The 144,179-nt window shown below is 38.0% G+C and overlaps 3 protein-coding genes across 3 annotated transcripts; 2 read left to right on the forward strand and 1 right to left on the reverse strand.

Moving 5' to 3' along the window:
• Nucleotides 1-6,208: 6,208 nt before the first annotated feature.
• Nucleotides 6,209-120,346, reverse strand: RSPH14 (radial spoke head 14 homolog). Its single transcript, XM_013944865.2, has 6 exons — nt 119,549-120,346; nt 117,604-117,706; nt 117,307-117,425; nt 9,496-9,721; nt 8,300-8,436; nt 6,209-7,330 (listed from the first exon to the last, which is right to left on the reverse strand). Exons 1-6 carry the CDS (start codon nt 119,745-119,747, stop codon nt 7,089-7,091), a joined length of 1,026 nt encoding a protein of 341 aa, XP_013800319.2. The 5' UTR covers nt 119,748-120,346; the 3' UTR covers nt 6,209-7,088.
• Nucleotides 51,152-106,280, forward strand: GNAZ (G protein subunit alpha z). Its single transcript, XM_013944864.2, has 2 exons — nt 51,152-51,973; nt 104,208-106,280. The coding sequence occupies exons 1-2, from the start codon at nt 51,251-51,253 to the stop codon at nt 104,550-104,552; spliced, it is 1,068 nt and encodes a 355-aa protein (XP_013800318.1). The 5' UTR covers nt 51,152-51,250; the 3' UTR covers nt 104,553-106,280.
• Nucleotides 120,347-123,558: 3,212 nt separating the features above from the next.
• On the forward strand, nt 123,559-139,722 carry RAB36 (RAB36, member RAS oncogene family). The gene is made up of 11 exons (XM_013944824.2): nt 123,559-123,619; nt 124,398-124,486; nt 125,649-125,737; nt 128,337-128,402; nt 129,450-129,551; nt 131,244-131,308; nt 131,922-131,973; nt 133,408-133,489; nt 136,292-136,382; nt 136,918-137,037; nt 137,261-139,722. The coding sequence occupies exons 2-11, from the start codon at nt 124,418-124,420 to the stop codon at nt 137,323-137,325; spliced, it is 801 nt and encodes a 266-aa protein (XP_013800278.1). The 5' UTR covers nt 123,559-123,619; nt 124,398-124,417; the 3' UTR covers nt 137,326-139,722.
• The last annotated feature ends 4,457 nt before the right edge of the window (nt 139,723-144,179 follow it).

The raw sequence follows: 144,179 nt of genomic DNA on the forward strand, positions 1-144,179 counted from the left end.
TAATCACAATTTGTTCTTGGAATTTTATTTTATTCCAATTTTACTGTGCACTGATTTTTTTAACTGAATTTTTACTATGCACTGGATTTTTACTCATGCACTGAAAAGCAGCAGTCCCGGTGGGAGGGAAGGTCTATGGCTTAGTTTGGTTTAATCTGAACCAAAATGTGTATGATGAATTAAGGGCATAAAATCAAAGCCTGAGTTTTTTAGGCACATGTGACTGCCCTGAAGAGAGCACCATCAGCAGCGACTGCTGCCTGGCTCGACGTGCTCGGATCTCGTGCCTAACAGAGTAAAGCAGACAGAAAGACGAGGCGCAAAGGGTAACTATAAATATGTGCACTGCCAGCGGTGACTGATGTTTGGGAGAAACGCTACGGAGCCTGGGCCGTTGTCTTCAAAGAGAGCTTGAATTAATTTGTTAGAAGCACCGGACTGGAGGAGAGTTAAGAAACGGATATTCCTGGGGTAGACAGTCACCCTGCAAGGAGAAGGACTGTTTGCAGGCTGCGGGGTCACAGGCAAGCTGCTCTGAAGGAAGGCTGCTTTTTTTAAATTTAATGGTGCTCTTGCTTCCCAGCTGTAGTTCTGTGTTGTGCATGCGGCCCTTGCAATGTCACCGTGTGGTAACAAGAACATAAGGGAAGAGAGCCGCAATTGTGTAGCGGCCTTGTTTGACTCAAAACACAGCATCACTAGCACAGATCTAACGACAGAGGGCGATCCATCACTAAGAGGATGGCAAAGACAGCAGGACTTGGTGATTCAGGGCATTTTTTAGTACAGTGTGTGTAGCAGGCCTAGTCTGGAGCACTTACAGCGCGGACTAAAACCGCGCTCGCTGCAACGCCGACTAGTTGTTCTGATGAAAGATAGGCTAACCAGCTCTAATGCTTGAGGTTGTTACCTTTATTATTGAAGTAGGTTGATATTTTTTTCCTCCCCGAAGAACACTCCCTCTTCTTGTCATCTACCATGAGAAGCTGGGAAAAAGGAGAATTTCCCTGAAGTTCTTGTCCCCAGCCACTGCTCCCCTGTCAGTGGTTAAGGCGAGAGCAGCTGAGGGCAGCGCGGCCAGCAGCTCCCCTATGTTCTGGAAGAACAGAGAAGGTGACTGGAAGAACCTCAAGCTCAGGTAAGTGAGAGCTCAGCCTTATTCTCTGCAGCATTTTTATTTACAGTATCAGAGCCTATGACTTTAGAAGCTTAGCTTATATTCAAAATATTTCTTAAACAAGTTATTACTTGTTTATAAATATCACATTCTGCCTTTCAGAGTTAATATAATAAATGACTAGCCAAATCTGCCTTACCTGGCCTTTCTACTCTGTCTTCAGACAAAACTCTCACTTCTGTGCATTTTTAATATGATTTTGATTCAACATTTCTTCATAGAACAGACAGGGGAGGAAAGCAAACATGCTCCCTGCTTTGGAACATGACGAAATAGAAGTAAAAGCCGCCATTTCTCAGAGCAAGATTTATATGAGAACAGAACAGTTTCCAAACCTTGGAATTTTGACAGCAAATGGGGACAGGGAAGTGAGTCTGTAGCTGAAAGAACAAAGCGCCAAAATATTAATATTAATATTATAAGTAACGTAAACCTTTGTGCTTTCAAAATGAGATCTACCTGGCTGGGACGTGGCACACAAGGCTTGTACAAGAAGGTCTTGCGTCCCATGAACATGGCTAGCTTCCCTTCTTCTCCCAGGATCGCTGAGACGTGATGGGCAGCCGAACTAAAAACTTGGTTTGTGTTGTGCGTAAGTGAATTAATTCCATTATTGACCCAGGACCATGTTAATTATATCTGGGCCTTAATCATTGTTGACTTCAAGCTGAAAAGACAAATCGTTTGTGACCGATGTTGCAATGTGCCTAGGTGCTGATGTCAGCACACCGTAGAGCGTTGTTTGTGGAACAAGTGGTGCTAAAAACAAAGACGTGCTGTATGCAACACATTTCTTCTGAAACAAGTTTAATTACAGTGTGTGTGAGTGCCAGATCCTGACATGCTAATTTAAGTATTTATAACGTGTATGAAGCAATTCAAACGGATCTTTAGCCTTTTTATGTGACTAAGTCTGTTGCAGCTTTATTATTGAGTATACTCAACCGAAAACACAGTCAGTCCAAGGGGAAGCATTCACCCGGCTTGATTCAGCTGTGTTTCTTTGATCCAGCTATTGTTTTACCGATGCCTAGAGGGTGAGCGTAATTGCCCAGACTCGCACATTAGCGATCGTTGTCTCCGATTCCGAAGGGGAAGGTGGCTCTTGACAGCCAGGCCATTCTCCACGCGCGTCATATTTCAGCACTTCCCGAGCTCCTTAGGCCTTGGCGCTGTGTTGAATGAATATTCAACATCAAGACAACTGCCAAAACAGCAAGTACGTGTCTAGAACTAAATCTGTGACTTATGTCAGAAAATGTGTCCTAATTTGAGAAAGAAGGAGCAAAGGCTATGCCCATAGAAAACCAATCAGTATTTCAGGCTGCCCATTAAGAGTCATGTCACACCAGTGTCGTCATCTTCTTGGTGAAGCTCGTAGAGAACCCAAGCTATTCCTGCCTCTGGACCTATTAGTACCCCTGACCTTTTCATTTTTATCAAAACATTAGTACTGCAAGAATGGAGGTATTTTATTGTCTTAATGGCAACATTGTACTCAGCAATAACTGACAGAAATCAGACTACAGCCAGGGCCAAAGGATATCTTGTATTAACTCCAACCTATAAATCAGTGCTAGAGTGAAACTTCAATACATCTTGCTCTCTTTCATTCCAAGACTTAGTATTCCTCAAAAGAAGAAAAACTGTAATCATGAAGGACTTTTTTTTTTAAATATGGGAATTTGTTAAATGGTAATTTACTAAATTATGGAATCAAAAATCAAAATCAACGAAGAATAAAAATACTGAGAATTCCAAACCTAAAAACCCCAGCTAGTGCTGTGGGGAAAGATATTTTTCAGGAATATTTTCTATTCAATTTCTTTACCATATAATTTCTGTTCAAATCATTGTTGTTGTTTTTTTTTCCCCCTCTCTTCCAAATTTATTTTAGGTCAACCTGGCTATTTCCTTTTTTCACTATTAGTTTCTCTTTTTGTGAAAACTTTTCCAAGGATTTCTTCCTGATTGCTTTGATTCCTCAACTGCTATTTCAGAAATGTAATCTCATCTTCCATCTTATAGTCACTGCTTTAACAGGGAGATTCAGAAATGCACTAAAATATATCCTAAAGATTATTGCACATATTATTAACTGTTAACTTTGGTGGATGGTCTTGACATTTGCCTACTTGTTTTATGCCCTGTTACTAAGTATATCCTACAGTATAAATCCTATAAAGTTACAGTTCTTCCTCTTTTGATACATCTGATAAGACAGGATATGTTATTTTATGCCAAATAACATAAAAAGAAAGCATGTCTACGTTTTCCTGGGGTGTGTGTGGGGGAATAGGTTAGGACATTTAGTTAAAAGTTTTACCTTTTTGCCTAATTTCAATTACATTTGAGATCTCAGAGGTCTTCATGAAGACTCTGAAGGGACATTTCCGATATCAAGTTGTGGCTGATGAATTGATTTTTAGGAAGGAGAGGCAGGAATCACCACATTCTTTTGGGAGCAATTGTGTATCATATTTTATTCTGGACTGAAATGGCAAAATAAAAACTCACCTCTTAATTCAGGTTCCACACAGTCAGGAATACAAAGTGGGTGGTGTGATATTTCTCTGCTATATCAGGTAAATCTGCGTTTTGTCCTTTGTCTGCTGTGATGTTCCAGAGCTTGCTGTGCTTTGCCAGTGCTGGCCGCTGTTCTGCACCGGCCTCCTGCAGTATAACGCAGCATGAGACACCCAACCCTTGGGCAGCAAGATAACAGAGCTCTCAAAACCCTACCAGCTAGAAGACAGGCCTGTAGTGGTCTGCAATAAATGGGATTACTTCTGCCATAGCCTATGCTCTCCTGTAGCACCTTTTGCATCACATAGGCTGCTTAACTCTGTGACCATCGTGTCACATATTGTGCTGTGCTCCTGCAAGTATTTACTACCCGCGGTCCTTCCAATAGATTGCAGCAAGCTGCACTATGCCTGAGCAAGTGAATTTAAATTACATTATTTGCAGCTCTTTTTTCCAGCAAACATAGCCTTAAGTCAAAAAAAAAGATCTAGTAATGGTTTATGGCTGTTCTACATGCAGACTTTGAGTTTCAGTGAGTGTTTATATAGGCAGTAAGTATACTCGTACAAAATTACTGTTGTGGTTGAACTCTCTGTTTTATGCTGTTAGATGTAATAGTGCCAAAAGAATTGCGGAGACGAAGGCTGGGATATGAAGGGGTAGTGTTCAACTAAGGCATGGTTCCAGGTTTGTATTGTGCGTGTACATAAGACAAGAATATTGATAACATGTTGGAGTCTTGTTTGGATGCAGTTTATATTGTCTTTAAACCAGTGATTAGTTAGACGCCCAGAATGCAATATTTAAGGTCTGAGTCAGCTAAATCTTCTCATCAGAGCAGCTCAGTCTAGCGGGTCTTATTCCTATATCTGAACGAGCTAATTATTTTGCTAACTCTTCGAAGCGTGCTTCCTGAATTACTGGGGGGAAGGCTGCGACATATGTTTGGAACTGAGCTAAAATGATCATTCTTCCTGCATTTTCTTGCAGCACTTCTGTAAGTGTAGATGAAACCACCCTTCTCTGTTGTTCCTCAGTCCTCTACTGCACATTTACCATGTTATTAAGCTGCCTGGCTCTCTCTTATTGAACTGGATGCACTCAGGCATCAATATTTATTACATATGAGTACCTTAAGGATGTAAAGTGTGTTTAAGAGGCAGAGATCTTCCAGGATCCTGCCCAGAGGGAATGAATCCAGCTGACTCAATATTTTCAAATCACATCTTTATAGAAGAGGAAAAATCTCCCTTTTGTTCGTTTATGGAAGAGAAACCTTTTAACCCTAATCACACCTACAGTGCCTAGAATAGGGTCACCCTTTGCATAAAGGTATCACGCTTTGCGGAGCAGCGCTGGCTTTCTGCAGTGCAAAAGCTCTGACAAACGACCCCTTTGCACAGATGATGAAGTTTTGTTTAGCTACAACTGCATAACTAATACAGAAAACCCCACCGTGTTTCACCTGAGTGGAAACAAATGGGACTCGCTGTCAAGCTGAGCCAGCTGCATTACGACCCCCTCCTTGGACATGCATAATGGTCAGGATTTGTCCTGTTGCTTCATTTCTTCTTCCAGCCCTTCTTCTGTCTGATGCCTCCTAAATTACGCACTAGCAACTACAGACAGAGAAATTTGCAGCCTATCGGGGCGACGTTCCTTGACTGTGCAGTCAGTAAAATGATACAGTGCTCGTCCCCATCTCAGCTGCCCCTCAGCTCTGAAAGCAAGAACTGCCTGATTTCCTTCAGACAGTTTACGTCTTGTTGGGCAGGCTTGCCTCTTCAAACAGCTTGAACATTTTACGTTATTCTTGATTCTATGAAGGGAAAGATTTAAAAAAACCCACAAAACTTTGGGGTTAGAAAAATGGTAAAACAATGAAACACATTTTTCCGAAGTAGAGAACTGACATTTTCAGTTCTGTGCTGTGGTTACCTCCTCATCTCTCTATTTAGACACCATTAATCACAGAATAGCTGAGGCTGGAAGGGACCTCTGGAGATCGTCTAGTCCAAACTGTGTTGGACGCTAGCATTAGGGTCAGCCTTCCCTGCTCCTTGCTGTCCTGCACAGGGATAGAGTTAGGCTGGGGCAGTTCGAGGCCTGGGGCGGTTGGGTCCATTTTCACAAGAATTTTATGACCTTTCTGAGTCATCTTTCCCTCCAGCATTAAATGCGGAGGGTGCACGGGCCAGCACCAAGCCTGGCACCACAGCACACCAGGCCTGCATGTATACGCTGGAAACCACACTGCAATAGGAAGCACACTGCGCCTGTGCCATCACCTTCAGCAGGGGCACTCCCACCAGGTAAAAAGCATTAGATCTACCACTGATTTTAGCTACTAAAAAGATACCCCCCCCCCAAAAAAAAAGCAGCAAAGCTAACCAGTAGAATTTGCCTCCAGAAGACATTAAAGAAAAGCATTTATTAGCATTCAAGTAGCCATTTTTTAGACAAAATGCACACAACTAAATTCAAGGTACAGAAGGAATATAAGCTCTCATCTTTAAAGCAAGTGCTTACTGCTGATGGTCAAAGACTAGCAACTATTTTTCCCTGGGCAAACTATAATAGTTTCATCTCTAAAAGGAGTTTTATGCTGTCTTCTGATGCACATGTAGGAGACCACAGGTTAGAAGAGACCACTGACTCAGTGCAACTTTTATATTCTAACATGTTAGCTTGATTTTGCTCTTTCCCCATCCTGCATGCATATCACACTCCTGGTTTTAAACTCAGTCTGTACTAGGAAAATGAGTTGCTGCTGGCAAGTGTTGTCAGCAACAGATTTTGGTAGAACCGTACTGAAAAGTATTTGGTTATAGTTTTGCCTGGGAAGGCCTTATGCTTCTCTAGGGAAAGCCCTTCTATGACATTGCCATTGGTCTTCCTGTGAGGATGCTGAAAATGGTTTTAATTCCATGTTCAACACCCATTTGCAGCAAAACTCCTATAAATTCCTATTGGTAGTTAGGACAATTTCCTAGCATAGACAAGACTGTTGGAGAAGTTAACTATGAGCCTTTCTTGTTTCATATAATTAGTTATTGATTAATGTTTGATAGGCTGAAATAATGAAGAAAGGGAGAGAACATTATGAAAAAAACAAAAAGGATCTGTTTCTTGTATCACAGGAAGATCTCAATATCTCCGGAAATAACTTCTAGTGGAGAATTCTAGACTTCCTAGCTTATTTCCCCCCATTGTTCTACTTGTGGCCTGTCATAGATATGAAACTGTTGACAAATGGCATTTCAGGAGGAACCGATCCAGAGTAACTGAGGAGGAGAGTTTTGTTTTTGAAGGGCTCATATAATAATGCAACTCTTACAAGAAGATGACAACAGAGGGCAATAGATCTCTGTGAAATATCATGTCTTCAGAAAGGTTTCCACTTGATGACACGGATGGCAATCGTGGCCGCTCTTTTCACCGCCTCAGAGGGGTCATTCAGACACTGCTGAAACGTATCTATATGATCTAGGAGTGTCTTGCGGCCCTCGGGTAACTCAGCCAGCATGGTGAGGGTTTTGATCGCGCTCAGGCGGGCTTTGCTGGTTTCCCCAGCAACCAACTTCAGCAAAGGTGGAATGGCTTCAGCACCTAGCGCTGAGTATCTCCCTGTGGAAAAATAAACTGCCTTTACAATGTGTTATTATTGCACATAATGAAACAACTTTGAATTGCCACTTTTGACTCCCTGCCCAGCTACAGCTCTGAACACCCCAGAGTGTGGAGTGCAAAGAGGCTGGATGTGCTTTTCCACTGAAGACCAGAGCTAACTGCCAGCTCTTTATTTTTTAGAAAAAAATCTTTCTTAATTATTAACTTCATTTGCCTTTCACATTATTATGTCATTTGCAAAAAAAAAAAAAAATCTAAGAATGTATGAGACACCAAATGATAGGATAAAATTTTGGGGAGTTAGATGCCCTTAAGAACATCCTCCATTCTTTTCTTTTTAAACACAACTTCAAACACTTAGATCCACTCCTGCGTCGTCTTTTGAAGTTAGGGGGACAGTTGCAGAGGAGGACTGGAACACAATTGCTGTTATTAAGAGTCTTTTATGTCTAATTACTCATTCATCACACCGAAAATTTACCAGTTAGTATTTTCAGTGTCATGTAACTGACTTGGGGGAACTACAGCCATTATTAATACTAATTCCTTTCCTAGCTGTGAGAAGGAAACTCCTTCTAACCACAGAAAAAAGTTTCCAGGAAGCAGTGTTCCTCTGAGGACTGGTGATTCAGAGTGGCTCCAGGTACGTGGATCTGCATGAAGCCCTGACTTGAAGTGAAACTTTTTCCCCTCTGGAGAAGCACTATGGAGGCAAATGGCACACATGTCGTAGAGGTTTATCCTCTTGACCTACTTGAAGTGAATGAAGTGGGACTACAATACATTTCGCTAGACACTATGGGGTGAATGAAGTTGCTGAAGACAGATCTAAAGACGTGTCCTACTCTTATAACTTCTTCAACAGCTTCAACACTACTGGAAACTGAAGGCACGTGTTTTGTTATTGGGTTGCCTTAGAACGGGATTCCAGAAAGCATCCTTGGCAGAACTGCCTCTTTCTCTCACCCTGCGGCGTAACGGTAGCAAGCATCAGCGCTCCTGTTGCACTGGCTTGGACTTCAGGCTCTGTATCTTCTAACAGGCTCACCAGCACAGGAATAACGTCTTCTTCACATACCATGTTTTTTCCCTCTGGATGGGTACTGTGCAGAAGAGATGGTTAAGTTGCTTTCTTGAACTATGTTTGCTAGCCTTGCTACTACTTCATGTCCTAATGGCCATGAAGTTAGATGCCTGACTGTTGAACCCTTTACAGATTTAAACCAACTGCTAAATTTGGGGTCTGCAGGGAATTCTTTTCCTGAGTAAGTTTTGATGCTTTCTTTCCAGCCTCTGTAAAGTGGGGAATATTTAACATGGCCCAACTACTGCAGGGACCTAGATAGTGATATTCATATTCTAGGTCCACTCCTGCCTTCTTTCTATGACTCATTATATCAATAGTTTCTTTTGCTATAAGACCTCATATTGTTATAGGACAGCAAGAAGTGTTTTGTGACAGTTGGTATGTAAGCTAGATGGATGATCTGCAGACCCTTTTATACAAGATAGCTGTTGAGCAATTTGATCTGTGATTGCGGGATGCAGTTGACTCAAGTGGTTCCTTTCATCCAGCATTTGATCCACAAACTAAATACTTAAGACTGCTCTTTCTAATCCATCACCGATATATGTAGCAGCCTATGTCAGAAAACTATTTATTTTTTCAATCACACTGAAAATTTACCTAGACCCTTAATAATTTTTTTGAGAGAGAACTGTTGTGAAAAAAATAAGGGAGCTTCTCTCTACCTATAAATGGTAGAATGAAATGAAATGGTAGTGAATGGAATGAAATGAAGTGGTAGAATGAAATTCTCTCTACCTATAAGTGATAGAGAGGATCCTGGTTTCACACCAGAATTTTTTTTCCAGCAGTAGTGTGCCAGGAAAAGTCCTGATTTCACTATGAATGTGGAAGACATATTGGAGGAGAAGGCATACTACTCCTCATCAGCATCTGCTTCCCTGAATGATTTAAAACAGTTATGATTTTAGAAGTTTCTCTCTATGTGTGCAGCTAGGCTGACATTACTTTACATGTGAAATGTGACAGGTTCAATGTATAGTGGAACACATCTGTGAACTAATGAAGTGGATTGAGTTATGAGATGGGTATTTTCTTGGGGATATGTATTATACACAGACTTCTTTTCTTTTACCTGAGTCCTAACAGAACCCAAGCTGCTTTGCTTCTGATGGCCACTGATGAATGTGTGAGCTTTTGCTTCAGGATGGTAACGGCACCACTTGCTAGAGCTTCAAAAGCCTCCACACACAGACAGTTGGCGAGTGTGTCTAAGATTAGCTCCTGGATTTCATCTAATTCAGTCTTCAATTTGAATACAAGTGAGGGAATCAAGCCGGCATGCAAAATGCCTACAGCCCCTGCAGGAGGAGACAGAGAAGGACCATGGGTGAAAGTGTGAGTGCATTTACTATTTCTACCTGCATTTTGAATTTTTTAGTAGGATCAAAATACACATGGTAACTCATTTCCTTACACAGATGTGGGACTGAGACATAGAAGCTACTATAACCCTTGCCTGCTCACAAGTGCCATCCTGGCATTGCTTCCTCAGGCTTTACTCAGAAAATTTCAAATCTTTTACTGTCTCCATCTCCTGGAATTTTCTCAACATTTTCTCCATTATTTTGTACATGGTCATATGCAAGGATGAGTGATGTCTTCCAGACTGACGACTTTCCCGGCAGTGCTGGAAAGACATCAGCCCAGGTAATGCTCACAGTGACAATTGCTCTAATGTTTCCAGTTTCCTCCACTATAATATTTCTCCCTACAATTATTCTTGCTGAGCAAATATAGGACAGAAATAGCTGCAAGGTACCTTCTGTCCAACCTTCCTAACTTTTCTCAACATGAACAGGTGCTCAGAGAGGCTGAGATGTGAGCCTTTAGAGCTAAGGCTTTGATATCATTCTCCATTATGGTTTCTCCTGGGGAAGCCAAGGTTTTGGAAGCCATCAGCTTCCTCACACATTTCTTTGCAGTAATTCTATCCTGGAAGCAATTTGAATTTTGAGCTTTCCAGCAGTCAGTCCTCTTGCACTATTTTGTAAAGACAGTAGTATCAAAGGTAGAGTGATTGTGCTCTGCCCAGCAAGTGATGGCTTTGCTATGAGCAAGTGACTGACTTACTCTATTTCTTACACAATACTAAGTCAACATGGAAACAGCAATGCCATGGGAAAGCAAAAAGCAGAACGTACTGTCCACGAGTAACTATATGAAAACAAAATTCTCCAGCTGTCTTGTTGCTAAGACTGATTCTTCAGTTGCTAAGAGAAATGTGGTTTTATCTGAAGTGATTCATATATGGTTAGATAAGGACAATTTGTCGATAAGAGTCATTAAGGTATTTTCAAACAAATCTCCCCAGTCAGGGATAAAAGGACAAGTAGAAAAGGGATTTTAATGGTCTTTGATAGCACATGGGAGAAGTCCTCAACTTGCCAACCAGGCTGAGAAACATGACTCTTAATCTAATCTAGAGGTTATTCTGTTGTATATATATTTCTGAGGTTTTACTGATGTTGAATAATTTATTATTTTGTTAATTTATTAGGATCCACTTTACTAATGCAGATGCAATGAAATGCCCCGGGGTGATATTATTACAGATTTTCCTACCTATGCTACATTTGGAGGTCAGTTGCTGTGAAAATTCAGATAAGTAATAACGAAAAACAGATTCATTTTAAAACATAATGTTTCAAAATAAAACCCTTTTCCTTGTGCCAGAAAGGCAATATGGGGAAGGAAAGTGAATAAATGTTATCTTTGAGCCTGTGGTGCTGTGTATCACTAGATGAGGGTGGCATTTTAATAGCAGCAAAAAAAAAAAAAAAAAAAAAAAAAATGCAGGAAGGAAAAGAAGAAAATCCTCGTGGATCAGCTCTAGGTCGTTTGTGCTGTCCCCATTGCAAGAAGTGATAAAGAGAGCCTGCCCCACTGGTCTGGCCAGAGACTCTGAGAAAGGTCCGTGAGAAAGAAGCAAAGCTTGCACAGCTGACTCCATCATTCAGCATTAAATCCCTTGACAGATGGGTTATAGGTTTTAAGATTATAGGTTATAGATTACAGATAGAGAAGGCTTAGAGGTGGGTTAGACAACAGCAAAGATATGGCTGGGAAAACTCCATGCCTTATGGAGTCCAAGGTGGCAGGGAAGCCACTAGAGAACTGCTGTCATGGAGGCAGCTTAAAGCAGCCCCAGATGACTATAAATTATATCCGGAACTGATTTAGTCATGTTTCCCCAATGGTCTTTTGAAATAGCCCATGGAAGACAAGATTTTTCAAAACCAGCTTGTAAAACTCCTCCCAGAATTTTTCATGAAAAGAAACTATATGACCTTTCTTCATGAAATTGGGATACTCAGACTGCTCACACAGTCACCGCTTACACTTACAAATTCTGGGATGCCTTGGAAATAAGTACAAACTCAAAATTTCCGGGTGAAGGGGGTACAGTTTCAGAGAAAGAGTAGTGGATTAGAGGTGATAGACCCATAAGCTAACATTCCTGTAGCCAGTGCCTAATTTTTGTATGGTTGCTTTACCAGATGATCTGTGATATTTTCAAACCAAAACCATATCCAGACACTTGACCTTAAAGTAATTCATTCTTTCCAGATAAAATAACATGCTGAATGCAAATGTAACTTAGAGTAGAAAGAACTGAAGTTTAAAGCTCCACACTCCTCCAGAGCCTTTGTGTAGCTGTAATTCACATTGATACCAATCTTTCTTGGGTTAGGGTCACACCATAAGCATTATCATTTCCGAAGCAAATACTGGTTCTTGCACAGAGTGGTCAGCATTCTGGCTTGAGCCCAGAAAAGCCATTGCTTGCTTTAGTTTTTCATCTTTCTGTTACTACCATTGCTATAACATTCTGTCTCCCTTGCTCACACTGGTGCACATACTTTTTTCTCTTTCCAGACTCGTTTCCATTACTATTTTTTGCACTTGCCTTCAAATATTTAATAGGCATTTTTTTAACCCATCATCTTTATTTTCATTTTTCCTTTCCTGTGCTACTTTTTCAGGTCTTCCTTGTTGACTTTCTTTTGATACACTTGATCTCTTGATCACCATATGTGTATATAATATAAGCATTCATGGTTCGTATTCTGTATCCCTGTCTTTCACCTCTCTTCTCTACATGTTGTACTGAAGTATTCAGCTAGACAGGGCCACTTTCATTGGCCCTTGAGTTTGTTTCTTCCAGTTAATGTTTACTGACCTTCTTTGACTCAGTCATCTCTCATTCATTGTGTTTGCCCTTTATGTCTTGTCTTTGGTGCTACCCTTTGCTATTGCACTGCAGTTCTGAGTACAAAATATACATCAAAGCCACTGTGTCTTTCCTTTTCAATAAGCTGGCAAGATAATGTACAGAGCATTGTCTAGGACAGCTTTTGTTCTGTAATGACAACAAATAGCATTTATTTTGTGGTCAGAGATCCTCATGTAGCTAGCTGATGCTTACTTTGTATGAACACTCTGGCTATTTTCTTTTTTTAATACGTTTTATTTTATCAGGCCAGGTCTCTGTACCAAGAACTTTCTTATCTACTGTTGTTTTTTTTTCTAAGCTGTACTGTCTGAAATGCCATGATGCTACTAGAGGGAGCTTCCTAGATATAAATATAGAAACAAAGACGGATTGTTTGACCTTGTCAAAAGACTCAATGTGGTGAAGAGAAAAGAGGGTGGAGAGGAAAGGCCATCAGCAACAAAAAAAGAGACTACCTAATAGCAAGACTGAAATTTCCAGGTGGAAATTCGTCATGGTTTTCCCAAGGGAACCAAAAGGTGAAAGGTCTAGGGAGGTGAAAAGGAAAAAGGAGGAGACATCATCAGTGGAAAGTTGCTTGAGAGCTGCTTGTAAATTTGAGCAGTCTTAGATCCTTGCATCTTACTGACCAAGCAATAGGAGGGGAAGGTAAGCTGGTGGTTCTAGTAATCCTATACTGAAAAAGGCAGCGGCATCCCGAGGATCTTGACTTTTCATTGAAATACTGCCTGTCAGTATTCAGTATATTGGAATACTGAAAACTAAAGGTGATTTATGTGTTGCTGAACATGTTGCAGATCTGCTGGAAACAGTGAAGCAGTGAAGAAAAATGTTTTCAAAATGCAAGTAGCTGTATTTGCAGTTGCATAGTTAAAATTATTATTGATCTGTTTTTCTGAGAACTTGTAATCTCCCCTAGGGCTGCTTTTTATCTCAGCACTCATCCCTTCCTCCTCGTAGCCCTCTGGCTACTTGCATTCTCCCTTTCCTGCCTCTTTTTTCGAATAGACCCAAGAGAAGTGGCATGTATTCTGTTCTCTCAGTATGGCCACAGGGCATGTAAACAAATTAAATTTTGTAGAAGACAAAGGAGTCATTTATGGCACATAACAGTAGTGTTTTGTTTTGTTTTTTTCCTAATTACATAAAGCAATTAAATCACATTACAAATCCTTTTCCTTACAAATGCCAGTTTTCAACTCAAAGCCATTTGAATATTTGTTTTAATAAGAAGCATGTGCTTCATGCGTTGCTGCAGAATGGTGTACGGCGCAATATAACATAGTAAATAATAGGTAAACACAGATTCTGTAGCACACGAATGCGTCGCTAATACCTCAGACATCCCTTTGGGATGTTCAGACAGCTATCTGAAACGCGCAGTAACAGCACTGCAACTTGGGAAGGGGCAGAAGATGAAAAGCAGCGGAGGCAGCCGCAACGGGAGCGCAAATCAGAGCGCGGCGTCGCGGCGCGCCGTGACACAGCCAGCACACGGCAGCTGCGAGGCCGGCTGGGAGCTCCCGAGCTGCGCACAGGAGCCAAACGATGCTGACGAACTCCCTAGGCCTAGCAGCTCTCTCGTTAGCACCGCGGTAGTTTAACATCACCATTTCAGACGTAATGGTGGCTACCAAACCAGCGAGTGCTAGCGCACGTTACGCACGTTCGATAATGCCGTGCCGCTGTCATATTTTCTTTCTGAGAGCTGAGCAACAGCTCCTTCCCCAGAAAATCTTCCTCATCGCTCCTTGCTCACCACCGTTTAGACTGAAAAAAAAATTTAATCTTTAGACTCCCTGAGAAGGCTTCTGAGTCACCAGTCACAAGAGCATAGTTTGAGAATCCTGTAGTAGCTAATTCAGTGTTAAGACTCAGCATGTAGAGACTCAGTGTTTCCAGCATCAAGGTTGTGTCAGGGAGCCGATTAAATACAACAATATTTTAAATTTGGGCTAAAATGTCTTTTCAGTATGTTTGGAGCAGAAGATAGGCCACAAGAGACGAAAAGGAACTCGCCTGCCTATACCCCTTCTGCTTTACCAAGCCTGCTACCTAAATAGAAAAAATCTGTTGACATCTTAGAAAGTCAGAATATTTTCTTCTTTGCAACAACATTTCTGTGTTTGTCTTTCAATAATATTTTAACAGAAATAAACATGATGTTTTGCTTGCATCTTGAAATATAAGCATTGATATCCTTTGCAGTATTTTTATTTTGCCTACCAGAACTCCAGCTGCCTGCATCTCCTGTATAAATAATCTCCCTTAAGCTTTCTAAATTTCAAACTTCATACATAGATATATTCATGATCATCCAATATAGCTCTCTGTGTGAGAATGCATGTGCACACCCGTAACTATAACACGCATTCAGTTGATCATACATGCATATCGATCACACACAAATTAGGAAATTTCTCAGCTTTTATTTCTCTGAAGAAGTACCTTTCCTTTATTCAGAGAAAGATTATAAAAAATCGTAAAAAAAAAAAAAAAATGAAAAAAAACCCAGAGGGTTTTTTCTTGTTCTTTTGCATAAAGAAGGAAATGTCATCCTGAAATTTATTAATTTCCTCCACAGGGAAGACTTTGCCAAAATGCATGAAGGAAGGAAAACAATCTGACATATGCAGTACTTGCTCCAAAGTCCTCAGATCAATTACTGGAGAGAAAATTAAAGGCTTGAGATAACAACTCCCAAAGAGCTGTGCCTCGACCACGAGTTGCTACCCAACTTTGGATGCGTCAGGTCAAAAATTCCCTTTTTTGCTGCCGGTCACTAATGGAGACATGCGACCATAAGATGTGACCAGGGCAGCAGTTTACCATAAAAGACACTGATGGCATCACTGCTGCCACAAGTACCTGCCATGAAGAATATAATTCCCGGAAAACAATGAATTTAGTGAGTGTGACAAAGTAAATATGTTCAAAAGAGAGCTTGGACTGGCCTATCTACAAACACTGACATAAATACTGGATTTTATATTTCCTTAAATACCGAGCACGTCGATCAAGAGTGCCGAAAGCGTTAACAACTACGCTAGCAAGTCTCCATCGCGGACAAACGGATCCAGTAAGGCGAACGCAGTGTTCCCGGTTTGAGACGTTCCTATGATTGATTACCGCTTTATGGCAGCAGCTTCCGGAGATCCCCTCTGCGAGAGGCCTGCCCCGTCCCGGAGGCTTGCTGTCAAGATGTGGGAAACGCGGCTCCTTCCCTAAACAGATGACTGTTGGATGGGGAGAAGAGCAGGACGAGGCAAAAGGCTGCTCAAGCGACGCTTCGGGGCGGCGGGGGAGCCGCGAGCTGAGCGAGGGCAGCTCGCCGCCGCGGTGCCCACGCGCCCTTCCTCCGCGCCGGGGCCCAGCGCCGCGGGGCTGGCAGGGCCGCGGGGGCTGCGGAGCCGGGCGCAGCGCGAAACCTCCTCCCCGGGCAGCCGCGCGGGGCCGGCAGCTCCTGCCCGGTGGGAGGGGGGGGCTGTGGCGATGCTCCGCACGGGTAAAAATGGTTTAAACTTTTAAGAGGCAAAGGCAAGAGAAATACGCAACTGCTAATTTTCAGTTTTCAGACTTTTTGCTGTGAGAACTCTTTAAAAAAAATCTTTTTCCCTTTTGGGACAACAGGCCAAAAAATTAAAGAAATAAGAATGAAATTTAAGAAATCGTGTTGTTAATTATCTTAAATTTCTGTTTTTTTACCATAAGGCTATATTTGTGCAACTGGACTTCTGTGTGATGAAAAGGCATTGCCTTGCAAAACCCACAGAATTTTATGGCTATGGGAACATAAATTTACAGTTCTAAAATAATATCTTAGTTATTTGAAATTTTTTTTTTCAACTAGTGAATTAACCTCACATATGCATGCTCCGACATGAAAGAGTAGTTATTTTGTCAATTTTGTTCCTTAGGAAAAATATGTAATTAATATGGAGAAAATATTCTCTGAACATCTATCATGTAACTGAATTACAAGTAATCAGAAACAGGGAATATGAAGGAGAAAGTTTCCTACATAGATTTGATTATACTACTGTCAAAAAATAAATCAAAATGAGAGGATTAAAGGAACATAGTACCTGGATTTAGTCATGTGTCTGATACAGAGGTTGAAGGGAATTTTATCTTGAAAACTACCTTGAATCAGCTTGGCTATATGAATCATTGCACAGACTGAAAACTCACTGAACGACTGTGAATTGCGGTAAAAGAACAGGAGGAGGTAAAACAAAATTTGGTCTCATTGTATATATGCTTCTTTTTTAGATTTTCATCATCGTTAGAGCGGCATGAGGCTTAATTTTTTTAACTACTTTTGAAAACAGCCTGAGAAAGTTTCCAAGAAGAAGAAGCTGGAGAAATTGTGGCGCTGGCGGAGCTCCGCTGGCTGCGTTGCTGACCTGGCACGCCGGCAGAGCTGCAGGGAGTTTGCCGAGTTTGTTCATGCTACGGTTCGCACTGCTTACGCTGGCGCCACGATGGGCACAGTAGCACAGTTACAACTGGTAAAATCTTTAGGAAAAGAAGAATACAGCAGCATAGGTGGGTGAAATCCTTTTCTGCTTCAAGCGGCCTGGCTTGGCAATTCTGTTCCAAAAGAGCCTAGAGGGAACACGTGCACCTGGGAGCCCCAGGCCCGGACGCTTGCTCGATGGAGCTGTGTGGGAGGACGAGTAATTCCCCGCAGTCCGCTCACGCCTGCCACCTTCCAGATCCGGCTGTTCATATGGAGAGCCAGGTTTCTAAAGCAAACTTATGCTGCTCAATGAATATTGCATTCTCTTCTGAATGTGGTTCTACAACAGTGCTTTCCAGTATTTTTAGCCTATACTTTACTTCCAACAGCAAAAAATTCTTAAATTGTAATTGAACACGTGGCTGGCCAGGGTGTGGGCTGCTTTGGGGACGCTCTATTTGCTATTTGCGGTGCCTCCCGTAAACGATGCTCTTGGGCTGAGAGCCTTCTTTCGCCAGCAAGCCGTAAATCACAGGCGCTTGCTGGAAGGAGTCTATCACCAACAGGCGCAAACCTTAGCAGTATACACGTTCTGTGACTAGCGATGCATGTCCGAATGAGGGTCTTTATGTGAATGAATAAGGATGTTCTTGTAAAAAGACTTTTTCTTATCATTTTTTGTAAAAGTGCAGCAGGACTCGAGCCACAAGTGCAGCAAAATGAACCTGTTATCTAACCTGAACTAAAATATTAGGTCTAGCTTCTATAACATGCCAGATTTAGCATAGGCACTTCAGTTAATGTACTTAGCTTTAAAGAACATTATAAACAGCACAGTCAAACCGCTAAGGCCTTAAGCAGAAATAGAGACTCATATTTGCCACAATTATAATAGATATCAGAATCTATCTCACAAGCTGTTAGACATAGATTAAAATGGCAGCAATTTCTAATGTTTTTAAAAATACCAGTGTTATAATTAACTCTGAAAACTACATTAGTTGAAAGATTTGATAGAGTGTTTATCAATTTAATCAGTTTGTTTGTTAAGTAAACCTAGCATAATGTGCTTTGTGCTTTTATCGATTCCACCAGCCAGTTAGTAAGGAAGTGATTCAGACTGCTGCACGTGGTGTCTAATGCCATTTTAGCCACCTCGGGTTTCTGAGATAGCTGCCTGCCACTGTCAGTTTTGACACAAGACTTGCAGGACACTTGGCCATTGCTAGTCTGCAGCTGGAGGCTAGACGGGATGCCCTCGGATGCTGAAATGGCCCTAGAGCCTTGTATTTGGAGGCTGAATAGCTTCCTGAGTCACTTGCCTTTGTCATTTGAATGGCTCTTCTGCATGTCAAGGCCAGAGCAAAAGCTCTTTTAAGGAAGAAGAGTGGAAAATCACAAAAATCGGAAGTCACATTTACTAAATTTTCTATTTGTCATTAATGTAGCTGTAGAACTGGCTCCTTTACAGTTTTTCCCGCCTCTGTCTAAAAATGCTTCACAAAGCAGGTAGTGATCAATTATAATTGGCTAAAACTACAACTTTGAGTATCTCCTTTGTACTTCATAAGTGGTCACCAGTGGGTAGGACTGCGGAAAATGAGGCCCTGATGCTGCCGTATAGGATTGCAGGTTCATAGGATAATTCCGGTTCGAAGGGACCTCAGGAGGTCATCCAGTCCCACCGTCTGCGGTGAGGTGTGTAGGCAGTAACCTTCTTGTCCATGTAGGCACAAAATTAACCACAGGCCAAATATGCCAAAGGTACAGTTACCTACACTCAGTTACTTAAATCTGAACACGGACCTCAAAATTTTCACAGGACTGCTCTGGCATCTAAAGTTGCAGTAGTAAAACTACCTGAGGTCTATAGTTCTCTTTCCGTAGCTTTCCAGAATCACCTTTGCGTCCTCAAATTAATTTTTCAGTCTTTTTTTTTTTAAGTACCAATTTCTTATTCCTGTTAATCAGACACTGGAAGGTAATATAAGGGACAAACAATAGCACCTGCTAAAATGATAGCTGTATTTTGAGGTTCCTACATGAAGCAGAACTATCATGTGTAAAGGATATAAAGACGTGAAATCTGATTACACTGTTTTTTTTCCAAGTGCCTATTAAAAATATATATAATTTTCTTAAGGGCGAAGTTTGATAATATGCCTTCAGCTGGCAAGAACATCAGTGACAAAAAAAAGATTCTAAATCAAGACATTCCTTCTTTTTGTTTGTTTGTTCAGGCAAAAATTAAACAACAAAACCTAAATGCCTACCTGTATCCTCAAGTGGGAGAAACCTACTTTCAAGTCACTGCTTCAATGAATATTTAATCATTCATACAAAGACAAAAACCTTCAAACAGGGAGACTGTAGCGGTGAAGAGGGGGTATCTCAAGAATAACCAATAGCCTGTTGCTCAGAAAATTTAATAGGTGATCTGAAACTGGTACTTTTTGTTTAAAAGCTTTGGTTTCAAAAAATGAGCACTTTCTGTTGAAAAAAATTTGCTAAAATAATTCCTAGCCTACTTTATTGCATCTCCTTGGCTCTAATTCCCAACGAATCTACAGATTTCAATCTCAAATGAGTTTGCCAGGCGTTGACATATTGGTCTTTTGCTGTATACTTTTTTATTTTCAATAATGTTTAATAGGTTTAGATAAGAAATTGCTGTTTGTGGATGTGCTTATAACAGCTACAGAATTGATGCCATGTTGTGTGTGCTTCTTAATTACCTACAGTTTGGTACATCTTTTTGTTTAAAAAATGCATTTTATCACAACGAATAAACTGTAAATGACTTTCACAGAATCACAGAATCGCTGAGGTTGGAAGGGACCTCTGGAGATCATCTAGTCCAACCCCCCTGCTCAAGCAGGGTCACCTAGAGCACATTGCACAGGATTGCATCCAGGCGCGTTTTGAATATCTCCAGAGAAGGAGACTCCACCACCTCTCGGGGCAACCTGTTCCAGTGCTCTGTCACCCTCACAGTGAAAAAGTTTTTCCTCATGTTCAGATGGAAGTGTCTGTGTTTCAGTTTGTGCCCGTTGCCTCGCGTCCTGTCGCTCGGCACCACTGAAAAGAGTCTGGTCCCCAGTCTGGTCATATGTGATATTTTTTTCTGTACTAAATGACTCCCACTTTCTTTCTGCATTAAAGTTTGATTTTTTTTTCTCCATTTCTCTGCCATTAATAATGGGAAATGAGAAAACACTATTCCTATTCTCCTGTTTTTTTCCCCTAATAATGCAGCCCTGAAGGATGGATGCTTTACAAAGAATTATACTCCTTTATCTTCCTTCAAGAAATCTCTGTTTCTAGCTTTCCTCCCATGGCGGCTCTGCAGGAGTTTGGGTCCATGCATCGACCCCAAAGCTCACGGTGAGAGCAGGCTGCTGCGGAGCGCCAGCTGCCCGGGAGGGCCAGCCCGTCTCCCCGGCTCGAGGCGAGCTTCCAAGCCGCTGCCCGCCAGCCGCGCCGTTTAGTGCTTGTTTGCCTCAACTTGGCTTCAGTGGCAAGTGCTGATTCAGCAGTCAAGCCAGTGACTGCGAGCTGCAGATATAGTAGGTACATAATAAAAACATGAAGAAATGTACAGGAGGCACTTACTTACATTTTTAGGCTTAGCTTGTTTTTTCTTTTTCTTTTTTTTTTCCTTTTGAAAAACTAGAGAAGTCCTTCTCGTTAGCTGATTGTGTTATTAGCTGTAACTCACTGTCTGGTTTCAAATTCCCACATAACTCCCATGATTAGATCTGATAGAAAGAGTGAACAGTTGATTTTAAGCCAAACCCTCAGTCATGAGTGATGCAGGACCAAGACACAAGAGTGAAATCCTGGTAGAAAATGAATTTTCATCCTAAATCTTAAAGCCAAAGGAGGTATTCAGGCTGATACCACCTGCTGAAAGATACATTCATGACTTTTTTCCCACCATCTCACAGCCACTGGTGCAAAGCAACAATAAGCCAGATAGTTATAAATATCAGATTCCAGTCATCTGCACTTGATGCTATTTTAAACTCTTCCACGTGAGAAAAATGGTTAAAAATAAAAATACAGCCTCTTTATTCTTCTCTAAATGTTCTGTTCAGTTCTTCATGCTCAAAGAGAATCACAGACCTATCTATAAATATCTAACCCAGATCTACAATTGCTTGTTAAAAAGAGAGTGTTTGGTAGAAAATTGAATGAAATACAAAATGTCTTTTATTATATTTTTATTACAGACCAGATGTGGCCTCTCAATTTTCCCCTCTATCATTTGAAGATGTACGTTCACCAAGAACCCTGTATGTGTGCGTATAAATATTTTGATGTTGTCATGGTGTAATAAACGTTAATGGATTAGAAAAACCCCTGTGGGACGTTTGCAAAAATCCCTGTGGGATTTTGCACTTAAGAACACATTCCTGTTTTAGCACTATTATCTTCACACTAAACATGTATGAATGCATCTATTTTGATTGATCCCAAACAGAAAGCGACACAAAAGAGGCAAAGATTTGGCTTTTGGTCAATGAACAGCACTGGAAAGTTGAGTGAAATGAGTGCAGTTATGTATTCCTGTAAGCTGCATATTAGATGTCACATATCAACAGTCAAACACTATTACCTTCGAATAAAAACCTCTTCTGACTTGGAAAAAAACCTGTGACCTGCCTTACCTGCAGGAGAGAGCAGGAATCCAATCAGATCATCACAATTCCCTCAAGGTGCTATTTGTTAACCCATTCATCCCATCAAGCGCTTTTTATGGAACATTGTAAGTGATAATTTTTCCAGACTTTTCAGGTATAAAAAGTAATGCAAATTATTCACTTTAAATACGCATTTATATGTTTTCAATCTAACCATATATAAAGAACAAGTTTTAGAGCACTGAGCTTAAGAATTATGCTTTTCATGTTTATCAAATACACCCAATTTGACTTTAGTATTTAATTATCTGCACAAGTTATTTTGAGACATATATTTCTCTTTAAATTCCTATGGAAGCTTGACTATGTGAAGTGCAATCAATGCCATCTGAAAGGCCTGGACTGAGAATTTCTGGGAACAGGACAAGGTGAGATTGAGGAAAATATAGACAGATCTGCTGATTTATTTTTCAGGTGAGTCAAGTTTTAACTATACCATAAATCAGCGGCAAGCTCCCAAACTGTGGTGTTGAAGCAATAACACCTGAACTTCTCAGAGCAAGACCTGTTCCATGATTCATGCGCTGCATGCTCATAATTCCTTCACTTATAAGATTTGATCTACAGTGAGGTGCCTCCCTCAAAACTGCAAGAAAGAAAGCATTTTGTTATATCAATCAAAAGTACCTAAAAGTGATGAAATCTGGAGAGAGCATGTCAGTGATGATCATCCTACACAGGATGATGGTAGCTGATGCCATTATTTCTACCAAAGTTGGTCAATGTGTGGAAGATGCTTTTTTTTTTTCCCACATGTAAAGTACTATGCTGAAGACACATGTAAGGTGACAGTTTCTATAGTAACTACTTGTTCTTTATGGAATAGCAGATTAAACCTGTACACCTTGTTATTGTTCTTTTAGCCTTCTATCTAGACTCAGTCAGTTACCACAGATACACTTTTTATTTTATTCCCTTATGAGCATAACTGTACTGGGGTTTTATGCAATTGCAAGTAAAGAGCACATTTGAAAAACAAAAATAAAAAACTATTAGAATTAAAACATTGACCACTGCCTGATAATATTAATTAAATATTAATACCAGTAAAATTCCTTGTATAAATGCAAATATATAGACTATGACACAATTTTGTTCAGAAAATTGGGAATTTCAGTTGTAAACTGCATTAGCCAACATACATTTACCCTAGCACAGGCTGTATCTACACTAGGCGTTCACCAGAATAACTTTGCTACTCTAGATGTACCAGCAAACTCTTCTAGTGTGAACAAGCCCTACGATTCATTACTTAGATGAAAATCTCCCTCACATGGTACACCGATGCTTGGTTCTTATTTGTGTGCAGGAAAAATAGTGCAGCTACACTCTGTTTTATACTAAAACATTTCATTATTATAATTCATCAATGCTGCAGCTCTGCTGATCATATCAGTAGTGGAAGTGGTAGTATTTACAGGAATCAGATGCTTTCTGCACTGTATTATGTTAGCCTTATTGTGGAAAAAAATGTCTGCATTCTGTCTATGCTGGAGTTTCTCTCTTGCTACCTCCAGCAGAAATGCATCAGTAATAAATTACGGCTATGAGATTAGCTATGTAGACAGAAACCACAGCTGTTTGATCAAGGCTGCAGCCCCTACAGTGCAACTAGTATTGTAGCATGGCTAAAAGGAAGAAAACACTAGAAAAAATGAGGGGGGGGAAAAAAGTAAATCCGCTAATGAGATAAGGGAAAATGATACTCAGCGCTACTTAAAAAAAGAAAAAAAGCTGTAGTAAATCACACAGACAAATGCACAAGATAGGAAAGAGTGAAAGGCAAAAAGGGAAAAGGTGAAGAAAATACAGGCGCAGTACACACAGAAAGGGAAAGATGGAAAAAAGTAGACGGGAACAGTAGATAAATTCCATGTAACTGGATAAAGTGTTTTCCCTCTGCCTCTCTCCTTGATTGCATCATTCCCGAATGCGTGCGAGCTGTCCGCGCTGCTCCCCGGCAGCCTCCCCGCGCCGGGCCACGTTCACGGGGAAGCTCGTCGCACCGACACGCGCGGCAGCGCTACGGCGCCGGGCTGCTCCGCGCACGCGAGCAGGTGAATGCGTCCCCGCAGCCTCCCCTATAGCGCACATACGTGCCTACAGCTTATATAAGGCGCCGGTGCAATACGGCGGAGTAGACGGGGGAGGGGGGGGGGGAAAATCCCCCAAACGTCAACAGGCAGCGCCCGGGACGCCATGGAGCCCGTGTGAGGGGCAGGCGGCGCCGGGGCCCGGCCGCGGCCGCGCTGCCCGCTCCGCTCCGCCCCGCCCCGCTCCGCGCCCCCCGCCCCGCTCCGCGCCCGCGGCGGCAGCGCTGCCCCCCGCCGTTGGCTTGGAAACGGGCTCGCTGCCTCCGACTCCTCCTCCGAGCGGCAGCGCCGCGCTGCCCCTGCCCCGGCGTCGCTGCGCGCTCGCGGAGCGCCTCCCTGTCTCACGCCGGGGAGCACGGGACAAGTGGTTCTGTTACTGCATTTCTGGTTTTTTTGGTTATTCCGGAGGGTGGGGGGGAGAAATGAGGCAGGGCAGGTTTCTGCCTCCTGCCTGAGCCGTTGCTCCGCTGTGTGCAGCCGTGTGCGTCTGCTCGCTGCCGAGCCGCGATGCTGCTGTGAAAAAGGGCCGAAGGAGCCGGGGACGCGGCGTGGCGGGGCGCGCTGGCACCGACGGACCGAGGCGCTGGAGCTGCCCGCCCGCCTGCCCGCCTGCCTGCGTGCCCGCCTGCCTGCCCGTCCGCCCGCCTGCCGCTCGCTGCCGAGAGGTGAGTGAGGTTTGTGCGCGTCTTTTTCCTCTGAAATCAGATTAGCGATTAACATTGCCCTCTCCTTGTATTTTCCAAATAAAACGGCACTTCTAATGGGGGGAAGAAAACGATGTCTTTGAAACAATAAGCCGCCGTTTTGCTGGATGAAAGAAAAGATGAATGTCACTGTGAGCTAGGAATGATTTTCTATGTGTAGAGAAAAAAATAGTAAGGGGAGAAAGGCTGCTGATACAGTGAAAATGACCTTCTCAGGGGATACTGGCCTTCCATCAGCTGCTGCTCCAGCTCGCTCTCTTTTCACAAAATTAAGTCATCTCCTTCACTAGCCTGGATTCTGCTCCGTTAACATCCAGTACCTGAGCCTGATGAAGATCCATTGTGTTCCGCTAATGATTCAGGAAGATAATCCATTAGATTATGCCTGTTGGGAGAAGACCCTCCACGGTATTTGGCCCCTCCTTATAGGGAAATGCAGACTGTCTAGTGTTGCATTAGAAAAGACTCCTAGCTGCTGAATTTCTGTAACAAATTCTCCCTGAAACAGTCACATCTGCAAATTCTAAGGCCGCTTGCCTCTGTGCGGCTAGGATGCTCTACCTCTTACTGTCCATGCATGTGAAGGAATGGGGAGGTTTTATTACATTAATCTGCACTTGTGGACGGTTCCCATCTGCAGTTCTGAACCACAAGTTTTTTGATATGTTTGCATTTGCATTTTGCTTGAGCAATTCACACACAAAAACCCAACCCTTCAATGTTAGCCTGTTAGCTCTGCAGACATATGTCAGTTTAATTTCTGGCAGTAGTAACTGATCTGGCTTTGGTCGTTTCATTGTACAAGCTGTTTCATATGTGTTTTTGCAGTATTTGTTCTGGAGGCTACTAACCTGTTTCAACAACATTTTCCTCTGCAAGATTTGACAAAAACTCAGTGGTTTGCCATTCAGCGGTTCTTCACATCCATTTGCTGACACTCTTACACACACAATTTGTTTTTTATATTGGCTCCATATTTCGCGCCATTGTGGGTCACACCCTTCGGGTGGCTGACAGAATTTCTTCTACAGATGTTATAACAGCAGTCAGGCAGGAAAAAAACAGTCACTGTGAACATCTACATATGTATCATGAAGGAGAAAAAAATGAGTGTGTATTTTGTAGTTCCTTAGGGGAAACTGTTTCTGACTCTGTGGCTGTAGGAAGCCTGAGCTGATGGCTTAAGTGCCGTTATAGGCGACTTTTCGTCAATAGTGCATATATCTGCTAACTGAAGAGATACAGATACAGAGAGACAGCGTGGCAGAACACAGAGCTTCTTGCCATTAGCTTGGCTGTCTCTCTCTCACCATTTAGTTGGAAGCTTTCACCCAAAAAGCACAGATCCCTGCCCTTGGATAAAGGACATTATCCTAGGCTAGGCCTATGTGCCTGGAAGAATGAGGTACCAATCTTCAAGAAGCCAGTGATGAGTGCAATCAAGTAGAAAAGATCTTAGCTATATGGCACAGTTAGGAGAAAAGCCTATGACATCTCCCATTACCAAAGCACTGACATTTCGCAGATGAATTCTGTGAAAGGCCATGGCGATTTTTTTATGACAATGGACCTCACAAAGATGAACAAACTCTACATGATACATAAAGAATGCTACATTACACCTCAGTCTGTGGATTATGTGTTTCTTACTTTAGCGACCATTGGTGAAGAGTTGAACGACTCTTCTGAACGTATTATCTTGAAGTCAGATTTAGGAAGCTTCTCGTACAGCTCAGTGTTTTGGCTACGGGCCTTGGGTTTGAATTTAACGATGATAATCTAAAAGTTACCAGGCAGGTGGTTCTGAAGTAGTGAAGTGAAAGTGCTCTGGTTGTCTCAGTTCAGATTACACATTAATGGAAAAAGAAGTTACATTAAATTTTAAGAAAACTAGACAGAACCAGAAAACAGAAATTTGTCTCTTCTGAGATGTGGGGAAGGGCATAAGCCGAGGGATAAGGAGAACAGAAAATTCAGTAGACAGTGAAAGCTTAAATCCTCAAATGATGAAGTCAGCTCTTCCTCTCCAACTTAAGCAGATAATGATTTTGACAGCGGAGAGTCTTGGTTGATATGTAGTGATGAGGCAATACAGAAGAATTATGTCTTTTTCCCCCTCGTTAATTAAAGAAAAATACTCCCAATTCCTTTGGGGTAAATCACAGTAATTCCACTAATTTTAGAAGAGATTCTCCAGATTTCTGTAATTGAAAATAAAAGCTGAATCTGACTGTTTGTGTATAGGTTTGGTTCTGCTTTCACCGAAGTCATTGGAAGTTTTGTCACTAATTTCAACGGGATGAGCCCAGGCTCAGGAGGAGCACGCACAGATTCACCGATCACATTCTCCCTGCCCTCTAGGAACAGCAATGCTGAACAGTTTTACAGCAGATTTCAGTGAGGTCACAGTCTCAATGACAAACTCAGTAACTCTCTACCGATGTCTTGTAAACTTGTAAATTATCAGTGATTTTTAATTATATTGTTCTTACTGGGAAAAATGTAATGTTATTGCAAAAATTTTGGCCTCCCATAAATGCTGTTAAGTGGACACTACCCAGCTTCAGCAGTAACAGCTTGCTACACAAACAATTAATAGTATTTTAAACCAAAGAATTTTTAAATCAAAGCCCTTCAAAATCAAAATGCTGGCATATTTGATATAATAATATTATTTATATTTTGTGGGATAAATTGTCCTATTTTGATTAAAATACATAAGGTTTTGTGACTGACCAAAAGTATCCAGAATAAATCCACTTCCATTAACAGTTATGGCAGATTCACTTTAGGCTATTTGAGAGGAGAATTTGACTTACACTTTATATGCCATATTCAAAGTTCATATTTTTATTAAACTTTCCAGAATCCAAGAATAATGCTTAAGAAGTCCAAATTTCAGCTACCATGATGATGAAAGAATAATCACAAAAGGAAAAACTAGACTGAAACAAAACAACTAAACTCGATTCTCTTCTCAGATTTCTCTTGCAATTCAAAGTATGTGGAATACACAGAGCATGACAGGGAAGGATCAGATTCAGCCTTCATTTATTCTGTTATAAATCTGAAATTACCACAAGTTAATAATTTGAGTTATTTTAGCTTTATGCCAGTCTAATCAAGAACACAGTTTAACCCTTAAAATGAAAGAGGTAGAGAAAATACTCTTTCAACTGTTGCTTTTCATTAATGCTGAAGAGCGTTGGTGAAGTAGAATGAAAAGAACAGATTATTCATGTGGGCCACCATTTCCACTTTCCCTAGACTTCAAACATTTGTAACTGTTAAATCATTTTAAAAACATCGCTAACAAAACCTCTGGCAAATTTCAGAAGGCAACAGCTTTTCATGTATTTTTCAGCTGTGTAGCTCAGAGCATTATATATGGTTCAGCAGAAACTCAGCTCTCCCCAGAATCCCATTTTATTATGTAGTATTGCACATCCAACGTATATTTAGAAAATATAGTTTTACCCAACAAATGCTGTTTTCCTCTGCTGTTGTTTTCTCTCTAAGCCCCTTATATCAGGGGGCTGTTTCTGCTCTGAAGTCATCACATCAAAAAGACGAGAGCGATAACATGTCCAGACAATTCCATGCTACAGATGTAGCCAGTGAAATTATTAGTGATCACATTGGCCAATAGAAAGAAATAATGAGGCAAATTTGAAAAACTGAACTCAAATTCTAACTATTTGAAACAGTAATTCCCTGGACTCGGGAGGGATTATTCTCACCACTTTTAGACACCTATAATGTAGACATTGCCATACAGAGTAGTTGTTCAGGCTTCCTTTATAATTAGTGGAGAGAAAAAGAGATTCCTGCAATGCAATTGTTCAGACTGGTTTTTGACTGCTGCCTTAGCCTGAGATGAACTGACCTCCGCAAATGACTATTTTTCTCCCCTGACTACAAAGGAAGCGTAGAGTGACTAGCTAAGAGGTAGCCACCTACATGCGGATGCTAAATCTGGACAGACAAATCCCATTCTATCTATATTGTAACGATTAACCCATTTTAACCAGTTAGTTATGAAGTTATTCTTACGTTTCACCATAAATATTTGTAAGCAGTAATATAGTTGCTATTCCTGCCTGCCAACCCTGTTTCCTTTGACAGTAACTAAGCTAGCACGCTGTTTTCTACTTGTAACTGTACCTTAGCAATTCGATTTTACTGTGGAGGTGGGACTCCACGTGGATTAAAACAGTCCAAGAAATCCAGGTCTCTTACCCTGTTCTTCCCAGGACTCCAGGCAGCATGCTAGAATACTTCACATCCTTCTACCCCTTCGCTGTGTGCCTGCTTTCTGTATCTTCAAACCTTAGTGAGACAATGCGGAATAACTACCTCTATCCTCCCCAAACGCACTGTTGCAAACACAATTAGATAGCACAACAAGTGTTGCTGCACAAAAACAGTTGACACACAGTTGTGTTGTGAAAAAAAGACAATTCAGCTGAATTGTAATCAATTCAGATGAAAATGTCACGGCATGTAACAAAAACACAGCTGTATGTTTAGCTCTGGGAGAACTTGCTGTTTATATTTTGGGTAGGTACCTGGTTATTATACTTCTTCTTTTAAAAGAGAAAAGTATGCACAATTCCCAAGGATATATAAGTATTATCTAAGACCACTTCTATATGAAAATATTACAATTTGAGTTATTAGGTTGGCTTTTTTTAATAAAAAGTTTCTTCTCTGGATATCTACCAGGCCAAGGCATAAAATCAAAATATTTAGCCTGTACTAACAAAATATTATTTTATTTGGATAACAATATATAATATCCATTTTCATGTATAAGTGGATTAAAATGATTTTTTTTTTCTGTCTTGATGTTTTAAGCAGAAAAAAAGTAAAATAAATTAATTGTTGATCTTCCCTAGTGCTTATGCTATGGCTAAAGATTCAAACTAATACTATATATAAATTATTCCTATATCACTGAAAGCACTTGAAATCCATCAGTAAAATAATGCATATGATGTTAACTAAAACCATCCTAAACTCAAATGTACCAGAATAAAGAATGCTGCTCTGGAGCATCTCTCTGTACTGTCACAGAGCTGATAGTGTCCCACAAAATGCCTTTTTGCAACTGCTTATTGGTAGGAAGATTTTCCCTCAAGAAGCTGTTCTGTGCTTGGCCTTTTAAATTTGGCAGAGTCAGGGCGCCATGATAGAAGCCATTTTGTAACTGGCAGGTACATATATCTGTTTTTACAACTGGTAAGAACCCATCATGCTCTCATTTTTTATTGTTCATTAAGTGGCAGAATATCACCTTAAATAGTAATTTCAGAGATTTTTCTTTTACCTCTTTTTCAGTTCACTTATGTTCATGAACAGATAAACTTACCTTAATTTGTAATTCAGTGACATTTATGGTGGTATTTAAGATTCTGAGGCTAGCCTACTTCAAATTAGAACTATTGTTCGATTACCATATTGTTTCCACTCCCTGAGTAGATGAGCATAAGTCTTCTGATTACGTTTCTTGCTCTGAATATTCCCAAAAGCAAATCTGAACTTTGCTTCATGACTGTGATTACATAGGTGTGTAAAATTTGCTTTGCGCAAGCTTGTTGCAAAAAGAAACAGAACACGAAAGACTTTTAAATTACAGGAACACATTATCGGATACTAATTTCAATAATGTATTAATTTGAAGGACTAACAATTGTCTGTTGTTTCAGATGTGATGAGACTTTAGGCTGAAGTGCACAGTTCCTATTGTATCTGTACAATATTCTTTGATGTCACAGGTCTACTCAATATATAATGGTATAAACAAATGAAAATATCAGGTGTCAGCCTCAACAAGAGATATGAATCTGTGTCTTTTAACACTGCAAATTACAATTCCCCATTTTCCCAAGAGGACTGATGGTACACTGCAATCCTGAGCGGTGCAATCTGTGGAACAGAAGTTAAAACACTGATGAAGTAGTAGCCCACCACATACACAATGGTCTCCATTACTGGTTCTGTTATAGTCCCATTCTTTGCTAGTGTAAGTAAGTGGGTTATAAACTAAAATTAAATGCTTACAGAGAATATTCCCTGTGATGTGATGACAGAAGCCTCTTCCCGTGTTGTGGCTTTGGCCTTGCAACTCTACACTTCTTCCCATTTCTGCAGTCAAGGAAACCAGGAATAGCCACTGCTGCCATCATGCCTCTCGGGATCATACCTGGAAACTGTTCCAATTCATGCTGAGGCTCAGACAACTCCCATCTGGCTCTGGAGTGAAGGCTGGATCATGAAAAAAAAATCTTCCCCTACTCAGATCTTAAAATAAGAATAGGGGACTAGAACTATCTGAAATTCTCTGTATTTTTTGACTAATTCATACTCCTCTACTATTTGTGTCTTCTGATGCATTGGAAAACAATGAACCCCAAGCAGAAAATACTGCAACATGCAAATCATTTAGGCAGGATAATTTTTGTAAGAGCTGATCTGAAAGAAATGGGTAATGCCTATTGTAGTAAAAACAGACTTTAAAAGGAAAGTTGGCCAGTAGAGTCACATGGAAATCTAGAAGTACCTTTATACTGTGAACTTAATTAACAAAGGACGGGAGAATTTCTCAGTCAACAATCATGTTCCATCTTATAAAACTTTTCGAATAATTTTACTAATAATATTATCTTATATTGGGAGAATTTCAGCCAAGTGACATTCAAGTGAGTACAAAGACAATAAGGTACTTTCTCACGATCCTATAATCTAAATTGCTTCTGTATTCCCCCAGCAGTCTTTCATAGGAATCAAATGGAAAAGGCTAACTGAACAGAAGTTTATGGCACTCCGCACAAATGGACCTATAAAATGGACAAGCAATTAACAGTTACCCAGTATCACCCATAGGACTAACTTTGAAAGAAAGGAAAAGAAACCTGCTCAAGTAAATATCTGTATTTATTTTTTTTAAAGTCATTTTAGCTGGTATTATCAAGGACAGTGGCCAGCTGAACAAGGGAAGAATTCTTGTTCTTTTCCATCAGTGCGAGCGTACTGGTCACTGTCCATGAAAACCAGCATAGTCCCCATCCCATACTCAGGCTGCAGATCTGAACTAAAGAGCTTCTGTTAGGCTAAAGATGCCTCCCCGCACCATTCTGAATAACCTAACCTACATGAGCTGACTAGAGACAAATGTTTCGTTGTCAGAATTGAGAAAGGCCAAATTAGACTAAAATTCTGAAAGAAGGTCAGAACTCCTGCGGATGGTATGACTTGTTAGTCTCATCGAAAATAAACTGGGAATGAAAGAACTGAGATATTGTCCTTCCTCTTGCTTTAAAGGTATTATTGAATAATATTGTCTTTTGATGACAGATAAAAAAAAAAAGTCCCACCTTATATGGGCCTTTTTTCCAAAAGTATTTTTTAAAATAAAATTTGAACTTGCTCTGTCTATGTTTGCATTTGGTTTCTATATGTTAGAGTAAACAATATACAGAATGCATACAGTCCCAAAAACTAACCTGAAAAATGTGTGAGAATATTAACAGAGAGAATTTTGAAATTATTATTGCATTGACAAAATACAGTATTTTGATATCTTTGTGCACTGTCTTATTCTTGGTGTTGTATGTCTCTAAATATGGACTGGAACAGGTAATCTGCAATTAATCAGAGCTCATCTATATGACTTTAATTTTGGATTCTGGGTATTTAATATTCTTATGATTTATCAATCAAGAATTGGTCATAGAACTCATCTAAAGCTTACATAAACCAATTTGAGAAAATAGTAAAGTGCTTGTAAACATTATTTTAAAGGAGGCCAGAAAGAATGCTGTCAATCTACAGCAGCACTGTTCTTATCCAGCAGTGAGATATGATATGCAAATGGAATTTATCTTAGACGTGTTTTTTATTATCTACCTAAGTTGTTAAGAAGATTTATATTTGATCAAGTTACAAAAAGAGCATATCAATCCCATTGCTTACTTGGTGCCTGCATCTGCTTTGTCATGATCACCCATTATAGATTCTTTATTCTCTAAAATGTAATTTAAAAGGCTGCATTTTTTTCAGTTACCTAGTTAAAAAACTCATAGAAAGTACTATTTTCACTTCAGATCATTTTTCCAGCTTGTATTAGGACTGGTCAAAGGCCTTATGGCAAACAGAGGTCAACAGAATACAAACAGTAGAGGGCAGAGATTAAAGGATTTCAGAAAATGATGTAGATGGGCAACACTTCTTGGATTTTGTCCTTCCTTTTAATTTTTGCAAAAACCTTTAGAAATTTTACCATTGTGAATGAGCTACTTCCTGTAACCAACATAAAAGACAGGGAGGGACTGTCAAAGTTTTATTTATATAGAGCACTTATTTACACTAATTAATGGCAGACCCGAGAAACTTAAACACAAATTGAAATTGTATCTATCTCCTTTGTAGGGACTGACAAAAAAAGTCTCAAAAAAGTCAAGGGGACACAATCAGTATTTGGATGACAGTCTACTGTCTTGTACCTCTAAAAGAGCAAAACTACTTGAAACTTCTGTCGGATATTTTCCTAATACGAGAAGTTTTCAGTAGGCCAAGAGATGACACAACTTGCTCTTACTATTCATCCTGAAGTACCTGATGCCAAAGATACTTTGGTAGGAGGAGATTGGGGTGTGTATAGGGTGTGTATTTCAGTAGCATGGAGTCTTAACGGGATTGCTGCCAGCTGACAGAAATTGAAACAAAATTCAAATTGTTTTAACCTGGTTTGGGCCAAAAAAATCAGGCACCTGTGAACCATTTAGCTAGTTCCTTCATTTGCTTGCTTTTGTTGGAGGTGAGAAGGTGTCTTCCTAGGCTTGGTAGGTAAGGAATGTTATGTGCCTCACTTTACAGGATTCCTGGGATTTTGGGTTGGTGTTAGATAATGAGTTATTCTCTTGTTATTTCTAAGATGTATCCCATGAGGAACTTTTCAGTCTTGCAGCAGGGAAGGGACCAAAGCTGTTTAGAAGTTGCAGAAGGTGTTAGGAGGCAGCACCTTTGTCATCCATTCCTAGTTACAACATTAACTCTGGCACTTCAATTTAGAAGTCTTGAGGTATGCTGTGAATGAACTATACCAAAATGCATACTTTTAATCACAATTATCCTGGAAGGCTACAAGTAGTTATTGGGATGGGTTTTGTGTAATACTTAACTAGGGGTACCTGACAACAGATTACTGAAGACGTGAATCCTGCTTGCTGCTTGAGTTGTCTGACTGGTTTTTGAGGTGTCCTCATGCTTTTTTAACATGGTTTTCAAGATGAACTGTTGTTCTGCTATGTGTTATGGCTATTGGCCCCCAGATGGTAAATCTACTTTGTGGTTTTAGAGCTAATAGGGAAGCTGGAATCCATCTAGCTGCAGTATCTTTTTGCACTGTTAGAAATTTGTGCATGACCTCTATGCTGAGGTATGAATATATTCTGAGTATCTGTTTAACCTCCAGCATGCATGTTATTTCTCATGCCAGATATGTGACTGTTTTTCACAATTGTTTTTGCAAAGGCATCAGCAGCAGGTGTTTAATGAGCCAAAAGAAATAAAATGCTAAGTTAACAGCTCCTTTTTCACTTATCTTATTTGCATAAAGTGCATACACTAGCTATAGAACACTGACTACAGTTAGGAAGCTATGGCTTTTTATCAGTGATAGAATTTCAGATGTGTCTGCCATTTTAGTAGTATGATACAGTTGTACCACAAACAACTTTTTCCAGTAATACTAGAAATGAGAAGTGAATTACTAAGGATTCACTGCTGAATAACGAATAAACTAAAGGCTAGATTAGCACCTTTCAGCTCTAAGATAATTGTAGATAGTGCCACAGCTATTTGAGTCAAGAAGAGACGTCACTGAGAGTAAAGAGTAAAAAGAACAAAAGGCAAGAACAACCATTTGAAATGCTGCTGTTAAGACTTGTACTGCATGGCTGTAGTTGTGCATTTACCTGGTTTGTGAAACTCACTCAAGCTGCTAGGAATGGTTCATGCAGAACAACAATGCAAGACCACAATTTTTATTACTGTTAACAGTAGCAGTAGATCATGTATGTAGCATCATAAATTAACCTACAAGTTCTCAGTATTTGACTCAAGAGCCTATTCTAAATGAAATGAGTGAAAAGTGAAGGATCACTAAATGGTGAGATGATTAATTAGGTACCTTTAAAGAAGAGAAGAAAATACTAGTTGAGGAGTGATACAAAAGGGAATCTCTTCTCTCCCTGACTTAGGAGAACTTGTATGACAGAAGGAGGACAGATTATTTGCAGATAAAATTTTAGGTGTAAGTAACTAGTGAAGATGCCGTCACGAGTTTTAGTGAAAATGCAGAAATGGTGGTTGCATGACGAGGGAGTTAACAGGACTAGAGGGAATAAAAAAAAACTTGGGGGAAAAACATTTGCATGCTTAAGATATGCTTGTATACAACTCAAATTTGAATAGGAGTAGTAATTACCTCAAAAATATACGTGAGTAGTTGCAGTGTTTATAGAACACCAAGTGAATCATCAGTACATGTTACAAAATCCGCAGCTACAATTGCCTGCCCTATTCCAGTACTAGCAATAGTTGTTCTGTTACCAAAGTACAGCTGAAAAATAACAAAAGATGCAACAAGAGAAAATCTGATTGGATTTTCTCTTCTCTTTAATAACAAAAGAATCCATCTATTGCCTGTATGTTTCAGATTTGGGAAAAAGATAACTATTTACAGACTTAAAATAGTACAACTCGGACAAAATCTGTATGGTCAAGTTTGTCTTCAGTACTTACCATATAGATTAGACCTATAAACAAACATTTATACACAGCAGAATATCAGCAGAGGCCAGCCTTAGGAAGTCTGCATATAGATAGAAGTTAACTTTAAAACACAATATGATACTGATCATGCTTCAGTATCTACTAATAATACAGTAATGATGAGATCATATAGAAACAGGGAGCTGAAAGTTTGACTATCCAATTTCACGTCTACTATTATTAAAGATTTCTATGTGCATGTGTTATTTTGGTGTGGATATCCATACGCAAGAAGAGTGTGAATCATGCATTACATTCTAAATTTTCTTCAGTAAAACTGTTTGCACTGCTAGCACTTAAGTATCCTGTCTGCAATATTTTTGAATACAAACCATTACGTTTATTTTCATCCTGTTCAAAACAGGATACAGGCTCACTTCAATCCCCACTGAAGTCAGCTGAAAGCCTTCCTTTAATGGAATGGTTACAACCACAATGAGATACTATCAGCAGTGGTGTTTATTCTGCTGAGGAGGAACTATGAATGTTCTCATCCCAAAGTGTTACTTCATGCTATATTATTGTAAGCTGCCACTTCTTTAGAACTACTTAAATGGATTTCCTCTAGCTCATATTACAATCTCATTTAGTGCCAACTAGAAATTTTCTTGATCTCAGAAGAGAAACAAGGCTGAATAAGAATAAAAACTGACTTTATTTAAGAAACTTAGCTCTCTCCAGGCAATGAACTGTGAAAACGCACTGGGAGTATTACTAGAGATGCTTGCACTGCTGTTTTAACTGCTTTCTGTGGATAAATTGGGCATTCAGACTCTTCAGATAGTTAAACCAGCACCTTCTCTCACTTTATCCGCATCCATTTTGCTTATAAAAGGAATTCTTAAAGTTAAATGAAACGAACTTAACCGCTCCAGTGTCCTCCAATGTTCTAAGTATGTTTAACATAAGAAGCTAGCAGGGATCCTCCTGATCCCACTGGTTAGGAGCTGCCAGAGTCAGCACAGAGCAGCTGAGACTGGCTCATGTGGCAGGTGTGTGGTTCAGTAACTGCGGCTGGTGTGTTGGGAAGGGGTGATCGTTTGGGGAGAGGGAATCAGAAAGCGGAGACACAGGACAGATTAAAGGGAAATCCTAGTAGCTGTCAAGCCGTGAAAAGAAGATTAGGTCTTTTATGGTAGTAGCAATTTGGTTTGTTTGTTTTGTTTTTCTGAGGTCTGTTGGTGGAGGGAGCGTGGCAGCTAAAGAAGCTGATGCATCATGATACCAAGGCCTTTGCACTTCACAGCGAGTGAAAAAGAACCGAGTTTGTACGTGTCTGTACAGAACTTCAACGGAAAGGTGATTACTGGGAAAGGTGGAGGTTCATGGCAATAGTCTTTCAGCCCCCATGTGTGGAGTGCTACTCATGCACGTATTGAACATATGCATGTTGCCTGCATTTTTACCTTTTGAATGACTTAACCGTTTTTCGAGTGCAGTGCATGACATGGAGTGATACAGTGAATGATTAAAAACCTAGTGAAAGTAACTGCAAACATTCAGCTGAATGTTTGCATATGAAAAGACAATAAAGCTTTGTAGCACAAGACTGAAATTCTAGAAAGCAATTTACTGGATATAGTATTAGAGCTTTCAGGCTTGTTATGAAAAATGTGGGACCTTTCAAGCTTTTTCTGATTACAATTAGTTATTAAAGACTACATTTATTAGCAAGACCAATGGACAACTCCTATACTGAGAGCCCATAAAGTCACTTTTAAATTGAATAAAAGATAATGGCATTAGCAAATTATCAATCTCTGATCTTAAGTATAAAAATAAAGTTTGGAAAATGGTGGAGGAGAGAGGGAAGATTATTTCTAGATAGCTGAGGGTCTCTTGTTCCGTGATTCACACAATCCAAATGATGTGACAAGCTTTAGTTCTGGTGAAGTTTTGTGCAGGGAAAAATATGAAGAGATTTCCTCCAATGAAATATCCCAGCAAGGCATACCTAATTTGCAAGAGAGAGACTGGATCTACTGATAGTTGAAAATTTGGAAGTGAATTTAAGCCAGAACAAAATCCTTTATCATCCAAGACTAAACTCATTTGTAGTACTAATTCATGCGCAAAATGAGCTGAAGTTAATGTATATTTTTTTGTTATGCCTGTCTAGCTATTGATTAATCTGTCAAGCTGCAGATCCATGCTTACTTAATTACTCTTTCTGGCCCCACATCTACTGCATTCCTTCTTGCACACTGACCTGGTTTCAGCAGAAAGGCTGAAGGCTGCTCTCCCTAGCCTAAACACACCACCGCATCCTGTATCATTGGTACTCTGCTCTGTGCCAGCGTAGAGAAACAAGTCTGCCAGGGAACTAAAGGTCCCATTTTGATTCCCTGTGCAGTTTAGAAAGGAGTTAGGCATCCAGCAGCTTAAACAAGGATGATTTTGGGGAAAGCATGTCATGGAATACTCCTTTACTTAAGAATTTTCAGACCAACAAGATAAAAGCCTCTAAGTAGGCTTTCCAGGGTTAAGGAGCTACTAAGTACCCAGGGAGGACAAGAAGGTAGAATCACAGTTCTTCACTCAGACAACTGAAGTTTGCTTAAATTCTGTTAGAGGCACCAAACAATGCATCTACCCTGTGCAAAGTAGTGCTGTATGCAGTTACCTAAGCTAGCTGCAACTGGGCTAACGCATTTTGAGGGCAAAGCAAAACATCATACAGAAAATGCTAGTTTAGATCTTGAAACCAAGAACTAGTTAGCCATTGTACAATACCACACTTGTATGTTAAACGTTTCTGGTTGCAGAGCTGGGTTTTGTGGTGTGTATGTCTTTTTGGACTGGACCCAAAGTAATTTCATATCAAAAATGGAACATGGACAACTTCCTTCAAATTCAGTTTGGGGGTGGAAAAAAAAATTCTTTGGGTTAGAGAAGGAGCAACTGTGGTAACGGCTCAGCTGTCTGAAATGCACCTGCTGAAGCTCTTGCATGCAGCAGGATTGTAAGGCTGTCAGAGCTTCTGAATTTCAAAAGAGAAGTAGAATGAGACCGGGCGTAGGCTGCAGCTGTAATCTGTGCTTGGTAGCATGTACGTCCTCTCCCATGAGTCACACTTCAGAGAGCACTCTGGATTTCGTTTAGCCTCTTGGGGTTTTTTTGCTCTGGGTTGTGGTCTAATACATCTTCCACTCCTCATCTCCCCTTCTGTGGATAAAATCATGTTTAACTTGAGTTGCTAAGATGGAACCTAGGAAATCCACAGTTCCCTTCTGGTACCATTTGTATGATTAATTTTATAAGTGGCCCAAGAGTGGAAATCTCTCTTTACCTTACCTACCAAATTCATCACTGATAATAGTCCTGCCTCTCTCATATGGTGAAATTCACCCCCTTCTAGGCATTTTCTTTCCTTCTTTCTCTTGTTGTGTTACAAACACCATTTCTTTCCAATTCTATGTCTTGCTGTGAGGCCTCATGAGGTTTGCTGAGTTTTCTTTATGCCCTTCCCTAGGTTAGACCATCATAAGGATTATTGGCTTTATTCTTTCACAGTTCTGCTTTTCTCTCCTACTCCTTTTCATTTTGACCAGCTCTGTGATGTTCTACCTGTATCATGATGCTCTTTCCTATCATCTTCCTATGAGCTACTGTCTCTGAACTCCTTTTATGCCGTTCTTTTCTCTTCACATAAGTCTCCTATGCTCCTTTTCTGTGACTTCACCAAGGTTTCCTTGATTTGGTCTCTGTGAAACATTACTTGTTTTCTTTTGCTTAGTTCCCAGCTTTAACTATCACATTGCCAATCCATCCCTGCCACGCTCTCACAAACACTCACTCAACCTTTCTGTGACTTCAGTGTTGATCACTACTGAAACTGATTTTCATGTTTTGCTTTCCTCCTTCCAAAGCTTTTTTGCTCTTTCTTTCATTACAAGGTCCATCTTGCCAACTGCCAATCCTAATTTGCTTGCAGGAATGGCTTTTCTCCAACAAAACCATTTTGGCAGAAATCTGATGAACCAGCTGACTTCTTCCACCATGGATTTATTTCCCCCCCCCCCCCCGAGTGATTGGATTCCATATGTGCAAGCCTATCTTTACAGCTTCTGAACGACTCCTCAGCCCCTTCCTACCAGCCATCTTCCCTCTCTGCACAGCTTTTGTTGATTTCTTCCAACATGGCATAGTATGACGTGCCCATACTCTCTTCTCAGCTTGCCTCTCCTTCTTCTGTCTCTAGTCCTTTCCTGTTCTTTTCATGGATACAGAAGTTTATTGGCTTCTGTCTTCATATACACTCTCAATTTACCCTAAGTCTTATCCCAGCTTCTCTGTCTTTTTTCTCTCATTCTTTGTCTTAATCTTTGCCTCTCCTCCTTTCTCTTAATATTCCAGCAGAACTGTGATGACTTATTTCTGTATAGTGTCTCAAAGGTACTGTCTTATCCACCATCACAGATAAAACTTGTGTTGTTTCTATGGTCCCACTTACTGAGACACCTCTTCCTTGCCTGTTGATTGGACTATATTTGCTATCTTTGAATCTTCATTGGCTGCCTTTCCCTATCACATTAGACAAACTTCTTGTCTTCAGGACACTATTATCTGTACCTGGTCTCTCACATTCTTACTACTGAGATTCTGATTTTGACCTATGATTAGCTCATATCTGTCACTGGAACAGTCTAAAACAAGCATGTTTTTGCTTTTTGTACATGGCCTTTCATGCACCATGAGAGAAACATCCTTTTACAAGGCTATATTGTTACCCTGTATCAAATCTCTCTTTTAAACTTGCTTTTGCTGTGTTAACTACCAAAGTTTCCTTATGTTTTCATAAGGTATTGAGTGTAATAATGTTGGGTGAGCAATAGCAAATTTGCCACTCTATTCATGACCAAACTTAATGTGTATTAGCTTTTTTATGTAGTGGAGTAACCTCTAAGTTCTCCAAGATCCCTGAACCAGCAATCCTTTTCTTTTTGTGGTTATATTGGAGACTTGGTATGTGAGTCTTAGTTCATGAATGGCTCACCTAAGAACTACAGTAACACATGATAAATACTAAAAAGCAACCCTAATGAAGCCATAACCTACACTACTGTCATCACCTGAGGTGCTTACAGAGCACTGATGCTGGCACTGCCTGGGTACTGCTCGTTTGTTGCTTTGTTCCAATTTTTTTAGATTAATCTGATGTTTGTACATCCCTAAAGCAGCTGCTATGTGTCGTTTCTCTTCTCCTTTGTCTAGCAGCCAGGCTTTTCTGCACACTGGTCAGAGATCCATGGTAATATTCTTGTAATATTTCATTCTTTATGGAAGCCTGAAGGTCAGGTCTAAAATGACAGCTGAAGGTGATTCTGGTCTTAGTTAAATTGCTATGAAGCACAAGCAACTCCACATGCAGTCACTGACACTACTCTAGATTTTCCTCAGCACAACTCAGAACAGAACTCTGGGTTTTTTTTCTTCTGTTCAAGAAGCTGTTGGTATTATGTACTGGTTGTGTTGATGTTTTTTTTCCTCACTGTTTCACACTAGTTTGTGGTTGTCTAGAGTTGCTAAAATGGGTCATGACTTAAATGCCTACGAAGTGATGAGAGTGTTTAGGTATTAATGCTGTAGATGTTTGATGTTTCGCACTTCTTGAATTAAGCGGGGTGTGTGTAGTTAAAAGAACAGTAACTAATAGGTTCTTGTATTCTAATGTGGTCTTGATCTTAGATGAGCTGGTGCAAACTTCAGCCCTGTTAACTAAAAAGCACAACTTAGCTTTATAAAAGCAGGGGTTGAATACTTGATTTATAAGGAATACTTGATAAGCTCTTTTGCTTCCTTAAATCTTGGATCAAATCTGCATGCTAAATTTTGACTGGATGATATATTTAGCTAGTGGATACCACTGACTAGCATAACTTGTATTTTGATACTGCCTGAAGTATGTTGGATGCTTCCCAAATAATAGGGGAAGGTGTGATATTTAACCCTATGGATATATAATTGATTACAATATCTCACTGCAGAAAACCTATCACTTATGTCTAGATTATACACAGATAGGTCTGTGATTACAAATAATTGTAGCAAGTCATTTTTATCTGTGTTTTCCAGTATTTTCTTGTAAAACTTCCTTCTACTATGTATCCCTGGGTGGTAATTGTGATAGCTGAGCCTAGGTTTAATCCACAGATCTGAGTATTTCTATAAAAAACACAGTGAGAATCAGCAGAGGAGAACCTAATGGTTTGCCAGCCATCTTTCTGGAAAGTTTGCTGGAAGCAGTTGCCAACTGGTCTAGTCAGTCAGTGCTAGTGATAACGGGGAGCTTGCACCACAGCACTAGTTTTGGTCAATGCCCATCCCCTGCCCTGGACATATGGTTTCTGAACTGAAGTGTATCATTGTCCTAATACCTTCCTTGGTAAACTTGATTATTCCCCAGTATGTGCACGTACCTGCTTGTGTGTACAATTTAGGTCAGTTTTTAATTGCCTGATTTGACTTTCCTTTAAAAATTCCTTTCCTTATTCAGCAGCTTCTGTTATTCAGTATTGGTTTTGTGTGTGGTCCTGGTCTTAACATGCATTGTATTTTAGCTAGACTGTGCTATGAATATTAACTTCACTGGCTTTGCTATTATTCTCATTATGATGCATATTACACAAACATTAATTCATCTTTTCAATGCCTTGGGAGGTAGAAGGGAGATGAGGCCCCATTTTTAGATAGACATCAAGCAAGACTGTGTGGATTTTTTTTCTTTGTAAGGCTACAGAGCATCACATAGTATTTGAATATGTAAAACATAGCTACCATTGATGCCAATTATATATATAACTTGGTATTTTTTCTGGTCACAGATAGGATCTCAAGTTGGGTATCTAAGAAATGAAAACAACAAGCAGTGATCATCTTTGAAAAGATGGGCTTAAGCCAGTTAATTAACATCACAAACAACCACCATGACAAAGAGGGGTAGAATTCAGTAGTCCAGCCCAACATTCAGCTGCTCTAATCATGACACCATCGCTTCTTTCTTCAGTCATCTGACTAATAGAACACACGTTTTTTAACTGCTGTAACAAACAAGCCACAAAAGACAACAGCTTCCTTTGCTATGCCCTCTTGTTTGATTATTAGATCAGATCCATCCTGTGTTTTGGATGAGATTATAGTGTATGAATATGTAATTAAAATCTTTGCTCTAATTTGTATATATGACTTGTGTACTTGAACATTCATCCTTAATGTCCTTCTAAGATGTCTTAAATTTCCCAACAGATTTTTTTAAAACAAACTGTACAGCTCATCTGCAAAGTTGAAACTCTTGCATTCAATGATAAGAGTGAACAACACCAATAACCAATAGGTTATTATCGTATGTGTGGAAAGATGGAGGGAATGCCAGTGAAGTCCACAAATACTTGCAGGCAGAAAATGAATGATCAGGCTCAGTAACTTTGCATTATGCTCCTGGCTTTGGAGAGAAGGGTGTTCTAGTGGACACAGATTGCAAATTTTCATTAGTATAAAATCTTTTCTTTCCCATGTCGTCTTTCCTTGTCTTAGCTAGAGATGCCAGGCCAGTTATTGCTACCTATCAAGTCCTTTATTGAAAATGAATCGTTCTCTACTTCAGCTAAAACTAAAAATTTTCAAGTCTCTAAGTCAAAATTCCTGTTTTGTGAGAATGGCAGGGGGCACATCCATACCATAAAGCTTCTCATCTGTTGAATTTCATGTCCTGGCTCAAAGTGTGGATGCATAACATAATTTTAGAGAAAAAATTTCCAATTTCTTTCAGTGTGGAAAAACAGTTCATTTTTCCCAAGTGCTGTGTTTAGAAATGCACTAGCCATTTGGACTGAAAACTTTCCCCAAACATTTATTTAGAGGTAGGTATGTGATGCAGATATTTTCAATGAAAATGGTTTCCCAGGGCTTTAAGCAACTGAAAACAGCAACATGAATAAGACTGTACTTCTGTTTGTTGCAGTTGACTGACAATCAACTCTGTGTATGAAAGGCTTCATTAAGAGAAAATCATACAATCTTGTTTTGTAATTTTTTTTTCTTTGTAAGCTTTTAATTCTTCTCCTTCTTTCAGATTTAAGTGGCTGTCTAAGGAGAATGTTAGTAGGATGCCTGTGGCCATTGTTTTAATAACAATTTCACATAAGTTATTTAACTATTTATTATATGGTGATTAGAGTCCACTTACTACAGAATAAAATTATTTCATCCTTGCATTTATATGCATGACTGTTTGGGCCTCTCTTTCTGGTCGCTCTTCTGAACTGACTTCCCCATTCCTTATTAGCCTTGTTTCCTCTCAAAGCTGTGTCTGCCTAGTAGAGCTCTTTTCTTCCTCAGTAAACCATCTTGGGGATTTCCTGATGCATATCATATTCCCCCATGTCTTTTCTCTTTCCATTAATAGTGCAAGATGTGATTGAAAGTAAAACCTGTGAAAATGAGGTTTTGCTAAAGTGCCATATTTAAATTGCTGGAATCCTCTGTGGACATGTACGGTCACTGGAAACTCTGATTACATTGGTTTAGCTTACCACTTGCAAGTCTTAGGTGTGTGCTGTTACTTTTTGCTAGATTTGCTTGTATTTGTTTTGCTTCTACTTGGGTAAGCACTCAAATAGGCAGTTCTGCTACTTTTAAATTTTCGGTGCAGCATCCCATTTAAACCAGTCCAACTTCTGAGTATAGATAAGCAAGGAGAAAGAAGCAGTCAGAACCAGTAAGTTGGGAAAAGTGCAGCTTAGGTAAGTTTTTCTCTGGTAGTATATATTCTGTAATACTGGAAACTGCATCAAGTAACTGAGATTGCTGGCAACCATATCTAAAATTGCTGTGAAAAGTTTTGCCCCAACTCTTTGAAATTCACTTCACTTTCTTAAATTATGTTCTACTGGGAAAAATTATATGCAGGACCTGGCTTATTGGAATGGTTTTAGTGTAGAGAACTGAGTAAGATTTGGCTCCAAAAGCTCAGTGTGTGAGGAGGGTTAAGCTAAGCTAAATATGAGACTAATAGTAGCACTTGCATTTGGGACAGAATATAGTGGTGTGTCTACAGCGCCAACTGAACTTCCTGCTGCTAGCAGCGTCCTGCGTGCACCATCTCTATATCCACTGTGAAAGCAACCCTCACTGGTCTTATCCTCAGCTCAGGAGCCAGCTCCTCCCAATAAAATCTTTGGAGAGGGAGCATCTTCCAGGGCAGATTCTGTAACTCTGCTTTCCCTAGTGAAGTGCCAGTTGTTCCTGCAGCATGAGAATCCTCGGTGCCTCTTTCCTTTGGGAAGCTGGCAGGGTGGGGTGGGTTTGCTTGTTTTCCCCTCAGTTAGCTGGAAACATGTGGAGACAAGGGCTTAAGGGTCTATTACTCCAAAGACACAGATGAGCTGGGGAAGGACTGAAGTGCCTGGGTGGGGGCAATGAGTAGTGCTAGACAGGAAAGCAACAAGAATGACTGGTTTTATTGGCTATAAAAGTGTGGGTAGAAGAGTGTGCTAGTGCCAAACAGCCTGCCCAGTTAAATGGCCTTCAACAGATTTATATAATGCATCAGTGCAGAATTTTGTTCAAGTATCCTTCCCTCTCCAAAAATGAACTTTTTGGCATTACTTTTTTGATAATGGAAGTAGACCCCTGTTAACATAGGATTTGGGGCATGTTAATTATTTTGTGGGAAGAACTAGCCATTTTAGTCATGACAAGGTAGCTCATATCTATCATCAGGCTTCATCTATTAAAAAAAAAAGACATTTTCTTAACATTCTGAGCAGCTTCAGTTATGAGTGGAAGGCAGATACGTTAGTTTAGATGCACGTATACGATATAATGTGGTCGCTCAAAGACTAAGATTTTTGAGCAAAGTTTAGAGAGAAAAGTACATAGTGAAAGGAAGTGATAGGGCCTTCTATTAAAGTAACTGAAAAGATTTTTTTTTTTCCGAATAGAAAATTATAGCCATTAGATACTTGCCTTTTTAATATGAAATGTGTTCTAAAAAATAGAAGACAATCTAGACTGCTTTATTTTCCTACATTTAAAAAGTAGTGATTAGATGGTAAAAAGGTGATAACACAAGCTGAATTTCAGAATGGACTTGATTAGCACATACATGTCATCCTAGCTACTTCGGTGCTGGTAAACTTAAATTCATAAATTCTAGAGGAAAACTCCTCCCCGCCCCCAAATAAAATCTGAATGCGGAGGAGGAAGGGTCAGCACCAGAACTTGCAGGGCTCTGAAACATTTCTGCACAAAAGTGTGTAAATGTCAGAAGGAAATCAGACAGCCAGTATGTACAGATTGAGAACGTAGGTAAGTTTATGTAGTCACCCAAGCTGTTCTACACTCCAGTCTGGATATAAACACTTCGGGTCTTAAATTAAAACACGTGATCTCCCACAAATAGCAAATCATATTCATTAAAGGATTGAGCTCATCAGTCACATTCACATGTTCTGCTCTAAATGAGCTCCTCTTTGCAGCTTTTTTACTTTATTTTTATTTTTTACTTTTTTTGTCATATGTAATGATGGATGTGGAAATGCTTTTCATAGTGTATGTGGGAAAACTTATTTAAATCAAATTTTCTTATTGTAGTAAACTATCCTTAAATGGTATCATTACTACTCTACTTTACAAAACGATAATATAATCACCTCATTGTATTTCTACTTGAAACAGTGGTATCCAAATATCTTAGGTATATATACAATAGGAATGACTAGATGCCAAGAAAATGGAAATTCAGTACTGTAAAACTCATTTGCAAAAACATAGTGTTTATGTACTTATGGTCCTTTCCACAATATGGAGGTGCTACTCATCCTTTTCTGTGGTAAACGTATTAATGAATGGCAAGCAGGATAGCTGATATGTAACACAACGTGGGGTTTGTGACACATCTGAATGTCCCTGTTGTAGAAATGCACAACAAGAAATACTCCATAGAATGTACAAGCTGTCTAAAAATAATCGCTCTCCTTGAAAATGACTTTCTACCAAACTGTTTGTCATATGTTATTGGCCTCAGCAATTGCCTATGATTTTAAAAAAGATCTGCTCATTTTATATGGGCATAAAATCTCGAGATTTATCATAATTACTGATGTTTTTGGAAGGAATATGTATTCTCTTGCTTCTTGCAAACGTAGGGGGGAGAAGAGAGATGGTTCCGTATGTGCTTCTAGCAAATCTTTCATCTTTGGTCACTGAGATGTGTAGAAAACGCCACAAAGGCTTGGACCAGTGGTCTGGTCAATAATGTGAAAATGAAACCTCTGAGGATGAGAACTTAAAGCAAAACTGGTTTAAAATGTTCTGAACATGTCAGAATAAGCATAATTAATTAATGGAGCTAACTCTAATTTTGGTATAATAAGAATTTGGCCCAATACTTACTACAGTCATTTCACTCTCTCTGTATGGCCAGAAAGTCACTCATTAAGAAACATAGTTTCCTCCACTCTTAGTTGTCATCTCCTATGGCCCTTGGAAAAAGCTAATTATGTGAAGTATAGCTCCTCACTTTGTTGGAGGGTTTTCCTGTCCATATCTTTGATGCAGTAGAATAAGGTTATATTAATTACCATTCTATTAATATGTATGCTATTATTTTAATTTTCTGTTGATTGATCTGTTCTTCATGCATTCATAATATGTTAATGTCCTTCTGAAGTGCAAAGGGAAGTGAGATAAATACAGCCGTTAAGACTCTTTTTAGGGTTTTAAGCAAGGTAATAGCAATACATAGTGCATTTAGAAGAAAGGACTCAGACCGCTAAAAGTTTAAGGTACCTGCAATGCTTAAATTACAAGCCTGCCCATGTACTTCAGTCTATACAGGCTGAGAAGATAGGTAAGCACTCTGAACCGTCATGAAGTCACTTCATGTACTGACTGCATAATTAGTTTAAAACAACTGGGCATAACATTGACATGGTTCACTTTTGAAATTGGTTACTGTAAGAAGCCTGTTCTAGTATAATTAATTTCATGCAGGCAGATTTTGGATGGATTTACAGGCAGGTGTTAGAGCACAGAGATGGAAAGAAAGGCAGCGAGAAGGCAGATTTAAATAGCAACAAGAAAGAAGTGAAGTTGAAATACTATACTGGAGATTTTCAGAGCAGAGTAAAAGCTGCTGTTCTGAAAATGTGTATGTTAAAGGATTGACAGGAATGAGTGGGACACTGAAGCACCTCTTATTCAGTGCACCGCGTATACTGTTTTTCTGAATGTTCAGCTTTTTTGTAGTCAGAGTTTTAGGTGTGGAAGTCTCTAACCATAGAAGATGAATAGATTATTGCTGCAAACTATTACGATATGATGCTCTCTTCTGTACAGCAGTACCAATCCTGACCTATATTGACTCATCCTGGTAGTCATGAGTTTTATCCATGTCTACATTGGTTCAACTATATATCTCCCTCAAGCAGGGTTAGAGTTAGGAAGGGATTTAAAGATAAATATAGAATCAGTAAAAGTATTTAAGGGTGAATGATAGCAAGCTCAACTGTTCTGGGCTAACATCAGAGGAAACTTCAGGAAATAAAACTGTCATCTGTTGACTCTGTCCAGTCTTGAATATACCTTTCCTCTGATGTTAAGAGATCACCCTTGATTGTTATAACTGTTTGTCCTTTTGTATGCCCATACTTCACATTCCTAGATACCTTCACATATACCTATTGGAACCTGTGCTGGAAAGGGCTGTATTGCTCTGCCAGAGCCTGCCCAATGCCAGGGTGCTGTTATGTAACCGTAGGCTCCAGAGATGTGTACCAGTAGGGACCCCAGATCCCAAAGCAGCCATGCAGACTCTACGTTTCCACCTGTCAGCCCATCATGAATTAGAAGAGATCTGTAAGTTACTTTTGATGTGTTGAGAGAGAAAGCTATGCAGAAGCTAAGATTAGGATAGCCTGCTGTGACAAAGATTTAATATATAAATAGCACAAGAATAGCAATATCTGTCACTAAACAGAGGCGCTGAGATCATTACATATGGTTCCACCACCTGACTGAGGAACAAAATCCTAGATATAGCAGTTATTCTCCCCAACCCTGGAATAAGTGTTCTAAGAAAGATGGTTCTTCATATAAATGTAAGATGTTAAGAAATTAAAAAGCTGAACTTTATTTTAATCATACAATCCTTCGTCAGTACTGCAGCTGATGTAATTATCCTCACCTATATCTGTGAATCCCCCTGAGTCTTTCTGCTGTGCTGTATCTCAAATTGTTTAAATACTAGCCAAAACTATTATTTGCTGTAATTTCCCTCTGCTACAGTGACACCTACTGGGAGGGTAAAGCAGGATATCACTGATAATGACTTTTGGCAAGATAAAAAAAAACAAGAGTTGACATTCTCAGCAATGAAGCCGTATCCTAGAAAAGATGTACTAATAAATGTATATGTACTAATAATATACATGTTACACATATTAAAATAGAAATCATGTAAACACAAGCTCGTATTTTTCAACCAGCCTAGTGTGGTCAGAGTAGGAATGAGATCCCTGTCCTGTGGTATATCAATATAAGTGAATCTTGCCCCATGATTTAGGTGATGTGAGGAGAAGGAAAAAGAGGTATTGTTAAATCCAGCATTCCCTTCTCAAATACTTAAGTAGAGATGACTATTTTTTAGTGCTGAAATAACTCTTGTCCACTAACTATTTTGCAGCTATGCTGCAGAAAGAGAAAGCAAAGTACATGCGGTTACAAGTAGTTGTAGTACAATTTCTTTTCTCACTAAACCTAGAGATTCAAAATCTATCTTGGATCCTTCTGTCCTTCTCCTGCTAGTGTGGAATTGTTCCCTTCAGTGTGTATTTTAGTGCTTTGTCCTGTCTACATTGAAATGCTAGTAAGTTCATGCAGGAAAAACTTCCAAATACACGTAGGGCACGTTTGAAAATGGAAATTAGGAGGCTTAGTCTTATGTAAATGTAATGAAAAATATATTCCTTTAGTAAGTTTTGACACCCTCCCCCCCCTTAAGTCTACCTCTGAGGTTATGTCACTGGCGTATAGATTAGCTGGTGAAAATTCTCACTGAAGGCCCTTCTGACCCAATGAAGCAGGTGTTAGAATAGGTGCCAGAGTGGGCCTGCAGACAATCAGTGACATGCGCTGTGACCATCGTATGATGAGGAACTGGAAGCAGTGAAATCTGTGATAAGTAGTGACTTCTAGTTCCCACTGAGCTCAGAGCTTGGTGGGAGCAGCAAGCCCCTCATGAAAGAGGCAAGCTATCACCAATCAGTTAACAGTAATGGTTTTCCCCTCTGCAAGGGGTAACTGCTTCCTGTTGTTGCCTTCTGTAGAGCTCCAACTAGTATACTTAACCCCTAATTTAGGAAAGAATTATTACTCTAACTGAGAAGTTGTTAGCCCTTTCTTCGGATGGCATTTCTTGTGCGTTTTGTTTAAAACAGTTGCCTTGCGGTCACCATTCACCATCTCTGCATCTCAGAATTTCTGTATTAAAAGTGGAAGAAAGGAGGCTTAATAGCGATAGCTTTGCTATGAAAAGAAGCTTACTAAAGTTTTTTATACTAGTATATCACTTTATTCATTAAGCAAGTAGTATGTTCCACAGTACTGTTCTCCAAGGGGAAGAAAGGTATGTTGCTGTTTTCTGCAAAGATCAGCAACTGTCCCTTTATATAAACCCTTTCAGAAAAAACATGAAAAAAACTTAATCCCCTCCTTTTGCTTCATTATTTAGTTACTTAAATGTTCAGTGCAAGCAAAATGGTTGGGAAAAGATGAAAGAAAATGCAGGAGGACATGTATCTGAGTACCAGATATTGATATAAATAGACTGGGAAAAGTAGTTGTGAGTCTGTCTCATTTTCTACTTCAGGAAAACCAGTCAGAACAGGACTGTGCAGGAAAAGCACTGCCATAAGCTCTTGCTGAGGGAGTAATTGGGACACAGCTCAGCACTGTTTGTTTTCATGTAGATTTAGATAATAAAACACAGAAGGCTGGAAAGAAAAGGGGATTTGATTTACTATTGTTCAGAAACCACATTTTCTTAGGTTTGCAAGCTTCAGCTGTCCCTAAGTTTTTGTGGGGTTATTAGATTTTTGCTTTTCTTTACATATTTTTCCATCTGTATTTTCTGTTTGGGATAATAAAAGGTTCAGAAGTCTAGAAGAAGAGGAAAAAGTGAGTGGTGTGCAGCAAGAAAACAAAGTCTCATTTCATTCATTTCTTTTCTCGTTGTTTGGCAGGTGGAAAGCGCAGATTTACAGAGCTGAACTGGATCAGCTGAAGAAGTGGGGGAAGAGACAAAACAAGTACAGCACCATTGAAAAGATCTTCAGCTCTCTCTAGCAGCATCACCACAGCAACCAGAAAATACAATTAAAAGACAAGGGCTAAAGCAGAGAAGGTGAAAGTGCGGCTCCTTACCTTTGGACAGAAGGCAGCAAAATAATTATGCAGACCAGAAGAGAATATTTGATCGATTTAGCCAAACTGTGGGAAAGGGAAGTGTCCTTTCATTAACAGGAATGTGCCACTGTTTACGCACTGTAAAGGGGAGTGCCATGAGATCTACTGAAGAGACTATTTCTGTGGTTGCATATCTACATGTTTTTGCTCCCCTGCTGGGACTGAATTAGGTGGTACAGGCCTCTTGGACCATCAGGTATTGGATAAGGATTTCTTTCTGTACAAGGTGTACCTGGCACGAGGACTGAAAGACACTGCAGGTCCTTTTCAGAGATACAAAGAAACTGAGAGCATCTCCAGTCTTTCCCTTCTGTAACAGCCTGCTATACCATGGGATGTAGGCAAAGCTCTGAGGAGAAAGAGGCAGCGCGGCGGTCCCGTAGGATCGACCGCCACCTGCGCTCTGAAAGTCAGCGGCAGCGAAGAGAGATTAAGCTCCTTCTCCTGGGTACCAGCAATTCTGGGAAGAGTACTATTGTAAAGCAGATGAAAATCATTCATAGTGGTGGCTTTAACCTGGAGGCTTGCAAGGAATACAAACCTCTGATTATCTATAATGCAATTGACTCCCTCACGCGTATCATTCGGGCTCTAGCCACCCTAAAGATAGAGTTTCACAATCCTGACAGAGCGTATGATGCTGTGCAGCTTTTTGCCCTGACAGGCCCAGCTGAAAGCAAAGGTGAGATTACCCCTGAGCTTCTGGGAGTCATGAAACGGCTCTGGGCAGACCCCGGGGTGCAGGAGTGCTTCTGCCGCTCCAATGAGTACCACCTAGAGGATAACGCTGCATACTACTTAAATGACCTAGAAAGGATTGCAGCACTGGACTACATCCCTACAGTGGAAGATATTCTGCGCTCTCGGGACATGACCACAGGGATTGTAGAAAATAAGTTTACCTTCAAAGAGCTGACTTTCAAAATGGTGGATGTGGGTGGGCAGAGATCTGAGCGCAAAAAATGGATCCACTGTTTCGAGGGGGTTACAGCAATAATTTTCTGCGTGGAGCTGAGTGGATATGACTTGAAGCTATATGAAGATAACCAAACAGTGAGTGCATCTTCCTTTCTCTTCCCACCCGCCCTTCCTCCTGCCCCCGGTGTTTGTCCTTTTGTCTCTAAGGTAGGAATGCCCGAGGACCCAGCCCTGCTTCTGGGCCCTCGGGAAATGTGAAAAGTCCGCCCCAAATGTCATTTCCTCCTCCCCCCTGCCTTTGTCTGTAGTAAAAAGCCAGAAGCTACAGTTCCTTTCTTTGTGCAGTTTTCCCCACTGGATAGAGGTGTTTTGTTTTTTTTTTTTTTCCCATCCTTCCCATGTTATTGTTGGGAAATGGAGGAGTTCCTCAAATGACATGACAGTAGAAAGGGGTTTTTATGCTTTTTGTTGAATACTCAGGCTTATCTGGCTAAGTGTGACTCCAAACATCACTTGGGCAGGGGCATGGGTGGTTGGGAGTAGACATCCTGGTGTAAGGGAATGGTTAATGCAGACATCATGTTTTGGAAGTCCTGGGAAATCTTAAATCTAAAACAGTAACAAGTAACATTTGAGAAATGAGAAAATATTGGTTGAAATCAAATTTTTTCCCCATGATTTTCAAGCAGAATTTGGGATATTTTGAAATTAGTTTTTTTTAAAAAATCAAATGTTCTTTAATTTAAAGTTTCCATACCAATTAAAGTTTAAAGACTGTTATATAGCTACTTTGCCTTGTCCAATGAATAACTACTTCTGTTTTAATTCTCTTTAATGCTGTTGTTAGCCTCCAGTTTGCTTAGCACACAGATGCCGTAGCTACGGAAATACATGTGCACGTTTTCACATATATGACTGTGTGTTTGCTATCACACTCGGCTTGCTTGAGTTGACCTTCATAGGATTTTATTTGAACTTATTTTTTTGACAGCCTCATAAAAACATGATGCTTAAGAGATGAGAATTTGTGGGAAGGAACTTACAATGATTCCATCATCTCATGGTTCTTAAACTTGCCATACTTATGTTTGAAAACAGCTGTCTTTCAGGAAGAATTAAAATCTGTACCCTGAAAATCAGAAGGTTAATCTTACAATGTTTTTACTTCTCTTATACTCCCTTAAGCACCTGCAATTGTTTTACATTTATATAGCTTGTCCACCAAGTATCAGTTCCTAGAGTACTCCAGAACATTGCATCCCTTGTTCTTTTACAGCAGGTTCATTACTAAAGTGTTGGTGGGGAGGAGATTTTTCCCAAGAAAATATTCTTATACAATGTTTGGAATCTAACTGATTCTCAGTAAGATTACAGAAGGGGAATTTTTCAACCATATCTAATGATCTGATTTTGGCAGTTCTTTGTGGAACTGGATTACTAACCACCCTTAACTGTTGTTGCTAACTGGACTATTCTTTTCCATTTGTGTGTAGCAGGCACATGTATATTAGAATTTCTTTAGAGAGTATCCCGAGTAGAGTTTAGTGTATCGCATATTTAAGAGCTCTAATCTGTATGACAACACTGGACCTCAAATGCCTGTATGGATGTGACGCCACTCTGAAGTTGCAATTAGCCTTTGTTATATGCAGCCATCTATTTCCATTTCCCTTTTCCTTTGCTTTCTTTTTCTTCTCTCTTCCCCCCCCCCCCCCCCCACACACATTCCCCATAAAATTATTTTAGGTACAGATCACAGTTGTGTTATGTTTTGTTTTCCTCTCCCCCTAAAATACTACACATCCTCAGTGGATAAACAGGATCGCTCGATCTACTCTTGATAACCAACTTGTATAGACTTCCCTGAAGTTATGAAGTGGGGAAATGGGTTGGGAGAAAACAGAATTGCCTCCACAAACACCCGCAGAGCTGAAGCTCTGTGAGATGTCTACCACAGTGCAGAGCTCACTGTCATGAATTTCCTTCTGCCCTGAAGAGCTCTGTTCCACTGCCCTAAAGAAGGGACCAACTTTGACCTTCATCACTATTGTTTATTTTACATTGGACTTGTATAATGTCAATATAGCTGCATTTTTTTGTTTAAAAAAATGTTTATCAAGGGCTTCTGTCCTCTTTAAAGATGCAGAATATATGCTCCTGGTTTTGACAATTACTGGAACAACTGCAACAGGTTTAACAAAATGCGAACGCTTCCTAAAAATGGCTCATTTTATATAAAGCGCCTGCTGTTTGCCAGCTCCCTGAGGCAAGGTGAACAATAGCAGTACCTGAAACAACTTCAGTGCTTTCTATCTAGTCTGTTATTTATACAAATACCACTTATCATAGAATCAGGGTACAGATGACAATATTTTCAAGTGACACAAGAGATTACACGGTTCTGGTTCTGAGTTTATATAATTGAGATGGGGGAAACTGTAGTATGAGAAAGACAGTGGTTAAAGAAAAAAAAATTCCATAAGTGATACTTTTAACATGTTTTCCAGAGTTTGTATTAGAAGTAGATAGATGTCATTGAGGTAGATTTGGAAGAAGATGCTAATATTTTCTTTCAAGCTATATGAAAAATACACAAAATAAAAAAACAAAAATCAGACACACTCTGTGGAGCAGCACTTCCCAGAAATCTTACTCTTGGTCTGCAGAAGCCAGAACTTGAACAGACGAGACCTTACTGAAAGGTATGGCAGTAAAAACCAAAACCAAAACATCAACTCCTTCCCTCAAAGCCAGCACAAGAATAGAAGATCACTGAAGATAATAGATGTAACTATTCCCTTCACATACCATGCAGCTAGAAAAGGAGTTGCTTAAGTATGATCATATAAAATCTATTCTAATTATTCATAAAGTTAAATTATTTCAATTTATTCATACTTCTAACACTTTGAGTTTTTAGTTGCTAATACAATTTTTTACAAAGGTTTTTTTTTCATATTAAGAGGGAGCTAAGTGAAAAGTTTGAGAAGCAATTATACTTAGAGTTGAACCAAGACTGTAGAATAGTTTCCACAAATATTCGCTGTCTTTTACAACCTTGCCTTATATGGTTGAATCCCTTTTGTGTGCACTTTCTCTGATTATTCAAGGAAAAGAATTTTATTGTCAAGAACATTCACCTAAGCTGAATTTTGATCAAATACTTCAGAAACACTTCCAATTTGCTGCAAATTAAATACTCAGTATGAATTAGTAATTAACACTCTATAGACCAAGATATCAAAGAAAACTTTTGTAAAGGTAGATTTTAGAAATTTACCTGTGAATAGAGTTTGAATAGAAAATAGAAACATTTTAGTGAATAAAAAGTTATGCTGCGGAAGCAAAATATGCAATTTCACATTAAAGATAAGTTGGGCAAAAGATAGTGGTTTTTTTTAATGAAAAAAAATTTGTAATGCACAATGCTGCCTTCAAAGTTCAAACTTTAATATTTAACCAAAACCGCTTTAATTCCAGCACATTTATTCTGGATTCTTATGTGAGCGGTGAGTTGATAGAAATAGTAAGAACCTTGGAAAAGAGAAGTGGATTAAATTTGCATACCCAGCAAAAAGTGTATAACCCTTTCCTAGCTATCTGTGATCTCGGAGAAAGGCCATTGTTAAGAGGAAGAAAATAGCAAAATTGCTCTTTTTGGTAAGAAAATAAGTTATGTAGAAAGGCCTAAAGATATTATACATCTTCTCAGCTTCCCAAACTCATGAATTAGAATTGCAGGCAAAGTCCAGTGGTTTGCAAACGCATTAAGCCGTCTTACTCCTCCATACCCAAAACATACATAGCAAGGAATCCAAGTGACTTATCAGCTCTGTTCAAAATAAAGAGTTGGTGTTGGGAAGGGGAATATTTGTGGGTTATTTCTGCACTAATGTAAAAATCCTCTATTTATAATTAAACGTATTCTAGACTAATTTTCAACTCTTCACCATGTGGTATTAAAAGAACTAGTATCTGCAGCTATCTGGCACAGAATAATCAGTAATAGCAACTGTGGGTCCAAATATTTCATGCAATGTTTCCCTGCCAGAAAAATGATAAACAATTTTCTGTCTTCAAATTTAGAAGCCTTTATTGAGAACCTGAATCTTGCATTTGGATGTCCAATTTGGCATTACTATAAGTAAAATAGTCTGTTTTATATGTGCTGCTTTGAGTGTTCAACTCCAATATCTGAATATTCAGACAACTTTGCATTTCCAAGATATACATTAAGTAAATGTGTACTGCCACTGTTAAATCAGACATTGTACAAGATTACATAACACTTTTCTCCTCCAGTATGCAAGGAAAGAACAAAACCTGTCTGTAGTGTAATATAATAACTTTTCTGAGAGAGAAACATGATGTCTCTTTGATATGAAATAATTTGAAATGCTTCTGTTTTGAGACCTGCTATTTAAAATGTCTGAAAAGTCAAGAGACATCAGGATACTTTGAAAATAAGTATGTAATGTAGTTTCAGTTGTGTGGTGGCCTGATAGGATGATGCTATCTTTAACAGTCTTGATCTTAGTCATTGTTCGTATAATAGATTATGGCTAGCTGTCTGCCTCGGGGAGAATGTCTGTGGTGTTGCACGGTTAGCATCTGTTCGGGTTTCTAAGCCTTAGTAGTTTTTGCCTTGCAGAGACACTGCTGCAAGCACTCTAAGTTCATACTCTATTAACCGGTACTCTAATTCCTTTGTATCCATGAATGGTAGGCTTAAAATGCACTCATACTGCAGAAATGTGCCAGACTGAATTTGTCTGAAGATCTCAGATCGAAGAAGACTTAAAAGTTCACATTTATCAAATGGTATTCTTATTCTTTACTAATAGGTTTGGATAAAAGTAAGTTGAACTTAAAGGCAGACAACTTTTTCTTTCTTTTGATCCTGAAGAAAAGTACTGTTTAGTTGGTTAATCACAGTAACGTTTAGACTAGCAGACTGATATCAACAAACTCTTTTGATATTACTGCAGAAGGAACGTAAGAAGGAAGAATTTCTAATGAGCATAACGGGGCAGATTTGCAGCTAAACTAGTGGAGGCATTCCAATATGGGAAAACAATTAACTATTATTATTAAGTAGCTCATCAGAAGGCATGAAACTTGTATAAAGTGTATGGAGGTGTTGGTATTTGCATCTCAGCAAGATATAGGGAAAAGTCAGAAACCAGAAGTTACGAAATAAATAATATCTCTCATTATATTTTCATCATAGAACTTGACCCAGAGATTCCCAGGAAAAGTTTGCCCACTTGGAAATGAAGTATCAAATCCCAAATCCTCCCTGGGAGAAATTGGTAATAAATGTATTGAATACAGAGAGATGAATAATTAAGTTTTTGGCACTTTCTTCTTTAATTGAGCTTTTCTTATGATCTAACTTCTATTGACCTCTATTAGGATTTGGTTGTATAGGAATCTGCTCTAAAGAGGAGTTTAAAATAAAAGCTTATGAGGGTTCAAGACTAAAGCTGAAATAATATTAATTGATTAAAGGTGTTGATGGGGGGGATTCAACTCCATGTGTACATTGTACAGCTGTAAAATCCAAAAGGTCATGAGAAATGTAGCCCAGCAAAGTTTATTTTAGAACAAAAAGACAGTATATCCAACTACTGTTGTCTAATTTTTAGTAGCCTCCTCAGGTTTCTCTGAAATTTTATTGTGCCTCTTCACATCTCCCTCTCTCATTGTCTCCATCTGCCTGCGGTTATTCTGTGAGGATGTAATTCTCCCTTAAATGTTTTTGTAAAGATATGTTATTTCCAATCGTCCTTTTAGTCATTGCTTGAATTACCCTTTTTTGTTGATAGAGATTATCACATATATAATACTTCCCTTTCCTTATTTTTTTTCCTAGTGATTTTACAGCTTATCCACTGCACTTCCATTTTCTTCTGTGTAATATAGTAACCGATTCCCTGTTCTTCACATGGACTTCTGTTTCATGCTGTGGCACTATTAGTGTCTTCCCACTGTAACAGATTTCTGCATCTGATTTTTTTTGTTTAGTGACCTCCCCTTGACATGAGAGAAACATTGCCCCTAATTCTTTCTCTTCAGTTTCACAGACATTAAGAAAAGCACCTCTTATTTAAGTCTAGACTATGACTGGGAGTTCATTGGTTTCTTGCAATTCTTCAGCCTTTTCCCACCTTGCTCTTCAGATTTAAATTTTAAAAAGAACTAGTCTATGGGCAGAAAAATCAATATACTCTGAAAAATCCTTATGGATGATGATTTAGATTCCAGCCTCTAGAAACAAATTAAGTGTCTGGGATATTTCGGAGTGATGTTCAAGCTCATTTTTACATAATGTTTAACAGCCTGGACAGTTAATCTCCTATGATCTCTTTTTATCCCTTTTCTACAATCCGATGTTCCTTGGCTCTACTGCTTATAGAGATACTCAACATTTAGGTTCAGAGTTTTACTATATATGTTTTGATGAAAGGGAATGGTATGTAATCCCTGTCCAAGTATATGCCCATCTATAACATGAAATTCTGCAGACACATTTTTAATCTTCTGTGGAGAAAATGGAATACAGATGGAAAAATGTGAGTGAGAGAATCTTCTTCCAAAAAGTCCCCCTTACGTGGCAAAACAGAGGGGAGAGAGTAATACTGTTTCAGGGTGAACTTGACTCTATACTGATAAAGAACATGTTACCTTTGGCCCATCCTTCTTTGGATGCAGCTGTTTCATCCGAACACACATGCATAATTTTACTGTGTAGAGCATGTGTGGTAGGCCTGGCCTGTTCCAGATGTGCTGAACTGCAATACAGTGTTAAACAGCTCTGGCAGCTCAACTATGAGAAGTACAGACATTGGTAGATCACTTGAACTGCACCACTGGTGGAAAAAGCCCTATAAATAATAGTGTGTAGCTGAGTTACAGAAATGTTTATCAGTGTAGTATGTAAGGTGAAGGGAGCTATTAAATAAAAATAGGCCACTCAAACACAACTTGCTGCTTGATGGAGCATGTAAGAATCTGGCTGATTTATAGAGTAAACTGAAAGTTAAGCAAATAGTCTGTATGAACGTGATTTTTTGTGTTTCCAGTTGACAGAAGTGGATAAACCCTATGCACGAGCTTTGTCTTTGTTGAAGATAAGTTACAATAATGATTGACAAATATGATAAAAATTGAGGAAAAAGCGAGCAAGATTTCTGCATGCTAATAGATAATGAGTATAAAATAACTTGTGAAGTCTGTTAAAAATAAGAGCATTTTGGTGACACCAATGTCCAGAAAGGAGAACAAAAATAATGCCCAAACTATCAGTTGCCTGGACAATATTTCCTTTGTGTTGGATTTGAAAGACAAAGTAAGTCGAACTTTACACTCCCTGTAAACAAGTGAAAGTGGGGGAAGACAGAATTTTGCTGGGACTTCTGTACTTTTGCCTGTTTCTCCTGCTACCCTTTATTCTAGATAATGTTGCTTGCAAATATAAAACCACCTGAGCTAATAGCTTGTAGATCCAGCTTTTTACATCTGGTCAAACCAATATTTTGACTTGTCAGTTCAAGATATCTGTTATATAGTTGCTTATTAAAGAGCAAGATAGTGAAAATGGAACTCTTCATTTATTTTCCACCATGTACATTTTTCTCTATCACTCAGTATAACAATATTATCCTACTTATCTAGGGTGATCTTCAAATCTGACCTTTTTCTGAGTTTTCAGTTCTATAACATTTAATGTATTCTTTCTGCCTAACATGTAATAAATATAGCTTTATCCTTCCATCCACACAGCTAGTATGACTCAACTAGGCAACAGCTGCATCTTCGTTTGACACAGATGCAAACTGGGTTTGCTCGATACCTCTGGAATGCTATTGAAAAGATTATTATTCCTCATCAACCTTCTGAGAATGTTGCCTTAGTTTTTGTAACCTATGCTGATTAATTCTCTGTTATATCAAACAAATTACTTGTCTTAATTTCCAAGATCCTCTGCAGCCTGGTTGACCATTCTATCTTTCATTCTGTATTAAGAGGTCATCTCTAGCCTTTGATAATCCTAGTCTCCATCACCTGCTTGTTAAGTTTTCAAGTGATCATCTTTGCTTTCTCACATGTTGTATCCTGTACTTGGGAGGAGTTTCCTGTTCATATTTATGTGATCTTTAGTCACATTTCTCATTAAATGAAGGTGGTGCTAGAGGATATTTCATAGTGCGTACTCTATCGTGTTACTACTCCTGTCTCTCCCCATTAGAAGTAAGGTCTTGCTCTTTCTTTGCAAGTTTCCCACCTGTCTGTTTGCACCCATTTGTTTCACTCTTGCTATATATTATGATAGATAGTTTCTAATTTTCTTGTACAGTGCAGGTTCTGGACTGTTAGAAGGATTCTTCAAAAATATGCTAATAAAATAATGAATTAAACATGAGCATATGATTAAGAATTCCTGAGTTCAGAAGTTCCAAGAGATCCATGTAATGCAGGAGATGCCTGTGCATAACTAACTTGGTTGTCTTTTTTTATAAATGACAATAGTTCTATGATTTTTATATATATAAATGTTAAACAGAATTCCTTGCAGGTGACTTAAGATTTGGTTAATTTTTATTCTATTTCTTAAAGCCATGGCAAGTGAGTGGATAATTGAATTATTCGTATTAGGCTTTTCCAAGGTTACGTTTTTAGTATAGCATCTTCTTGAAAGGAAGATGCAGATGAAAGATGACAAAATACTGCAGCAAACAGTTCAGACTGTAGTAGACCTTGTCAAAAATGAGTCTTTTGGTTCACGATGCAACCTTTATATTATTTAGTCATAGTTTGCTTGGAAGGCCCTCTGTTATCTGGCAATTGTATGAAAGCCCATTTCTTCCCCCCCCCCCTTTTTTTTTTAATTAAGCATAGAATTATCTTACCCTTTCCTCCCTACTCCCATGAGACCAAATATTCCAGGGCCTTGCTTGCTTTTCTTGATGCTTCAATTTTTTTGAGAGTACAGTATATTAAAACTCCTTTCAGGCATGCAGCTCTTTTCCCGCAATACTAATAATAGCTGTCAGGACTGAGGGGAAATTATGATTACACAGTATTCATAGCCTTATTAGCACTTGCTACTATCAGTGGTAAAAATCCATATTGGCAAACACTGTTTTAGGTGAAACATCTTTCTGACAAACTCAGTCTCTTGGAAATCTGAGAAAAAAATTGACCTAAACTGTTTAGGTATTCTCATTTTTGCAAAGCATTTCCATTTCAGGATATTTCATTGTGATCTTTGCGTGGGAGCAAAGCCTAGATGACTTCAGCATTCATGTGTGTAATCTCTCAGCACTGCAAATGGAATTCTAGCCTTGTCTTTTTTCACTTTTGAAAGCAATATACATTCTTCTTTATAAAAGTTTAAATTTCTATAATGATATATCAAAGTTCCAGGTAACTAATCTTGCTGAATACATGTGCATCTAAGCATGTGTCTTTTAAAATATGTAAATAATGAAAATTCTTCCACAAATGAGTGATCAGTTAACTCCCAGCTTGCTTTTCTTTTCTATTTATTATTGCAAGTCTGAAGATTTATTTTCAGTTACATTACATTGTTCACCTTAATGCTTCTGATAAGGATTTCTACATATAGAACACTGGACAACAATTTTCTATGGTTTAGGCTTGTTGCAGTATGCTGATCTGAACTTCATTTTCCATGCAACTGCAGTTACTAATAGTAACATTAGACATAAACTGTTCTGGCTCTACATTTACTGAATTATCTCCTTTAATTGTTTTTTTAAAAAAAAGTTCATAAATATGATAATGCATCCCACTGCAATATAAGAAAACTACCCTTTCTAATAACATGCTTTGGTTGGATGAAGAAGACAGTATCTGACTGTCAAAGCCTAAAAAGTTTTGCTGTGAGGTTTATCTATTTAATCTAGGTAGATCAATTCTAAAAACAAAGCTGTACTTAAACGTGCAGATGAATGACTATTTTTATCCTTATAGAGCAGTGGGCTTAATTCAAAGAAATTCAAAGAGATATACCAACTCTAAGCCCTTTTACCTATATTACAATAACGCCACATGAAAGTCATGCTGTATCACTCCAGCACTCCTGCAAGGACCCCGTTGAGTATTCATCTACTTTAGTCATCCAGTTCAGATGCAAGTCCGAGGACCAACATTAGATACCAATGTTCCCTGTGTAGGCAGGCAACTGCAGGGGATGGATCAAAGCCCCTAAGATAAATACCTGAAAGACGATATGCATATCCTTCTTCTAGTCCCTGTGACTGGCAATATTCAAAACTCCTAGACTAAGTAAGGTGTTTTACTGTGATTTTAAATTCATTTGGAGCATGCTAGTACAGAGATAAATCAAATACTAAGACATCAGGAGTTGCAGAATACCTACAAATACACTAGGAGTTTCAGGCTCACAATGGTCTTTAGGTGGAGAGATATAGGTACTGTCAGATAAATAACCAGAATTTAAGTAAAAGTCTCAGTTCTGTAGCATGGCCATCCCCCAAACTAGAACAGGAGGAGGGGGGGAACTAATTCCAATGATGCCTATCAGTCTAATGTGGGGGTGAAACTTCCTTCCTAATTGGAGAGTTAAATTAGCCAGCAGCGTAGTATGTATGAATGAGAGAGACCAGTCAAGCACTTGGAGAATTTTACATCACTGTAATATTACTACATCACATCTAACTTTGTATCTACCTGCAGTCATTTTTTTAATGCTCCAACATAACTGCTTGTCCCCTCTCCATCCCTCCACGCTGCTTTCCAGAAACCAAGTTCTGTGTCAAGGGAGAGCATACCCTTTCTAGTCCCCGCTGCTAATTAGCAGAAGCACTAAACACAACAGAAATGTGGTGCAGACAGGCAGATAGTTAATACATCTCCTTGTCAACTCCCTTTTCAATAAATCAGATGCTTGAGGTCTCATGTCACTGAATCTCTAACACCAGAAGGATGTGCCCTGACATGCAATCCCTTGGTTTTAGTGTGTTATCTTTAATTTCATGCTATGTTCACATCTGGCTTCTTGTCTGAGAGTCAATACAGATTTTTATGAAAAGATGAGTTATGGTATCTGTATATCTTATTTCCTCAGGATTTGTACTGAGATTCAATGTACTTTTTGCATCTTACGTACATTTATTGTTGTTTATCTGAAAATTGTGGTCGCTGTATTCCTATGAGTAACTTTGGCCTTGTGAGTGGTTGGGTGTGTGGGTTTTTTTTTTATTTATTTTTTTAAAGCAGTTGTTCATCAACATCTGAGTTCCTACAAGCGTTTGAGGAATTAAGACATGAGCATGTAGAATTACATGTCCATAAATGAATACTTGCTTGAGTTTTTTAAATTAAGCTTAACAAGGGAGGCTTCAGTGCATTATTTTATATCTATCTATGCCTTCATTTGGTTTTCCGTTACAACTTTATCCTTCTCTTCTCTTTTAGTATTATATTCAAGTTATATTCACATCCATCCACCAGTACGAAACTTGCATCGCAGGTGGCTGTATGCAAAAATCTCATCCTCTTGTAACAAAACATTTGTGTATATCCATTTCAAGATGCTATTTTGATCATCTGATAAGGAAACATGCCTACATGTATCTAGCAGTTTATACACTAATTCTATTCACTGTGTAGATAAATGGGTATAGCAACCACTTTCCTAACTGATTTTTAATGATCTATTATAAAATGCCAAGATATAATAGAAAAATGTAGCATGAATAAAATAGTTCCAAGTATTAATGTTTTTAAGTAGAACATTGCTTCCAGAAACTTTGTTACTCAAAGTTAGAAAGTTGAGAAAGATGAAGGTAATCTGATCTTGTTGTTGTTGCTTTCTATTGGAAATCATAAAGTAGTTATGCCATGATAAGAATGTGCATAACAGATTTTTTATTTTTTTTCCCTCCACATAATTACTCTGTTTCCTGGGGTTTGTCTTTTACTTTTCTGACTTAGTCTCGTCAAAATTTCCTTTGACTCAACGTACTAAAAAGATCTAGCAATGAAAACTAAAGTGAGGGAAAAGTGTTTATTTGTTTTTGCATAGTTGGGATAATTGATGTCTTAATGTAATCAATACAGTTGATATTGGAAGAATTAACTTTATGAATGAGTAGCTGGTTTTATATATCAAAAGTCCTCTTGTGTATATGCTGTTCTGGACATATAAAAACGTATTAGCAAGTTATATTGGCACAGAAAAGTGATACAGCTTTTTAAAAAAAGTGCTGAACTTTACTGAAGAAAACTGAGATTCAGGGTATATGCATGCACGCATGTTCATGGAGTCAACCATTTTACTTATTCTGGAAATATCATAATTATGTTAATTTTTAAATCCATTTGTATGTTTAAATAAGGGATTTTTGTTCTAGTCTAGAAGCTGAAGGGCCAAATAGCACTTATACAATTCATCTCTACCACCACTGCATTGTAAAAGTACTTGAAATAGAAATTATATTTTCATTCATTTAAGGTTTATCTGTAGCCTTCTAACTTTAGTATAATTAGTATAATTTAAATCTGGTATGATAAGCATATGATCATGATTTCACTTAAGATCAGAATAAAAGATTAGACTGAAAGATAGAAAGTGATTACTAAACAGCAAATGCAACTGCATCATTGGTTAAGCTGCTTTGCCAAAAAGGAATTCAAACCTGGGAGCTAAACTTGCCAATGATGAAAAACATGACAGAATAAGGTAGTTCAGCTGGGTTAGAGAGACCATGCAAACAGGACCAAACCAGCTCTGGGTGGGATATGAAAAATTAGGGAAAGGGGCAGAGACAGGGCAGGGTCAGTCCATGTAGTCTGCGCACGCTACTGATTCTGTGTAACTGTAAATCAGCATTTGTAATGGAGCCTAGCAACTTCAATGTTTGGTATTTTGTACACTTAAAATTGCAGTATAAATTGGTACCAGTGTACTGCCCATCACACTACATACTGAGGAAAAACACGGAAAAGTTAATTCTGTGACTTTTGCAACCATCAGCTGCACTTGTTAAATTTAAGTTTGAACTAATTCAGTGATAATTGAACTAACAAACTAAAAACAGCTCCTAGGAATATAATCACCTCCGTCTAATAAAATGAAGCTTGTTAGCATAACCAGTTTGCTCAAAGTAATGTAACAGAAGGAATTTTCAGTATATGCCCACAATATTTATAGGTGTCCCAGTTCATGATGTTGCAGTTGCAGGAAGAGACAGGGACAAAGATTTATGGGGATAAAATTGATATTTTGGAGACAATATTAAATACTTCAGTATCTTTATAAAGATTGACTACTCCTAGGTGATAAAGTGTTGTCATCCAGTACTGACTTAGTAGCAAAGCCATTGCCATTATGCAGTTAGTTTACTTAATGTGAGCAGAAAGCACTGCTCTTCCCTCTCTGTTAGACACAGACAGATGGGCAGAGAAGGTGACTGTATAAACTGGATAGCGTCTAAGGGATGGGGAACCCATTTGCAGAGGAAAGGAGCTGAGTCTCCTCAGCGTTACTCAATTGGGTTGGAATGTGAAGATCCTCTTTCCAAATATATTGTGACAAAAAAGATAAAAGTGAACTTAGAACACCCTTCATAATAAGGCAAATACAGGCGTTAGAAGGAGAACTTATGAGAAGAATTCCTACCTTGAATTACAAATATGAATAAAAAAAACAACCCTGTGATTTGGCATAAACCAGTAATTACTTCTAATTCTATTACATTGTTTTCTTTGTCCTGGCTGGCATTTATGGCATTTTCCAATGTAGTGTTATCTGTGAATATGGTTAGCATGCTATTTAATCCTTTTTCTGTCACTAACTAAGATATCGAATAAGCTTGGACATTAAACAGATCCCCATAGAAGCTGGCTATGCACTTCCGTAAACTTGATAATTTGCATTTGTTGCTGTTGTTTTACTGCTCTTTCAGCCATTTTCACTAGATGGAATAATGTTCACAGACAGGAATTTATGCTTTATGTAGTATAAACAATGGGTCTTCACATAACAAGGGCAGAAAAACAGCATAAATACTGAAGAATTGAGCAGAAACATATGGGTGAATACAATACCTGAAACATCTTCAAATGACTTGCCCAAAATCATATAACACACTGGATGCAGAAAGAAAAAAACCTCAGTTTACCTGACTAGAAGTCATATGGGTAGAGCCGCGATGTAGACCCTTCCTGGAAAGTCATTTCTGATAACAACTCAGCGCATGATAGATGCTGTTGCAACTCCCTCAGAGTTCAGGCACCATCTATGCTGCTGCTGCTGGGGAGGGACCCTCGGTAAGCTGGAACATCAGGAAACAATTCTGCTACATTAGCTACCCTGTTCTACTACTGAACAGGTCTCTGCAGCTTAGTGGCTCATCAGTTACACAGGGAAATGTTTTGGGGATCCAGGGCATTGGTAGAGTGTTTTGCTGTTCCAGTTTTAAGTATTATTATATCCATAGAAATAATGTACTACTGTCTTTGTTAGGAACGGTAAGACTGCATTTAATGCAAACCAGAGTTAAGGCAAAAAACGAATAGTTATTTGTAAAACTGGAAAATAGATCTACTAATGTTTAGAACAAGTTACTGATTCTTGTTTGATATTAGGTACTAGTAAATAAATTGCTTTATCTTAACTGATTTCAAGTCCTCTTATCACTTGACCTTTCTTACATAAAATAGGAAGTTTGACTCTTTGACAGCTGGTTTTTCAAATATTATAATATCACATCTGTGTATATTCAGATGTTATCACAAAATGAGAAGAATATGGTCAAGTATATAAGCCATCAAAAATCAATGAGATATAATATTATGAGCTCATATCTCAATTTTAAGAAACTTAGTAATCTTTGTGCTATATGAAACTAAAACAAGCTTTTCTTTAATGACATGAATTCAAAGACACGTTAGGCTTTGATACAACATATCCTGAACAATGCACAGCAAGGAGTGCAACATTTTCACAGCTGAATGCAAATAAAAGCAAGGAGTACTGCAAGTCAAGTAACCTACAATTTCACAGCATAGATCCTCAAGGTGAGTTTACCAAGACCTGCATCACCATACAGTTGCTGACACAAATATATGAGGCACTTCCATACTTGCTCCCATTACAAGCAGCACTATAGTTAAACCAGAGAAAGCTAGGAAGGGGTCATATGTGAGTAAAAAATAATTTTATGTTTGCATTCCTGTATGGAAATACATTTAGAGATTCTTAGACCAGCCATCATAGAGAACTCAAGGGAGAATATAAAGAAGGATTTTCTTCTGTTAAACTATATTTGTTCTCAGTAACATGCACAAGAATTGAACTCACTTGCTCAGTATTAACTAATAATTCCATTTAGCAGCACTTAAACACAAATCAAGATAATAAATTAATACACTACATAAATGAGCTGTGTATCAGGTTCTTGTTTTGAGCTGAATTATGCAATTCTTTATATGTAATAAGACTCATGTTTTATTATGTGAGCAGTAAGAGATTAAAGATGTAACTAACTTTTCAGTTCTTGCCTTAATACCTTGTGTTTTCTATTTGAATATATAAGTAATTACAGTGTAGCCATTCCACTAATTTTTTAACTAAAAATAATGGCATATAATACTGAGAGCACTTTAAGTAACTGTCATTTTTCTGGCAGTAAAACAAGTCTTATGGGAAGTTTAATTTCTTTAAAGACAGTGAAAGTGAGGTTGAACACTTCAATATCTTGTTGGCTCACAATCATAAGAGTGGATGTACTGGAAAGAGATTTTGGAGTTGTAAAAGCCTGGTCTATGAAGATATCAACTCAGTGTTCAACAGTGGTCAAAAAAGCAATGTGAGGAAATGACTAGGGAATAAAATAGAAAATTGTATAAAATCCAAACTGTATCCAAAGTATGCCTGTTTTCTGAATGCTATCTAAATTCTTGTTTTCCCATTTCCAAGAAAATATATTAGAATTAGAGTGGCTGACAAGCATGACCTGAAGTACAGTGCATTTTCTATGCAAGGAATAAATAATAGAGCAGGACTCTTGCACCTAGAAAAGATGTACAAAGGAAAGCAATACGATAGGCTTATAAAGTCATGACCAGCATAGAGAAAATTGGTATTTTATCATTACCCACTGTCTCTTTCAAGAACTAAGGATATTGAATGATATTATTAGGTAAGATGTTCAGAACAAGGTAAAAGTAAAGGTGCAGTTTCACACAATATAGAATGAAATTATGGAACTCACCTAGGCCTGAGGATTTTGTGGTTGCCAAAACTCTGCACTTTACACTTTACACTTTGCACTTTACACTTTAGTGTAAAAAGCAATAGAAAAATGCGTCAAGACAACGGGTAACACTTTTGACTCGGAAGTTACTGAGTTCAGCTCTTGAGAAGCTGGGAGAAAATACTAGGGAAATATTTGCGTTTCCCTGATCTTAAGTTTTTCCCCCAGATTATCTGTTATTAGCTTGTATAAGAGATGGGATTCTCAGTTAGATGGACCTTTGTCAAAGGACAGCTGTTCTTTTCTTATGTGATGGATCAGGCAATATATGCCTGCACTATAGATTTTTTTTGATGGTGTGCTGCCAAGACTAAATACTTAAGCATGCTTTTTGGGATAGATTCTTCAGGATCAAAATGTATTTTTTAAAAGTATTAATAGGCTCAGTTAAATTTTGAACCTGTCAACCAATGACAGTGTCCCTTGATTATACTTTGAAATTAGCAGACGATGAATAATTCCTCTACTCCAATTAAGTCAGTTCTCTAACTCCTGTCACTAATTCTATTAGCTATTTGATCTGAATGTTGTCCCTTCTTTCCATAATTAAACTGTTTGAAACAGCTCACTTTTAAAATACACAGTCCAGTCAGTCTCTATGTACTTCTCCTCATTATTTACTGATTGGTCATATTTTAATTTTCTAATAGGACCTGGCCCCTAAAGTTTATCATTGGTAGAAAGAAAAGATTGATAATAGTTTAGTTTAATTTAGCATAAAATATGTGTAATAGAAACAGCATCTTTAGAAGCAAGAATCCCTCATGTCATCCATTCAATTCTGGGGAGAAAACGTGACCAAACTCATTTTATAGTATAACATGATGCTATGCCATAGGTATGCTGGTGCTTGCTTCAGGAGAGCCTGGCCCTGAGCGTTTTTTTAGAACCCCTCCAGTTTACCAGCCTTATGTTCTCTTCTTTTGCTGTTTCCCTGGCAACGTGGCACGGTAGAGTGTCGCGTCAGTCGGCAGTGAGCTTTGCTCCAGCGGTGTCCTGCCAAAGCTAGCAGTGTTTCTAGCAATCTGCGCTTTCTCACAGCAACTGGGGGATAGCCATGAGAGCTTCTTTCCATTAATATTATACCAAAATCAGCTGGAATTCCAGTGCAGTAAATTTTTTTGCAATAGTGGCCTGATAATATTGGCTAGGGGTGATAGCGGACTTGTCAAAGCTGACTAATTTTATAATGCCTTTCGCTGTTAGTTATAGTCCAATAGCACGAATTCTCCTGGCAGTCATAAGGAAATGGGTGGTTCTAATGGCAGCTTGCATTGCGCCTTTGCTGTTCTTCATAGGTCAAATGAAAGTAGTAATTAGAAATTAAAAAAAAAATACATGAATGGAAAAGGGAAAACAATCATAAGGAACTGTAAATTAAAAATGTGAGAGGTTAATAAAGGAGGTTGAAGATATGGAAAAAAATCAAAGTCTGACAAAACTAAATGCCATGCAGCTCTGTTTAAAATGCCCTCGAGGCTGTGTGCTGCAATGGGTGTCACTGCTGTCCTGAAATCCAGACTGAGACTTCAAATGTTTCAAAAGGTTAATTTGTTTTGTTTAGCAAAAAAGATTGCTAAATACTTGCTCCTTCATGTACTTATATACTAAGCAAAAAAAAAATCAATATTTAAAGTAATATTTTATCTGCTGGAGAAAGCTTCTAGACATTTCTTTTTACTTTGCCTAAGTCAGATAAATTTGAATCAGAAATCACACAGTTTTTTCAATAAAGGAGGCTGAACCAACTTTTTTGGAAGATATAGTTTAGCCAAAAATAGCCAGTCAACTACAAACTACTAGGTTTAAGAGAGGATAACCCAACAGAATGAAATGACTATGGTTGAGACATACTGGAAGACAGACCAAAAGATCTGATGATCATTTTAGGCTTTATACTATACAAGTTTAATACTGTACTTTCTTACTGTCAGATTAATATTTTTTATGCGTTCAGAGAGAAAAAAAACTCCAAAGAATAGCCTTGTTTTTTTTTAAATTAAATTGCACATTCCTGTTAAATCCTTCCATTTTAAGATCTCCCATCCTGATAAAGTGATTCTGTGGGTTTTTTTGGAAACAGCACAAAATATGGAAAGCAGGACTGCATGCATTTGGTCATCTGGCTCTAGGTGAAATTATTTAAGCCTGCTGAGCTTCCTACCAGCTCACCACTTCAGAAGAAGGGAAGGTCTCATTCTCTCCCTCCTTCCTCTTCAACTCTTCAGCCAAAGCAGAAATGAGGTCCTCAGTCAATTTATGCTGTATTTTCTCAGGGATGAAATAGAGGTGGGATATGTGGTGAGGCTCAGTTAAATTTAATTCTTACTCCTATTCTTACCTCCTCCCTCTTGCCTCATTCCAGTATTTATTAGCATCTACTTTTTGATGCTCTTTTTTATGCTATAATGTTTATCATAGTGAATTATTCATGGTCTTAGAAGACCCTAGAACAAGAACAAGTGTTCAAAGCTAAGGAATGAAAGTTTGTGCTCAACAGAAACAGAAAAATAAGAGAAACTGTAGGAAAATAATCAATTTCACAAATTCCCAAAAACAAGAATTGCTCCCAAGAATTCCTGGAACAATCAGCTATATTTTTTTATTTTATTTTATAAATACATTAGAAAAAGTATAAGCAAAAATCGTATGGTAAACAGTCATGCAAAATATACAAGATGATGAAAATATTTATTTTTATACCATCATATACATAGTTTAATATTTGAAGTCTTTGTTTTACTAGTGAATAAGAGAAATTATATAGAAGTTCAGCAGATTGACTTGCAGATGCTGATTTCATTCTAATAAAAGTCATTTTTCAAGTAACAAAGTCAATGAGAATATTACCACTGATTTTAATATGAGCAAAACCAGGCTCCAGATTTTAATTCTGTGTACTTTGCTTTCCTGAAATTAATACTTCTGTACTTCTGTGCTCTTTGCACTCATCATTTACTGTGAGGAAATTGCTAATTGTTATTAGTACTCATTTTCCTTATTAATCCTGCACATTCTCAATTGTTTCCTTTATTGGTAAATAGATCCTGGATGACATCTTGTTTGGAGTCTTTGCTTTCTGATTCATAAAGTTGACTTTCCTACTTAGGAACCAGTTTTATACGCGTTTTGTTGTATTGCTCACTGTGTAGGGAATGATAGGGAAGCCCTTGTACAGTGTAACAGGGTGAAGACTTGTAGAACAGTGGTTTAATCTACAGCAAGGGTGTAAGATAAATTGAAGGAGAAATTAAACTGTTACATAATTCCAAAGGAAATACTGGACCCCTCAGCTATAAACATATCTACAAAGAGAAGAGGTAACCTATATGCAGGATTGCTCCACTATGAAAGTAGGGAAAACAGCCTCACAGAAAAGTACATTGTAAGGAGGCTATACATTCACGATCGACAAATGTACCTTATCTATGTAGAAAAGTCTTTACTTTTGGTGATCTGAATATTATTTCCTCTATCCCCTCTTTTTCACTTCCAATATTCATTCAAAATGCTTTTCCAATTGCACTTTTTCATTATGCATTATCACTTTCTGGCTTTATGAATAGTTCTGTTGTACACAAAAAAATTCTATAGCCTTCCATTTCTGTAGTCTATTTTGCAAAGCTTATACAAATCTATAATTGATATTCCACTTTTCTAATTATGGAAATCATACCAGATTTCGCAATTTTTTTCTAAAACGTCATCATCCTAAGTCATGCCTTATATGAGCCACTTAAAAAAATTGTTTCATTGTGCACAAACTTGAATGGTACAAAAAAAAACCCTGGAAAAGTTTGACTTAAAATCAAACTGAAATTTCTAAGTATTTGGCCAATTTCAATTACTATTTTTCCTGCATTTTTCTTTTCTTATTGAAATTTGTTTTTCTTTTGGACAACAGGCAGTGTCTCATAGTAATTGAACTGTTTTCAAATGTTTAAGTGCTTTTAAAGTGCGTAAGAAAATGCAATAATCTGAAGAAATTTAGAACAGGCCTAATACAGGATATGAGTTTGCTTGTTCACTGATTAAGTGAAATGGATGATGCTGTCAGTTAGAACCGTGTGAACTGTCAATCTGTTCTGCTGCCTGCCTATTCATAAAGAATAATGTAAAATAATGTTGTAAATTAATGCCTTGGGAGATTTTCCTACTGTAGGCCTGAAGACCTTCTACTGTTTTGCTTAATTTCTAGCTAAAATAGTGCTCGTAGTAAAAAAAGGAATTAATTTGCTTCTCTAAAACAAACTGATTATGAAAGGACAATAATAACTTGCTGTAAAAGTCTCATTAGAGACTTCTGCACAACATTTTTGCTGGAAAATTGGGCATAGCCTTAAGAAAATCTTTCAAGAATGTGTTCATCTAGTTAGTGGTAAAAACCCAGTATAAAATGCCACTTTTCCTAACTTTCTTTTATTAGTAATCATGCATTTATCTAGCATAAAGATTCAAGATATGTTTTACATCATGCATCTTCTAATTCTCTTTTCACTGTCACTTTTTTAACAAGTGGCTAAGTGAATATAAATATTACTATGTTTATATTACGGTATCAAATCCTTACGCTAATGAAGGTCATAACCTAAAGCATTAGACTGTCATAAGGTATTTAAGGATGTATCAAAGATAAAAGACATTTCAAGAAAATGATGCATTGTGTGGCTGGACACTGAATTAACACCTAATCTGTAAAATCAGCATTATTTGTATAGCACTTTTTGAGTTGATGTAGACGAATTATAGTTCCTGCCAAAAGTGCATCAGCTACACAGCAGTGCAAGGTCAAGTAAGGAGAAGCTGTTAAGTAAAAAGAAGACAGGCTATCAGATAAGGTCTTGGCTCACTGAAACGAAAATACATTGAACTTGTAGGTCATCCATATGACAGGTAGCTAATATTGTTCCACTGTTTATTGCCTGGTATCTGAACTCTTGTCCATCCATAAAACCTTCTTTACAAGAATCACGTTTCTTCCTTTACTTTTCCCCCATTTTTAGAATTATTATTTATTAGTTTAAAGTTAGGTCAAATAGTTTTGAAGTTTGCATCAAAGGCAGGAAGATTCACAGATAGTCAGAGGTTCACAGTTACACAGCTCTACTTTTGCTGAGAGAGTTCTGCCCCGTGTGTGTTTGCTTGCTTGCTTTTTGTTTTTTCTCCAAAGCTGACAGCATCTAGCTTCACTGGAAGGTAACTGTGAGTGAGAGATTTACTGTGAGTCAGAGATTTAGTTAACAACTATTCTGAATATGGATTGTACAAGTGCTATCAGTAGATTACAGGTTCAACTTAATCTCAACATTTTACAGAAGTTATGATCCTCTCTTCTCTAAGAGCTTTCACCAACTGTTTTTCAGTTTATCCCCTGCAGAAGGTACTAGGGCATACACATTATGAAACAATCAATGATTCTGAAAGGGCTTCACGAATGCTTTTTTATTCTACTACTTCCCTGTTATGAAGATGAACAACATCCCTCTGAACAATAGGGAAATTATGCGATTATCCAAGAGTGCAAGCCTGAAACCAACAGGTTTTCCTAGAAAGTAGGTCCTGGAGATAAAATGGCCCCACTGCTCCTAAAGTAGAAGATGTAAAGTAGTATCTGTGTCATCATCTCCACCCAGATGATGATTAGGGCATGTGGTATATTTAGTGACACAAACAGGATAAACTAAAAAAGTCGGCCTTTGCTAACAGCTGTGTAATATATGACTGACACCTAGACATGCCACTGCCAGAATTAACAGTCTAGCTCTTGTCCTCCAAATCTCTTAACTTGCTTACTCAAAGTATCTTATCTCCAATAGTTGTTTTATGTCCTGCTGTTCTGCCAGTCAACTTCATTGATTTACCTTCAGGTTGCTAAGCAGAATAATGCAAACCATGTGCGATTAAATCATTAACATAATTCTGGCATCTCCTTTGTTCACCAGACCTATACTTCCTCTAAATCCTTGATGTTCCTACTGATGAGATCCTCTTGATTCAGGGTTGGTATTTATGTTACAGTTTTCTGTTACAGAGCCTAGTTCCTATAAGTGAGACCAGAATTGCAGCATTTGTAATACAGAATGATACATGAAAAGACATGTATTATTTTTGAATTTTAATTATTAGATTTAACTCCACAAGAAAGATGTAATCAAAATAGCTTACCTATACTGACTATACAACAAGGGTTTTTAAACTTCTCTGTATTATAATGTGCCTCTTCTCTGTATTATAAAACTCTCATCTCAGCTGCCCTTTCTGGATTGTTCTATCATCTTGTGTCAATGGCTTAATCTTCCTGGCTCTGCCTCACCTTTCTCAGTTCCGGATGTGTATGGCTTATAAAAAGAATCTTTTTGAAAGAGGTATTTATTTAAACACTTTTTGCATTGTAAAAATGTCTCAGGGTGTTTGTTACATGCAGAGCTGAGATAATAGGTTTAACAGAGTGGAATATTACCCACTTTTTGAATGTCTTCCAAAAAAGGATTTACTGAAACATGCCAAAAACCACGCTGATTTATAGATCAGGATTAATAGACATTCTGACAGCTCTTACTCGGTATGCACTGGTCATCTGCCTTGTGCTTTGTGAGGTTTCTGAGAGGAACTTCAAACGAGCCAATACAATATTCTTGACTTTCTACTGCTACAAATGACAATGTTATTACTTTGACATATTGAAATGTTTATTTTAATATATTTTAAAAATACATGTGTTCTTGGAAAAATAAGGACACTAAGTCTCTACATAGTTAATATTTTAATAGCAAAGTCTAAAACATTACATATATTTACTTACGATTTTTGTATATTTTTTCAAGTGCCTTTAGTTATGCACATGACACACTGTCCTGCATTCTACTCAAGGGTCAAAGTACTACAGGGGAGTCTGCCCATGTGATAGCTACTTCAGGACTGAGGCCTAATTTTCTAATCAGAAAAACTGACTTCCTAGGATATAAATGCTCGTTTACGCTATTAGAATGATTTCAGTAATACTCAGGATTCAGTTCTCTCTGTAATGAACAAGATAACCAAAATAGTTACTCTGAGTAAGACTCATGAATAAAAAAATAGATAAGTGAGTATATTTCCGTTTCCAATTATATTTTATATGATTAAAAGAATGTTAAGATTGTACGGCTGTTTTAGAACATTAAATTTACTCAAAGAAGATATAAGAATCTTTTTACAGTTGTGAGGGCATTAAATTTTAATTGAAATTTGTATCGGATGCTCTATTTGCAGTAAGTGAGAGAAATGTGAAGCTTTATACAGGTGAGATTTTAAAATTTAATTAAGTAGTTTGGAGTTATGTGATATTCTTTCTATTACAAAAAATTCTATTACGATTTTCTAAAATGTTATTTTTATTTATAGCTTAAAAGGCATTAAATAATGTTCTTTAAAAATTCTCACCAACCAACTGCCTTGCTTATAGTAGTGTCAGCATGACCTAAAGAAAGTGACATTATGGAATAAAATCAACTGTTACATTAACAAGCAGTGTTAAGTACTGTGTAAATGTTGCAAAAAAGTACAAATCTCTACAAAAGTAGAGATTGTGAAAAAGATCAGGCCAAAGCCTGTATTTGAATAATACGGGTCAAGATAATATAAAATTAGGACAAGATGAAAAAATACAGAACTAAAAGTACTTATTTTCTTATTTCATTTGTCTATGCACTGAAGCATACAGTTACTCTATAAAATATCTTTCAAGGTTGGTATTAAGTACTGTCACATAATGTAACAGTTTCCAAAAGGAGTGTGGATGCTAAAGGAGGAGACCTAGAATGTGGCCGATCACAGCAGGACACATTATACGGACCTGAGAGATGCCACCAAGTACGGCTGATTTAACCACAGCAAAGAAAAGGGGGAGGAAGGGGAAGGAGAAGCGTGTCCCTATCCCCTAGTGTGTACAATCATTGCTAGGGGAGCAGAGGAAACAACACTCAGTTTTTAAATAAATGCTTTCTATTGGCGCGATGCAGAGCTGGAATGTAGGCCGTTTCTTCACCAGATTTTTTTTTATGAAGTATGGAGAAATCCTGTTGGTTGTGTGGGTGGAAGAGAGGAAAGGTGAGAAATTTTTGCTGCGCTCTTTGCTGACTGTTTCCATAATATAGTTATCACCACACTGTACAAACATAATGGAGACCTGATCTTAATCCTGTGTTAATGCTTTGGCAGCAAGTCCAATTTAGAGTTCCAAACCTTCTCTCTACCCTTTTCCCATGCTGCTCCCTCTCATCCTCCAAAATAACCTTCCCCCCACCCCACCCCCTTTTGGCTGGGTAAGTTTACTCTCTCATTTACAGTGTGATCTAACAAACAGATGTCACGGCATAAGGGAGCGACATTCAGCTGTGCTGCTGGAATAGGGTAATTCCTTCTGCAGCTTCCCTGGCAAGGTCAGTTTATCAGGGCGCTATAGCCTAATATTATGGCATTATAATTTGTCATTTGTCAGCGACTGACCTCGCGTGCAACATGCATCCACAGAATGTTTCCAGTACCCTGGCAGTGCAAGATTAATTTTTATCATACTATGAAAATAAGGATGTTGAATCAAAGCCATGTGCCCTTGATAAGGAGCAGCTGGGACTGTAACGAGAAGTCTCCTGCGTTCAGATGCTGAATCTGTCATGTATCTATATTTCCATATCCAGTCCATACAATGGGAATGGATTTTATCTCCAAAGATATAAACTGAGGTACAATATCACAGAGTAGAAAGGAAAAAGTTAGAGGAAAATGTGGAACAAATCTAATGAAAATTGGTTAAATAGCAAATTTAAATATTGGGTTTTGAATGAGACAAGGAAATACAGGAGGTAGGCTTGTTTCTAGGGATGTTCAGATATAGGTTATTAGGTTAATATATCTCTATACACAATTCTAGGAGAAAATGGTATAGAAAGTTAATAGCAAAAAAAATGAATGGTAGTATAAAGTGGAAAATAATTATTCAGTCTTTTCTCAGTCAAGTTGAAAAATTCCATTTTATAAAAATATTAGAGGTTTAAATTATATTTTCACCTTCAGCCTGTTATCATGTTTAAACAGCTCTTGCTGTTTTGAGCTGCAGTCAAGACTGGAGCTATTACTACCCTGAGTGTAATTATACCTTCTGTCTACTAGCAGAGGAGAGAAACTGTAGGTGACTGAATGCTCGTACTTCCAAACCGCATGGTCACAAAACAGGCCGTATACTTCAGCTACTATGTACCAGCCTCCTTCCCCCATCACAATTTATGCAAGAGTTGGGTATTTATTTAAAACAAACAAACAAACATCATAAAATTGTCAGAGTAGAACATAGACACTACTGTAATTCTCTCCTGACTTTATCTACTATATTGGCTCATAACGGCGTTCAGTGTCCAGGGTGACATGGATTCAACAAAACATCCAGGGATCCAGCCTGAGACTAGGTGTCAGCTGCAGGCTGATTCATGGTGGTTGTAAAGTAATCCTTTAAGAAATTCTCTTTAAGGTGATAATTAAGTCAAAGTTAGATGGAGGTATCCTGGGTAAAAAGGAGTAATACAGCTTTTCTAAAATATTATTATTGCTACTGTGCTAAAGAAAAGATTTAGAATAAAAAGGCCATAGTGAATCAAAGAAATGTCACCTTGTTCTGAGTATACAAAAGCTATTCTGTACTCAAGTCATTCAATTCTGTCTTCAAAATCTGAATATTTAAAATAGAAAAATGCTTTGACAAAAATGGTGATGAAAAGGTGAGGTATATACGTGCAGCGAGCACTCAAGGAAACCATGTTTTTTGACAAGTGCGCTACTTCTTCCTTTAAAAGTAAAAGCAACAAAAAACCTCTATGACATCTCGGTCTCGGGAGTGTAGCTGGTGGTACAATATCAGGAATGTGATCTTAGTTCTAACTAAACAAAGATTGCAAGACTGCTGTCCTAAAGCGTATTTCAGATCTAGATGCAAATCAGTGCTCATCCTGTGAGCTCCACTTCACTGGGGAAATGAGTGGTCTTCCCTAAGATACAAGCTGGAAAAAGTAGGAGCATTTTTTAATGAGAAACACAGGGACGTCCCTATACTGTTGCCAGCTCTGGAGACAGATTGATTATGTGACTTCTTGGCGCTTCCATGGCGCTGGAATGAAGGACCACAAGGAGAGGCAGTGCTTTTCTACAAGATTTTTAAAGCTGAGCAGCATAAAATAGACATATATTATAAATCTTTACAGTGTAGAGTCTACCATGATATCTGTATAAATGACGGCTTGTGCCCAAGGCATTTCCATTACTTTTTGAACATGAAGAATTTGTTCTGCACCAACAAATTATTAAAGATTGTCTAGTGTTCTTACTTTGACTTAGATGAGCTAAAACTCGATTTATTGTAAAACTGTCATAACATCTTTTGTTCTGCATGAACTTATTTAATTGTTTAGAAATTCACAAATGTTGCCTGTCGTAAGCTAGCATGTCTTTTGATAATTCTATCATGCACCTGGAATGGCAAAAACAACTATTTATGGCCTAGAAAGCCAAAGATAAATAGACAGACTATGGCCCTAGCATTAGCAGATATTGTGTTCAATCTATGGCAACAAAATATTTCATCAGTTTTATTTATTTATTTTTAATAATGTAAATGTCTAAAACTCTGCTGGGTGTGACAATGTCATTACTTTTTATTTTATTTCTTTTCTTACAGAACTTGAAATCATAGCTTTAATACAGTCATTAAAAGGTAGTGAGATAAATTATTGATTTTCTGAATCTGATGCCTTAACAAAACCAAAAAGATTCATATTATTGGAAAAGTCTGTGATTGAGGTATTCCAGACTTCATACTTATACAGACATGAAATAAAAGTACCATAGCTATTCATCATAGCATATTTAATAAGAACAAAACTGAAAGTTATGCTGCTTCAGACTAATATATATATATATATGTATATCTACATATAGTCACAACAACTGCAAAGTGTAAGTAGAAAGAGATCAAAGGTAGAGTTGTCAACCGTAGCTACAATTTGAGGTTGCCTAATGTTGTTACAATATATTAAACAAAAATATCAAAAAACACCACATTTCAAACTGTCATGAAACAACACTAAAAGGAAGGCATGATGACAGACTCAGGATTTAATGTAATTTCCTTGTCGATAGTTTTTCACTGTTGCACAGAACAGATCATTATTATTATATCAGCACTGCATTTCCCAGGGGCAATGGTACACATTGCTCCCCTACTATATTTTGTTTGGGTTGAACAGTATTGCATTAATGCTTCAGTACAAATGCTGGTGTACCGTGATCAGGTTTAGGTTTGCAGGAAATCTAATCTACAAGGGCCCGAAGTGGGCAGTTAGTACTGCTGTTTCCTCTTTACAGCTGGCAGAAAAAGTAGCATGTAAATTCAAACTGGTTTCAAAAAACTACGTGAGAAACATGTAAAACTTGGTCATTTGTGCATTGGATCAGGCGACTGTCATATTGATTCTTAGCAGCAAATGTCTACTAACGGCAGTGTAATAAAGAATGTCTTTTCAAATCATCAGGATGGACGTTTTAAAATCTTTTCTTTGGGTGGAGAAAGAGGCCTGATTATTTGCATGCTCTGCTTGTGCTATTCTAAAGTGGGCTCATTTCAATAGGTTTATCCATTTTTGTTATCCAAACTGGTCTGTATGCATAAAAATAGAGCTGATGCATTCTGTGCTCAGCTGCTTACTTGTTGATACTTTCTGATTTGTTGGGAGTTTTAAAAATTATTTTATTTGAAGTTTTTAGAGATGTGCAGAAATGGGCTGGTGAAGTTAAAGTGGTGCAGCTTAGAAGACAAAAATCTTACCAAAACAATAATGTGCTCATTGTTAATTTAAATGGAATAGACTTATATTGGCCAATGGAAAACCAAAGCTCTAGTCCAGTACGTGTGAATTATTTCTTTAGTAATTATTGCAAGACCTGGATTTCTGACAATGGCACCTGAAAAGAATATAAATATTTATGAAATCGATAGGCAGGAATTAAGCAGAATGACTTGTGTTTGAATGTGAGATGATGTAAGAAAATTTGTCATAAAGTGGGTAGATAAATAGATATGTATGTGTATATACACAAATATGCATATACACCTACACACACATTCTTTGCTCATTACCTCTTTGGAACCTGGTAAATGAAATGAGATACAGAGTAAGTGTTGTGGTTGCTCAGTTCCTTCCCCACTGACAGGGCTGCATCTGTCCCATTATAGAATGCTGTATTAGCTAATACTAATAAACTGAGAAAGAGTCAGAAATAAATATGATCTATTGCAGAAAAATGACAAAAGTGGGTTTTGATTAGGAAACAAGCAGTTTTGACTTTATATTTGATCTCTCAACATTCTGCAAAGTAAGCCAAATTTATATGTAAATTTTATTAGAACCTTACCGCTAATGGGAAAATGAGAAAGAAAAGCAAACCTCTATCCTCATATTACTCCTCAATTTAATTTGATAATTAACTATATCATTGAAAAAAAATTCAGTCAAAAAAAAATCACCGAAATATACAAATCACAGAAAAGAAACAGGTTTTTAAAGTAATCTAGACTATCCTTAGCCACACTGCAAATCTGATCTTTTGTATCATCATCTTCTAATCAGCTCTATAATCATCTTCCAAAGAATGTCCAAAGAATTTTTATGTCCGAATGAAACTTCATATACTGTTTTCTAAATATTAAAGCCAAAGAGAATGGAACTGAAGGCTTCCTTTCTTTTTATCTAAGTTTTTTCCTCTATATTTCTTCCATTCACTGTGAAACTAGTTCCTGCTTGAGTTCCATTTCAATATGTAACAGAACACACACACACATAAATATATACCTATATACACACATGCACATATATAAAACCCTACTAGATGCCGAAGCAGTTTAATTTAAAATTCTGAACGCAGGAAATTCTAAAATAAATATGCTGATATGATTGATACCCCACAGATCTATGTACTAAACTTTCATTATTGTTAATATTGTACTCAAGGATTTTTACTGCGTTTGGTGGTGTATGTTATTCTATTTCTAAAAAATCTCAGATAATTTTGAGTGCCATATGGTTGTATTTGCAATACCTACACACTTCAACAATTATTTACACACACCACAGCATCACAGCAAGAGTTGTAGCTGAGAACAGTAGTATATTTTCTTCTACTTCTAAGAGTATAGATGATGCCTTAGAATATTTCTTGAGATTCTGTTAGGGCTAGAGAGGCAGGACTGCTGAGAGGTGATGATAATGACGTCTATACTGTCTGTAAGACCCCCGGCCAGTGAGCAGACTGAAATCTCTTTAGTCCAGCTGAATGTGCTCAGGCTGCTGCCCTAAATCTCATCTGACCTTCCAGCAGACAATGCTGGGAGCCACCCAGGAAAGCCCAAGGCAGATGCTGCTGCTTCATCCAGGTTACTTGCGTGATGCCCTTGTGTGGGCACATAGGGTGACTCATCCAGTCTGCTGAAGGAAGGTGAGCGCGTGATTCAGCATTCAGAGATAGTAAAGACGTCCTTCTGTCAGGGCCCAGAGTTTGCCACTGCTCCTGATGTGTAAATATGGGTTTGCATCCATGGTATGAAAAGTTGATCTGTTTAGATTTTGGAGAGGTGTCAGTCCTGATTCAGTATATAGTTCATTGTGCTTCTAGCACATATAGTATAACTACTAGGACAATTAGATGCACATTTTTAATCAAAGCCTATTTCTGTTTATTTTTAAATAAATACTTTTAATTTTTACTTGCCCATTTTAAATTGGAAGATCTAAAATGCTGTTAATGTAACTTCCATGGGTGCCTGGGCATCAAGTTTATAAGGTGATTTTCACTATAAAGAGGGTAGATTTTACTTTAGGTTGATAAACTACTGTTGATAGCAACCCAAGAATTTGTTTCAAGAAACACAGCGTCTATTATTACAGAAGACATTTTAACTGAAATATGTGATCATTAGTACAGCATGTGCCTCTGTTGCAAGTTTAAATCATCTATTCCCTTGAGAAAGATTTCTACTTTTAATGGGAAAATCTTAGCAGAATTTTATTTCCTATTGTTCTAGGAGGTCTTGTATTCCAACTAGTATAAATCTGATTTGCAGAGAAACCAGGAATTTCTACCTATTCCTCTTTCTCTCCCTGTGAATATCTTTTGCCTGTTCTCCCCAGAGTATGTGCACTTAGGCATGCAATCATTTACATACAACAAGGAGCTTATGTTTTTGACTGTCTGCCTCAGCAATACAGCATCTGCCATGTAAATCATCTCTTCATCTCTTCTTCTGAATATTTTAATGCTAAGAATATAAGCACACTTCTCTGCTATTTCCATGGAAACCTGAAGAGAAACTTAGAACGACTGCATTGGAATACAGAGGTTGGAGGAGAAGGCATCTCGAGTTCTCAAGCAGTGCTTAGGCTAAGTTCAGGCCTCACTGGACCAAAATTAATCTCTTACAGCCAGGGACAAAACTGGGTTTAATATTTAGGACCTGAAGTATAAACACAAAGTTGAAAATCAAAAAGTAGTACACAAACCACAATGGAAATATAAACTTCCTCATTTTAAATGGATTGAATAGAAAATCATTCTGCAGTTCTCTTAGAAATCAATGAAATGGACAAGTGATAAGCAGCCACGCAAAGAGAGGGAGTCCCTTCCTGATTGCAAAAGCTAATAATTTGGTTAGTATTTTCCCTTCTTTCATTTGGTATAACTCATTCTCAGAATGTTTCTTTCTTGATTCAATCCAAGATCCATTAATTAAGAGCTCACCTACCAGAGAATATTTATTTCACAGCGACAACACTAAAAGCTGATTTGCTGGAGAAGGCATCAGGCAGGCTGCTAGGACTACTGCATTGCTATTAGCATCAGGTAAGCTAACAAAAAAGATTAATATGATTTGTACTTCTGTAATCACAGACAAGATCAGATGTTTGAACAGCTTCCTTTTTTTTCCTCCTGTATTCCCCTGTTCTGTTCATTTCCCAGACTGTCATTATTCTCCCAGTACTTCAATAGTTTTCCTATTCCGTGACCATAATTCCTCTCATGATCCCAGTCTGAGTTTTTATAGTGCTTCTTTCTTAATCCAAGCAACAGGATAATTTTTTTAAAATAAGCTAATAGTGCTGGTTTTATTGCCTCCTGAGAGCAGGAAAAACCCATCACACCCTGTGAACAGGCATTGGCTGTGTAAAACTCAACTAGTCTGGTGGCATCTGACATTGGTCTTTAGTCTGTGGTATCAATTTCAGTTGGAATTATGCTATGGCAAAAAAAAGTAATGTGGTTTCCTCAAACATATACCGAATCCCATGGTTTAGAAAAAAATCAGACTACATCAAAATTCACAAAAAAAATTCACCATGAGGAGCCAAAGAAATTATTTGACTAAGAGCATGAAATTTGACAATGGATATATGAAAGAACCGTTTAACCTTCTAGCACAGCAAACGCCAGGGTTAGTGTAACGCACCAGCGCAACTTTCCCCCAGCCTAGGAGAGAGGTGTAGTAGGAGAGAGGAATATTAGTGCCAATTTAGAGGTAATACAGCCATGACCCTTTATGAGATGTCCATACACATATATGCAGACGGAACAAAACAACTGAGGAATCTTATTATGCCAATTTGGAGATAAGAAAGTCTGGGACAGAAGACTAATTCTGCCCTTGTGCAAATGGAATTATCTATGCTGAATTTTTAAAGAAATGTCATCCGCTTGCAAGGATGAAGCACTGGAAAAATGTTTTGCCTGTATTTTAAAAATTCGGGCAGCTTTAACAAGTTAAGAGCTCCTTAAAATCTGGCATGGCCCTTATCTCACATACATGTGTTTTGTCCTTCCTTTGCAAACTTGAACTTATTTGAACTGTGTAAATTCCTATACTAATATGAATGCTATAGATCATCATTAAGGAGATCTGACCAGCCTCTGATGGTACAAAATTTTCTAAACAGTGTTTCTCATCTGGAATGAACAGGTCTGAGGAAGAAACTGGGAGCTGGAAAAGTGAGAAAGTTGGGAATGGGTTTAGATTGTGAAGCAGTGCGGGTAGAGGATGAGGGTGGAGTGGGATTTAAGCAATCTTGTGAAATCAAGTAATCAAGAGTTAACAAATGACAGAATATTGTTGGTGCAACCTTATCTTGAACTTCTTATGTCTGTATATTTTGATTCAGACTTTATAGGCACATTATTTTTGCCATGGAATTTTTGCTTCATTTAGTGAATGTAGTGATTTTTCTATGATTAATGAGGGTTATGTGATAAATAATACTGTCAACTGTAGGAACACTGCCCTCCTCTGTTGCAGAGGGAGGAAAATGTGAAATGAATGAAGCAGGATTGTAGGAAAACAGAGGAAGTTCATATGGTTAAAGCAGCTGAATTCTACTCTGAATAACTGTACTAGATCCTTGCATTTGTCCATGTTCCTTTTTGATTCCAAACTAGTCTCTTAAATCAAAACTTTCATAAGTAATCCCACACCGTTCCTCACTTTTCTCTGATTTGAGACCCTGGAATTTGATTTGTAGTAGGTCTGATTACTCACAGCCACACCAGATATCAATGAAAGCTTCAAAAAACTATTAGATTTTGTTAAATAAATAAATCCACTGAAAACTAGGTTCTAAGTACCTAAATTAGGTGTCTAGAATTACTGGCTTCCTTGTAACTCTAATTTCTCATTGTATAGTTCCCTATTTATAAATTGCTGTTAACAATATTCTTTGATCTTACAACATGCTGTGAAAATAAATGGAGCCAACGAAATATTCAGATACAATAATTATAAGCTTGAGAAGAAACTAGTAATTCTGTCTTTTGGGCAGCTGATGAACAGTAAGCTCATAGTAAAGCAAAAGTCCATAAATTGAGTAATGACAATAAAGGAAAACATTGAATGGCACATAACATTTCCATCTTGCATGGTGAATGAGAGAGGGTTTTCTTTCCAGTATGCTTACCGCATACCCTATGGTGACTGTAAATGAAAAAATGTGCCTCTCTGGCCTGAAGAAAATAGCGTGATTCTTAAGAGTCAGAATGCATTTTGCTGCTGCAATACAGAGCCATGTTCTGGTGGTTTTGACTGTACAACACTCTAGTTATATCACTACAATTATTCCAGGTTTACAGCAGTGTAATTGTATACCAACACAGACTTGCTGACCCCTATATCTTTGTCTAACTTGAGAGCAAAGATTAGTGACTGAAGCTCATGCATCTAGCATTGTAAAACCAACACTGGAAAGAGAGCTTGAGGATGGGAAAGGTGTCATTCATTGAGATCTGTGAAAAGCTGAACCACACTTGATGCAATAAATAACCACTGCAACAGTGCCAAGGAGAATGGAGAAGAAGGTGGTGGCTGTAGTTATATGGAAATTGCTTAAAATAAGGTCTGAGACACCTGGAGACCATAGCATTGAAGTATTAGAACTCAGAAAGGAGACAGAAGTTGCCTGATGAAAGAGCTTGCGGATCAGTCTGTGTCTAAGCAAAGTGGAAGAGGTGATCCTGAAAACGGCTGAATAAATTCCAGATCAAAGTTAATCTCCATTTTTTTCTGAACAAATCTAGCAATAGTAAATTATACCAACAAAGAGATTTGTATCGTGTGATCACAGCATTTTTTTTTATTCAGTCTTGGGCAACCCAAAGCCACCTTTTAACTTCTTTGTCTGTAGCCTGGCAGACTGCAACTTCCATTACAAATATGGGAGAGAAGCATTTTTTCAGAATCCATCAACATTTCTCTCCTTTCACTCTTCTCCAATTACTCTAAAAATGACTTAATGGAAATCATCTCCTGAAGGCGATTTTGATCTGAATTCCAATAATGCAGCTTCAGACCTAAAGAATTTATTGAGAGTGAAAACCAGATTCTGTCTTTCTCCATGCTGCTAAGTGTGCTGCTTTTGCACTCCTAAGTTTCCCTCTCAGCTTATGGGAAAAGGGTCAAGATCAGACCCAAATGTGGACCCTCTATTTGATGGAGAAAAATGCTTCTAAAATGTTGCTTTGCATTCTTTCAGTTTAGTTTTCTTGCTCTGTTCAGGTTTCATTCTGACTTTGAACACTGACCTATGTGCCCGACAGCCTCCACAATTTTTCTAGGTTAGTAGGAGGAAAGCTCAAGATCAGCATGATGGCAAGAACTATGTTAGAATTATAGGCAAGGCTGCTAAAAGATCTGAAATTGCCACTTGCTCCTTAAGTATGCTACATTAATCTTGCAACACAGACAGGATAAAAAGATAAGACATCCATTGTTCCCATAAGAGCTCCAGCTGCACCGAACTCTGTAAGCATCTTGCCTAAAATATCTTCAAAGATGCAATAAAAGGCAAAGACAAGCCTCCAGCAAGAATTTCAGCTGCTTAAGCTGTGAGGGTAAAAAGTGTTCTTCTCAAGACGTCACACCAGCTCAAAAACAGCCTCAGGTTTTGTGGGTTTTTGTTTTTTTCCTGCAGTGAATGTGTCAGTATAAAGTGACACCTTTTTGTTTAAGTGGCTCTTTTTACTGTTCATTATTGTTCAAATACTACTGAAGAATGCAACTACTGGTCAACTTTGTTCTGATGAAAACTGGTTCAGCATCAGTGTGAGCTAGTTTTAACTTTTCTTCTGGGCATCAATATCAGTTTCTCCCATTATTCTGTCATTCAGATAACTGTGGTGTTGGACAATGCCAATAATTCAAGGTCAATACATTATGTTCCGAGCCCCTTTGCTTATCTAGTTGGTGAGCAACACTCACAGCTTCAAATGATGGTGAAGTTTTTAAAACAAACAGACTTTTTCTTTAAACTGGACAAGACTAATGGGAAAGGCAATGTTGCCTAGGAACTGTAGCATCAGTGAATGTAATTGAGAAGCTGGCACTAATACAGAATGAAATGGCTTATTTCTCAAAACAGATGAGCTACTCCAACAGCCATAACATACAGAACAGTTTTACTGGGTCACAGCAAATATCTGTGTAGCCCAATAGTGTGTCCAGGTCTGGCCAATAGCAGATATTTAGGAAAAAATAGGAGAACAGATCGAGTATACACTGATACCTCCCACCATATACCCTACCAGAAATCTGAACCAAGGATTGCATCAACATCTTTATGTCTAACCACCCTTTAATTTGTCTAATTGCCTTTTGAACCCAATTATACTTTTATAACTTCTACTATTATTATTATTCTCTAGCATCTCATGACAGTTTTACATTTAATTATGCACTGCATGGAAAAATACTTATCTACTGTCAGATAATTAAATTTGATGTTCCTTAGTTCTTGAATGGTTAGGAATGGTGCAATATCATTCACTCTTCACCATCTCCATGCCTTTCATGATTTGATGAACTCTATCATATTCTCTGTCAGTACTTCTTTTGAATATAGACTATTGACAGCAATGAATCCAGACAACTATGACTTTGTCCAGCTGACTGAGGAAAACCTCCAAGGATGAAGATTTCGCGAGCTCTCTAGGCAAATTGTTCTAGTACTGTGCTATCCTTCTGGTGATTTTTTTTTCCCTAATGTCTAATCTGAACATTCCATGCTGCAATTTGTTGTCATTGCCTCTTACTATTTCATCTGATACCACTGGGAAGAGTTTAGCTTTATCATCTTTGTAACAACCCTTCAAGTGATTGTAGGTTTTTATTAGATCACCTCTTAGCCTCCTCTTTGCCAGCCTAAACAAGTCCAGTTCCCTTAGCCTCTCCTTGTAGGTCAATGCAGCTTTAAGTTACTTACTGTCTAAACACAGAGGGCTAAGATACTAAGCTTAAAGATCTTAAATGAGGACAGCTAAAGTCCTGAGCCACCTTACCTGTAAAACTATGTAACATTTCAGGTATATTGCACATATACTTTAAATGCCCTTTTGCCCTTGAGCTAAGCAAGAAATTTAAAGGCCTGAAAGAGAAATTAAAAAAAATACATTGGAAAATAATGAGTCAGCATTGAAAGCAGTTGAAATTTATTATCAGGAATAAAAAAGCAGGACTCTAATACCATATACATAAACTAATCTAAAGGTAAAACATCCAGCTATTTACAAATTAAAGTATGAGTAGTTATGCTCCTATGCATATATTTTCAAGAACCGTAAGATTTTAAATGAGTATGATTTTAACAAGAAATGTTTCCAAACTAGATTTTTTTCTAAACTCCAAAACCATGCAATTTTTCTGGAATACTGTACAATGCTTAAAAAAAACACCCACCAATGCAAGCATAAGTACTGTATGTTGCTAATTTGCTTCTTAAAAACAGTTAAGAACTTGCTTGGTTTGTACTCAAGAAATCTTAATCTATTTAGCATTATCAAAGACACCAAAGTTTTCTTCTTGTATTCCCTTTATGGCATATTTGCTCTCTTAAAACTGCTTGCCTCCAAAAATGATACATAGGGAAGCAAAGTGCAAGCTCTCATATGTCTTATGTCAAGCAGCTTATGTATCATAAAGTTTTGTCACCCTTTTAGGGGTTCAACAGAGCTTTAATAATTGTTTGCTGAGTAACTGAAACATAGCAAGTTCTCCTCTAAGGAGAAAAAACAAGCTACCAGCCCAGTTTGATGATTAAACAAAGTGTTGGGAAAAGAGGTTTATTCCATGATACTATTTATCTTGTGTACTTTTACTACAGCCCTGGTAGCACTGCACTGGCTGGACACTAGCTATGTTATGTTTAGGTTTTAATATGTTGGCACTTTGTGTCTTTAAGGCTTTTTTTTTGGCCTGAGTCAGCTGCAGCACTGTGTCTTTGCCACTCTATCCTTATTACTCCTTCCCAGAAATGGCATCTTTTGTTCCAGTTCCATCAGGCGCAGGACTAATATTGACTGCCCCACATTTCTAGTATCTTGTGCATAACTTTTTCCAGAAATAATCTTTGGACTTGTAATTCTCCTTTTCTGTGAGAAGTGATATATAGAGCATATATCAAATGCACATTTTACAAAGAGTTCTGAATATAATTTTTCTGTACTTTAGCTTGCTTAGAAGATAGGTACAGCTAGTCACCAGGAATAACTCGACCTACATGTATTTCTCCACTTTTATGCCCCCCTCCATTGTAGAGCAGCCTTTAATACTTTGGCCAGACATTCTGGACTACCCTTTCACTGCATCTCCCAGCATCTATGCTGAATCCTGAAACACCCTACTCTTCTTGATCCTTGAACTCAGTAACCTTTTCCTCTTTTCTTCCTAGAGGTTTCTCTCTATGTAGCCTTTCTTTAGGACCCCTTGAGTTTATAAGTCCTAGCATATGCACTTGCTGTCCTGTTCCTTTGCTTGAAAATTCTATGGCCCCAAAACTGTTCTTCCTGTCAACAAATTTTATTGAACTTCTTTCTCAGTTCAGATACTTTCTTTAGCATATTCATAGCTTAGTGTCAGACTGTACTCACCAGGGTTAACAAATCTGTATTGTTCCTGGTTTGGGAATATAGAACAGTGTTGATAGTGTGTGACTGACCTCATAAACACTTAATAATATATAAAATTTGTACCATCAACCAGAATTCGCCAGTAGTACAAAGATTTCCCAAATCCTCACAACCTTCTAGAAACACTGGGAAACCTGAAGTAGCATCAGAAGTTGCTCTGAGCAACAATAACTTTTTGTTAAAGAAAAAGGAAAAAATGTTAAAAGTGCAAATATTTTTTATTGGATCATATCACCAAGTAAAGAAAATTTAGGCATTTGAGTTGAAGACAACAAGATAGTCAAAAGCCAGTCATCAGCAAATGTTTCTTTGAACATGGAACTGATGGTTTTTAAAGGCCATTTGATGTTCTGTCCCCTTTTTAGCTCCATTTACTGTTTTATGTTATGGACTACCTAGGCACTGTGTAAACATGTATTGTGGAGTTCCGTACAATGTACAAACATATACTAATAGAATAGTTCCTTCCGTTCTGAAGGGAAAGGGTACAGCAATGCAAGTAGAGTCACATTTTGCTATGCCACCTTCCTCTGCAGTATTCTTCTTAAGATTTGGGGAAGGGGGGTGTTTTGTTAAGGTATTAGTTAGTGGAAAGACAAAGGTGGAGAGGTCAAGAGTAAAGGTGGAGAATGGCAGAGAGGGAGACAGGGTGCAGTTAAGATGAAGAAACCAATAAGAAAATGAGCAGCAATGATGCTGAAAGAAATAGCTAGATAGCAAAGGATATGAAACATCCTGAGTGAAAAGTACAGAAAATAATAGGAATGCGGTAATATTTGACAATGAGCTACAGTATCTTTTAAGGCTAGTTCTTGAATTTGTCCTGCTGGATAGTCTCTGTGGTCTTCGTGGCTGGCTCTCCCCTGCTATTTTTTTCTTTCCCAACTCCCTGACTTGGGGGAAGGAATAATGCTACACAGGAGCATGCAGATAGGAAGCTATTAAATGTATACAGTACTTTCTTCTAGAACTATTTTTATAGCAACATGTTCCTAATATCATTGTAATTGATGCTTGTGTTCATGAGAAAGCAAGCATATGGTCCTCTCTACAGTACATGTTGTATGTATCCCTGCTTGCTGTTGTCACACGGTGTTCTTTGCTAGTATCTGCACTGACATGCTGCTAAGTCACATTTCCAGTATCTCTGTTTATTTTCCCAGATTAAAAATATATTAAGGATAGGTGCTTTTACTGATTCCATAGGAATTCTATGGAAGGGGCAGTATAGAAAGGAAAAGGAAAAAAACAAGTAAAGTATTAGGGCTTAAGAAGTGAGGAAAATTTGAGATAGATTTGCGTAGGAAAGGTCAGAAGCAGAAAAATGAAAGCAGTTGTTTCCATCTGCTGAGAAAACAGGCTGGTCTTTCTCTATGGCTTCTGTTCACATTTATAATTTCACCTATCTTTTCAACCAGACTTAGTGAAGAAAGTGTAGATCAACCTTACCTTCAGGAAGTAGCACCAAAGAACCACTTCTTTAAAATACTTCTGCTGTTGATGTCCAGGCTATCATTTTTGCTTTTATTTCTTTATGTTTTTGACATTTGTGTTGAACAGAAGCATAAGGATTCTGTTCAATAAAATGCTGTATACTTCATTTGAAATAATCACAAGCTGTCTTGTTTAGCTTGCAGTTCTTGTTTTCCTGTTTATGGCTTTGCTCTGTAAACTTTTTTCTAAGATTCATTTTCTATGCATAATGTCCATCATTTGGTAATATGTTTATGATTGGTTGCATAAGGCATTATTAATGTTTACAATCCTGTATTTTTCAATCATTATTAATTATTTTTATATTACAGACCAACACATAATGGATCCAGTGGAGTTCACAACCTCTCTTAAAGAGAGGAGATAAAATCTGTATATAGTTCAACTTATTCCTTTTCTATGGTTGGCTTATTTTATCAATTTTAAATAACTGCAATTAAATATAAACGTCAGTTTAGACCTCTTGCCTGAGCTTGGATATTTGTAGTAATCTCACCTAATCTTGAGTAAAGTTAAGATTTATTTGGTACTTTGACTCTATATTTTCACTACAGTTACCTTAGTCTCTTACATAAGCATGATCCTATTCTATCTATATACAAAGCCCTTTCTTTCTGTGTACTGATTTATATCAAAGTTATCTCTTCAATTCTAAAGTTTGAGAGAGGCTATCACTCTGGCTGGTGACCCCCCACCTTGTGTGGTCTTAGGATACAAAATAAAATACTTCAGTACTGATGGCTGTTTTCATACAGACTGTGTGAAAAGCCACTGTGATCCCAACAGCATCTGACCACCCATCTGATCTCAAAAGCAAATGCTAAATGGCCTAGCACCACCAGATGATGAACATGATTATCATCACGCACTGAACTTCCCTGAGTGCCATGCTGTGACAGTAGTCCATGCTCCCAGAAACAGACAGACAGACTAAAGGTGGTGCCTTTAATAATGCAGGTTACTAAACTAATGCAATCAATGACCCTTGTTCCCAGAAGTATATACATTAGCACCATAAACACAGCCAGTGTGGCCAATGCTGGTTGCATGAAATGTCCTTCCTCATTAGTAAGGCCCTGTAGCATGATAGAATGGTGTCCTTTATAATAGTCCTGGACCCTCTTTGATGGGCAGTGGATGGGAATGTGTCTCTTCTTTATGACCTTGGCACAATTAAGCATGACATGATCTCTGAATACCACAGTGTCATATAGGATTTCTCAAATGGCATCATATGGGGTAAACCTCCTTGAAGACCTCCATGATGATGGCAGTAGTGGTGTCTCAGTCAAACTGTAGTGCTACAGAGCCAGTGAAAGATGATATTACCAGCTTTGAGAGGATGATAGCCCCCAGCTGCTGGACCTAAATGGAGGCCTGTTTCCCAGCACAGACTTAGGGGAGTGGTCTTTTGCATCTGAAATAATCGTCCTGCTGCTGATCGCTCTGTATCTGGAGGACAACACACTTTGGCCAGTGGGAACTGGTAATGGACATGTAGAACTTCTGAGACATGGCAGGCTGGAGCTTGGCAGCTACACCTCCAGCAACTCACCCATTTTCTCACTGTATTAAAGACTGGTTTACCCCAGTCTGTCATTGGCACCAATATGTAACTACTGCATAACAATGCTTAACTTGTTCGTGTACTCCTACGGACATGAATCTAAAAAGCTGCACAGATTGATTTTCCATGAGAAATGTTCAGGACTCTGTTAAAATGCTTCTCCTAATTAAATCTGCTTTGTCTAGTCTAGTCCACAGTAAGCCTTAGTAACACTACGATTCTTTTCTATACAACAGCCAAGACTAAAGGTCCCCTGTACTTCTGCTTCATACTGCCAGATTCAATTATCATCTGCAGAGTTTTCTGTAATGACAGGGGTAATACTCCCCAGGAAATCGTCACGGGAGACAGTATGCTGCAGTACTGCTCTGTCAGGTTTATCTCCTTTTCTTCTCTGAAAGAGAAGCATCAAATATTGACTACACCTCCTCTACTTGTTCTACATTTTCATGTACAAACTTTATGTATAAACAATCACAGACATTTTCTTTAAAATAGTGAGGAATTAATTTGGTAGTTTACAAACTTTGTTTGCTAGTGTAATTTTTCCTACAAATTTGAGGATGAATTTGTTTCCAAAAACTGGAAGTCAGTTTGTTCCACACTTGGAACATTTTTTCCCCTCACTGTATAAATATATATCACCATATTCAAAATCAGAGAAGATTCCTTCAGGGTTCCACTTCCTAAACCCAGGTTTCACAGCCTTTTATATGCTCATTTGGTGGTAAAGATTTAAATTTCCTTTAATATAATACCTTTCAATTTCCCTTTATCACAGTGGCATAAAGTATATGTATGCTAATAAAATGATTTGTTGGTTTTCCACCTTTCTGTATTTCACATTCACGTTTTATATGCAGGACACCAGAAGGAGTTTTGATAGGAAAGACAGAAGTAGATGGCATGTACACATGCATATCTATATGACAGGTGCTATATCAACAGAGCTTCTAGTAATCCTGACCTATTTTCTGTTTTGTTCACCACATAAGTGGTCAGGAATCCCTGCAGTGGTTTAAACTAATGTAACATTATTTCAGTGACAGGAGAGCAAGTTTGGCTGCTGTTGGAATAAGTTAAGCTGGTAAGTGTCTTAGGAACACGTCTCAATGAATTCACAATAGAACACACTCTTTTATGTCACCCTTTCTAATCTTGAAATTTTAGAATTCCCAGCATTTTCCAGGAAAACTTCAGGATCCTAGAATTGGAAGCAAAGGATTTGGAAAGGCAAAACAATTCTGTCTAGTCAAATCCCTACAGGATATGCTGTCCCTTGTGGGAGATGCCAAAACTAGAAGCAGGTACACAGAGGACAACACAGGTAAAGAGTTTTATCCCAGTTTAATCCTACCTCACTGAGGTTCTTCCTTGCTTTATTTGAGAAATCTAGAGAGCAAATTAGATAAGTCCTTTTACTTCTCTCCAATAGACAGAGTTAGTTTCTTCTTGATTATTAGATGAAAGTAATTATTTTTGTAGCTCATGGAATTATCATTATTGTTCCCCATTTAGACCCATAGCTGTCTGATCCTATGCATTCCTTTAAATCTTCTTTCCTTGAACTAAAGATGAATCATACAATAGTCTTTTTCTCTTTACATCAAGTCGCTTTTAGCCAACACTCAGTCAGGACTAACTGCTAGACAGGAAAGGCCTTTCAGCTAGCACTCAATCTAGACATTTTTGCAAGAAAAAAAGCACCTCTTTATATTAATCCAGGCTCTCTCTCACTTTCTGCATCATCTGTATTTTTTCTGCAAAATTCTTCTGCTTTCCCTCTGTCTCCCATTGTACATGTATTCAAACATAGTTCAAATTTCTAAATTGCTTTGACTATGACTTTATCTCGGGCAATGGTATTTCCTTGAATTTAATTTGGAGACTGTCATTATTTCAGAAAGGATTCAATTGTTCTATATAGTTATCTTAAGGAAGAAACAGTCATTACATCCAACAGATGCAATGACCTTTTTGCCCCTCCACCCTTTCTTCAAATACTTTAGCTTCACTTGCTTCCTTTAGAAGGTCTAAAGTTATGAATCTCTAAACAACACATCTCAAACAAAGATGCCATGCTGTTTTGTGAAATAGCTCACACCTACAAGTATATGCTGATTTTCAGCCACGATCTCAAGAAAAAGCCCCAAGAGGACAATAGGAACAACGTTCAATGATTCTTCCAAAATTTACTGACATTCAAAGATTTTCCCACTGTTCTGGAAAGCAAGCGTACCATTCCTGCATCAATTTTCTTTATCATGTTTGCACTTTACCAAAGAGAAATTTTATTCAGTTTAGTTAAAGTTTTAAAAATCCCTACAGGCCTACCAGTTTTAAAATATTAATGTTGCACTGAAAGAGAAAATTCTTATGTATTTAGCACAAATGATAGTTAATTCTCTCATATCTGATAGTTTCTCTCTTCATATTTTTTTTTCATTTTTAAGCTCAAAGCTCTCCCAACTGTGACCAGAAACTTTAATGTAAAAGTGTGAGATACTACATTCCTACTTGGCTCCATATACCAACTGATTTTTCTAATCACATGCTATCTTGATAACAAGGTCTTCTCTTTAGGAAACTCTTTGTTGTTCTGGAACTCTTTGCTGCAAAGTACACCTCTCCTGTTCCAGAGGATGACCAGGGACATTTGCATGTTTGCAAATTATTGGAAGAAAGGAAACAGCCATCTGTTCCTAAGCATGTTCTTTCCCTTAAGCAACCAATTCCTTGTTCTCATGCTTGGGGAAGAGTTTGCAATTAGCCTCCAACAAGGCTGTCTGGATAATGCCTCAGCATTATCTTGCTTATACACCAGCTTGTGTATAATTATGAAATTACAGTAGCACATTTTTTCTACCCACCTGGCTAGCTGCCCTCCCCCAGGATTCCTGAACTGGAAAAGACACTACAGAGAAGAAGCATGCCTTTTTCTACCATTATTTTTCCTCCATATAATAGAAAGTTTTCACAACTCCTTTGGCGGTTGTACAGTAATCTGTTTTATTTTTTGTTATAATAAGCCATAACCCTTCCAAGTTCCCTTCCCCTGCAATACATACAGTAGTCCTGCAATACTGATGAAACCAAAAATAAGCCTGCTGTAATAGGATAAGAGTATATGAGTGGATATACCATGTATCTTTAGGCTCAGTTTCAGATGTGAGCCTTCATCTTATCTCAGAACTGTTGAAGCATACCACTTCTTATTTAAGATTTTCACAATATCTCAAGATGCCATCTGGCTATAACAAACTGAGAGCCGTGTCATGCGTTGTCCTTTCAAATGTGACTGATGCGCTACACAAGCCAGAAGCCACTACTTTAAATTTATAAAGGCCTTTTCTTGCCATGAATACTGTTTTCTCCTAGCTTTGAATTACTTGTTTATTATCTACTTCCACTTGGAAAGCAAGATTGAATTTATGACAACACTATACATTTCATGTCTCTGTGATAACAGGTGAGAATTCTTCAAAATAACTTCAGTTAGTTTCTTCATATAGAAACAGGTGCTGCCTGTTTCTCTTTTCCTAAGGTTTTCACAGTTATATGGATTACATCTTACTGGTACTTGAAAGCTCGGTTTTGCCTTCCTGATACATTCACTCATTGTCCAGTGATGCATTTTCCTTCTTTTACTACTACAGGTAAATTGTGAAATGGGTTTTTAGGGGTTTCCAGGGTATAAACAGCATTTGTACCATGCAACCACAGTATTGCACCAGTGTAGTATAACCTGCATCTTTGCTGGAAATGATTAATTGATTATCTCATTTGCAATTTAATCAAGAGAAATTATTCAGTTTAGTTAAGGTTTTTGTGATTCTGAAATACCTACCAATATTAAAACAATGATGTTACATTGAAAAACAAAGTTCTTAGGTGTCAGGTATCACTGGTTACTAATTCTTTCACTGCCCTGTTTCTAACCAAAAGTTTAGATGATAAGCAGTAGTTCAACTCCATCTGCTTCTGTTTAATGTTTTTCCTCTAGCTCAGCATTTAGTATACCCATTATTACAAAACACCCATTCCTTTTCTAAATATCTGCCTGGTATTAGAAATATCTAGCAGATGAATAGACATCTACTTCTCCAATCCATTACTGAATTATATTGGATTCCACCACAGTTTTAACAGCTAAGATTCTGCCAGGAACCTGGGTTTCAAAACAGATTCTGTATTTGTCACCACAGACCAACCTCCTCTGCTTTTCCTTGTTGGAAAAGTTGTAGCTGTTATAATAGCTTTGCCCATGAAAGCAGGACAACTAGTTTACTGAAAACCAATTATTTGCAAACTGTGTTTTACCAGTGCCACATCTTTAAACATAATTTCCATTGACTGATTTTGTTAGCATTGATTAAAGTTATTATCATTAAAAATCCAAATCTTATTATCTCACCCGTTGTCTTGGCTAATCTGATTTAATTTAAATTTCTAGAAATTCAATTTTCAAATTTGCGATGGATATATATTCACTAATGACTGCCCTTACCTGAAACATGGCAGGTGATTAACTTTTGGTTTCTCTGTATTCTAGACTTTTACCCTATCTGGCCTAATTACTGTAATGTTTGAGTGACTTTTCACTACGCCACGCAAATTCTACTGCATTTTCAGCAATTTATTGCTTAATTGCCCAAAACCATGTAGCTGAGATCTCTCTCTCCAGTTTTGCTCCCACAGCATGGCACTTATCTTCTTCCTAAAATAAATGAGAGAGATCTTCTAGGATTTTGTGATGCTCTACCCCGACTGAATCCTGACCCTGACTCCTGCCCTCTTTATGGCTAGTTTTCTCCTTTGTAGCACTGTATATTTGAACTGCTTCCCTTATTTTTGCAGTACTGCTAATTTTCCTTTCCTTATAAATGTATTACTTTTTCTAATTGTCAAAAAAATCATTAACCGAATTAGCCTTCACTTTTCTCCTGCCTGTGCTATTAGAAAAAGAATTTCAGCTAAGGTTCTTTCTGACATTCTGCCTTTCTTGATAATGGCTGCCGTCTTCTCTGGTGTTTTGCTGTTAAGACTCATGACTGTGAAAAATTATATAGCTTCAGAGTGTCTTAGAATGACTCCAGAACTGCAATCCCAAATCCATATGAGCATCTACAAACTGGTTTATCATCAGTTTAGCCTAGAAGTGCTTTCAGGCAGGCATTATCAAGATCCTCTACCTATTTACTTCTCAGCTTTGTTCCAGCCACTGTGGCTGCACTTGAGAAATATAATTACATTTAATAAATAGCCTAGAGTGTGTTTTTAGGAGGCAAATCACGTAAACAGCAGAAAATAAAGATATAAGCTTCTTCTAGGGGAATAGAAGGACTGCTTGAATTGCAGCTCTAACACTGTAGAAGCCCATTATTCTGTGAATCAGATGGTCTCCCTTGGGATCACTCAGCTCTTAAGTTTAGTAAGTCTTGAAGGCTGGTAAGTTTGAAGAGAAAACAAAATTGCTTTATTCTTCATGTTCCAGCTCTAATAAGCATTCTTTTGCCTTAGACAGGATGTTAATCAAAATTTGAGACCTTATGGAGTGTGAGGGAGCAGCAAGAGTTGGCTCCTCTAAAAGGGAAAGCCAAGGGTAACAGCAAGGCAGGCCGTGGCCATGACCTCACTGACAAGCAACACAGTCCCGCAGGACCAGAAGAAGAGCAGAACAGCTCCGTTGCAGCAGCCAGGTTCAACTAACAGTCCAGATTGCCAGACAAGTCCATGGGAATGAGGCAGTTTGGGGATCAAGCCAGGAAGTCAAGTCAGCAGATCCGTGAGGGACATGGCATAAACATAGGGGATAGCATAAACATAGCTGCAGTATAACTTGGGCAAAGACCAAGGGTGAGTGCCTGAGCAGCTACTGAGCAAAAGCGCTGGGAGTCTCCCGGCAAGTCTTCTCACAGCTTTTTCCTAAAGTTACGCAGTTGCACCCTATCAGAGCTGATCTTGACCACAGGCAGCTAACTCTAACAAAAGCCCTGATAACAGGGTAGTTTTCATTTTGATGAGACATTTTAGTCATGCAGGCAGCACGTCAGCTTAGTGTAACAAATATTTTTGCAAGACTATTTCCCTAAGCACTGTCAGGAACAAGATAGCCTGTTAGCAGCTCTTTTCTTGCAAAAGCTGTGGAATAAGGAGGGAGTGTGCTTAGTCCAAAACCCAAGACTGTTATTTTTTCTTTTTTTTTTCCTGCCAGACTACTGTTTACATCAGTCAGTTTTATGAACTGACTCCCTCAGTGGCCCTACCAAAAACTGTACCAGCAAAACAGAGGATGCAGCATAGGCAGAAAAGTAGACTGTTGGGGTAGGGTTATTTAAAATGCCACTGCTGCTAAAACAAATATATCTGAAGTTTTGCCTTCAGCTTATATGCTGCTCCTTACTGTAGGCTGCATTTTTAATCCACCCCATCTGAATAATCCTCTATAATGCTTTCTCAGTTATGTTTCAAATATCTTCTTTCCTTTTGGCCTTCTGTACACAGGAGTTTCCTAATATTTTTAAAAACTTAAGTCAAACTTTAACAAAAAAAGTGTTTTCCCACCACTCTGAGTGACCTTTTCTCTGTTGCTAGAGTCCCTTTATTTACACTTACTCTCTTTATAGTGATCAAATTTGCAAATCCAGTTTGCAGTTCCTACAAATTAATTTAGAGTCTTCACATCAATCCTTATCTTTTGTCCAGTTCCTTATAGTTCCCTTCTTATCCTTTCAAGCTTTTTTAAATCTCTTTCCTCACATTGTTCCCCCTTCCTGAAACATCTGGTATCCCGAGCTCATTCCATATCTGGTTCCATGTCTGCCTTTGTGGACTGTTTAATTTATATTACATACTCTTTGGACAGACACTCAGGTATTAATTTTCTGGAAAACATTGTGTACCCTGATGCTACTAAGCACATTTTTCTTAAATAAGACAAAGAAAGAGAGAAGAGTGGATGATATGCTTTGGAATTTAATATCCAATAAGAGAGAACAGAGTAAGAGTTCATCTCACTGGTGAGATACTGTTTTTCTACTGGGGAGAAGAGGATGAATATTTTCTCCAGAGGGGGACAAACTGAAGAATACAAAAACCATTGAAAGTACACTTCATAATTTACATGTTTTTGTATGCGAGTTGGGAAAGAATTCTCACCTTTAATCCTTTACAGTGTCTAGCCCTGCAAAATCCATGCATATATTAAGGTTAAATCCATCAGGTTAAAAATGGATATGCCACTTCCATGTTTTACTGTTTTTTCAGCAACAAGAATTTTCCTTCCTTTTTAACTTGTCTCTTACCGATATGTTCTGGGTAATCTTGATATATTCTTCCAGTTATTTACAGGATTTTATACCTGTCTGTGCAAGAAATTTCTCTTGGCAGGAGATAAAGCCAACTAATCTCTGTAAACTCACCTTCCTTCTTCTGCATCTACATATTCTTACACATACACATTTTTACATATACTTCTCCTTTCTCTAATGATGTTACTATTACATCATCTAAGAGATCATCTGGTTTACAGTAATTTATAACCATCAGTCATCTTGTAAGTGTTCATTACTTTATCATTTACTTTACTTCATCATTTTATAATTTATGGACGGAAATTTTGTCCTAGGACTACAGATTCCAATTGAGGACTTGGTAGTAGAGATACACAGTATTATTATTCACTACAAAATACAGTAATAAATGCAAACCTCTTAAAATGCAATATCCTGTTGGCATGAGTGTTCTGAGAGATGGCCAAAACCCTACATTAGCTCTAAAATGTTTTTTTCCAGACAATTAATAGCAAAAGCATTTCAACTGAGCTAATGATTTCTTGAACAGTTTTATTATCAATTCCAAATTCAGGGAAGGAAAGAAAAAGGATAATTATTGGGGAACAGACCTATGATGTTTTTCTGGATTATTTGTTGTGTCAGGATTTGCATTGTGAAAACTAATAAATAAATCCTCAAGCAGATTTTTAAGCTACATTTTTACAGAATTTTCACAATTTTACAAATCTATATTTGTCCATATATAAAATGGGCTTAAGTGTCAGGTGACCTCCCCTTTGCAAAGGCAGAAACAAACAAATATAGAGACCATATAATTTTGCTTGTATTTCAGCACCTTTTAAGAGGCTAGTGAGCTGGATTTTTTTTCAAGATTTCATGTTTTACTTTTTTATTGCAAAGTTGAATTTTTTGATGATAGAAAAATCAGTTATACATATATGTATATCTGTTTTATGAATATTTGGAATTTGCAGGAACTTGAAATGCTTAAAAGTCACAAAGAAAACTGCAAATTACCTAAACTTATAGACGCTATTCTTTTTAATATTCTATGTATTTGAGGACAGAATTTTTCTACCTTTTTTAATCTTAACCATCTACCCTTCTTCTAAATGCTCTTGTAACAGATTAGCCAACAGATTAGCTTTATATTCTCACTCTGGATATAGGGGTCAGGCATTTGCAAATAAGAATGTATTTAGATGTTCCCTTCTCATATTTGATATGGAAAATTTTTTTGTTTACATGTGTGCGGGCAAATCCAATCTAATTCAGCTCCATATGCTAGAGAAGATCTATATAATTGTATTATATTTGGGGAGGAGGGTAAGCTTGTGCAATATTTTTCTTTTCAAATCCACAGAGGAACATGATAGGTTCCTATTTGATTGTAATAGAAGATGTTTAACTAAAGTGACTGGGGATTTTTAAACTTAAAAAAAAAAAGATTTTCTCACTGTCATTTCTTTTCCTCTTGGTTCTCATTAATTAACTTTTACTTTTTTAACATTTCTTGTTGCTTTGTCCCCATTTCTTTCAATTTCTTCATCTTTTACCTGTTCTATTTTAATTCTACCTCCATTTTTTCAGCCACTCACTTTTCATTTCTTTACTTCTAGCTATTTTTCTTAGGCAAAGAGAAAAAAGGAGTCCTAAGAGAATTTTTCAATACCTTGTCCTGTTCCATTAAAAAAAAACAAAAAACTTTTTAATCACTTATTTCCAGCTGCACTATTCCATACAAAACACACTAATAGAGCTACAGTCAGAAACCCAGAATTACAGAATTTTTACAGAATTATAGCTAGAACATAATTGAAATTGAAAATCCAAAGCAGTTTCTCTGATTTCAGCAGCAGTTCTAAAGAATTAGTGGAAGCACAGAACCTTTTCAGTTTCCAGGTGTTTCAGCTATAATGTGCCACAGACATATGAATGTTCTGAATGAACAACAGAGAGGTTACAATGAAGAATCTTATGTTTGATCCATGAACACAGAAAATGGAAAATATAAAGCTGCTCACATTAGTCCAAGCTGCCAAATAAGTAATTTTTTCTTGGGCTGTCTTACCAACAATATTAATAGATATCAAATGATGGACATTACTGAGAGAAAACAACAAAGAAAAACTTAAATGCCTATCAAATTGGAATGAAAATTTTTAGTATTGCATTTTGCAAACTTAAAATTCTGAAATGTAGTATTTTGTACAGATACATTTATCTACTTTGCAGTTATTCATAGAGTTCTCAAGGTTACTATATTCTTTATGTAATCTTTTTTTTTCTACACTGTAGCCACAATTTGTCATAAGAATTTGGTCATAAACAGTGCAAGACTTGTATTGGGACAAACTTCCACATTCATTAACTTCTGTTGGGAATTACTGATTTAAATGCACTTTATAAGGTAATGTGGAAATATATAATGAATTGTTCCAATGGATATGCTTAACACCTTTCCCACTGTTCACAGTGAAATAAAATACTGCTGTATAGTTTGATAATCTTCAGGAAATTTTCACAGCAGTTACACTTCTCAGGTATAAAATAGCTGAGAATGCTTCAATGTTTTTGAGGTTTCAAATGGAATGTTCCTCTTATGTTGCTTACAGTTTTCTTTAATAATGTAAGCATTTTTGTTTTTACTTGAAGTAAACTGGAAAATCTGAGGGTATCTCAGAATGGGTATTTTGGGAGCATTGCAAGATATAAACCATGTAGTGATTGGGTGAAGATAATGAAATAGTTACCAAAAATGTTATATGTAAGAATGTTTCCATTCCTTTTTGAAGATATGATTCTTATTTATCTCTTGTGGCTATTATTTTCACAACATTGTATGGATAGAAAAATGCCTCCTTCATTGGTATCATGTTTATAATAATTTCCTGGATTTATCAGGAAAAATTATTGTTGAGTATTGAAAAATCCTGGAATGAATCCTTGGTGCTTAAGTGTAATATGCAATGATTATTAACGTTCTCTAAATATGAATGGAATGATTTGTTAAAAGGGATCTTCTCCTTTAAAGAGAGAATATGAGTGCATTGTAGAAATTCTTCATATTAGACAAGTATCTGACTAAAGTTATGATGTTGAAGTGCCTAGGAATCTTAATAGAAATAAAGATCTAAGTTGGAACATGCTAGAAAAAAATGACCTTTAGCATAAATGCCTATGATTAACATACTTCCTTTATCTACTTTTGACAATAATTGATATTTATTTTAATCAGCTAGAATACTTTCCCTTTCTGTTCAAAACATTACGTCTGTGTACCCCTACTGCTGCTCAGCATTCCAGCCAAAAGCATTAGTACCACGGACAGCTCCAGTGGCATCAAGGACTTCAGCACCGCAACAGATGGGCAATAACACTGAGGAAGTACAGGCTGGCCACTGATTTCTAAGAGACCTTTCTGATTTCAGTTTACAGACCTTTCTGATTTCAGCATTGGATTGTTTTTTTTTTTTGGTCATCCTAAAAAGGTCATCAGTGGAACTGCCTGTTCAGATCAGCAGGCAGACAGACATTAACTCTTTTGGCCAAATTCAGCTTTCACCCATAAGTATACAACATGCAAGTTGTCCCACATACCATGGTAAAATGTGGCCCTTTTTCCTATGTATTATTCCAAGCTTACTGTTATACTATGAGGAAAAGTAAGGCAAGGAAAAAAAAGTCTGAGTATGTATGGTGTGCTGAACAACAGAACACAGAAATGGAATATTTTAATGTTATGACTGTGCTGTAGTACTTCAGTCTTGTTTTAAAATGTTAACAGCAGAATGTTTCCGTAGTATGAAATCTTTAGTAATGAATCATCCTTTTTATTTTAAAAATTTGTTTATAGTGCTAACATGATTTTGAACACAACTAAGTTCTCCCAAGTTACACCTATTGTTTCTAAATCTTCAGTTTTAGACTTTCCTTCATGGTTGCCAATTATTAAAAATATATAAACTAAAGGAAGAAGTATTCTTTGGTGAAATGCAGTATATCAAAAACAAGCGAACTAGATTCCTGAAATTGCATGCTCAGGTTAGAGGGACTGTCACCAAGCAAAACAAAAGTTCTTTCTAAAACCAGATTGTGCTCATTAATAGAAATAATAACATATTCTGTGTGTTTTCCACACTTACATTGAAATACTATTGCTGATACTGTTGTTTCCTTCCCTACAGAGTCGAATGGCAGAAAGTTTGCGTCTCTTTGATTCCATCTGCAACAACAATTGGTTTATCAACACTTCCCTCATCCTCTTTTTGAATAAGAAAGATCTGCTGGCAGAAAAAATCCGGCGCATCCCTTTAACAGTCTGCTTTCCTGAATACAAAGGCCAAAACACTTATGAGGAGGCAGCAGTCTACATCCAACGCCAATTTGAGGACTTGAATCGCAACAAGGAGACCAAGGAGATCTACTCACACTTCACCTGCGCTACTGATACCAGTAACATCCAATTTGTGTTTGATGCAGTGACAGATGTCATCATTCAGAACAATCTCAAGTATATTGGCCTCTGCTAAGAATCCTTGGGCTTAATCTGTTTTCCTGAAGTGATAAAAAAAGGGGCTAACCACCTCCACTTCTAGTGGAAAAAATGGGGCAAAGCTCAGGAGCCCAAGGAGAGAAAAGGGGAAATCTGATGTATGTACACAGATCCTCTTATGCCCCCTTAACCTGCCACATTATTTTTCACAAATATATGTTTTGGAGAGTAAAAGCCTCCTCTCTAAAAAATGCAACCCCCTCCTGCCCCCTCCCCTACAAACATAAATCCCAAACAAAAACAAAAAAGAGATTGAGGCCTAATTCTGTGGAGATGTTTTCACCACAGTCACTGCACTTTTATTCCATTTGTTTCATTCCATTTCCTACAGTGGGAGTGTTATCATATTCTGTGTAAGAAATAATTCTTCATCCAGTTGTCCTAAAAATCATTTTACTGACATGAAGATATAAAGCTGGTGAGTGAGAGATGAACTTGTTTGCAGGGGGTGGAGCAGAATGGTTGTGTTGGGGAGAAAAACTAGTTCAAATCTGAAGCTACAAAACAGAAGAGTTTGAGCAAAATATTACTTACAGTTGTAAAGAATGGGCATGAATCCACACTGCTGGTACGCGCAGCCAAACAGTATAAACACACACGTAATGTATACACATGCACATGATTCACAGCATATACTATGTACACACTTCTGCTTTACTTTACTGTTTATCATGGACACCTTGCCTGTCTAAGGAATTGTTGGTGCATAACTGTTCTGTGATTTCCAACCTGACTAGCAGCCCTTTCTGCTCTTTAAGGCTTCAAAATATGCAGCAAAACTATATTAAATGAATCTATGAATAGGCCAAATCAAGGTCAGTGTTTCTTCTACTGGTAAGGAGTTTTATACATCAAAACGGTCTTCTTTTACATCTTTTTTTGCCAAATCTTGTGGTGTTTCACAAAAAACAAACTCTATATTTAAGAAGTAGGTTAGTGTTCCTTTTTTAACAGATACAAAAAATCACAAGGCAGTTTTTTAATTATTGTTGTAGTGTCTGGATTGCTGAGTGTGAAAGTTGCCAACAGACAATTCTGTTCCACTGCTCCCAATAACTTCTGGGAAATACTGTAATATTGTAACAGACTTCCCAAGAAGCAGGAGCCATTGAGATTGTGTAGTATATAGCCTCCAAAGTCTTTTTTTTTTGTTGGGCTTTTTATTATTTAAAAAATGTGATGTATTATTAGAAGGTTAAAGATGAGCGATATGAACAATAACTAAATGTCTTGATATTTCAATTTAATAAATTATTTACAGTTTAGTGAAGTTAAGGAAACTGAAGAGATGCATTCCTCAGCTCCAGGTTTCATCTCATAAAGAAACACTACTGGATGGAGTAACATTCCGGCAAAACTAAAGCAAGTTTGAATGTGTAAGAAGCTCTGTGGGACTATACTGGAAAATCTCAAATGGATCATATAGACCTAAGTCTTTGGTCAGTTGATTCTTTCCCCTGCCATAGAAAAGACTTCTTAAAGACTTCAGTGTAAAGTTGGTGTGTAAATATATGTTTGATAATTGTAAAGCACATACGTACACAGAGATACAGACACACATGCACACTGGAAAATAACCTTCTACTTTTGTTTCCCCTATGTACTATGATTAGTGCAAGAAATCTCAGCCAAGGGCTCTAAGAAATTCAAAACAAAATGGTTAATAACATCAACATTAAAATTGTCCACTTAAGAAAAAATAAATAATTCGAATGATACTGAACTTGTCTATAGCGTGTTCATTAATTAGTAGTATGATATAGTAGTTACTTAATTGGATAATGTTTGTAAAGTTTTCATTCATTTATGACAGATTGATGAATGTTGTTCATTTACTCTAGATCTTTTTCTTCAGTTCAATCACCAAAATTCAGCAAAATTTCAGTCTTAAGCAATTGCATTTGAGCAATTCAGTAAATTACAAGGGATGTCTTCCCCTTTAACAGCTTTACAACATATGAATGAATGTTATGGTGAAACTACAGGAAAGAAACTTCCATGGTATCTGCAAGATACTTAGGATGCCCCCCTGCATATTGCCATACAGAAACAGGTACTTTGCAATGATGATTTTCATAACATCTGTGCTCAAAAGTATATGTCTAGGTGTAAGCACATACATAAATTCTTAATTGTGCCTGAAGTTGGTCTCATCAACTTCTATTTAAAAATTGAAAAAAATGAAAAATCACTCCACATTTTTATACTACTAAGCTCTCAATATGAACTTCTGTTTGGCAAGTGTTTTTGAAACATCAGGCTTTTTTTAAAAAAAAATCTAAATATTGTTTAAAAGTGATATAAAGTGATCTATCAGCATAAGTCTTATTGACAGTTTGTCATTGAAGTTTACTTGAAAACTCCATCCATTCAGAATATACCAAGGTTCTTCCAGAACCTAAACCTTTAAAAGACTAGATTCATTGCAATTATTACGTCCTTCACCAAGATGTCAGTACCATCCCTAACAATCCATAAAATGTTCACTTGCATTTCCAATAAGTACGCACCACAGTTTCCAGAATATTTGCAGAACCTTTTCTCCAATGTCAGCCACTATTTTGTTAAGAAACTAATATAGGTGACCATCTCACACTGTACATGTAAGAATTTCTCCCTTAATATTCTAAAATCCAAGATTAAGATTTTGCTGTCACTCTTTGTTTAAGAACTGATAGATAATGTCAAACAGGGTTTATTGTCTTCCAGTATGCTAGTTTCTTCTACAAAACACTGCAGGTAAAAGAGCATACTGGGCAGCTCTTTGCATTCCTTGATAATCCATTTATCAAAATTATGGATGTGAAAATTCCAGAGGGAATGAGTACATTTTCTGACTTGTTAGTCAGACTTATTAGTCCAATCTAGGATATTCTTATCTAAAATAAAAAGGGGGTTAGATCTAAAGCAATCAGCACTTAATTTGAAGCCTAGAGCAAAGCCAGCAATATAATCAGTTACTGTATCCCTAGCCAGACAAGATGTAAAAACCACGATCACAAGCTGAAGGGGATTGCAACTCTTGTAGAAACAGCATATCAGTCTGACAGGAGGCTTTTGCTTCATGTTTTCTCCACTCATAAAAAATCACTTGCTAGAGGATGTTAGATATTTAAATTCCTGGAATTTAAACAGACTTTGACTTACAACCTTTCAACCCTGTTTATCATTTCTGAGATCAGCTGAAAATACCTGACAATGTCTGGAGCAAGTTTCATTTGTTTGTTTGTTTCTGGACATTTCTACCAAATGCATGAGAAAGACCTAACCTTTCTCACCTTATATTTAAGTGTCCTTCTTTTGACCTGTTTGAGGATATCTACAGTCAAGCTAGGACTTTTTTAAGCAACATGGAAGCTCAAGCTAATAGAGATCTGGGACTGCATACAAATATACTGAATACACTTGAAGGCAGTGGTTCATGGGGTAATCGTTTTCAACTTTACTAGAGTGCAACTGTAGCCAAAAATATTCTCAGAGGGTCAAGTCATAGGTTAGGACTTTCAATAGTCTTCAGTCCTGACCTAATCAATGATGGGAAAATCCTATCTATTTTGTAATGCGATACTTTATCCCTGCCCTGGAGATGTGGGGCCCCTTTAAGCATGCCTTTTTGACTGTTACACCTGAAGGACAGAGGCAAAAGAGCCAATGAGGCGGCACCTCAGGGGTATAGGAGACTTGGCATGCCTAACAGGGAGCATTTGGTGCTCTCACTGGAAACCAGAAACTACCCCCTCCTGCCTGTGGTATCAGGCTGCTTGACTTGGTGAGTTTGCTGAAAGCTGTATGTGCTGATGGTTGCTAGTACAGGATTCTCTAGTCTTAGTCTACTATTAGAGCACTATCATTTACTTAGTGACTTACAGAACATTTCCAGTCTAAATTTCCTTCTATAGTGTAATATCACATTATTATCCACTTGAACTGAAGAAAAAAAAAAGTATAAAATGAGTTTGGGCTTCCTTTGACATGGAATGGAGTACTACTATTTGATGGTATGTCCCCCTTCACCTCTAGATTTTTTGGTATTGTAGCCATTTCAGACTGGTGAGAGAAGTGACAAGAAAACACTGGTCTTCACTGGATCATAGCTTCAAAGTAAGGAAGCCAGGTAGGCAAAGTAAAAGCAAAAGTGCAGTCAATTTTGAGGGGAGATAAGAGATGTATTTTATAAAAATCCTTTATTCAACTGTGAAGGTTCTTCCAACAGAAGTATTGTAGGCATCCTACAATAAAAGTGGAGAAGCTAGTATACTTTACCAAAGAACTAAAAGCTATTTCTAAGGAAAATTCACATTTCTCACTCAATGAAGATAATAGGGAGAAGAAAAACTGAAGTAGTGCATGTCACTAAATGTTCCCATTTAACTTAAGAATAGGAATGGGGAGGAAAAAAGCAGTAAATTTTTAAGATTAAATAATCAATTCACATATACATGTTCTCTTAATAGGAATTCCTTACTATTAACTCTCTATTCATTTAATCCCCATGATGTTTTTGATTTTAGTATTCTGAGTAACTCATGGTTACTCAGTTACTGTCTTCTAGCTGAAGAACTGAAGATTTTTAAAATTAATTCTGTTTTACATAGAAGGAAAACAATTTTATCTTCCCACTGTATAAAAAAACCTGAGGCATTGGAAGGTTAAAATAGGAAGTCTGTTCCAAAGACAGGTGTTAAAGTGAAATCCCTTGACTCTTAGTCTTCGATCTGGATAAATCATGCAATTAAATTTGCATCCAGTTTCTCAGTGCTCAGGTTTATCAGTGATGCAGTGCACTGCCACCTGAAAGAACTGCACTAATGCAGCTGGGATTTCACTTCACCTGGGCAACAATGACATTCACAGAAGAAATGTTCCATCTGTTGCAGTAAGAATGCCATCTGTCCTGTTATCATTTGCACTTCATACAGCAAAACACATTTCAAAGGGGAAAAAAAAGTATCCTTAAACAGCCCTTATCCACAGATTTGATAGGTTATGATTTCCTAAAGATGGAATAGCGGAGACACTTAGACACAGTAAAGTTAGAGAAATTTCACCTCTTGGACTCTTCCCAAATAGAGGTTCTGGCAAGCTGAAAAACCTACTGCCCCATCCAATCCACCTCAATCATTGCCTAAAAGGATTAAGTAACCTTAAAAGAAAGGAAGGAAAATGGGTAAGAATTATTAAACTTTGCCAGTGTTAGCCATATCTTAGTGAAAGATTTTCCTAGATATATTTTTTGTTTGTTATTGCCTCTGTCGCTTATTACATAGCACCCCCTCAATAATGCTGTTACATATTTCTTGCATGTTAATTAATTATTTTCAGAAAGAATGAGAGCTTTTCCATTAATTTCTCCTGGTGGATATTCTTCATCCTTCCCTTCTGTTTTTTCTCCCTCTTCCCTCTTCTATTGAATACATACATCTATCTTATTTCTGTCTTTCTTCCACCCATTATTTCCTGTCACTAAGTTCTTTCCTCTGGAGAAGCTACCCCTCAGTGTCCTTCCAGTCTCAGTGGATGTTCCCACCCTTTGTTGTTTAACAATTCCAATTTCACTGGAGGATACTGGTATCCTCCTTTATTTAAGTGGCAGATCTTTAAGGTAGTTTGTGCTATTTGTTTTGCAAAGGATATAGATACCTGCAAAAGCAACTAAAAGACCTGACTGGTCATATTGTTCTTTTTTTTTTTTTTTCCTTTTATTTCTGAGATAACACAATAGATCAGGGTCTACAGCCCATATATTTACAAGTCCTGCTATGCTTTAGGAAAAACAGAAAAGTTAGTTATGATACTACTTTATGTCAACACAAATCATGAATGTTGATCACACTAACAGTACAATTTCATGATTGCATAATAATGAATCTTGCAAAGTGTGTGTACAGCCTTAAATATAGGAATTAGAAGTAGTTTGCAAAAAGTGGACTCACCTAAAATAATCACATTTTCCTAAATTACTCCTATTTGGGGAAAGATCAGGTGGCCTGGTGCAGTACTAAGTGGAGTCACTGGCCACATCTCAATGAACAAAAACAGTTATACTTCATGTCAAATGCATCTACAGCTTATGTTTCTTTTCGTCTAGTGTGGAGCATACAGCTTTACTGGCCCCCAAACTTTCCTGTGCTGTAGAAAACATGAGAAATTTAGCTGGGGAAATACTATAATAGTTGCTGATTTCCTCCAGCTGATACAGGGTACATCCTATCTGGTTATCTGGAAGTGAGGTGTAGAAGCAAATGCGAAGAGAAAAGAGTTTCTTGGCTGGTTGAAGAAGGCTGAATTACCAGGCAGAGACAATTTCTCTATCTGTGTCTGTAATATGTCAAACGTACTACCTCAGATCTTGTGACTCTTGTTAGCTATTGGAAAATATTTGCCATTCTCTCTGATAATCCCCCAAATTGTCTCTGTTCATAGCACATAAAATAAATTAAGCACCTTTCTGTTTTTCTTCTAAATGGCCATCTGCATGTGATTCTGCTCTATGATAACACAATTCTGCTCAAGGAATTATATTCTACCCCTTAAATACAGGCATGTACATTTTTATGTATATTGAAATAGTTTTTATCCAAATAAAACCAATACATAGATAGCATCAGTGAATGAACTTTAAGAGTAAAACATACAAAATGTAATTCTTTCTTATATGATCATATATCCCTAGTATATAGAAATTATAAATCTCTAGTACTATTAACCTATGTAAAGTACAGGGAAATAAGCTCAGAAAAACTAGATAATACATATTATTCCCAGAAAAATGAATTGTGACGCACTGGTAGGAAGATCTCTCAACAATGCTCCAAAATGTACTAAAATGGATTATTTCTATGGCTCAAAGAAAAATTTGAGGCTGTCATGTCAACAAAAATAATCATGCCAATGTCAAATGTGGAGAGGCAACAGGAAAAAAAAGAGGTAAGAACGTTACTGGAAAACCAAGTAATCAGGCAGTACTGTTAGTGCTTATCAGGTAAGAAAGGTAGAAGATATTAAGTGTCCAGATTGTGAAAGTGACAAAGAAAAGGGTTTATGTGGTCCCTTTCTTTAAAGGTAAGAAAGACACTCAAGGTTGAAGTTAACAACTTGGAAAGTGTATACAAAATGGAAATGAAAACAGCTACCTAGAGAAGGAAGAAAAGCATAAACAGGAGCTTTGTTAGAAGGCCAGGGCAAGGTAATGATACACTTGAATGTTGTTACAGAAGTGATGGATGAATTTCTTTATAGACAAAGAAGTTGTAGGAGACAAAACCCAGCTAAAAGTAAAAATAATTTTTGGTAACTGAGATTGGAACATCTGATTTAACCATATTAAGCAAATGGCCTAAGGATTCATTTGTCTGTCAGCCTTTGCAGGTCAGGCTGAATGCTAGAATCTGAGACATACAATAAAAGAGGCTCAGAACAATGCATTTATCCAAGGGTAAATGCTTGAAGAGATGCTTTCACATGCAACATGCTAGCTCAGTGTCTACCCCACTGATCTTCTAGACTGTACATATCTGACAGGCTGAAGGCTGCAGGCTTTTTTTCTATCCATCCTTCCCCCCAAACTGTCAGAGGACATGTATGAAAATCTGGTCTGTAAAAAGCTGCATCAGACTAACTTAATCTGGTCAATAACTTTTATCCTGAGCAAACCTTGAAGGCTTTTAATAGCACAGAAATTGACAGACCAGACAGGTGATGGTCAAAATGTGCAGTCATTTCACGGCAGAAGAAATTAAGCTTTGGAAGAGAATTTCTTCTAGAATGGTATGATTCAAGCAAACTATAAAAAGAAAATACTAGAGGCATCACACTCAGATGTGAATACAGAATCAGATGATAGAAGGTTAAATTCTGCTTGCTTTACTCATGTAAATAGTCCCTCTACCTTCACTTTTATTTCTCATAAATAGAAGCTGAGAAAAAGTTGGCTTACATGAATACAGAGTGTGATTGCTGCAAATATTTTAGGATTGAGCTACATGTTGAGAATTAACAAATATAATGGAAATAAATGTATTTAAAACAGATCTGAAATATCAAGTTTTTAATAAAATACTTCTCTTTACTCAGAATACACTTAAAAGGGAATTGCAATGAAGGCACTTGATGCACAGAATTTTTTCCACATAACTAATTTTACAGTTATGTAAATCCCCTCCTTTTTCCTACTACCAGTTACCCTTTCCTGCTTTCTGGAGACAATGCTCCAGAACTGTTCCTTGAAACAAGCTACGATGTTGCTACTTGGAGAAACTGATTTTTATCTACCACCAGTGATGGACTGGTGCTCATCACTGCATGTGATGATATATAGCTCCTGGAGAAGGTGAAATGGGAAAACAGGCATGAGTTTTAGCTCCAGAGAAGCTTCACTCAAAAGCAGCTGCCTCTCAGAGAACTGTAGTCTTTCTTTTGCAAAGATGCACAACTCTCACTGAGTTGGGACTGTAATAGGAGTTAGAAGCAGCTCTTTGTCTGGCAGAAATTCCTGCTGATTTCAGAGTTGTAAATCACTTGCCTTCCAAAGGCCAGGTCTTGAGGAGGGACACAGGTACAGTTGGCTTTCAGCTTTTGCTGAGTTCTGAGCTCAGCAGGGGTAGGCTAATCCTTCCACTGAAGGAGGCAACTTGATTTCTCCTTGCATAGTATAATCTCACGTTTCCTGGTTTCACCAAACTGGTATCTTACAGCTGTGAAAGGTGGCAGCAGTTCCCATCAGGGGCTCCTGAACCAAACTGGTATATTCAGATACCTGCAGGGACTCAGAAGGAACAATGGTAGCATATCTGTCCCTGTTCCCTAAGTGGCAGTGTGGTGTACCATGACACATTCTCCAGTTTGGGCAACGTATTTTGGTTTATGTGGAATTTTTAAGAAGTAATGTTTTATGTTTTGGCACCACCAACAGCCACTTTTGCTTAGTGCTACAGTAAGTCACTAAACAAAATGACAGGTCTAATTAAATGCTTTCTATGTTACCCTCCTTTTTAGTCCTTGCTTTTTAGAAATTACCAAAAAATGGTTTGAACTGGCAATCCCTGCAAAAAAGCCATTATTTTCAAATTGGGCTCTGCTATTATAAATGTTAAATGAATACTACAGTTTGAGGTACTGCATCACTACCAAATTTACCTTATAAAATTCAAACACTGCACTGCAACTAGTCATTACTGTTGCTGTCAAAACTTTCAGCCAAGTCATAAGTAAACTTCAAATTATTATACAAAAACACATCCCAAGACAGCATTAGTGAATAGTTCCATATAATCATAATCAATTATGAATACAGTAGATTTTAAAAAAAGGGTAAAGGCAAGCGATCTGTGAAATATCTTCAACCTCCACTGAAATCTTAACAGTAGACAAAGGAAAAATCCTGAAGGGACTGGACTTTAAACAAGAAAACAAACAAAAGAAATCTCGCTATAGATGTAGCGTGAAGTCTGAAGTGGCTGCAATAGAATTACATTAAAACTATGCTTGATCGAGTACACACTGACTGGCCTTAATTTTATTAAATTTCGTATGAACTGCAAACTGGAACATTCATGTCAAGAAAACATTAATTCACAAATCTAATAATAAGCATTTAAATGTTGCTAATATACACTAGCAATAGTGGATTCAGAAGAAATATAAATTAAATATTTTTCCTATAATCTGCTATGCCCTTCCATTCCTTGCTGTTGCCAAAATAAGTATTTCTTGCTAGCTTTTGAAGTTCCAGCTTGCACCCCACAGCTTTAACTGCACAGTCAAGGAATTTCAGTTCAAATCTGTGCAGCCCATTTAAAAAGCCAGCATAAAATGATTAAGCTTAAAGTTACTTAAAGTATTTTTTCCCATTAAGTCTTCCAGTACGGGTAGGGGGAAGCTACCACTAAAAACCCTAATTTGCTATACTAGTTTGCAACTGTATCTAGATTTTTAGGCACAGAATTTAAAATGTACACCATTAATTATTCAGGATTCCAGATCATGTGTGCAATAATGGCTGTTTACTAAATATGTGCATTTATTTGGTATGCGGCCTGTGTACAGCAGTTTGATACAAAAATAATCACAAGAGGTCGTATGTCATAGAAAAATGCTAGCTTGCAACATATGCACAAATGAAACTTAATACATGGAATTTCAGAACTGACAAGTGATTCCCAGTACCTCAGTTTCTTGGGTGCCCAACTTCGAACACTCTGAAAAACTTTCACTTCCTTCCAGGGCCACATGAATAGCTTTTTTTAATTACCTGCCCCCAGCTTTTATCGTAGAAGAAATTTTTTGTCCTCCAGTTAGTTTTCTGCTTACATAGCTAAACTTTCAACCTACTTAGTATATGCTCTGAGTTCTGGGAGATGGAACCTAAAAAGGGGCAGGTGTTTAAACAGAGTGTTAGTTGAACTTTGCATTCCTACATCTCAAATTCTTAGCTAAAAAATCTAGTGTACAGCAACCACTTAATCCTGAGGAGGTTTCCCTCTTTAACCTGAAACCTTTCTAGTCAGCTTAAGGTCTGCAGCATGCACATATCTGAAAATTGTACCACCAAAGGAGACAAGTGGCAAGCTCCTGCATCCAGACACATCTGAAGGTTAGAGTTAAAAATAAAGTTCAGTACAGCCATGACTGAACAGCAAGGCTTATTACTGAATTATGCAGTTCCCAAACAGCTAAGAAGACCATAGCCAGTATGGATGGATGGTTAATGATTAACAGTGACCTAGGAAAAATCTGGCAACATTTACTTCTATTAAGTTTTTTTTCTCATCCAAGTTTCTCATGATCCAAATATTCACAGGATGGTACCTATGTATCTACATATGTAATCGGCAGATTTCTTTGAAGGCAGTCAGATAGGTCAAGATATACTAAAACAAGTCAAGTCACTGTCTCAGAGTTGAAAATCTGTAAGATGACTAGAGAAATTAATTTAAAAGAAAATCTGATTTTCTATAGTGATGTTTGTGAAATTATTTAGCCCACTATATCAATATCCTTCATACCGATTTAATTAATTAGGACTTTAAATGGTTAAGAGCATGTAAAAATATATATATTTTTAAGAATTTATGTATTCTCACTCAGGAAGGTTCTAAAAATTCATTCAATTTTTTTTAAGCACCAGTAATGTAACAGAAGTCCTCAAATTAGACATTTTCCCTTAAATTTTAGTAATATGACTTTTTAATTGACAATTTCCATCTACTGAAGCTAAAATTTTAAAATTATAATTTTAATTGGTGGAATTGTAACGTAATGGTCAGATTAGAAAATTATTGAAACTATAGTTTTGGAGTCTGGGTATAAAAGTAACAAATCAGGGTAAATTTCCTTTAGTGAGTAACAGATTTTTTTTTTAAAATGAATATATGTAATAAAACTAAAGAAAGCATGTAAAAGGTACAATGACTTACTCTATTCTTCTAGCAAGTCAAAGACAAATTGTCAGCCTGTTTTCCTCAACCTAAACTGAAGCATTTAAAAGTTAGATGCCTAACTCTGACATAGTTAACCTAGCTTATGTTTTTCTCACTGGAGATAAATGGACATCACCATAGCACAGCTCGTTGCATCCTAAACTAAGCACCTAAGATATGTCAGATTTATTGCCCCAGAAGATACTGATTTGTCTCTGCTGGTTTGTCTCCCACTGCACAGGGAGTGTAGGATGACTAGCTTAATTTGACATCTGAAATCAGGCAAAATGAATCCACATTTAGCTTCATATCCTACCATTTAAGTATATTTAACAATATTACCTAGCTTTTGATTCCTAAGGGTAAACAATATTTAAATTAAAGAATCAGTAAAAGCAAACTCCTTCACTGTTCCTTGCATTACCCTCAAATTTTTTCAATTTACCAACTGAAAGCAATGTAAAAGGATCCAGTAAAAAATGTTGCCTCTGAGCCTGATGCTGAAAAAGCATTAATCCTGAATCCACAGAATACTCAGTGCAATGGACGGTGCCCTTAAGTGCTCATTTGTCTCCTACTCTAGTGCTTGCAAGGAGCAGGGAAAGCATATAACATATTTCACAAGACTTGTACTTCCTAACACCAGAAAAGCTTTCTACAAACCCATTTTGCAAAACCCTACATGCTGTGAAATCAGTGCAACATGATTAATACCTAAACATCATTTTGAACGGAAGAGGACAAAGTGAATTTTCAATGTAAGACTCTGAAATACAAACTCAAGGGCACAGGCCATATAATCTGTATCTTGAGGGGGTAGCCCTTACTTGTGTAAGCAGACCTAAAAATTAATGGATCTAGCCTTAAGACTGAGAATTTGCAGGATCAAGCCCTAAAAGAAATACATAGGCAGCACTATTCACATACACATTATGTTAATACAGGGCCTTTCACTTGTTATCTATGTGCAGACACTTTATATATTTTGGCCAAGTGTTCTTACTATTATTACACAATTTGCAAATTGTTTTAGAAGTGCAACAACAGTTCCAGACAACATAGTTGTCTCCACCCATGAAGAACAAAAGACAGCTGTACCTTCCAAAGTTTCCCAATAGAACCCAAAGAATAACCTCTCAAAGGAAAACTAACTAAAGAAAACTAAGATGAACAAAAATAGAAAGATATTGTTTTAAAATGGGATTTTGAAGGAAAGTGGAAAAAATAAATCTGGGGAAAAATATTTAGGGAATCAGGTAAATTCATTTATCTGCTTTGTCTATTTGAATATTTAAGTAATTAAAAAATCCCTACCTTCAGGTAATTTTGCCATCATTTCAAAAATTTGATGTGTGTTCTTCCGACAGATATCTACTGGATCATCCAATAGCTGAGCCAGGGCGGAAATTACTCCATTTTGTATAAACCCATACCTAGAAGCAGCATTGGAAGAGGGATTTAACTAAGCATAACTAAAATATTTGCCAGATGCATAATCTTAAATACTATTTACATTGCACCTATATTGCCAAAACTTGAACTCTGTTATTTCTCACTGAAATTTCTTTATTTGTTTCCATACCATTCAGTAAACGCTAGAATTATACCTACCTGCCAACATGATGCATAGCCATTATGTGGAGGGCTTCTGTTGATTTTTGTCGGACAGTACTGTCATGATCTAGCAGCAAAGTCTTCAGGTTATCCAAGAATCCTACAAAACACAAGTTTATTTTAACATTTCTTATCTTTAGCATTAGCTCAAAATAGCAATGATCACTTTTTATTTCACAATACAAAGCACAAATAATCAGGGAGAATTTTCATCTTGTCCTGACAGTCAAACTCTCATTGCCATACCTCAAGTAGGGAAGAAACTTGATCTACTGCCAAAAATGCCATGCCATAATTCCTCAAATATCTTAACATTAGAATAAAAGTTTACTGATACAAGCGCTCCAGAGAACTAGCATCCCTAATTGTCTGACTTGATGACCAGAGAAGATAAGTTAAGTGGAAAGACCCCACTTAACCAATTTTGTGTTGAATCATACCACAAACTCTTAATGCTGCAAATACTTATGTAATAACCTAACTCTAAAAATAAAGGTACACTGGGTTCTGGAGCTATTACTGGTTTTAAAATACATAAGTGTGTGTTTGCAGGATTGACGCCTACATTTCTGTAAACTTTCTTAGGTGTAACAAAGGCTATGTAGCAGCACATAACCTTGATTTCCATATGCAGCAATATATTTGGTAAATTTGATAAACCATTAAAGGCTATGCATGTAAATGAAAAGCACCCTTGAGAGCACTGACAAAAAAAATGAATCTCTCATTACTTCAGCATTTACTGCTAACCAAACAATAACTCTACTTTTCAATGATTTTTATTGCTACCTCTTATCAAAAAAAAAAAAAAAAAAAAAGGAAGTGAAAGGAGACATAAGTGGTGGCAAACCTGGGGACTTATTTAATGTTGCATAATGAGCTATGTAGATGCACAACAAACTGAATGTTAAATGTTAGGATAAGCTTGTGTGGGTTTCTTCCAAAGCACTGAAAATTTGTGGTGGTTGGATATAATCCTGATGAGTAAGATACATTCAGTTATATTGTCTTTTATCTTTTTCTTCTGAAGTTCTACTGATTTCTTTGATATTCTCATTCTACGATCACTAAGATACTTCTAAGAAACAGTTCGGCATAAAAAGCCCTGATGTTCTAATCCTCCAGTGAAGTTATATCTAGATGTGCCATGCTATCCACTGCCAAAGGAAAGAAAGGCAAAAGATGCCTTCAGAGATTTCGCTGATGAATTTGTAAACTTGATTTATATATCTCATTATTTTATTCATCATTAATTAAAAGGTTTGTCAGTATTTTACCTGATATTGTAATGTGATCTGAGATGTGGCTGGATGTCTGAGATACTGGCTTAGACCTTTCCTTCAATGAAAAGCCCCACTGAGGTCTAATGCGCTTGGGAGTACCCCATATATGAAAAATCCAGGGCTTTGAAGGAAGGTACTACTGTCAGATAGGTATTAGAAGAATGTCTAATGAAGAAAAAAAAAATACTGGCATTTTTGCCATTTTTTCCTGCTCTAGGATAACTGAAAGTTTTTTTTTTCCCTTTCTAAAGAAAATATTTGTTGTAGTTTTAAGTTTATGAAAAGATGCATTAATAATAGGATTAGAGAAGATACCAGGCAAACAAGATTGGAGGTTTCTAACTTTGGACTAATTAGCTCTTTTTTTATTAGCACCTGTTAAGATTTATCTAAAATTCAGAATACACAAGGAAAAAAAATCAGCACTACTTTTACATTTAGGGGTTGATAATTCCTATAGTGAGCATACTCTTAAAATAATAGTCATGTATGTGACATAACATTCCTTACCTTTTTAAGGTAAAACAAGCAGAGAATAAAAACAAAAAATCTTTGTGGCTATTTTGTTATCAAAGACAATGCAGGAGATAAGAAAACAGGGCAAAAAAGTACAGCTTTTTCTCCCGCTGTGTCAGAGTTTGACATCAGAGGTCACTTACCTAGGTGTATTGCCTGGTAGACATTTTCTGGGTCATGGACCAGATCGCAGAGGGCCATCAGCGCCCGCTGCCGCGTCAGCAGCTCAGGGGACTGGAGCTCCTCGTTCAGCTTGGGAAGGGCCCTCTCCCCAAACGCAACGGGAGCTTTCGTGGGATCTATATCCGGAGGCAGCATGGCTGAGATACGAGCCTGTGCCATCCCGAGCTTCCCTGGGACAGATTCCCTTTGTCCCTAGAAATACCCCAAAGCGATTGTACCTGGTGACAGGACCAAGACCGAAACCAGAGACAACTGCTGACTTTAAACTGAGCAGTGCTCTATGCCCCAGAAGAGCTATTTTAGGACACAGTACTTGTTAGGCAGCCATAAAAGAAGAGGCTGGAATGATGCATGAACATTAGCATTAATGCCTGTTCATCAGCTGAACTGTCTTGTCTGGTTTAATTTTCTACTGAACACGGAAAGTTAAAAAAAAAAAAAAAGCTTAAAGTTGCAAAAATTTGAGATTGAGGTGAGGGGAAGCAGGTTCTTTCTGAAAGGTTAATGTCCTACCCCAGAGAAGGGGCTCAAAATAACAATAGTAAAGCGAAAGCAAACAAAAGCCAGTCTTCAAAAAGCATTCATTTAAAAGCAGTCTGGTTTAAACGCGCCCTCAGGGTTCGTTAACGTTTGAAAGAAACGGTGATGCTTGACCCCTCTTCCCTCACGGCTCCGCTGACGGAAGTAGGCGCCTTCCAGTTTTCAAAACTACTCAACAGAAATTACAACTACAACGTTAAAACTTAACTAGAAAACAGCTGCGTTTCTCTCTTGAAAACACCCCGAAGAGCCTAGAGAGGGGCGCCCCGTCCCAGCGGCATGGCGCCGCCCCAGCCCGCCCCGCTTCCCGCTCCGCGGCCCCCTCCACCTCGGCCGACGCCTGTCGCGCTCGCGTGCTCCGGTCGCCACAGCAACCAGCTCCTTGCGTACGCCCCGCTCCGTGAATAAAAACTGCGCCGCCAAGCGCTCCTTTCCCTCCACTGGCTCCCGCCTTCCGTCAACAGCGTAACCAACGCCTTCGCCAGGGGCCGCTGAGCGGGAGTAGCGTCAACGGCGTAGTTGGTGAATTGGAAGCGCGGCCGCTGCTGGCGTGGGGCTTGGCGCGCGGTCGGAGCGCTGTGGTGGCGGGCTCGGGCCGTTGGGCTGAGGCGGGGCCTCCGGGAGGGGACGGGAGCGGAGGGGGGGGGGGGAAGCGCCGGCCGGGGGCTGCGGTGTGGCGGCAGCCTGAGCCCTTTTCTCCCGAAAGCGAGGAGCGAGGTTCTCCTCCCCTCTTCCTTTGTGCAGACATTTCACGGCGGCGGTTGCTAAGGGACATCCGGGGCGCCCAAGAAGGCAGGCAGCGTGCAGATAGCGAGCCGGCCGCGGGGTAGCCGGGCGGCTGGGAGCTGAGCAGCTTTGGGCCCAGTTTGCCTAGTCTCTCCCGAGTCTCACTATAAAGAGCTGGAATGGCCTCCGTTCACATTGGGGTAGTCTCTCCTAACTATATTCAAGATCTGGCCACGCTTTTTCTGTACGACCCCTTTAAAAAGTATAGTCCTGCGCACAGGAGGGTATGGTATTGCAGTGCTGACGGCCCAGCCTCAGGGTGCTCCGGATTGTCTGATGTGATCTGGAATCAGGAAAAAGCGATTTCGAATGGCTTCTGCTGTGAAAGGGGTTATTTCACTTCTCTGTGCAAATACAGAAATCGCTGAGATATTTTTTCATTATGTTTGAGTAACAATTATAATAATCAAAGTTCTTAATTGGGATTTTACAAAGCCGAAGTCAATCAGATCAACCAGATTAAAATAAAACACAGGAATAGATTCTGGTTTGTTGGGCATCAAAATCCATAAAAGAAAGATTGCTGCTTTTAAAAGTATTTTCAGAAAAGCATTTATTTTCTGTAGCATTTTAAACATTATTTAAAGTAGAGGTTATTGTAATGAATTAGACTTTCACGAAATATACACTTGTAAAGCCTCCTCCTATTTCAATAGGAATGTGAACTTTTCTCAGTGTAGAAGCGGTAGGAGAAAACGGGATACTTCTGTTGTCCTTCAGTGGTGACTCTGCTCTCATCCTTTTGGCAGGAGTTGGTCTGTCTTGTCCTTCACCTATAGCTTTGAATACTGATCTCGGTTAGTAGCCATGATATTAACTTATTTTACGTGCAGCTTCTGAATGTATTCCTCAAAACCTTTATCTATCCACAGAATCTGTTGACAATACTGTTCCTGCAACATTGATGTAAGCAGGGGGATGGTGCCATGGAGACAGTATATTCCCAGTCCTCTGTGGTGCCTGAGTCCCCTTCAACTCTGTAAGAAAAGAAAACGTGGATCTCAGTACGGATCATTCCCACTATTTTTAGCATCTATGTATTTCTTAAATGATTGACCCTTTCCACTAACTGAGCAGCCAATCTGTTGATTTGACAACTTGGAATATGATTGCGTGTGTGTGTGCGTGTGAGAGAGAGACACACACAGAGAGATTTAGGTTAAATACACTAGATGTTAGTAAATTGCCCTTCTATTTAAAAACGTTTCTGTTTGGTTACCTTGGTCCCTACTGTACTTTGCATTCATTGAGACTGGTGAATTGATTTTTTGCAGCTTAATTTGTGAAAGAGCTCTAGGAGACAAGCAGTGAGTCAGCCTATGTACACATGACAGATGTTTACATGCTTAGGATGTGTTGATCCAGAACTAGGGGAGGGTGGAGAAAGCAAATTACACTGTGAAACTGTTACCAGTTGGCAGGGTTTTTCTTTTTCTTTTCAGAACTATTATTTTAAGACATTAACATTGTTTTAAAACCATTCAAACTTGCCGAAAAGGTGGGTAGTACAGCATAAAAAGATCTAGATTTCTCGTGTTTTATACTGTCACAAGTAGCATTATAAATAGAACTAGGCATATAGTAAAATACTGTAATGCCACCTTCTCTGCTGAATAACACATCAGCTGCAATCTGAATTCTTGTTTGTTTTTCAGTATGGTTGTGTTCACATGAGTGCCTGAAGTGATTTAAAAGTAATCCCCAAAAAAGAGAATAAAACATTAATTTTAAGTAGTGGACTAACAATTCTGTTGAGCAGTATTCATTTTGTGTGGTTGTGAAACACAACTGCAGGTTTTTCATTATAACCTTATGCATTTTTTAAAATTATTTGTCCACACTAGTTTGTCCTTTAACATTTTTAGTCTGCTGCAGGAATGGGAGAGGTTTGTCTCCTGGATGGTAGGAGCTCCAAGCCTGTTCCAACATGAAGGAAATATGGCCATTAGAATGAGAGAGCCTCCATTTTCTTTTCTTTTTTTCCTTTTTTTTTTTTTAATTCAGAAGTTTAAGTCTTAGTGAAACAAAATAGCAGAATCTTTCAGCATACTAGATTACAATTAATCTAAAACACAGGAAAAATAGGGATGAGGGCATGTAGTCTAAACTAATGAGTTGATTAACAACACTTTGGCAATGCAGCAGAGCTCTGTGATTTCTTATTCTTTGCTTTTAGTGTTTGGGATGTTAGAAAGCAAGATTATTAATGACTAGAAAGACATTTCTGTAATTCAAAATGGCTCATTTGTGGTATGTGCACCCTGACTGAAGTTGAGATGAAGTCAAGTTGAAATGAAAAAAATCCCTTGTGAGTTTCTTTATAATTGCTAGTATATTTAATATTATCATGATAGCAATTCCCTACTCCATTAGTTCCTTGTCTGCTGGGCCGATCCTGCTCTCTGCATGCATATATACAACTACCTTTGAAGTAGACGGAACTATTTTCTTAGGCAGGATTAGGAGACCACTGAGCTTACTGAGGAGCAATTTCTGATCAAAGGAATCTGAACAGCCATTAAAACCAGTATGTTCTTTTAAAGCTAGGAGTCTACGTGTAGTTAAGTTACTCCATTCCAACTCCGCCTTCCTAATCTTTGAGAGAAGGGGAGGAAGGGAACTGTTGCAAACCCGTTTCTATGGCCACGCAGCAGCAGGCAGAGCTGCTTGTGTAGCTGGGAATCTGCTGCATCAGCTGCTGCACGGTGAGTCCTTCCTTACGCTTTGCTGCATGATGAGTGTTCTTATTAGAAACATTCTTTTGAATGCCAGTAAGGACTTGGTACCTCATTATGGGTCCCCTCCCCCAACAACCCACGAGGTTTCATTGCATAATCAAATTGATGAGTCTCAAGTGGGAAAGTGGGATATCTTCATGTATTTGTGATTTTTTTTTTTCCGTATGAACAGTCTCCTTCTTTCAAGTCAGACTGTCTATTTACTTCATTCTGTTTGAGCTGATCTTGGATGAAAGTTTGATGTTGTGCCAAGAAATGTGACAACTTCATCATCGTTCCTTCTTTTCTCTTATGACCAAATGTGGTATCCCGTCATATTTATTAACATGCTTTGTGCAGGCACATTTTAAACAGTGAGCAAGATTTTAAAATTAAATGTTGCAAGATCCTTTAAGGGGTAAACTACAAGAACTTCTGTGGAATTAAGTGAGGAAGTCTCTGCCCTTGCATGAAATGAGATGTGGTGCTTTGTAGTTTCAGAAAGCTACTACATTTGTTACTACAGCTATACACACTGAAGTGGCCCCTTTTACATAAGAAACAGTTTTGGGTTTTTTTTATTACAAAGTAAAATAAAAGAACTATTAGCTGTACCGGAAGGGAAATAAAGATGATAAGTCCATAAGGGCTGTCAGTGGGGTTTTGTGTGTGTGTGTGTGTGTGTGTGTGTGTTTTATAATATTTCCCCTGCATTGAGATGATTCCTGATTGTTACGTATCTCTTTACACATTTCCTGTTTGGTAGGATTGAATTCAATTTGAAGAATGAAGTCCAGCCTAATGCATTTGGTTCCCCCAGTGAGTAGGGACAGAATAATCTCCCAGTTTCCCAAGGTAAGCGTTCTTTATCCCTGTGGTCAGGATATGTAGCACCTGCCATTTGGGGCTTCTTCCCATGTGCAATAGTATTTTCATTTAATGTAAAATTGTTGTTTGTTGCTAAAATTAAAAATTGTTTAATGATTTCTTTCACAGATGAATGGGACTTCCTTTTCCCATTCAATGCTGATATCTTTAATAATAAGCCTGACTTCTTTCTTCAACATCCGCAGAAAGTAATTTTTGCCGTATGAGCATTGTCTTCTAATCCCTACCTTGTTCTTTCAGCCAAACATTGATAATTGCTGTGCTTAGACAGTTACTACACTGAGGGGAAATGAGAACCATTGCAGATATTTAATATGCAGAAAAACTAATTAGATCTCTGTAGATTTTTTTGGTTAAAGAGTATGAGGCAGTTTCCTTTTTCTGTGTGTGTGTGTTTAGGTCAAATGCAGTAGGCACTGTAAAAATACAGATAGAAAAGGTCATTCCTGTCCCCAAAGAGTTTTGTACTTGAAGTATAATAGGAGAGTTAAGAACAGAGAAGGACAAAGAACTACCATTCCATTTTTCAGTTGTTCAAAAGTCCCCTTTAAGGGAGTTAATATTTTTTCATGTTGATCTCAGCTCCATATTTTGTTTTTAAGAAAATTACCCCAGTTATTTTAGGCAAATATAAGCTAAAACATATTTTCCTCTTTTTTAACCAACACCTAATTAAAAAACAATAATAGAAACAGTGCTTTACACAAGAGATCCAGCAGACTTCCTAGTAAGAATGACATGTTGGTTGCATGTTCCCAAATACGGGTTTTTGTTTTGTGCTATATTACTGGGATAATTTAAGGTACTTCATATTATTGTACAGAATGACAAACAAATGTGTTTGGCAGTGGAACTTTAGCTAGGGGTAGGATGTTGACACTCCAAAAAGTGGTCAAACAGTGGAGAATATATTTACTGTCTGAAGGAATATTTATTGAATGTGCCCATGAGGCATCTTGACTGCCTTCTAACCCAGGCTATCTGTTTTCTTAAGCCAGGGTATCCCTGTGCTTGAGAAGCTCTTTGAATTAATCTTCTTATCTATTTTTTCATGCTGGTTGGACTCCTTGCAGAGTTGTTTTATCATATCACACGGTTTATCTTAGTCGCTGTTCTCTCCTGTCTTCAGTGGTACACACCTGAGGCCTGCCTGCAGTTCAAAGAACACTTCCACGCACAGGTCAGAGCTGCCTGTCAGCGGAGTACTGGAACAGTCGGGTAGGTTTGTTAAATAAATAAATACAAATAAAGTATGCATTGAAGTAAATATTTTAAACTCTTCTTTATAGCCTGCTTCCTTCCTAGGCTTATCCTCATTACTCATCTTCCTCACTACAGTGTGTTTCAAGGGAACTAAGCCCATGCACATGGCAGTTCTCTGTCCTGTTTGACAATAGATGGCTAAGGTGCCCCTTCTTCCCACAAGTTCCAAAGATACTTTTTCTGGTGGCATAAGTAGAATTGAAAAAATACAGGAGTTGTTTAGCAACAAATAGCTAAATTCTTAGTTTGAAAGATGAACTGATTGCTTAAAATTAGTGTTGAATTTTGCCAATCCAAGTCAGTATGACAAGAACAAATATAAGGAATAGGGTAGAGGTAGCCTTGTATTCTCCATTGATATCAGTACCTACTGAGTATGCCAAATTAGTAGTTAATAAAGACTGAGGGGAGGAAGGGAAAAGATTTCACTGATGCAAATGTGTATTAGTTCTACTTTTAAGTCATTTGAAGTATATAGGAATCCAGCTTTATCTTTTAAAAGTATACATGCTGTCCTAAATGTTTCCTTAAAGCTGGAGCAAAATTCTGGAGTAAATATATAGCATTGAAAAATACAAATCAATTTTTTGTTTTTTGCCTTTCTAATATTCCTTAAGTTGTTTTTCATGTCATCCCTCTCCCAGAATTGTTACTTGTACTGATTTAATTGCTGAAGCAAGACAAGAAAGCTAAACTGTGTTAGAAATTATCCCTATTCAGTTAAAATAAATAGCTGTATGTTTTAGTAATAAATACTTCTGTGTTTCAGTGTGAAAGATCTTTCATAAAATAAAGCTACTATGAATACTGACAATTAGCTCACTATTTGTTTAAATCTAGAGTTGTTAATTACCATGAGACTTGTCATGATATCCATCTTTAGACAGAACTCTTTATTCGTTTCATTAGTGAGTCTTGCTAAAAAATAGGAGCCAAAATATGGCTCCCTGAGAGGCATCAATGATTTGTTTTTTAGCAGCACAGTCACTGTCTTTCCTGTAAATTTGTTACAAGTGTCAGGACATTTCTGCTGGCAAAATATGCTTCACTGAACCAAAACATTTTTCCCCACCATAACTGAGATGTATTTGTTCTTTTCAGAGTAAACCATCTCCCCAGTTCATTTAATCTGGTCATATAGTATAGCTAAAAAGCTTTACATTTTAAAATTAACCCCCTTTCCTGTCACTGCTCTCCAGATATTATTATGTCAAGATATGATTATTATTTGGGGTGGGGGAAGAATGGATGGACAGACAGACAACTGTTTGGTACAGTAAGTGTAAAACTTGTTGGGAATAACCATCATCTTCCTATTCTGTTATCCCAAGTAACAGAATATTTCTTGATGTCATTTGGAAAGATAGTCTGAGATCTTGGTCTTGATCAATGTGTTAAATTGCCTAATCTAGGGAGTTTTTTTCCCAATAAGAATTAGTGGAACATACACACCTAAACCATCACTTCCTTTTTTGCATTTCCCTTAAGGATTTTACTCAGTATCCTATCAGTACCAGTTATTCAGGCAGAGACATGTCAGCAGCACAGGGGCCTGTGTCCACCATGTGTAGCACAGTACACGCTTTCCTCTTCCTGAGATATTAGTCATGCAGCTTTCCAATCAAGACTGGGACTATTTAGAATAGATAATTTGCAAACAGCATGCCACAGAAGCCTGATATAACCAGAGGTAGCATTCAACAGAAGATTAATGCCATTGTTTAAAAAGCTATTCCTTAATACAAAAGAATGTTAAACCTCTTAAGCCATTATTGTAGCATGTGCACAAGAGATGTCAATTCAAGTTTAGGTGAGCAAATACAGTTACATTCACTTATCCATCTCTATCTCCTAAACGATACACTGCATTTCAATTTTAAGAATGCAGACTGAGTCACCTAAAGCCCATCTGCTGCTTTCTGTGGGAGGACCCAGAACAAAGAGGATTATTTGCATGAAGCCAGTTTCAGATTAATATTATTCCAGATAGTCAGGAAATGTATTGGCTCTAAGCACTGTGGTGTGGTGTGGTTTGGTTAGGTTTTCCCCCTCCCCAGAGACAAATATCATTGTAGATTATTTTATTGTCAGCTATTTCTTGTTCATGCACATAGAACTTGATTCTGTACTATTAAAGTCAATGAGAAACTTTTGATTAATTTCAATGGCAGAAGGATCTAAGCTTGCACTCTTTAAAGGGCTGATAATGATGCAGATACTGTACGGCCATATGTGCAAACTCCCAAATGTGTATTCTCACAGTCAAAGTATTTTTAATAGAAGGGAGCTTCTGCCCCACTGGCTTATATTTAAGAAAAAAACATACAAAGAAGAGGACTATTTCTGCCCCAGAGATGATTTTTTTGCGACATTCTTTTTCTTTCTTACAATTTAAGATCCTGATCCTGTAGCACGGTGGCATTTAGGTAGACTGGAGTTGCAGATACATGTGCTCACAATCACTTGAAGTTTAAGGATCTAAATCATCATTTTTATGGTGAGAATATTGAAATTGCTACTAAAAATATTTAAAGGTTTGAAACGTTTATTACAGGCTGAAGCTATCCAAGGTGGTTGTAGTAGGAGACCTGTATGTTGGGAAAACCAGCCTCATCAACAGGTACGGTATATCTCAGCAGATGGTTCGATTCTGCTCTTTCTCGGTTTGGAAGTGTATCAGTCATTGTAGTAAGGCTTTCAGTATTCTGAACCGAATCTAAATGTTTAGAATGTTTTCATTCTTCTCCATTCGTGATGGGAACTTATAGTTTCTGTTTTGAAACATGGTTTTGTTATTAAATAGAAGACAAAGTCTACAGTATGAAACATATTCTGCATGCCATCACAGAAAGTCATGCTCAGTCACTTTGGTCAGGTCTTCTGGGCAGCATATGTTATATTCTGAAGTATTTTTATCTGGTCAAATTTTAGATGATTCAGTGTTTCCTTAAGAAAACCGTTCTAAAGGCTATACAATTAATCAGAAGGAGCAAAAAAACCTCTCCAGGGTCTGATTTGGTGTTTTATGTTTTTAGCCTCATTAGGAGAATTGTTCACTGAAGTATTTTCTAGGTCATCCCGGTGCAGGTACCTGGACTCATTTCTATAGCTGCAAGATTGTACAAAAAGCTCATGTTTTTCCATAGCTTATAAAATGAGGCAGTTAAATGGCAGAATGCCTTAAAGAACAATTATTTTATTCTTCCCCAGATGCTAAAATCAGCTCTTAAGCTTTTTGTATCTAATTCCAGTGGATAGAACATTGAATTTCTGTAGCTTGTGATCAGTCTGACAACTTTCTGTCTATGTTTGCATTTTCAATTATTTCTTCCAAGTTGTTAAGTAGTTTTGGGAAAATTTTTAATCTCATTAATTAAGTCCCTTAGACTAAAACTGTAAGATACTGTAGTTTCCTTGGCAGTCCAAAAATATTTTATTCTGGTTCTCATCTCATCCTGAGAGCTTGCTGGATGTATGCTTTCTAGTTTGTGCTACACAGTATGTCATTTTTGTTATTTCCTTTCTTAGTGTTTTTATATGTGCATCTGCGCTATATAGCCAATCCACAGTTAATTCTTTTCTTTACAATTTGCCCTATGTAGTACTCTTGCTGCAGTTATTTATAGCTGCGTGTTGCTAGTATTTTACCCCATTTTTTTCATTGCAGATTTTGTAAAGATAATTTTGACCGAGACTACAAGGCAACCATTGGAGTGGATTTTGAAATTGAACGTTTTGAAATAGTTGGAGTACCATACAATCTCCAGATGTAAGTTGAACCATGGTGGCTAAGTGTCAGGCAGAGTACACTATGAGCAGAGGTGAATTGCTGCACACTCTGGTGGGATCAAGATTTTTTAAAATTCCACATAGCATAATGTGATCTGAAAAACAGTTTCTGCACCCGGACTTGTAGTTTTAGTAAAAAAAAATTATTCTCTTGAATCTTTCATCCTTAGAAAATGCTATAATTTTATCAATAAAAGTTCATCTCGAACGTCTTGCCCCATTTCAGTGGAGTTCTGCCTTTTTTTTACTGAAGTTTCTTGAAAAAGAGGTGGCAGCATTTGCAACAAATTTTGTCCAGTGCTACCCTTACACCATCCTGTCATTTGGATTTAGTAGGCATAGATGAGCATAGAACTTGGCTCTACTAGGGGATTTATTCCTGCAGCCATTGAAATCAATGTCAAGGTATGCAGTGATTTTGGCATCACCTAATCAGGGACTAAACTTTCCCCAAATCATAGAAAGACTCAAGTGCTTTTGTTAGAATTTGAACCTAGAATCTTTGGGATTTTCAGGGTTTTTTAAATGAGGCTATTGGGAGTCCTCACTTTCTCTAGCATGGTGTGGCTCTTCTGAAAGATGTCCTTTGTTATTTCCAGTGTCTAGCAGCGTTCTGCAGAAGGCATTATCCAATCTTCTATGCTATGGTGCGTGATCTAGAGCAGAGATAAGATGCATTGGGTGAAGTAATTTAGTGCAAGAATATTGAAACCTTTTCATTTAGGAACACATTTTCACTGAGATGTCATTGCCTAAAGATGTAAATGGATAGATAGTGGGATTTGTTGAAAAATACCTAGACATCCATTTCCCACTGATTTCAGTGCCATTGCATTTTTGAAAATTTTACCAGGCACTATCTTCATCTTTTTGGAACTTGAGTGCCTTTAAAAATCTAGACTGATACGCTAGTGCATTGCCAATCGATGCAATAAGGTTCATGGGCTACTTAAGTTTGATTTGGATTATCTGCAGAATCTTCAGTGGCTGTGTAGAACGTTACTAAATGGTAAATGCTAGTGCCCCCTTTTGCTGAGAGGTTTCCATACAAGATAAATTTGAGGCGTCAGTGACTGGTGATACTGTGCTATAAAAAAAATCCCAAACCTCTGCAGTATTGCCAGTAGCTGACAGAACAGTATGTCATGCTCATTAATAAGAAGCAATTTCTTGAAACTTGAGTGGTGCCATTAGTACCTGGTGGACTAAGCTGTAAGTCTGTAATTTGTAGTGCATGGACATGTATTGTATCAAGCAGTTGCAAGACCCTAGTAGGGGCTAATATGTAATTTAGCTAGTATTAGCACAGAAAATACATTTTCAAAATTAGATTGCCCTAGAAATAAATGCAAATGACATAAATGAGTTTTGAAATGTTTTAAGAAAAGGATATTACCATGCAGAGTACATATATTTGAACTGACTCTTCAAGAACAGTCTCCAAAATGACTGGTGTGAAAAAGGATAAAAACAAGGTTAAAAAGTCTTCATTAAATAATAGAGCTTTATTGTATTTCTATCAGTAGTTAATGAATAACATGTTCCAGATGGTAACACATCTCTGGTATCGCATTCTTCTCCAACTTGTACCAGTCTGTTGCTTCATTAGCATGTTTACTCAGGTTACACTGGGTTTCATTAACCTGAAATTTCTCTTTTTGCCATTGCACAGATGGGACACAGCAGGTCAGGAAAAGTTCAAGTGCATTGCATCTGCTTACTACCGAGGAGCAGAGGGTGAGAACAATATTAATTTGATCCTGGCTGTGACTTTATAAAAAAACATGCAATACATGCACCTATATATGGCTCTGGCAAGGTACCTGTAGATATAGTGTGGTGTAAAAGATTCTCTATTATCACAGGGAAAAAGGGACCAAAAAACTCACAGATATATCTATCTATAGATAGATTGTCACACCTACAAGCTTTGAATGTTCTGACAAGGCAGAGATAAAAATTGGCAGTCGGATCTAGGGGAAAGAGAATTTGGATTTGGGTAAGTTTCTTGTTGAAGTTAGGAGAAGTGGGTACCTTTGACAATCCCTTTGAGAAAAGAGAATTTTTGCAGCAATTAAAGTGGTCCCAGAATAAAAGGAGCATGAATGCTCTAGACTGTAATACAGGTAAAGACCAAATAAAGTTGAAGACTGTGGACTGCAGTTTTGCTGGCTGCTAGAGAAGAAAGGAAAGTGAGCAAGTAAGTGGTCTTATGTCTCCTCTGGTTTAAATATGTTGTTACACTTTATATTTAATCATTCTCCCTGTTGAACAGGGTGCCTTGAATTGGAGAGACATCTGATACACTTTCTAACTTAATTACTTTTTTCTGTGTTGTCTTTTATTGCAGTTATAATAACAGTGTTTGATCTGGCTGATATCCAGACTTTGGATCACACAAAGTAAGTTTCTGGATTTTGGCTTAGCCCTTAACGCTTTTGCGGGAGGTTTAGTTGCCTTAGATAGCCTCGTTGCTTTAGGAGTTTGGAGTTGCCTGGTAGAGAACTAGGTAGATGGTGAGTGTGTTTTTTATTGAGCTAAGAAATGAAGGCTGACATAGTTGCTTGTTTGGATTATTTAGAGCAGGATTTTTCTGAACAAATGGAAAGCATAAATTTGAACCACTCCCCCTTGACTTCCTTTATAGTCAGTGAGGAGAAAAAGACACTTTCATTAGAGTTGGATTGTTCCAAAACTAGACAGGTAAAAAAAGATGAAGTGCACTCTAAAAGTATCCATTTTTCTCCATTTGCTATGAGTAGAGTAACAGGCTGACATCTAATGCAGATGCTGAAGTTGATGAGATAAATCTCATGCATAATGTCTCAAGAGTTTCCCATTTTCTAGGTGCAGTGCTAGCCCGATATTATTTTCTTTCTCAAGTTTCTGCAGATACTGCTGGGTCATAGGCTGTTAAAAAGAGGAGCAAGGATGAAAAACTGAAAATATATTTAATGAAGACATAATTAGACTTACCAGTCCAGATGTATGTAATGGTTTGGTTACAGTAGCACATTAACTGGTACGAATAAGCTTGCTCTGCTTTCAGTGAAGGCTATAAAACCAATCTACGTTCCACACAGTTGTCTCCAGACTGTCACTTAGAGCTAATATATTTCTAACATACTGTTATGACTGTAATGCAGGTGCATGTTTCTCTACAACCTGTATTCTGATCTAAAAGTGTATTAGAGTATTTCCTTAGAGTACTGCTGTGATGCTTAGCTCATTAGCATAGGTCTTTGTAAAATAATATATATATTAGTGTCTCTGCTTGGCTGAAAATAATTGAAGGCTGTGAACCTGATTCCCACACCACCCTTCCCTCTTTGACTGGTACTAGATGACTCAAGAGCAACTTGATTGCCAGAGCAACAAAAATATAAAAGCTTATGAGACAAGAATCAGGCAGCCTTGACAGGGAGCTGTTTTATAATCTTGCTGAATAGATTATTTCACTCTGTATTCCCTTTCTTATCTAATCTGCTGTGTCATTCATATTTTTTCCTCTGCTTCTTGTTTTCTTATTCCTTATCTCTATCAATCAAAACTGATTTGGCCCCACCCTTATACTGATAAATACCATCTCTGGGTGCTAAAATCATTGTTGAGTTTGCACTGTATGGTGGACATGTTTGACTGAACTTTTCATTAGTGGACGGCAGGTATTCAAAGGAGTTGGAATAGCTTGCGGTCTCTTTCTGTATAGAAGAAAAGACCTTTGATATACTAATAAGCTCATCCTCTCACTTTTCTTGTGACCCTATTATCTGTCTCTTTCTCCTATATCCCTTAGTCCCTCTGACTGATTCTCATCTCTTTCTTCTGCATTTCAGACAATGGCTGGAAGATGCATTGAGGGAGAATGAGCCAGATTCCAGCTTCATCTTTCTGGTTGGAACAAAAAAAGATTTGGTGGTAAGTAGATCAAATGCAACTGAGAAAATCTAATTTCCCCTAATTCCTTAAGTGATTTCGCTTAGAAGTTATAGACCATGTTGTCAGGACAGAAACCTTGAGGGAAAAACCTAAATCAAAAGAAAGAAGATCACAGATAAAGAGGACAACAAACTTGGAACCAATTTAAGAAAGCATTTTCTAAAATAAAAAAATAAATAATAATTAAAAAATCTTACTTATTGAATGTGACTCCATTTTCCCAAGAAGAGGAGGAGATGATGCACTTTCCCCACATAATTTTTTTTCTTGTGTTTGTCTTTCTCTAGCTATCACTACTTAATTTTCAAAGATTCCAAAACAAGCATGCTTCCTATATTGTTTAGTTATATTTTTTCAGCTGCTGCCTGTGGTATCTTTTATGCTCTTTGGCCTTTAACCTTTCTATTTTTCACTGAAAAAAACATCCCAGAAAGCTGCATGTCTATCAGTTGTCCTGAATACTTTGACTGTTGCTTCTATTGCTTTTTCTGAGTTGGAGAAAAAGTGAAATAGGTGAGACCTCTGAGGGCACAGATAAGAAATCTTGTCTCAGCTAGAATTCCTTTTCCTAGGCTAGATTCTGGTTTCAGAATGATGACACTTTTAACTGGAAGGAAGGCAAGAGTAAAGCTAAGGATAGTGGTTTCTAGGTATTACGTCAGTGTGAAGAAAGTATCTTTCAAGCTGAATTCACTCTGCTTCTCATCTTGCTGTTACGTCATCCTTTCCTGACTTTTAGAATTCCTCTCAATTGTGCAGAGGTTCCCCATGGTAAGACATTGTAATCAACACGTGCTGCTAGGGAAGCATATTACTATGTACATTAACATAATACTTAAACTGGAAAAGTTCAGAAACATAGGTGTAAGACAAAAGCAAATTTCTGGTGAATTATATTCTCTCTCACCCTGTCTCCATCTCATAAAATGGTTTATAGACGCTGCATCAGTATGAGAGCCTAAAGAGGCATTAACTTTACATCTGGGAAAAAAGGTATAATGGGAATTAGAATTGAGGAACTTCATATAGATATATACATTAAAAATTAGAAAGATAATTGCATTAAAAATCAGAAGTCCATAGACATCAAGGGCTTATGACTTTGCTTGGTACCTGCAAATCCCTGATGTTACTGCTATAAGAAGTTGTCTGCTATTCACCTGTGTGATGAGTAACAGTCAGTGTGCCAGCCAACAGTTTTGTAGTATCAAGAAACTCTTGACTTTGGGAGTCTGCTTCTGTGGGAATCTGACTGAGATCTTGATTCTTCACGTACTTGCATAAATAGTTATACATTTAGAATTAAATACTTCCATTGAATTCACCAGATCCAGAAAGACATGTGGGCATTTTAAACTTTCAACAGCAGCAGATGATTTCATAATATTAGAGTGTCTGAAAAATTATTTGCTGGAATGAAACTACTTAGGACTTTATTGAACAAAATACGACAGGACCTTGGTCTCATCAGAACTTTAAGACATTGCTTGCATCCCTTCCTTAAAGTGAATCTACCATGAACACCAAGAGGGCTTTCAAAGCTGTTCTTCATGACTGTTAGAAAATATCAAACAATTTGTTATTAGAACAAATATATAAAGAAACCCTGTATATAAAAAGAAAACTCGGAATGAGACAGATTAAAATGGATTGTAAACAAAGCTTCTTGCTTTTCTTGCACAGTGGGTCCTTTTCTTCAGATTTGTTCTCAGTCCAGAAACTTTTGATGGCTTCTTTTGCTGCGTCTATTTTAATTCTCTTCTGTCTGCCCCCCTGGGAAAAGTGTCTTTCTGTCACCTTTGAAACTTGGCTGTTTCTGTGTTCCCTGCTTATTCCTGGAGTCACCCAGTCTCCAGTTCTGCTTTCTAAACCAGATGGCACTCCAGAGACTACATCTGAGTATATTAAGTTGCTCCGGGGGAGTATATTCAGTTGCTTTTGGGGAGGAACATCCCTTCTCTTTAGTGGGTTCCTCTGACTAGGCTACAGCAGCCAGGAGAAAGAAAAAGGACAGCTTTACTTTCTCTGCTACCCAGCTGTTGCCATTTTAATAAAAAAATATAACAATACACAGAAATCTGTGCAAACAAACAGGACAGATGCCACCCATTATAAAAGGGCTGGAAACTGAAACCAAATAGCAAGATACTGAAATGATTGATCACAGAAAACAAACAGGAGGGAAAAAGACCTAAAGATAAAGGTGCAAAAAAGCAAAATCCATTAAGGGGGGAGAAATCTTAGTCTTAAAAAAACAAGAAGATATAAGAAAGAGCAAAAAAAGTAAAAAGGGGGAAGGCCGTTTTGTTACAACATGGTAAAAATAGGTGAATTAGAAAAAGAACTGAGACAGAGACAAGAAAGACTGAGCCCAAAGAACCACTGTGATTACCTGGTCCTGTAACTCTTCTGCTGAGAATGATACAGTGACAAAAGTTTAAAGATCAGTAATGGGGCTGTGTCTTTATAGCTCTCTACCACATTGTATAGTTAGATACTATGGTCACCCCTGTTTGTTGTTTTTTTTGTTTCAATGCTGTGAAAGACAAATGGAGGCTTGTATTTTAAAAGACATAATAAGTACTTTCTCTTCCAAATATTTGGATGTTTTTTTCACTGGTCCTGTCTTAATGCATGTCTTATTGCACAAGCTCCAAGGCAAGGCGAGAAAGGCCACCGTGAAAACTGGAAGCTCATAGTATAGGTGCTGACAATACTTCTGTATTATTACCGGGCCAGATACAGTTCTTATGTTAAAGTTATTCCTTGTTGTTTACTCAGTCAGATGCTGTGTGTGAAAGGACAGAGCTAGATGCCATCCGCTTTGCCAATGAGATGCAGGCAGAATACTGGTCAGTCTCAGCCAAAACAGGTAAGTTACTGCAAAGGATGTAAGAATAGTGTAACCCTAGAGCTCATGTTAAGGCAGGAGAGAGGTTAAAGTTCCCCCTTCCCCAGTTCCAAGAATGCAGGTTTATTTTTGTTGCATTTTGAAACTTTAGGTTTATTAATGATTCTTTTTTTTATTTGACCATCTGTATGTATGCTTGCACTGTCATGTTTACAGAAAGGAGTACTTTAGCTGCTGTGCCATGTCTCAGCATGTTTATTTTGTGGATAGTTGTACAAAACCATGTGTGTGCACTGCTACTCACATCAGGAATAAAAAAAGCTTGTGCCACAAACTGAATTCTCTCTGTTGTTGACTAGGAATAATGGATTGGATACAGTGTACAATATTCCAGAGTAAGGAAATGAGACATTTTCACGGCAGTGATCAGAAAGGAAGGGAGATTGTTGGGGACTTGTCAGTATTGAGCAGTGGTCTGTCCACAGCTGTGCTTGTTTGTTTGATCATGCATTGATGTGCAGTTGTAAAAACATATAATTTTTGTCCTGTTTCCTAGGGGAAAATGTCAAAGAATTCTTCTCCCGAGTTGCTGCTTTGGCTTTTGAACAATCCATGATAAAGGAGCTGGAGAAGACCAGTGGGCGCATGGCCCAAATTGGGGCAGGAAACCTCATCAGTATGTAAAGTTTTGCTTCTTGTGTACATTTTCCTTGTTTACAGTTTGAAGGATCGGGGAGGTTTCTTGAGCACCAAAGCCTGTCTCATCCACCTGCAACCTGATTTACTTCAGTGTCTGCCTCAGTTCTAGCAAGTAGGAGTGCCTGGGGCTGCATCTCATTTTCGTTACCTTATGGTGTCATTTCTCGTGAATTAATATTATAACTTCTTGGTTTCTACAGAACTGGAAAAGAACTTGATGGAAATCCCTGAAGGCAATACTCAAGCCAGCCTGAGTTGCTGCTAACTGACTTCTGCAAGTGCCACAGTTCTGTGTACCCCAGCACAGCACACCTGCAACAATGAAAGCTCTCAAACCAAAATAGAAAGTTGGAAATGAGGGAGGAAAAACTGATCCAAACTTTCTTTCTGAGACTCTTGCTGCTGTAGGCTCACTTGTGCTGGATGGTGCAATTGTTACATAAACTTTTCTTTATACAGTGGAAACATGACATCCTTGTCTTAATGCAAGAAGACATTGCCAGTGCCTTGTGTTCACCTGTCTGCTAGATACACTTGCAGTAAAAGTTCTGTAATCTTAGTGTGCTGTTTTTGGATAATTCACTAGAAATCTTGGATAGTGAAGTGCAATTCATATGGGAGCAGAAAACAAATGGCAGGTCAGAGTAAAGGCTGCCATCCATAGGTTTTTGCCTTTTAAAAACAAGATCAGACCATTGCATAAAGTTACTCTGAATTGCTTTTAGGCTCTCCAAATATATTAAGATTGTTGCAAAAGAATTGTTTTTTAATAAAGAACAGCTTTGGGAGCCACAGAAGTGCAGACAGCACAGTTTTCATAGTGATTCCTCCATCCAGGAAAAATCTGGGATCTTTTTGCCTTTTCCACTTGAAAATCAGAGCCCAGTATTCAAATATTTCCAGGCTTGCAAGAAGTCCAGATATGAACTTTGTTGTCTAATATTTTGAAGGTTAGAGTCTTTTTTTTTTAATGTAGGTAGGTGGAAGTATGTAAGATGCTACCGGATAGGAATGCTATTGTTTTCTGGTCTCCTGAATAAGAAATAATGGTCACATAAGTGCATGGCAGAGAAGAATTAAACTTCATGTATTTCATTTTCCAAGGAGGATACAGAATCCTCCTCTATACTTTAATGTTCATGAAGCTTGTCTACACTGCAGTTCTAGCTTGTTGCTGAGAATAATTATTGACATCTCATTCTAACTACATTTTTTGTTTGTAGTAGAATGTAACATGATTCTGGAGCCATGCTACAGTCTCGGTCATAAACTTGTTCATGCCTATCTGTGGTAGGAACTCTGAGCTGGTAAGGTTAAATTCAATATTGTTGCTAAAGTAGTAGTCGCTTTATCTGCTCTTACTGGACACGATCATTTGGTAACTTGATGCTGGGAGCAATTTGCTCCACACCTTAATGGAAACAATAATAGTAGAGAAATAGTTTTGCTATTTTGTGAAAAGTTTTAAAAGTGTGTGTGGCTTTAGAGGGATAGGAAAAGATGGAGTTCTCCAAAGCAGGCACATATGCTTGTTAAACCCTAATGGATTTGCCATATGAAGATGTTGTTACTGAATGTTTATTGTAGAACCTGCTGTCTGGACGTACCGCTGCAACTTAGTATGCTGGCTGGGTCAAAAAAACCATTGCCCCAATTTTGCCTGCTCAAGTATCTTTTGACATGACCTTGTATAGTTCTTTAGAAATTACAATCATTGTTTAATGGAGAGAGTTTAGCTCTTAGTACCATTGAATTTCATATAAGTAAAACAGCTTTACATCACTCTTCTGCTATTTGGGCAACAGTGAGTGATGACAGAAGACACTGCTGTTTTAAAAGTCATACCTGCTGAATGGCAAATGACATTGCCAGAAATTACTGTAATAAATATATGATCAGTATTTGTGAGACCATGTTAGTATAATTGATTTTGATAATTAAATTTCAACTGCAAAAGTACAAAAGAAGTGGAAAGAAAATACTGGAAGAATCAGACAGAGGGAAATAAAATGAGTGTTATCTCACTGACTTTTACTATTCAGTTCTGAGTGCCTAGTTGGTGGTATTCCTCTAAAAGTAAATGGGACTGTAAATCTTCCACTTGCACTAAACCATACAAATTTATGGCCGTTCAAAATTACTATAAACACTCTGATTAAATGAAAGAGTTACCAAAAGAATCAAAGTGGGACAACATAAAGACTGCCTCTTTAGAGTCTTTACATCAGCAGTTTATAACTCTATAGTTCTAAAACTGAAATCCAGCATTATTTGTTATGCTGGCATAAACAAGAGTGGAACATCTTTTATAATGCTCTAAATTGCATACTGCAGCTATTTTAAATGGACAGAAAGAAGAAAACCTCTGTACAGTTATAAGTTACCAGTTTCTTCAGATGTTCATTCAAGCATTACAGAAACCTCAGTATCTGGAGAGCTGATTATAAGAAGACCTGTCAGATTTGAGCTGCTGAGAAAAAAAAAAAAAAGGTCACAGACATTTGTTAATAAATCTACATATCATCCTGAAAATGTTCTAGATTCTCAGCCAATTTCTTCCCCCAAATCGTTTAATCAGAAATAGAAAAAAAGTGGGGAAATGATGCTTTAAACATTCTTTTTATTACTTTTATTTTCTTTTGACTTACAATGCAAATTTGAACAGCTTCATAGACTATAATGAATACAGATCTTCTTAGGAACTCTGTGTCTTTCTTTATCGGACAATCTTCTCTTTGGCAATTGTGCTAATTCTGTTGGCAAAGACACAAATGTAGCATTTGGTGGAGAAGATGAATATGTGTGGGTATGTAAGGAGTTATGTGTAATGTTTTGACCTTATGATGTTCTGTGTATTTGTTCATCTCAAATCTGTTTCACAAGGATGACGAACATACACTCCCCTTGTACCATGCTTTCCACTGAGTGGGCAGCATAGCCGTGCTCTTTGTGTTTGCTGAGTTTGAATGAGTGAGTAGAAAAGATGGTTCACTCTACTGCAGCGTATCGTGTACATGTATAAAACATTTTGCGTTTGTATAATGCTTTTCAGAAGCAATTTTACAAGCATGGTGGAACCATATAAGCACTGCTGACTACTGTGCTGCAGATGAGTACTGCTAACCTCAGTTTGTAGCTAGATAAACGGAAGCTCATGAAGGTAGTCGTTCTGATTTTTTGAATAAGGGCTTTATTTCTCATAAGGAAAACTTTATTTCTGAAGCAATTTGAAACTCAGAATTTTGTATCTTGTTTTCATCCCTTTTTTCCCGATTCTTTTCCTAGGTGAAATTAAAGACTTAATTTATTGTAGGAAGAAATTATTCTTAAATCAGGCTTCAAGGCTGTGCCTGTACTACCTGTGATGAATAGGCCTGAGTCTGGACTTCAGCCCAAATTTTCCTTGCATGCATATTTCTTGGACATAAGCTGATGCCTTGTCATGCACTTTGGGCACACCTCGAACACATCAGAGGAGAAAACTTTTTTTACAACTTTTACAAACTCTAGCAGTTGTAAACTGCTAGAATGCCAGATGTTGCAGGAAAGGCAGTTCCCTTTCTATATATGGGGAATCTTAAACTTTGAAGGAAGCAGTTGTCTTTATTTTCTGTTAACATATACAATTCAGTACATTGCTTGATGTCATTACTGGTTTGTACCTTTTGTAGTTCCAAAAACTGCATGCATAAAAGCAATGGCATAAAAAAGCCTGTCGGGCAGTAACTATCACTTGGAAATGGCCCGACTCCATCCAGTCTATGATGGATGCTGCGAGGCTTTATTTTTTAAGCCCCACTGAGACTTCCCCAGCAAAAAGCTCAGTATTAATAATTGATTGTCTATAAAATGAATCTTAGATCATGTTACAATTGATGAATTACTTAGGAAAGCACAAAGGAAAGACTCTAACTTTGGTAGAAAGGTAAACATACTATTAATTTGCAAGTTCTTAAATGTTTATATCTATCTGCTGTATGTTTTATTTGTGCATGTTTAGCCATTCTGTCAGCCACTTCATTTGCTATGAAGAAGCCTTAATATTGTGAAAACGATGTCAGAATAACTGTACTAAATCTAGACATAGATTGGCTAAAACACAATTTTCATGCCAGTTGGTGAAGCCCTCCCAGTACTCATGGCAACAGTTTCATTGCCAGCCTCCTTGGGGAATTTGCTGCTGAGAAATTGGAGAGGGTAAAATTCAGAGATACTCTGAGCAAAGTTAAAGGGCAATCTCCCAAAATAATCTCCCAAAAGAAGTAGTAATGTTATGCTGTTTTCTGTCTTAATAAGTAGAAGCTAATGTGCTAATGAGTTCCTATTTAAATAAGTATGTATATCTCACGGAACAAAACACCTGGTAATGGATCAAAAGCCATTTAAGAAACAGTCAACTGGCAGGTGAAATTAATTTGTACTATAAAAGCCTTTCTTTTTTAGTGATGCTTCTGTCTTTTGACTGATTAGTTGACACTTAGAATATTACTTTTTATATTCTTGTAGGTCATGAAATCAGCTCTCTCCTGTTGGTTCCCAGTTCAGGCTCTTCTCACTGAGCTACAAGCAGAGTTCATTCTCCCTGAGTAGACCTGTCCCAGTTCTGTGTCTTTTCAGGCTTTCACCGATAGTCAAAGCTTATTCCAGGGAGTGCAATATAACCCACTGGTGAGTGAATGCTATAAACGCCTCTCTCTGTCATCCGCTGAAGATGCGAGTTACAATGAGTCCTAAGAGGGGGTTCCTGCTTTCCTGGGATCGCAGAAGAGTTTAGGTTGGGAGGGACCTCTGAAGGTTATCTGGCCTTGTCAAACTCTACTACAGAATGCTGCCTTGTGCTGCAGAAATATGGCTTCTTAGTTTCAGCTGCAGATGGATCAGAAATCATGTTTTATTTCTCTTTAAAAAGACTCTGCTTTTGTGCTTCCAAATTATTTCCACAAAACTCCTACTGATTCTCTCGTGTGAGAGCATGCTGAAGAAACAGTTCATAACTGTCAGCTCCAGCCAGGGCTTTTAAGGCTGAGAAGACTGGCTCTTCTCTCCCACAAGAGGGAGCTCCATGGTCACTGAAATACTATTTCTCCTGCAGCTGGGAAGGGCTTTGCAGTCCCTGGGAGGCCGGCAGAGGGGTGTGCTGGGTGCTCTGGCTGGAGTTTAGCCCTTCATCACGACATTCTCAGTCTCGACTCGCAGATCTACCACCATAGCCTTAATGACATTTTATATGCTGTTAAAATAATACTCTACTGAATGCATAAAGTATCAGCAGAAGTTCAGAGACTCATTCAATGCCCACTGGGATTTCTGATGCTGTAGTACCTCAATAGATACAGAGGGTACGATTGTTTAATAGTATTATTCATCCAAGTTAAATGTGCACACAGAAATCCATCCTCTGGCTCATCAGAATTCTTGCTGCCTCCAAAAAGGGCACGGATGTGAGAAAAGTGAGCCCAAACAGGGGGAAAAAAAGCCTTTGCTAGAAATAAAAAGGAATCAAAACTTTGAGATTTGATTAAAAGTGATGTACATATTCAAAACATATCCCAGTGATATATCTATCATTATTATAATCACACTAGTACAGTCTTAAACCCCACATTACTAGAGATACATGTCACAATTTCATTGTTCAAACTGGCACACAGGCAAAAAAAAATAACAGCATCAGTAATGAAAAGCCATTTACTTTTTCTCTGTGAAAGACTGAGATTTCTTGAAAGATTTATAGAGGTATTTAATGAATACATAGCTTTTATTTTTATTTGGATTATAATATGTTTTCCAGATAGATCAGTCAATGCCCTGTATGTGTTAAAAGCTGAGGAAACAAGTGCAGGAAAAGAGGTTAAAACCAGGAAATGAACAGCAAGCGGAATCTACTATGCAAAACTGACTGCAAGATTAGCCTTTGTAATATGTCTGAAAATACTTGAAAAATATTTTATATCTGGCATGAGAAAGCTTGAAGAGGAAAATGCTTTAATGGATTATGAAGCATTACACATTTGGAAGGTAAGACTACTCCTACTCCTATGGACTTGTGCTTTTCATCCTAGAATTTAAAAACACTTAAGCTTTTGAGATCCTATAGACTCAAGGAATTATATTAGTTATTGCTGGGACAGTATCTTACTATCTTTTCTAGTAACATATACCAGAAAATATATACCTCGCTTTGATGGTATGTCCCACCTCAGACACGAAAGAAGCAGGTTTATGAGGGATTCGAGAGGTACATATTGATGCTGCTTCCCTTGTCCTAATGGGCAGGTTGGAATTCCAGGTGAACTTATTATCACGTTTCCAAGGGTTGAATTAGAGCACGGATAGGCTATAGGGCCTAGGCAAAGTCATGTACCGGGATTCCAGAAGGAAGAAAACTCGGGCTGGGCTTCTGCTTACATCGTCCACAAGCCCGGACCCAGAGCTGCTGCCGCTAGGATAGCCGACAGGACGGAAGGGACACTAACAGCTGAGCAGAGCGGACTTTGTCGTCAGTATCACGGTGGTTCCTGAGCACCGCTTGCCCAGCTCAGCAACCCAGCCTGGCATTTCTGGGCACAGCTGCCCGCGCAGGGAGGTGGAGCGAGTGCCAGGCCCCAGCGCCAGACCGCGCTGCACACCTGGGGCGCAGGTGTGAGCGGAGAAGGGGCGAGCGAGCAGTGCTTGCGTGGGAGCGTCGCTCCCAACCCAGGGGCGGCCGCGGAGCCTGGCAGGGGCTGGGCGCCTGGAGCGGAGCGGGCACCTCCGTGCTGCGGGAGGCTGCGCGCAGCGTGGTCTCCTCCGCGCTCGGCCATAGGCGCCGCCGGCCGCCGAGGCGCCCGGGCCCGGGGCGCAGGCGGGAGCGGCCGCGACGCACCGGCGCTCGCCGCGCGGCGCCTTTGTCTGCCCGGCAGCCGCCTCGCAGCGCCCGGCGCGGCCCGGCCCGCCCGCCCCGCGCAGCGCCGCCGGCCCCGCTGCCCCTTTAAGAGGCCCCAGCGCCGTGTCAGTCGCCGCGCCGGCTCCTTCCCTCTCCTCCCCTTCCGCAGCGCTGCGATTCGGGGCGCCGCCGCCAGAGCCGCGCCGCGCCGCGAGATGGGCAGCCGCGGGCAGCCGCCGCCGCGCCGCCAGCCG

Source organism: Apteryx mantelli, chromosome 17 (genome assembly GCF_036417845.1).
Source record: "Apteryx mantelli isolate bAptMan1 chromosome 17, bAptMan1.hap1, whole genome shotgun sequence".
NCBI classification, from domain to species: domain Eukaryota; kingdom Metazoa; phylum Chordata; class Aves; order Apterygiformes; family Apterygidae; genus Apteryx; species Apteryx mantelli.

What these genes read in the sequence shown, in the direction of transcription:
- RAB36 (XM_013944824.2), top strand. Translation starts at nt 124,418, where the DNA reads ATGAAGTCCAGCCTAATGCATTTGGTTCCCCCAGTGAGTAGGGACAGA. An exon ending in CGGAGTACTGGAACAGTCGG is followed by an intron (nt 125,738 to 128,336) that starts GTAGGTTTGTTA and finishes CGTTTATTACAG; the next exon opens with GCTGAAGCTATCCAAGGTGG. An exon ending in GAACAAAAAAAGATTTGGTG is followed by an intron (nt 133,490 to 136,291) that starts GTAAGTAGATCA and finishes TTGTTTACTCAG; the next exon opens with TCAGATGCTGTGTGTGAAAG.
- GNAZ (XM_013944864.2), top strand. Translation starts at nt 51,251, where the DNA reads ATGGGATGTAGGCAAAGCTCTGAGGAGAAAGAGGCAGCGCGGCGGTCC. An exon ending in TATATGAAGATAACCAAACA is followed by an intron (nt 51,974 to 104,207) that starts GTGAGTGCATCT and finishes CCTTCCCTACAG; the next exon opens with AGTCGAATGGCAGAAAGTTT.
- RSPH14 (XM_013944865.2), bottom strand. Translation starts at nt 119,747, where the DNA reads ATGGCACAGGCTCGTATCTCAGCCATGCTGCCTCCGGATATAGATCCC. An exon ending in CTACCAGGCAATACACCTAG is followed by an intron (nt 117,707 to 119,548) that starts GTAAGTGACCTC and finishes TGTGTTTTGTAG; the next exon opens with GATTCTTGGATAACCTGAAG. An exon ending in GCTATGCATCATGTTGGCAG is followed by an intron (nt 117,426 to 117,603) that starts GTAGGTATAATT and finishes TGCTGCTTCTAG; the next exon opens with GTATGGGTTTATACAAAATG.